General features: G+C 38.1%; 1 protein-coding gene and 1 pseudogene across 2 annotated transcripts; one reads left to right on the top strand and one right to left on the bottom strand.

Annotated features, from left to right (window-relative positions):
• Nucleotides 1–29,502: 29,502 nt before the first annotated feature.
• Nucleotides 29,503–94,326, bottom strand: CALCR (calcitonin receptor). Its single transcript, XM_081244624.1, has 12 exons — nt 94,252–94,326; nt 81,000–81,156; nt 78,301–78,411; nt 73,051–73,163; nt 67,510–67,601; nt 59,626–59,752; nt 48,191–48,344; nt 42,056–42,116; nt 41,909–41,975; nt 39,450–39,668; nt 36,983–37,024; nt 29,503–29,877 (listed from the first exon to the last, which is right to left on the bottom strand). The coding sequence occupies exons 1-12, from the start codon at nt 94,300–94,302 to the stop codon at nt 29,605–29,607; spliced, it is 1,467 nt and encodes a 488-aa protein (XP_081100750.1). The 5' UTR covers nt 94,303–94,326; the 3' UTR covers nt 29,503–29,604.
• On the top strand, nt 46,159–46,947 carry LOC308622904 (ragulator complex protein LAMTOR3-like; annotated as a pseudogene). Its single transcript has one exon. The product of its transcript is annotated as a ragulator complex protein LAMTOR3-like (transcript).
• Nucleotides 94,327–144,179: the final 49,853 nt, after the last annotated feature.

The raw sequence follows: 144,179 nt of genomic DNA, 5'->3' as shown, positions 1-144,179 counted from the left end.
CTGCATGCTCTGCTTCCTGACCAGGGGCATGGCTTGTTGGGAGGGTCTAGCTGAGAGCTGAAGAAAAGGAGAAAAGCTAAATTTCAAAAAGCATGCACTTCGCATGGACACAGGGTCTGAGGCATTCCTTGGGGAACACAGAGAACCAAGGACTTGGTGTTAACTCAGCCCAATTATTTATTGACTTAATCCAACTTTGTTGATGACCACTTTTCCAAACTTAGGGACAGTTCCATTTGCACCTCAGTCCTCTCCTGTATAAAAACGTGATGGTGAATTAAAAAAAAAAAAAAACCAAACAGCCATGTTTCTGCTTGATGGTATATTTCTTACCACAGCAAAAGTGTCTGATTGAAATGGTTATAATAGAGCAGAAAAAGCACAGAAGTTAAGGTAAGTGGACCTGTTTGAGTGTGATGTGGACGTGCTTTTGAAGTACACTCCTGGTGCTCTCTTCGGCCCACAACTTCTCTCCGGCTGTGTGTAGTAGGAGTGAGGGGAGAAAGGGAGAGCGTGTCACAGATTCTCCTCCACTGCCTATGATGCAGCCGCTTCTCCCATGCAAAGAGGAGACAGACAGCCCTCAACCGGCTCACAGGCTGCTGTTTGATGTATTCTAGCCCTGCTAAGCTGAGAGCAGACAGACAGTCCTTGTTGAGAGGAAGTTGTGGCCTGAACTCTAGGCTGAAATGGAGACCATTGGATCACTGAACTAGAGGGTTGAATAAGTTTCTCAGTTATTAGGAATTAGCACCAGAGTCCTACATTGGGAAACACATTCAGGCCACAGGTAAAAAGCAAACTGGTCATGATAAAGCTTGTGGATCATGGAGAGGCCCCACTCTACTCACACCTGTACATTTGCTAGAGGGGAGAAGTTTTTCCAAAATGAGAAGTCATAGCCTGTAAATATTAAGTGGCCAGCTGTGAACCACTGCAAAGCCAATCTGGACACATTTTAATTGGAATAAGAGCCAGAGAAGTAGCCAAATGGACATCTGCCAAAGGAATGGAAGTAGATCTTGGTAGTACTTGATTGCCCACTGGGGATAAAGGGCAGCAAATCAAGTGGCAGAAGTTAGAACCTTGTGAGAACAGAAATGGGGCTAGAAAGTATGGCAATGTAAGTTTTTTTCCCATAGATTAGCAATAACTACAGGCAGATAAATCATCCATCCTTTAAATCTTAACATTTTCTTTGGAATGATAGTGTAGTTTACCTAAACTTTTTTCCTTAGTTCTGGTGAAATAACTGAACTCGAAGTTTAATTTCTTTGTGTATATTTCTTCAGCTTCTCCATTGGCAGACCTTCAAAATAATAACCCCCCTTAGATTTAATACAAAGTTGGTTTAAACTATGATAAAATTATTTAGATATTGCTCTAGGTTCTTGTTGGAGTGTAAATGTGTGCATCTTAATAGAATGTTGGATGGAAGTAGTCTCGAGTTGTCATCCACACCCATGGCATCAATGACTAGGGATTTAACAATGCATTGTGAACTGAGTTCTTTTTTTCATCTTCAGTTATTTTGAACTTTTTCGTCTTCTCTGAGAGCAGGAAGGTGGGATTTAAGGAAAGGATATCTGAGTGCTGGGACAGGCACACATTCAGAGAAGACCATTACGAAAATTCTGAAATAAAGAGCAAGTAGAGCATAGAGCCTGTCATTCCCTTCATGACATGTTAAAGCGAGGCTAGTCCAGAAGGGATTTTTCGGTGACTGCATCAAGGCACACAACCAGTTTGGGATAAAAATTTGTTAACACTGAATCTTGAAAAATGAAGACAGATGAACTAATTTGTAATCCTCATCATTATTTTTTCCCTCTGGCTACAGGTAATGGAATGTGACTTAATTTTGCTGAGTGTGTGGAAATATTGTGTGTGGAAATGATGCTGTGGAAATATTTCTTAAAAAATATAGCATCTCCAACTGATGTCTCTAGCATGAGTGTATAATTACAAAAAGAAGATACAGTTCCAATGGCAACTGGTAATGGAATCTTAGAGTTGAGGTAATAGTTCCATTAAAAAATTGAAAGTTGGGGCTTCCCTGGTGGCGCAGTGGTTGAGAGTCCGCCTGCCGATGCAGGGGACACGGGTTCGTGCCCCGGTCCGGGAAGATCCCACATGCCGCGGAGCGGGTGGGCCTGTGAGCCATGGCTGCTGAGCCTGCGCGTTCAGAGCCTGTGCTCTGCAACGGGAAAGGCCACAGCAGTGAGAGGCCCGTGTACCACAAAAAAAGAAAAAAAAATTGAAAGTTATAAGCAATCTCTGTCATTTTATGAAAATGTGTTTTATTCTCTAATTTTTTGAGAAAGAAAAAGAAGTGTAGCCCATTACCTGTCCAAACAAAGGGAAGCAGCTGATAGATTTTTGGAAAGTGCTGATTGTACATGTGAGCAGCCCATGGTCTGCTTGCTCCTGGAGAGGAGCATTCTCAAACTTGAAATTTTCCACTGTTTGCCAGGCCCGGGAAGTGTCACCAATGGTTTAGTGAGAATGAGATTGGGTGACCTTAAGAGTGGTTTGGCTAGAAAACCTGAGGAAATACTCAGGGGTACCATCCCCGCTGACAGGGAGTAGTGTGTTTCCTGGGTACTGGAATGGCAGGGAGTGGGGTTGCTCCTTGGGATGGATGTGCACCTGCTTTCTGATGGTCTTCTAATGAGGGATTTGGGTTTTCTCTGACAGGGGAGACTTAGATGTCATCCTCTCTGGGACAGAGATGTCCTTATGTCTCTGAGGTTTGACGAATTTCCTGAGACCACAGGGACATGTTCTTTGACCTGGACTAGTTTTGATATGGGATGGCAATTAAATTACCTGTTCTCAGGCTTGAGTTTCTTGCTTTATCTCTGCATTGCACTCACATTCTCCCAGAGCCACGTTCCCCCTGCTTTGACTGCTTCTCTGAACTCTGGAGGAAGTTCTGCGCACCTGACAAGGTGAGTGAGGTCAGTGGAACACTGAGCCCAGCAAGGCAGAAATAAAGAAAATGCAGCAGCCATTCTGGATGGTGGTAAGGTTATGTCCCAAGAAGAAGGAAACACGAGTCAGAATGCTTTCTTTGCCAAATCCTAGCAGAGGTCTGCCCTCAGTCCACTGTCAAGAACAACTTCCTGTTCTCTTTTTCCAGCCTGCATGTCAGTTCTGTGGAGAAAGACTTGGCTTCCATTGATGGACTGTCAAATTTAGCTGAGTTTAGTACCTTTGCCAAAACGTTTAACCATTTCCTCTGGGCAGCTGAAATCCAAATAGAACGTACCCAGTAACCTTACTTGCTTTCATGAATTATTAAAACTGTTAAAATTTTACCTGTCAGTCTCTCCTTTGAAAGCAGTGGGAAATCTGAGGATAATTTTTTGCTGAGAAATAAGTAAGACATGATCTTAAAGGTAAAATTTTAAAGGTGATCATGTCCCACAAGCCCAAAGAGTTTCCATTGTAATTGTCCAGCTGCTGGTCGCATGCCACGTTCATGCAACAGTGATTCGTTCTTAGATCTTGCCATCAAAATGCATACAGCTCAACCCAGTAGAGCAGCTATAGCATCGATGGGAGCAAGTGGGTAATTCATCTAAACACAAAGTGCTGCAGGAGACCTGAAATGTTTCTTCAGAGATGTTTCTTCTTACATTTGCTGATTTCTTTTAATGAGTATAGAAATAGAGACTATTTGTGCTTAACTTTAAGTAAGTTTCTATTCAGATGTGGTTTCTTGTAATGTAGGAAACATTTTTATTTTTAATTTCAGAAGCATCCTGGCCTGAAATGTGACAGTAAAGAAGTCAGGGTAAGGGTTTGCACAGAAAATCTTAAGATGTTTGGTTTCAGTCGTTGCAAAGGAGAATGGTTTCCGCCTAGAGACTTAGTTTGGTGACATTAGAAAATCACAAAGATAAGAAGACTGAATTAAAGACATTTTAACTAGGCACCTCAGGAACAGTGGTCTCACACTGAAAAATGTTTTGCAAATCAAACGTTTGGTAACTTCAATTCAGATGCATTTAATGTGAACTCAAGTATGTGGTAAGTATGTGTAATCAGAAAGCGTCTACTTTCTATCCGTTTGTGGTTATATGAAGACAATTACATTAATTTCCCAGACTCACTATTTGGTAGCCTTCTAGCATGTAACCGTAAAGCACCAGTGCCCGGCACAGTTGTCCCCAAGGAGTGACCCACACCCTCTGCCGGGCGCTCTCTCATCACTGAGCCAGGTGCTTTGTCTTCTGGCCATCGGCCTGGCCTTAGGGACAGCCCCTGAGTTGGGTCGTGTCCTCATGGAGGATCCTACTGGCAGTTGTCTTCTGAAACAGCCGAACTGTCACCACCTTCAATTGCTAAAATGACAAAACCCTAAGGTACAGAACAATCCTGTGTCCCCTTCAGTCCTCACTCTACCCGGGGGCCACATTGTAGTCTGTGTGGAGTTGGTTGTCTTTTTCCTATTTTGAACTTCACTTTGCTTCTGGACCCTTTTTACTTGTGCTCTGAGTCTCACTAAGTCATTTGTGAAAACAGTCCTTTGATTTTCTGCTTGACAGTAACTTCCTCTTAGAGGCTAAAAAACTGGCTGGTACTAGACCAGAGGCCATCACATTTCCCTTTCAGTCCTCCACTGGGTTCCAGGAAATAAATCATCTCCTATAATTAGACCCCAATGTGTTGCCCCAGCAATAGTGCTTCATCCTCCACCCCCTGAAAAGACTGCATTTCCTTTAGGGCCATTCAGAACCACTGCTGATGCATAGCAAAACCCAACTCTATTGTAAAGACAGTAGTACCATGAAACTCTGCAGAATTCACACATGTAAAATTGTTTCCAGATAGACCTACAATCTTTAATATCATCCCCTTCTCTCCTCAAGCCAAACAACTCTTTCCAGTAACTTCAGAAAGTGAAGAGATATGGTAAACCTGAAGCTTCTGTGTGACAAAGAGCTCAACAGTTGTGAAATTGCTTGCAGCACATGTAGTCAACACGGGAGCTGGGAAAGTTTATTTCTACTTCATTCAGGTACTTTCTCTGATTTAAAGTGATCAAAGTCGGTGCTTTGTGTCCACCTAGAGGGGTGGGATAGGGAGGGTGAGAGGGAGACGCAAGAGGGAGGAGATATGGGGATATATGTATACATATAGCTGATTCACTTTGTTATACAGCAGAAACTAACACACCGTTGTAAAGCAATTATACTCCAGTAAAGATGTTAAATAAAGTGATAAAAGTGGAGAAAGACACTAGTACTCTTAATTCTCTATAAATTGGTCCAGATAAGTATGGGACACAGTAGACAATAAAAACCCAGTTATCCTCCTTTTATACTCCTTGGAATTTAGGAGATTTCAGAAAATAACTTCGTTCACCAGAAGTATATACCAACTAATAACAGACTCTGGGCTTGATGCAATTTCTTTTCCTTATTGATTACTGGATCTGTTAGGAAATGCTCAAAATATATTGCATTCTTACCCTTACCTAGAGGGAGAAATTATATCTGTCTGGTATCTATGACTTTAGTTACAATGTCATGTCACAACTAAAAGTTGACTATATGGACAAAAAGCTTAGTATTTTGATCATTATCTTAGAGGGATTTCCGACTGATTGAAAAGTCTTTAAGGAACTCTCTAAGGAATGTAAAATTAGAGGTCTTTTTTTAAAAAATAAATTTATTTATTTATTTTTGGCTGCATTGGGTCTTCGTTGCTGCGCGCAGCTTTCTGTAGTTGAGGCGAGTGGGGGCTACTCTTCGTTGAGGTGCGCGGGCTTCTCATTGTGGTGGTTTCTCGTTGCAGAGCTCGGGCTCTAGGCACGTGGGCTTCAGTAGTTGTGGCACGCGGGGTCAGTAGTTGTGGCTTGTGGGCTCTAGAGCACAGGCTCAGTAGTTGTGGCGCACGGGCTTAGTTGCTCCACGGCATGTGGGATCTTCCCGGACCAGGGCTCGAACCCGTGTCCCCTGCATTGGCAGGCGGATTCTTAACCACTGCACCACCAGGGAAGCTCTAGAGGTCTTTTTAAGCAACATAATTTGTCTTACTGTAGTTTCTTTGCTCTCTCCCTCTAAGATAAAAACGAGATGAAAGTGTGAGGAGTCAAAAGTCAGTGGTTTGGGGAAGGTGTGACACTTTATTTGGGGGAAATCTGTTCACTGATTAGCTGGAAACTTACCCACCTAGGAAGTGGAACCTCCTGGGGGTAAAATTCTTCTTACAGAGTATGCAGGAAATTGCAGAACTTTGGAACATTCTTACAGATGTGCAGATACAGTCACATTTATTGTCTGATCTCTTATGAACAATTTTTAGAAATACAATTGACCCTTGACATGTTAGATTTTAAAATGTGCCATTTGGATCACTCACAAGCAACCCAAAGAATCAAAAATGTGTGGTTTGCTGAGGTACAAATTTGAGTGATTTTCCAAACAAAACATTTAGTGAGAAGGGTGGCATTATTTTACATGTTTGCATATCTCTTTAGTGGCTGGCTTAATGAAGGCAACTGGATTCTTATATCTGCCTCTGCCTTCAGTCTGTTGAAATATATTGCTTTTGATTGAAGTATGTAAAGAAAATCTAGTCTCACAGATATGTACTAGAACATGGAAGAGTGTTTTAGTAACTCTTGGATAATTGTAGATTGTTTTCTTTGATTCATAACCTCTGGAAAGTTAAGTGTAATGCAATAATTGTATTTATAGTTTTTGAAGTTTCATCATTGCTAAGAAAATTCTTCATATGGTCTTAGAATTATAAAGCCAGAAAGAGCTTCATTTCAGATGTGGAAATCAAGACATAGCATGTGACAGAGATAGGATGAGAAAGTGGTATTCAGACTCCAAATTCATGATCATTAAAGCAGGCTACACCTCACCTCAGGTTTACCTGTCATTGTTTTTTGTTGAAAGATACCCTTGTTTTTCAAGAAAGTGAAAATGTTACTTGTCAATTGTAATTTTAAGAATAATAGATACAAAATTTTATTTTTACTCTCTGTTTCCCCCAGGTAGTTTCATTTTTTGAAGAAAGTGAGTAAGAGATTCGGTTGGCTATTGCAGAATGGAGCATGCAGGACCCTCCATTTCTCTAACAGATAAGAGGTGCAGTACCACCCTTTAACCCCTAGTAAGCACTCAAATATTCTCCAAGCTTAGTAAGACTTGCCATAATACCTAACAGACTGAAATTACCATCTGCAAAATGTTTTCCTGTGAGAGTGCATTATGAAGTTAAATTTATTCTGTAAAATTCTTAGTAGTCAACTAGTAACTAATGTAACTAAAGTAGAAAATTTTTGTGGAATCGAAAATTGCTTTTAGTTGTACTGTTGTTCAGGAAGAACAATTTAAGAACATCTGGATTCTGTTTTCTTAGCTCATTGTCCTAGTTTATTGTGTTGCTTTTATTCTCTTGTAGGTGGTAAAATAGTGATTCAAAGACTAAGATAAAATATAAATGTGACTCTCCTTTTTAGGTCCTTACTAGTAGAGAGGGGTATCTTTTGGAGATATTTAAAGGGCTGGATTATCAGCAATTTTGTAAATGTTTAGGATTCAGTACAACTCAAGTTGGGTTTGTCTGCTTACTTACATCTGTAATTTTTGACATTGCATCCATTTTAGGGCTAACATAATGTGTTGCTTGATTTATGAGCACTCAAAAATCCGCAAACATTATAAATGAATAAATAAGACAGAATATCAAGCGTGAAAAGTGTTTCTATTAATAAGGATAAGAATTTTGCTTTCAGCAAATGACGTATGGCATGGGTTTACTTCCCCCAGCATCTGTTCAGAAGTCTCAGAATTTGAACACTTTGTGCATTCTCTCTTTTGCTCTGTGTTCCTTTTGGGAAAATTCCTTGAACTGTGATCTAGAGAAGGTCTTCTATTCAGACTAGTACATTTCCTTCTATTTTGTTGATTTTTAAAATCTTAACTGGAAATAAGAATAGCTGCCTTCTCCTAGTCGGAATGCCTTTTGCCACCTACTAGTTGTGTGACACTGAGCAAGTTAGCTGTCTGAGCCTTACTTTTGTGATCCATAAAATGGGAATAATATCTTCCTTGATGTGGTGTTTAAGGGGATTAGAAGAAATAGTGTATGTAAAGTACTTAGCATAGTATATGACCAAAGTAAAACCTCATTTATCATTACTGAAGAAAATTTTCCAGATGAAGCCATGTTCCTCCTTCCCTCCATAAAGCATTCTGGCAGATTCCCATGGAATGCTGAATGCTCAGGGCTAGAAGCTACTCAAGGTCGAGGACCAACAGCATTGGCATCACCTGGGTGATCACCTGGTATCACCTTGGTAGAAATGCAGATTTTTAGGTCTCAACCCCAGACCTACTGAATAGGAGTCTATATTTCAGTGATCCCCAGGTGATTCATAAACACATTAAAGTTTAAGCAGCACTGTGACAAGTACACCTGCTTAACAAGTGTTTGCTCCCAAACCATTTGATACCAGTTGCTCTTGCTTTTGTAATTACATAATTTAACTAAGTATCACATAAAGCTAAATAAGAGTGTGAAAAGGGAGAGATGTTGTTTTTAAGAAAACTAAGTTAAATGCTTTAGAACAATAATAGTGAAGTAAGTGTGGGTGAGGCAACCATAAAGATTGGAAAAATGGTAAAGATGTGTAAGATTGTGAGCTCTGAGTTCTTCTCTTGCATGTTTTAGTTTCTAGATTTCACTGTAAAGAAGTTTAATACCACTTAGTCGGTGGCTGGGGCCACCCAGAAAAGAGTGTGTGCTCAGCCCAAAAGATGAGGGGGACCTGGAATTAACAGCTGCCAGCTAACTGCACATCTGGGCAGCCAGTCCTTTCTTACAGGGGAGAATCAAGGGGCACTCACAATGTCTGCCATCATCCCCATCTGTTTCTTAAAAATCTGCAAAGCTATGAATACTTGCATGGTATAAATAAATAAGCCTACGAGACCAATTTCTTATTTACTTTATTGAATGAAGACACCTACAAATGTGAAGACTTTGAACATCCCAAGTGCAAAAATTTATACACTTTAATGATGGCGTTTAGAACTTGACAAATAATCGTGCTCTATGCACACCAGTCTATAAATATAGTCAACAGTCGTCCCCAGAGCTGTGAAGTGACTCTTGACTGATTTTTAAATTATTGTGAATTTGCTAACTAATCAAAATTCTGAACACAAATTGGCTCGGTCAGGATGCATGATGCATATCTAAACCACCAAGGAAATATCCGAGCAGCTTTAGGAATTCGTCTTCCATCATCTCTAGTATGTTTTACAGACCACAAATAGCCAATGGAGAAGGTTGTTTCTCTGTAGCATCTATCACAATCTCAAGCTTTCTTACATAAAGGCAAACTGATGTGGTAAAAAAGAGTGATACTTGAAGTGAGAAGGCCTGTGTTTGAGAATGGCCTCTGTCATTCAGTTCCTGATTTAATGTCATTGGGGATTGGTGGTCACAGCGTCTACCTCACAGAAACTTGGGAGGGATTAAGGAAGTGGATTTGTTGACTCCCTACAATGAATCAGTAATGTTATTACATTTACTTATTATCTAGTTTAATTCTTGAAATGCTGTGAAGTTAGATACCTACATTTAATAGATGAGGAATATGACACAGAGTTACTAAGTGGCAGAGGTCAAATTTGAACCGAATTCTATCCAATACTAGAAGGTGTGTTCTTTTCTTTATACCAGCCTGCCTCCAAATAAGTTTGTGAAATTCATTTACATATGTTAGTTAGTATTATAAATTGAATGTCAAAATAGCACTCTTTATGTCTCAGTTTTGAGACAAGAACAATATGATAGGTGTCCAGTAACCCTACAGAATATCCTGAAGCACAAGGTTAGCTCACAGTGGAGGTCCCAAGAGATTATAAATTAGTTTTCCAACAAGATAGTTTCTATCACATACTTTGAGAGTATAAAAGAGTTGTGGTAGAGGGACCTTGGGAGAAAGGATTTATTTGGAGAGTTGTAAATATTCAAGACCCCCAGCTTCCCCCTGCCCGCCCCCACCAATGGCAGAAGGAAGATGGTTGTTTCCTCCCCATCAAAACCAAATTAGAAATGCTGAAAGGAGAACCACTCAGAGAAGAAAACTTGGTATGCTTAAAGAAGCTTAAGGAAAGAAGACTGAAGTCTGACCTTCACCAAAAAACTTGTCATTGTGTGACTGCTTGAAGCTGCCCTGCCTGATGGTGGCAAAGAGGTTTCTGTGCTTTCACTTTTAGTGGTGTGTGTTCTCCAGGAACCAATATGGACCTATATGGAAGGGAACCAGCCTGGGGTGAAGAAGTGACCCTACCAGAGGGAGTGGATGGTGGAGAATGTCCATAAGCTGAGAGAATGTCAACCAGTAAGAGAGTGAACCCTCCAAGCCTCCCTTGACCCCCTGGTCCAGTAAAGGGAACCTCCAATAGAGGGTAGGGCCTCTGAGGAATCTGCACTAGAAATAACCAGAAAACTGTAGGCCCTACACATCCAGAGGCAATAAAGACAGATCACAGATGTACCTACCATGAAAACCTCTTTTCACCAAACTCTGCCACTCTGGGCTCAGAAACATCAGTTAGTGTGATGGTGGGGGAGAGATACTGATCAACACCTCCCGTCATGCCTTTGCTGTAATCTGCTCTGCCAGATTCCAGGACCGAGGGACTGTGATTATTACACTGTCCTGAACATTTTAATTCCTTAAATGTGATTATTCTTGAGTGAAAAGGTACTTTCCTAAAGCATCATCCAGCAGTGGGGAAGAACCAGTTTACAGAATGAGTTTAAAGGAAATGATAAGAAGGAATGAAAGTGCTTGTGATTTTTCCCTACAGAGGGCAATTCATTCACCTACAGGCTTTATTATTATCTAATAATAGTGGACTATATAATATAGACCTCTATATAATAATAGTGGTCTAAATAAAAGTGGACTTGGTGCTGTTCCTCATTCATATTCAGCATGTTTGGGTGATGTAAAGGCCAGCTGATTGAGATTTCCTGGTGTGAAATTAGAGACCTGGAAAGAATGTTTATGATGACCCAGTGTCTAAGACCTAGCCCAGCGCCTGGCATCTTACAAATATCAAACATTCAATAAACATTTGTTGAATTGAATGTAGTCCAAGATCCTCGTTTTACAGATTCAGAAAGGGGTGTTCAGAGAGGTGAAGTGACAAGGTCAGATAACTAGTCAGGGACAGAACCGAGACCTTCTATCAGACAATGGTCCTCTTGTTACTTCTCCCCTCTGGGGTAAGCTGCTTCAGAAAACTCAGTTATAAGTCCAGGTAGGTAATTAGCCTCCAAAACTTGGACTTAACAAAGTTTTATTTCTTGCCTGTGCTACAGGGATGATGTGGGCTAGGTGGGCGCTGTGCTGTGGGGACACCAGGTTGTCAGAGGTTCCACCATATTAGGTTGCTGCCATCTCAACATGCAACTTCTAGAGTTGCTGCAGCAGAGGAAGAGAGCAATGGAGAAGGCACAGTGTCATTTAACTCTCTTGAACTGAAAGTGACACATGTCATTTTCCACTCTTAGGGCATTGGCCAGAATTAACACATGGTCCCACTTTCCTACAAGAGTACTGGGAAATCTTCCAATGTACCCATAACAGAGAGGAGAAATTAATATGATGACATAGTAATTGTTACCACATCCAGAAGTGGAAACTCACTTTAACTTTTGTTCTCCTATCTAAAGTTTGTTTTTCTGTCAAAACTGAGAAATGATCTCTGTCAATTGCAAGGCCACAAGGGAGAATGGTTGCTGAATAGTGAAGTCAAAATATCTCTTTAGAAGGTTTCTGTGTGCTGTTTATAAGTTCATTCCTGCTTAAGAAATTGCTGCAAAAGACACATTGCAGCCACATACTAGAGCAATCTATTAGAGCAGTCTATAGTGCTGATCTGGCAAAAGGAAGTCCTGTGGTGAGACGTTTTGTTGACAGGTGTTATATCTATTTGGAATGGAGGTTTTCCAGCCAGAAATAGGCCCAGTATTCTGATAACCAAATTGCCTCCCAGAAGGAAGAATGCATTTATTTTAACAAATAATATAGTCTCACAATGAATGGCTTCATTTCAAAGCTTTCAAAATGTGGATCTTATTTATTTTTCTAAGGAAGAAACTTTCTGTAAAACAAACTCCTACTGCTTCAGTTATAATGACTAAACACTATTGTTGTTTGAAAGTGTCATAGAGAGACATGAGACAAGAAATTAGGGGCTGAATGGAAATGTGATATGAATAAAATGGGGATGAGGATTGGTTTTTTCTCTTGCAATCTCTTTGAATCACAAACAGCTCAATATTTTTATTACCAACATCTTTTGGTGCTTATAAATATTTTTGATAAAGTGTAAAATAGAAACTTATCAATAGGAGCACCTAAATATGTAAAGCAAATATTAACACACTTCAAGGGAGAAATAGACAGCATTATAATAGTAGTGTGGGACTTTGTTACCTCACATAACTGATGGATAGACCATCCAGACAGAAAATCAATAAGGAAACATTAGACTTAAATGACAAATAGATTTAACAGGCATATACAGACCATTCCATCCAAAAGCAATAGGATACATTATTCTCAAGTGCACATGGAACATTCCCCAGGATAGATCATATGTTAGGCCACAAAACAAGTCTTAATAAATTTAAGAAGATTGAAATCATATCAAATATCTGTTCTGAACACAATGGTATGAAAATAGAAATCCATTAGAAAAAGAAAACTAGAAAATTCACAAATATATGGAGGTTAAACAATGTATTACGAACATATTACTGATCAAAGGATCAAAGAAGAAATCAAAAGAGAAATAAAAAATACTTTGAGACAAATGAAAATGGAAATACAGCATACCAAAACTTATGGGGTGCAGCAAAAGCAGTTTTAAGAGGGAATTTCATAGTGATAAATACCTGCCACAAGAAACAAAGGTCTCAAAGAGCCTAACTTTACACCTTATGGAACTAGAAAAATAAGAACAAATGAAGCCCCAAATTAATAAAAGGAAGGAAATAACAAAGATCAGAGCAGAAATAAATGTGATAGAGACTAAAAAGACAATAGAAAAGATCAGTGAAACTAGGAGCTGTTTTGAAAAGATAAAGGAAATTGACAAAACTTTTGCTAGACCCATTAAGTAAAAAAGAGAGGATTTAAACAGAATTAGAAATAAAAATGGAGTTATTACAATTGATACTACAGAAATACAGAGGATCATAAGAGACTAGTATGAACAATTATATGCCAACAAATTGGACAACCTGGGAAAAATGGATAAATTGCTAGAAACATACAACCTACCAAGACTGAATCAAGAAATAGAAAATCTGAACAGACTAATTACTAGTAAGAAGACTGAATCACTATCAAAAACCTTCAAAACAAAACAAAACAAACAAACAAAAAGGAAACAAAGTCCAGGACCAGAAGGCTTCACTGGTGAATTCTACCAAACATTTAAAGAAGAATTAATACCAATCTTTCTCAAACTCTTCCAAAAATAGAAGAGGAGGAAACACTTCCAAACTCATTTTACAAGGCCAGCATTACCCTGATACCAAAATCAGACAAGGATGCTCTAAGAAAAGAAAATTACAGACCAATATCTTTGATGAATATAGATGAAAAAATCCTCAACAAAATATTGACAAACTGAATCTAACAATACATTAAAAGGATTCTACTCCAAAGAATAGTGAAGATGTGGAAATTGATTCTATTTTTTTTTCATTCTGTAGTATCCATGTATAGTTGAAGGTTCCTGGGGAATAATTAAGTAATAATTGGGACTGTAATAATAGCTACAATAGAAAGCTTTATCACTGGGTTCCCTGTATCTATTTTGAAGAAGAAGAAATCCTTGCCCACCAGATATCTGTACTTGCATAGTTTGTTAGAGATATTTGAGTTGCATTTCTTTTTTAGAGCAAAAAGAGTTGACAAGTCAAACTCATAGAAACAGTAGAATGGTGATTGCTGGGGACTGAGGGATGAAGGAAATGGGGAGATGTTGGTCAAAGGGTACAAACTTCCACCTATAAGATGAATAAATTCTAGTGTACAGCATGGTGGCTATAGTTAACCAAGTATATTATGTACTTGAAAGTTGCTAAGAAAGTAGATCTTAAACCTTCTCACAATCGCCACCCCTTGCAAAAGGTAATTATGTGAGGCAATCAAGGTGTCAACTAATTTTATTGTGGTAATCATTTTACAATCTATATGTGTATCAAATCATCATGTTATACACCTTAAACTTACACAATGTTATATGTCAATTATATGTCAATAAACCTGGAAAAAAACTGGTGGCTTAAGAAATTTAATTGCCATTCAGTTATTCCACAAATATTTATTGAATACCTACCATACGCCAATCACTATTTCAGATCTCAGGGATATTGTAGAAAACAACCCCAGAACTCTTGTCTTCACAGTGTCTAAATTTTATTGGAAGGAGAAGAAAATAAATAACATAAATAAGATAATTACATATATATTAGAAAATAATATGGAGAAAAAAAGAAAGCAGGGAGTGGGGGAGAGAATGTTAGCATGATGGGTTATGATTTTAAATAGAGTGGTAAGGAAAGCCTCACAGAAGGTGACATTTAAACAATGTCTTAAAGTGAGAGAACAAACTTTCTGGATATCTGTGAGAACTGCATTCCAGGCAAAAAGAATAGTTAATCATAGGAACCAGAGGCGAAAGAAAGTATAAGATGTTGGAGAAACAGCAAGGAGGCTAGTGTGGCTATAGTAGTGTAAGCAATGGGGAAAGTAATAGGACATGACAGCAGAGAGATGACAGGGTGAGGGCAGATCATTTAGGGCTTTGTAGGGTATTGTAAAGACTTTGACTTTCACTGTAAGAAAGGATCAGTAGAGGTATTGAGCAGAGAATAAAAAGATCTGGCTTAAGAGTTTTTTTTTTTAATTTCAAAACATTATACCTAAAAGTATATACATTGCAATTACACAGTTCACTGAATTATCAAAAGTGCACACACCCATTTGACAACCACCTGAATAAAAGAAATAGAACATTACTTAGCATCCCAGAAGCCTATTGTGACCTTTCCTATTACTACTTCTCTCTCCACAGTAACCTGTATCTTTACTTCTGATATCATCAATTTGCCTTATTGAAATGTATGTAAATGAAATATGTGAGATTTATTTGTGGTTTTTCAAAAAAAAAAAAAGGATCCTACACCATGATCAAGCAGGATTTATTACAGGGATGCAAGGATGGTTCAACACCCACAAATCAGTGTGATTCACCACATTAGCAAAATGAAGGATAAAAGTCCCATGATCCTCTCAATAGATACAGAAAAAGCATTTGACAAACTCCAACATTCATTTATGATAAACACACTCACAAAGAAGTGGGAATGTAACTCAATGTAATATAGGTCATATATGACAAGCCCATGGCTAACATCATACTCAGTAGTGAAAAGTTGAAAGCTTTTCCTCTAAGTTCAGGAATAAGACAAGGCTGCCCACTTTTGCCACTTTTATTCAAGTATTAGAAGTCCTAGCCAGAGCAATAGACAAGAAAAAGAATTGGAAAGAAAAGAGTAAAACTGCCATTATTTGCAGATGACATGATATTATATAAAGACTCCACCAGAAACCTGTTAGAACTAATAAACAAATTCAGTAAAGTTGCAGGATGCAAAATTAATCTACAAAAATTTATTTCTATACACTAATAACAAGCTGAAACAATAAGAAAATTATTCCACTTACAATTACCTCAAAGTAAGATACCTAGGAATAAATTTACAGAAGTGAGAGACCTGTACACTGAAAATTATGACACTGGTGAAAATGCCCATGGATTGAAAGAATTAATATTGTCAAAAAATACCCTTACTACCCAAAGCAATCTACATATTCAATGCAATCACAATCAAAATTCCAATGTATTTTTTTCTCTTTAGGCCAGGATCATGCTGTTTTGACTACTGTAGCTTTGTAATATGTTTTGAAGTTAGGAACTATGAAGCCTTCAGCTTTGTTCTTTATCAAGATTGTTTTGGCTCTTTGGATTTTTACATCTATGTTCATTAGGGATATTGGCCTGTAGTTTTCTTTCTTTGTAGTCTTTTTGTCTGACTTTTGGATCATGGTAATTCTGGCCTCATGAAATGAGTTTGAGAAGTTCTGTCATCTTCAATTTTTTGGAATAATTTGAGAAGTATTGGTGTTAATTCCTTAAATGTTTGGTCTCAGTAGGTTGTGTGTTTCTAGGAATTTATCCATTCCTTCTAGATTCCCTAATTTGTTCACATTTAATTGTTCATAGTAGTCTCTTATCATCCTTTTTTATTCCTTTTTTATTTCTATAGCATTAGTTGTAATGTCTCTTCTTTCATTTCTGATTTTATTTATTTGTCTTCTTTTTTCTTAGTCTAGCTAAAATTTGTTACTTTTGTTGATCTCTTCAAAAAGCCATCTCTGAGTTTTGTTGATTTTTTTCTATTCTCTATTTCATTTGTTTCTGCTCTAATCTTTATTATTTCCCTCTTTCTGCTAACTTTGGACTTAGTTTGTTCTTCTTTTTCTAGTTCCCTGAAGTATAAAGTTAGGTTGTTGGAGATATTTTTTTATTCTTTAAAGTACGTGTATACTGCTATTAACTTCCCTCTTAGTACTGCTTTTGTTGCATCCCAATAGTTTTGGTATGTATATTTCACTCTCATTTTTCTTAAAATATTTTAAAAATTCCCTTTTGATTTATTCTTTGACCTATTGGTTATACAAGAATGTGTTGTTTCATTTCTATATGTTGATGAATTTTCCAGTTTTCCTTCTGCTGTTGATTTCTAGTTTCCTTCCATTGTGTTTGGAAAAGATAGTTGGTATTATTTCAATCTTCTAAAATTTATTAGACTTGTTTTGTGACCTAATATATGATCTATTCTGGAGAATGTTCTGTGTGTACATGAGAAGAAGGTACATTCTGTCACTGTTGGTTGGAAGGTTCTGTATGTGTCTAAGTCCATTTTGTCTATAGTGTTGTTCAAGTCCTCTGTTTCCCTTTGATCTTCTGTATGGATGTTCTATCCATTATTGAAAGTGGAGTATCAAAATAAAATAGATTAATTTTATTCCTTTGATCGGGCTAAGTTTTTCCTGTTTTTTCCTGTGCCTTGTAACTTTGTGTTGGTATCCATGCATTTGATAAAACAGCCTCCTCTCCAAGTCTTTACAAATTGGCTTTGTATAAGAAAATACCTTTACTAATCAGTGTACCCAGAGATTCTGGGGGCCTCTCAAACCTTTTCTGTTGATGTGTCTTCTCTGGATTTGTGTGCATAAATTCTCAGAGGGTTTTGTGTTTGTTTTTTCAGGCACTTGTAATCTCATATTCCCTCTGGTGTCTGTGTGCAGTACTGCAGGTTCTCTGGAACTGCTGCAAGCCTCTTGGCTTTCTTTTGTTTTTAGCAGCCCCCAGGCTTCTAGAGTATTCTGGTCCCATCAGTGTTCCCAGTGGGTGAGACAGAAACAAGTCTCTCAGGCAAGCCCCCGCCTCAAATGCTGGAACATTGAAGGTATGCTATAACTTTTTCCTTTGCCAGGAATAAGCCACTAGCAGAGAGCTGTTTAATGACTTTCCTGGGTTAATTCTGCCTTTGGTTAATTTCCAGAGTTCTAAAAAATGTTGATTTTGACAACTTTTGCCAGTGTTCTCATTGTTTTTATGGAGAAGCAGATTTTTGGAACTTCTTACTCTGCCATTCTGGATGTGTATATCCTCTATATTGCCTTTATTCTTAAAATATACTTGTAGTTAGTACATAATCTAGATTGATATTTGTATTATTTTATCTTATTGGTTCTGTCATTCTGCTGTCTTCTGGCTTCCATTATTAATGTTGAGAATCAACTGTCTAAATCACTCAAAAGTTAGTCTGTTTTTCATCACTGGTTGCTTTTTAAGAGTTCCTATTTTTGTGTGTGTGTGGGTTTAGTCTATGTGACTACGCAAATTTCTTTTTATTTACTCTTCTTGGCTTTGTTGGGCTCCTTGTGTCTGGATTGATGTGTTTCAAGTTTATGGAAAATTCTAAGCCATTATCTCTTGAGATATTACTTGCAACCCATTCTCTTTCTCCCTTTTGTTTGGTGGAGCTCTGGTTAAATATATATTAGACCGTCTCACATTGCTTAGCTTCTCTTCTACCTGTTTCTTCTATCTATGTGTGAACTCTGGATATTTTCTTCTCACTTTTCTTTCAGTCCGTGAATCCTCTATATCTATGCCTAATCTATCAAACTCATCTACTGTCTCTCAGATATTATTATCTTTTTTATTATAGAAATTATATTTGATTCTTTTTTAAGAGGTAGAGATAAAGGCTTACCTTTATTTTTCTTCCAGCTTTATTGAGATATAATTGACATACAGCACTATAATTTTAAGGAGTATGCTTTTAATAATTTTTATTCCTTGCAGATATCTTCAACCTTTTATATACATTTAAACAATGTCAGCAAAGTTGTTTTATAATCTACATAGCAAGTTCAACATCGAATGTTTTTGCAAGTCTATTTTTTTCCCAGCTTTTCATGAAGTCTAGTTCCTATGTGCCTAGTCATCTTTGACTATGTGCTGTACAGCATATTTGATTTTTTTTTGACTATTGACAAAGTTTGCACTTACACTTTTTAAAAATAGAACACTTGAGATTGCTTTTGCCAGGCACATGTGCATAAGTAAGGAGCCCAAATATTTCTGGAGAACTTAAACTAGGTTCAGGAGTTGAAATTCCCTAGTTTATCCTGAAGAATGGAATGGGATATAATTCCATAAGAGTTAGTTTAATTCACCCTCATCCTGAATCCTGATGGCGTAGCCTTTTGGGGATGCCAGATCATTGTGGGGAGGGGTTTTGTCCTATTAGTAATCTCTCTTCTTTGTATGTCAGAACTGAAGTTCACGTTGACAAATGCCCTCAGTGTGCAAGTGCCTTCTGAGAGCACTTATCTTTCTGGGTTATTATTTTCCCTTCACTTTGGATTTTGTGTTTTGTTTGTTTCTTGTTTTCACTTTTATGTGTTTTTTTTGTTTTTTGTTTTTGTTTTTTTTTGTGGTACGCGGGCCTCTCCCTGTTGTGGCCTCTCCGGTTGCGGAGCACAGGCTCCGGACGCGCAGGCTCAGCGGCCATGGCTCACGGGCCCAGCCGCTCCGTGGCACGTGGGATCTTCCCGGACCGGGGCACGAACCCATGTTCCCTGCATCGGCAGGCGGACTCTCAACCACTGCGCCACCAGGGAAGCCCCACTTTTATGTTTTTAACAGATAATTGTAATATTTTATCTGTTTTCTGAGATAGACTTAATCTGAATTATCTAATCAACTATTAACAGAAACAAGAATTCCAGCTGTGCATATTTCTTCAAAATGCAGCATCTTGCTCAGGGAGCTTCATGGATACCATGCTGATTTCTTTAGATGCTCTTTTTTCCCTTCCTCATCAGGTCCATTATTGGTTTTACAGGCAGATCAGTGATTTTTTCATACATTCTCAATATACAATTCTGGTCTTCCACTGCTTCAATAGTTGAGCTTTTTAAAAAATATATATGAGGCATCACATCTTTCTATTGCTCTGGTCTCTCCAACTTTCTGTAACATCCATGTGACAGTACTTCTCTATTTGTGTTAATATTTCGATTCACTTTGTTACTCTTACACTTCACATCCTTGTAGGATATACAAATTGTTTCTTTCTTCCCAGATAATTTCCCATGAAACATGGGACACATGTCCTCTTCTTCTCTTATGGTCTTGCTTTATCTGTCAGCCTGGGGTCCTTTGGAGAAAGTTTTGGAGCTGTATCTGGGCACTATTATCCCTCTCTTCCTCATTTTTCAGTTCAAAGATTTCTTGGTTTTGCCAGTAGGTTTTCTGCCCAATAGAATCCCCTCAGCCTTTAGGATGGGCAGGCAGGCCCTCAGTAGGGACCCAGTGTACTGATGCATTGATAATAAGATTCAGAAAACCAAATTCTATTTTTCATGGATATCCTCAGATTGAACTCTTCTCATTCTACCTTCTTTCTCTGAGAAAGCTACTACTGTCATTTGGAAGAAGAAATGAAAATCACCTGTGCTTCCATGACCCTCAGCTTCTTACCTAAAACCTTCTGACAGGGAACATTTTTTATGACATTAGTATTCATTCCCATGGGAGTATGAGTATGTCTGATGCATTTAATGAGCCTTGGCAAGTTTTTCTTCAGGGCTTAGACATATGTTCTAAGAAGCCAATTATCTTAGGGCACATTGCAATGTCAGGACAGAAATCTACTGCAACTATTTCAAGGAAAAGAGGGATTAATTGTAAGATTACAAGGCAGTATTATAGAATCCAATTGTTGGAAAAACAGCTAGGTCACTTGAAAGATAGAAAGTAACCAGGCGGCTACTTTTTCCATCTCTGTCTTGCTCTCTTTCATCATGGTCCCCTGTCTCCATTCTCTCAGTGTCTCTATTCTCCTGATTTTCTTTCTTATTTATCAGTGCATATATTGCTAAAAATGGCTGCTTAGTTTAGATGTCTGCCTGTGTTTCTTTATTTTGTAATTAAAATTTTTAATTGAAGTATAGTTGCTGTACAATATTATATAAGTTACAGGTGTACAATATAGTGATTCACAATTTTTAAAGGTTATACTCCATTTATAGTTATTATATAATATTGGCTGTATTCCTTGTGTTGTACAATATATCCTTGTAGCTTATTTTATACCTAATATTGATAGTTTGTACTTCTTAAACCCCTATAATGGCCCTCCCCTTTTCCCTCTCCCCACTGGTAACCACTAGTTTGTTCTCTATATCTGTGAGTCTGCTTCTTTTTTGTTGTATTCACTAGTTTGTTGTATTTTTTTAGATTCCACATATAAGTGATATATGACTTATATTCCACATATGTCAGACAGAAAGACTTTGTCTTACTTATTTCACTCAGCATTATGCCCTCCAAGTCTACCCATGTTGCTGCAAATGGCCAAATTTCATTCCTTTTTATGGCTGAGTAGTATTCCATTGTATACATATATACCACATCTTCTTAACCCATTCATCTGTTGGTGGACACTTAGGTTGCTTCCATATCTTGGCAATTGTAAATAGTGCTGCTATGAACATTGGGGTGCATGTATCTTTTCGTATTAGTGTTTTGGGGGGGATTTTGGATATATACCCAGGAGTGGAATTGCTGGGTCATATGGTAGTTCTATTTTTAGGTTTTTGAGAAACCTCCATACTGTTTTCCACAGTGACTGCACCAATTTACATTCCCACCAACAGTGTAGGAGGGTTCCCTTTTCTCCACATCCTTGCCAACATTTGTTATTTGTGTTCTTTTTGATGACAGCCATTCTCACAGAATGTGCTGTGGCAAAGACAGTGAGATCATCTGATCTAAACATAGAAGACAGATTCTCTTAGATGGTAGTGTAGATGGAGAGGTAGTGATTGGTTTATCAGTAGATCAACATATTCACTGTTCTGGAATGTAGAGACACTTATCCACTTTTTAAATGCATGAAGTGTCTTCCTTGATTCAATTATTTTAACACATATACTAAGGGCAGAGATAGGCAGGTTATTTCTTGTTATTAATTGACTTGTAGATTTGTGCATTTTTAGGTTGTTGTCATTGCTGATTAAACGCTTCAGTTTCACCCTCCCTGACCACATGGATATCACACAAATCAGATCAAGAGTTACCTTTTCTATGTGTGTTTTTCTAGTCACTAAGTTCTAAACTTTGTCTTTGCTTCCGTTCTGAACTTTCAGGATTATTTTCTTCTTTCTCGTCTTCCAATGAACTGGGAGAGGGTTGCCTTCTCCCAAATAGGGGTACCTGCTTGCTCCTAAAATATATATTATCAGTGAGACTTTTGAATCAGACAAACCTAACACCCACTTTTCAGTTTCCCCTCTCAAAAGATGAGGTGTGGATCCTGATGGTTCTCCCTGGAAACAGTCTTATTCCCATGTCTAATAGTGTCATTGTTCTAGTAACTACTTCTCTGCTAACTAAAGAGTTTGTGGATATCTTCATATGCTTTTTAACTTTTTGGATGACTTCTTCTATAACCTGCCTTTGCATAGCCCATGTCAATATTTTTCTTATTGATTTACTGGAGTTCTTTCTATGTTCTAGACATTAACTCACTATTAGTTTTATCTTTCACTCTAACATTTGTCTATTTAACAAGGGACACTATTCCTTATTGATCAGGTGTCTTTATTTTGATGTAAACAAATTCTTTTTTTTTTGGTCTTTTGGTTTATGTTATTTGTTTAAGAAATCTTTTCTGCCCTCAAGCTATTTGTTTGTACATTGTTTTTGTAAATGCATGTATTTATCTTTCACAATTAGCTCTTGATCTCCCTGGAATCTACCTTTTTATGTAGGATTAGTAAGAGATCCAGTTTTATTTTTCTCCATGTTGTGAGCCAGTTTTTCCAACATTGTCAAGGTAATTTCTCACACAACATTTTTCTTCGTGTGTGTGCATGTGTGTGTCTGTGTGCTTGCTTTTACTCCATTGCTCATCTTCTGTTTCTTCTAGAATAAACATATCTAAAGTTTAAGTATCCTTCAAGGAACAGCTTTAGGTATGTCCCATAAAATTAGAGATGTAATGCTTTCCTTATCTAAAGAGCATTAATAGTTAAAAACTAACATGACACTAATATAAGACAGTCAACATTCTATAATCTTTATTTATTTATTTTGGCCACACTGTATGGCTTGCGGGATCTCAGTTCCCCAACCAGGGACTGAACCCGGGCCATGAAAGTGAAAGCCCGGAATCCTAACCACTAGGCCAGCGGGGAACTCTCTATAATCTTTAATATCCTTTTGAAAGTCAAGATTGTACAGAAATATTTATAGTTTCCAACATCAGATTGTTTAACTTACAATTTTGTTATTAATTTTTAATTTTATTGCATTATGGTCAGAGATCCTCTGAGTGATGTTAATCCTTTGGAATTAATAGAGGTTTCCTTTGTAGTCTTAAATATGGCTGTTTTTGTAAGCATTCTGTGTGTACTCAAAAAAGAATGCATGTTTCCTGTTTGTTGAGCGTATAGTTTGATATCTTTAATAGTTTGAGTTTGGTGATTGTATTTTCCAGATATTTTATAACACTTCTAGTATTTTATTTGCATGCTCTATTAGATTCTGAAGCAAGGATGTTAAAATATTCAACTACAATTGGTAAGTCATCTATTTCTTCCTGAAGTTGTCTTAGTGTTGTTTCGTGTCTTTTGCAGCTGTATTTTAAGATGCATATGAGTTTATAATGGTTATAATCTTCTTGTTCAATTATCCCTTTTTCTAATATATAATTTTCTTTTGTTCTTTATGCTTTTTTGCCTTATTAAATTCTACTTCATCATATATATATATTTATCGTTTAATATTTATATTTTAGTTCCTTTCATATTAGGCTCTTTAACCTTCTGTGATTTTTTTTTTTTTTTTGAGCCGCACTGTGCAGCATGTGGTATCTTAGTTCCCCGATCAGGGATGGAACCCGTGACCCCCGCAATGGAAGTGTGCAGTCCTAACCACTGGACTGCCAGAGAATTCCATTAGTCAGATATTGAGAGAATCTCACATTTCTTTTGGTTCATGTTTCCCTAGCATAACTTGCCCATCCATGTTTAATATTTAATTTTCTTTTTGTCTTAGGTGTGTCTCTTATTGCCTGTACATTGTGGGGCTTTAGTTTTTCACTCCAATATGGGACTATCTGTTTTTAATTGGTGACCAAGGCCACTCTTTTATAATTAATCTTATATTAAGATATTTCACACATTTTATGGCCCATAGTCATGTTTACTCACCCATATTGCTTTCTTAGCTATCCAAATCTCTATTTCCTCCCCTAAAAGAGAAAGCTTTAGTCTGCTCTCTTGTCATGTTGATCTTGCCCCAATCTTGTCAATATTAATAAGATTTTAGTTTGGGGTATTTATTTGGCAATCTTTGAGTTTTTCTTATTTGAGGTCTTTTAATCTTTCTTTAATCCTGAAGGATTTAAACAGTATTTTTTCAAATATTCCCCCTCTCTATTTTCATTTTTTGGTCTCCTTTTGGGACTCCTTTTGTCCAGGTGTTGGATAGAGACACTTTCATAGCCACTTCGTAGAATTATGAGCCTACAGATTCATCTTACTGGCTTTGATTTCCCCTTTGGGCCATTCTTTTTTTTTGAGAACTACTAACTAGGTTTTACAAGTCATGCAGCAACATGTCAGGGGAAATCTTTGCCTGACTAATAGAGTAATGGTGGCTATAGCCTGTTTTGATTTACAAAAAGCTGTTGAAGATTCCAACTGAGCCTATTGGGAAAAAGAAATACTGGCTTATGTGGCTCTGGATGAAGAGAAGGAACTGACAGCTGTCTTACTCTGGGTATAGAATGTCCACCATTGGGGACAGGTCTTATTTAGCATTTTGCAGTAGAAAATTATCCCTGGTTTTCAGACTTCGTTTTTTAAAAAATGAGTCACCTCTATCCCTTTCAGTGGGACCAGCCTCCCAACCCTGCACACCCTTTCACTTGGTGCCTGAGTGAAAGCTCAGCTGCAGGGTGAAGTCTCTTATCTCTGCTCCCAGTTAGATGACCCCTATCTGGCCAGTCTCCTCAGCTCTGACTCATTTGTTTGAGCCGGAAACAGTCATCAAGAATGAACTTAACAGATTTGACTTGGGCTCTGATGCTCACTTTGACCCTCCTTATTCGCCAGCCCCTTTGGTACCAGCTTCTGTGCCTTGGAGTACTATCCTTCTGACTCTGTAGTTCACCTAGGCCTCATTGCACCTACTATGCCAGGTACAAATGCTCCTTGGGTCCCCTCTGGTGCACTGGGGCCAGGATCTAAACCAATCTGGTTAGCCCTGTTTGCATCTCCACCAGGGAAGGGGATCCTACAAAATGTGGCAACACTCTTAGTAGGAAACAAAAAGTACTGAACAAGAGCTTTTGCCAGTCCCGCAAGGTGGCAATTTAAAAAGCAGAGGCATTGGGCACTCTAGATTCAAACCCTAGCTCAGCCACTTACTAACTATGTGACCGTGGTGGGCACGTTATTCAACTTGGCTTCCACTTAGTTTTCTCCTCACTAAAATGGGGGTAAAATCAGGTTTGGCTGTTATAAAGAAGAGCTAAGCTAATGTCCATAGGTTTATATTGACTATTGTGTTTCAATGATTGGTGTTCTTTTTTTCTTCTCAGATCATCTCCATCTGAGGGATGTTCTTCATAAGTTCTCTGTAATTTAACTCCATATTAAGCCCCACAATATCCCCCTTGTGACGACAGCATACAGAAGCTATAATGCTGCATGCAGTGGAGAAGTGCTATATCCAGAGAAATGCTTGCTGCCCTGAGAATTAACCACCTATCCTGCTGGGCGAAGATTTCGAGGGCTTGCAGCTGGATGTCTGTTTCAGCCCGAGAGACCAGTGTCCTAGTTTTGATTAGCCAGTCCAGCAGGGTTGGATGGAAGCAGATGTCCTGACCTATTCTAAATGTTTTTTTTTTTCATTAGAGACATCTCCGTTGGTTTTTATTAAATATGTACTTAGCACTTCACCAGTAACACTCTGAGATTTTATTTGGAGGTGATTTCTCCAAATTAAAATGAGATATTAAGTCTCTCAGGTAAACGAGACTGCAGTGACATGCAGTGGCATTGCTGGTCAATCAGTGAAGAGTGAGACAGTTTTGAGTGTCAGTGGAAGGGTTTCTGGGTAGAATGCATTGGATGTCTGTGAATGGAAAATGGACACGGATCAGTGACCTAAGAGACTGGCTGGTCAATGCTGAAGATAATGGAAAATCTCTGAAATCTTTCAGAGGTGTTTGCTAATCCAAAAGAAGGAAGATATGATATTAGAAACTCTTCCTGACCTAAGTTAGCTTACAGTTTCAATGGCCATGTTTTCCCTCCTTCAGTGCTTATTTTTCACAGATATTAAACATGTTAATTCTATGTCCAGAAGAACAAAACCATCAGAAATACTGTTAGTTTTAAATTTTCAAATGTGGTTTCTTTCTTTGTCTTCACACGCACGTATTATCATCCTTTTTCTTTATGCTTCCAGCTAATTCCCCAACCTCCCTCCCTACCTCATACAAATTATCTATGGATTGGTTCAGTAAAATTAATTTTCCTAAGCTTAAGTTAGGAGCGAGGCACTTGTTTCCACTCTCAAAATAACAAATGACCATTTCTTTCTGAGCTTTCTAAATATGCTTTTCTGAATATGTCTTCTGATCCATCCTCTTTATGAATAACCTTATTTTAAACTCTAAGTGTTAACTCCAACCATAAGATGTTGAACTGTAACCTAGCCAATGAAAGAATTACTACTTTAGACCTTATTATCAAGAAAATGAGTCCTTGCTAAGCCTTTATGCAGAGATCTTGTTCTGAGAATACTTCTTATAACTTAGCTGTCCCACCCAGCACTAATGTGGAGAAAAGGTCACACGCAGCTACCACCTCCAACCCCATGTGTGTGTGCTTCCGCCCCAAAGATATCAGTGGTTATGGTTTAAGGGTATGGGTTCACTTGGCAGGTTTGACACAAAGCACTTTGTCATGATGACTTGTTGTATAGCCGAATGAAAGGTGTATGAAACATCTGTTGCATCAATGACAGTGAATGCAGGAATGAATGAGAAGGGTTGGGAGATCCATGATGACAGCATTTCTATCATTTCTTTTCCTACATCTTTCCCTCCTCCAGGAACCAGGATATCCACGTGTATCCAAAGGCCAGTTTTGGATCAAAGCAGGTGGGCAGCTGACCCTCTGAGTTCCAGTTACCCTGTGGAAGAATCAGATTTTATGGTATGATGGGAAATTATTTTTGTTCTTCAGTATCACGAGGGTAAGGATATTTGTTTCTCCCAGTGGAACACAAAGGGAAAAATGTAGCCCTGATGTATCCTTTCTGAAAAAGTTCCCCAGATCTCCTGAGGCCAACAATTCTGGTTGCTGTCACGTAGTATGAAGACCCTACAAATTGCTCCTGTTCCCCTGTATTAATCCATCATAGTTCTCATTTATTCCTCATTTCCAGACCTGAAAATCTTTCCAGTAGTGACCTTTATGCATTCTAATGATATTTAATTAGTTGCCTTTAATCCAGCCAAAACTATCTTAAAAATCAACGATTGTAACGATTCTAATGATCTGATGTGATGTTGAACAGTTCAAGTCTGGTCCCACAATAGTGAAAATTAAAAAAACCCAAAAAACCAAAACCCCCAAGAATGATAAAAGAATGTGATATTTTCTTGCCCTAGCTTTCTTTGCTGTGCTGCCCAAACTTATACAATATAGATTGCCAGTTGCGTGTGGTTTTGCTTTAGCAAGGGTATGAGAACTGTGCTTTGGAGGGTCTAGTCAAATTGAAGACTGAAGATGGTTCCACTGACAAAGATAATAACCCTGATGTTTCGCATATGGTTTTCTAACCTATATTTTTGGATTATCTTGCCTTCTCCTGTAATACAAGTAAGATGTGATGTCAGCATCCCACGGCTGAAATGAAACAGAATATGGAATGAGTTTAAGAGATGAGATGAATGAATGAAAAGATGAAGAATACGTTTCTTTAGAAAAATATGCACATATACAACTTTTTGCTTATCACATACTCTGTATTAATTCATACATGGATGTAGCATAAGCATTTCACATAATTTTGGCACTGTGCACATTTCTATAGTAAGCTGTTTGATCTTCTTCAGCCACTACTATATTAGCACAATAGCATCTAGAATATTTCAGCAAAATATTACCACATTTGTACTAGAGCTGCCAGAAATACTCTGTTTTCCATGTTTGTAAACAAAAATAGGAACGCTATTACATAAACACTGTGATTGGAAAAATACCCTCTTTTCAAATCCTCCCCTTACATTCAAGTAAAGGAGACTTAAGCTACTTTAGTATCCAAAATACATTTTCTGTGAAAGAATATAATTTTCTTTGGGTGCACTAAATATGCAACCAGAACAAATCAAATTTTTGTCTTTCCAAAACTATATCATTTCTGAAAGGCAGTGGCATAAGATGATGTACATGAGAGGAGATTTGGAGGGCTTCAATGTATCTCCTCATTTAGCACACAAATTAACTAACGGTAACTGATTACTCTTGCAGATTCACAAATTAATTTCAGGTGCCAGTAGTGATACTAGTTTACTCAGGGATTTTTGAAGATTTTATATTGCAGGAAGTAAAGAGAGGTATGGGAGTATAATATTGGATTTTAATGAGAAAGTCTATTTTTATTTTAAATGAGTTGGTATATAGTTAAACTTGTAGCAGTTAATTTTTTTCCCCCTCCTGTTTCACTAATAGCAGCAAACAAGAGGTCAACTACAAACTGATTTCTAATTAGTCCTACTGAATCTTCCTGGAAAAGGCTGAGATCTTGTTAAAGTTTAGAAGCTGGGTGGAAAGCAGTTAATGGACTTGTATGGAGTCTTTTAATTACCAGTCTTAAACAAATTTATCTTTTACTGCTAGATAGCACCCAAGGGCAAGAGGTAATCTGCTTTATAAACCTTGGAATGATTTGCTTTATAAATCCTGGAGTTTAGGAAAGTGGAAAACTCTCTTTAAAGAGAGTATTCTCTTCCACTAGGAATTATATTTTTGGCAGTTTTGTGAAAAATTTAGTGATGGATTCTTTGTGACCTCCCAGTTTGTTAGCAACCTGAAAGCCAATTCCTCACAGCAGTTAGGGCCTGCCCAACAGATAGGATTATCCAAAACCAAGATGAGCAGTCACTATTAGTAAACCAATTAACAAATTGACCCATCTAAGGTTTAGAGCAAACTGACTCTAAATTTCTTTTTCATTCAAAGCATTACATTTTCCTGCCAAATGCAAATCTTTTCCCCCACACACGCTTGGTCATCTCATCTCTATATCAGAAAGCCACATTGTCTTGTGGAGGTCACATTGTAATTTGTGCAGTTTACATTGTGTGGATGGTAAAACATCTGAGTAACATCAGAATTGATAGAAACTAAAAAAAAATTAAAAATCAGATCCATAGCCAAATACAGAAGTGTCCTAATTCAAAGTTTAGAGTTAAAAAGAAAAACATTGACAGTGATTTTAATTTTTCAAAGGTATAAATGGCTCAAGATTAACAAGGAGCACCCTGTATCTGAACTAGGTCAATTTAACTGTGTTTTACTCAGACACTTTGCTTGCATTACTATGACATTTGTATCTCAGTCCTGGATGAAAGATGGAATTCACAGGAGTTCACAAGTGTTGCAGAGGGAGACTCCATTCTGAGACTGTCTCCCGGTAGCAAGAGTGTCAAGTAAAACTTTCTTCAGGTTCACTATGGACAAATGCACTTAATAATTCTCACAAATGAGATGTTTGCTCCTGGGAGGATGGAAATCACTTTAAATGCATGGTCGGTCTTTCTCCCAGGAAATGAGGGCTCAGTGATCACGATGCTGTATTTGCGTCACGTTCAAGCGGATGACTCTTGCTCGATGATTTCCATGGCGATGACCTCAGCACCCTCCATAACGATGACCTCAGCCCCCTCCTCGCCTAGGTTGTTGGTGGGCTCGTTCCTTGGCTCCTGATGGCAGATGTAGACAGGCATCTGAGGAGCCTCAGCCAGGGCGGCAGCGGCAGCGGCAGTGGCAGCAGCAGCGTTGGCGGCACGGTTGGCGCGGCGGCGGCCACTCCAGCGCTGGGCTTGGTATTGGTTCCATTGACGCTTCAGAGCAGCTTGGACCTGGAAGAGAAGAGAGAACCTTGTGTTCATACAATGGTAGGAAATGATCTGAGCCAAGTTCATGAGCACAGGTCTTGGAGCTTCTCAGAGGTTAGTGGAGGTTGAATTGTAATTCTCATCTAAAGGGCCGTGTGGTAAATGCTCTGCCTGTGGAATATACCATCTTGGAAGAAGAATTTGCGAACTGGAGAACTGAGTTACTTGCCTCAACTACCACTGGCAAGGTTATTTGCTGTTTTGAGCAAAGTTTTCTTCATTAGCTCTTACAGTCAATGAATGAAAATTTGACTTGGTTTCACATTCAGTATGGTATCCACGCCATATTAGGGAGACAGAGTTTGAAACCTTTTTATCTGCTACAACCTCTGATACAGCAGAAGGTTTTATCTAAATCTATACATTATTGGTCATGAAAAAAATATATGGAAACCATTCCACAGTTCTGGATTTTATGATAATGGCCTCATACTGTTGATTTTCCTTTATCCAACGTGGCTTGAGATGGGGTGTGCCCGATAAAGCTCTGGTTAGTGGTTAACTAACCATGTCTTATTCATTCTTGTATTACCAGATGTCATGGTGTTTGGCATAGAGCAGTTATTCAACAAATGTTTGTTGAATGGTTGTCAACATCCATTCTAGAATGATTTTCTCCCTCTTTAAGCCAAGAAAATGATCATCCATGACCATATTGTAATTAGTGCGTTAGCGTCTGGTGGTATTAGGGTGGGATGCTAAAACTGGCTAGAGTGAATTTGAGGAAGAGACTTGAATTCCTCCCTGAGGTGAACTGTAAACCACTAGGTCATCTACAGTTGTGATTAGGTCTTCTCTCTCACGCCATGGTGTATGATTTGGGGAATTACTCTTGAGCTCCAATGGGTTGCTAATTTTGGAAATTATCAGAAGCAACCACTTGTAATATTGTACTAGCAACGAGCTGCGTGGGAGGGAATGGTTGTCACTGGGTAACATCACATCACCTTTCCTTTCCTTTCCTTTTCCACTGATAAGGCCATTTCACTGGGTCTCATTTGATGCCATGAAAAAGTATTGAACTTTGGGTCAAGAAACTGATTCTGCCCACATTAGCCATGAAATCTTGGGTAGGACAGTTAACCCCTCTGAGACTCCTTTCTTCAGTACAACTCTTCTACCCGACCTAGCTGTTTGAAGGATTAAATTGTTGCACTGTGAATCATAGTGGCTTCTAAGATGTAAGTACCATACAAGGAGGCTATTATTCCTATTATTATACTCTTATTATGGCAGGATGGTGGCCTCACGTCTTCAGACTAAAGGAAACTCTTACATCATATGTGTGGATATATATATATATATATATATTTGGAGGGTGGTGGTGTTAAGAAAATAAAAAAGAGCTCTTAATTACATAGTTTCTGATCTCATGTTCAGTTCTCTCTCATATATTCCAAGGTAGGTCTCCACAAAGAGTACTCTACAGCCTGGTAAAATATCTGATGCTAATACAAATGAAAGTTTTCTTCACATTGTGATTTGCACTGGCAAAAGGGTGTTGTTGGACCTTTTGGGAAAAGGAAAGAAAATACTCTTGGTGGGAAGATCACCCTAGGAATATGTTTTCAAATACAAAGGTGTTTATTAAAGGTATTAATGAATAAATAGTTCAGACTCTCCCCTTCCATCACTCACTTTGTCCTTCACTTCACTCCCCAAGAAGACAACTATGTTTCCCTATCAGTTTCTGGGCTTTTGCTTTGCAATCTGTGCAGTAGGGAGAGCTACAGAATTGAAGAGAGACTAGACTGATTATATCAGAAAGGATTGATATGAAACCACAGCTGAATATATCTGGGAAAGAGCATCCCTACTGAGTTATACTTTCAGATAAAACATGAGTAAATTTTACTTTTTGCCATGCAATGACATTTCTCTTTTAGTACCTCTTCAAGAATCTAGTAAGTATTTAAATTGCTTTCCAATTCTCTTTTGAACTTTGGATTTCTTTACAATGTATTTTCCTGTTGAGACTAACAAAGAGATAGTGATGCTTTATTTGGGTTGTACCATCTATTAAACAGGTCCTTAAATGCCAGGTTTATAATCTAGGAACGATCAAGTGCCCTGCTGAGGAATTAGGAAATATACTGGCTCAGCATAATTTTGGAGAAGCAATGTCCCCAGACAAAGGGAACTGATAGTTTCCGTGGATTCAGCATCTCTTAAATACCAACATTGTCTTTATAGCTAAAACGCAACACAGATATTTAGAGGTATCCGAGGCAGACAGTGCCCAGCAGGAAAAAAAAAAAAAAAAAAAAAAAAGGAAGTCTTTGTTTTGCCTCATCTGTCCTTTTAAAACAATCTCCACTGGAGTATCCATGCATACTACTGAAGTACCCAGCATGAGGCCAAAGGGTTTGAAGTCTTATTTCAATTTTCTAAAATTGTTACAGAAATGTTCATAGCCTCCTATAATTGTATTCCAAAATTATAACCTATCCTTTTGTGTGGAGATGGCAATCTGCTTCCATTTGTAAACCACACATAAGCCCTTAGCGGCATGTGAAAGACACTTCAATTTAATACAGTTTAATAAGGGCAATTATCTCCTACAATACCACAGGTTGAGCCTAACGCTGCTTTGATCACAAGAATGTGGGCATTGAATCTGAAAAATACAGGGGAGACTCTGGTTGCTCCTGAAAAACATCAGAAATGTAAGGAGTTGACCACGGGGTAAGTATAATATACAAAGTTTTGAATTACATAAATTCATTGCTCGTTATAAAAGCAATTAACACAGATCACTTCACATTTCCTCGATTATGTCAGTTTATTTATTGCCAACTTTAAAAAATAGAGCCCTGGTCTGATGGCTTGAAGACATAATTATTACACCTGGCTCTATTACTGACTAACTGTATAAGCTTGGTAACATTTGGGGCCTCCATTTCTATATTTGTAAAAAAGAAACTCAGGTTGGAATGTTTGTGGTTGAATTTGGCTGTTTGTGTCTTTGGCCTTTGTTTTCCCGTTAACTTCATTATAAGCACTTGCAGTTATGTGCTGCTGAATGGAAAGTGGGATTTATCCCAGGAGTTCAGATTTTTTTTTTCTTTGTTTAGGACAAAGAAATCCTTGTTTAGCTTTGAGTCCCAAAGCTTTCTTGAGTCTCTAGAAAGACAATATTTTTGAAAACCAAGTTTTATTGAGAGAAAGAATTTCTAAATAGAAAAACTTATTTTTGCATATGAAGTGGTCTGAAAATAGAACTTTACTAAAAGCAATAGTATACAGCCACTATGGAGAACAGTATGGAGGTTCCTTAAAAAACTAAAAATAGAACTACCATACGAACCAGCAATCCCGCTACTGGGCATTTACCCAGAGAAAACCATAATTCAAAAAGAGTCATGTACCACAATATTCATTGCAGCTCTATTTACAATAGCCAGGACATGGAAGCAACCTAAGTGTCCATCAACAGATGAATGGGTTAAGAAGATGTGGCACATACATACAATGGAATATTACTCAGCCATAAAAAGAAACGAAATTGAGTTATCTGTAGTGATGTGGATGGACCTAGAGTCTGTTGTACAGAGTGAAGTAAGTCAGAAAGAGAAAAACAAATACCGTATGCTAACACATATATATGGAATCTAGAAAAAAAAAAAAGTTCTGAAGAACCTAGGGGCAGGACAGGAATAAAGACACAGACGTAGAGAATGGACTTGAGGACATGGGGAGGGGAAAGGGTAAGCTGGGACGAAGTGAGAGAGTGGCATGGACTTATATATACTACAAAATGTAAAAAAGATAGCTAGTGGGAAGCAGCCGCATAGCACAGGGAGATCAGCTCGGTGCTTTGTGACCACCTAGAGGGATGGGATAGGGAGGGTGGGAGGGAGACGCAAGAGGGAGGAGATATAGGGATATATGTATATGTGTAGCTGATTCACTTTGTTATAAAGCAGAAAATAACACACCATTGTAAAGCAATTATACTCCAATAAAGATGTTAAAAAAATAAAAGCAATAGTATAGCGAACATGCAGGATATGACATAGGGAGAGTCCCTTATAGACAGGAAGGGGAAGTGGTGAGTACAGAGCCCTTCCAGTACCTACCCCCCCAGAGGAAGAGGAGAGAGAGATATAAAGAGACACAAATGACTTTGCATTTCCACTTCATGGAGGGAATACTTGAAAAAATGGAGAGAAGAAAGCAAGGAATAACAGAAACATTCCTGTATAGCAGGTCTTTCTCTTTGCTTCTGAGAGCACAGTCCTGAAAAGTGATAGCCTTGTAAAGAAGTCCCACTCTTGGCCTGGTACCAGGTCCAACATGGTGCCTGAGCAGTGGAGTGGCAGTGACTATGGCACGTACTAAAGACAGATTCACAGGCCCTTCACAAAGGTGAAGAAAGGGGCCTGAGTTTCCAGGCTCCTCCGGTAGCCTGGAAGGGAGGACTGGTGTCTCAGGATAGGGCTGGGGCCTGCAGAGTGAAAGGATCTCTAGGGTCCTCAGAAGTGAGGGGAGCCACCATGAACTTCAACAGGGGGTACCAGCATAATACTTGGAAACCAGCTGCCCATTTGTTCAAAGGCTTTTGAACTAAATATTTCCTAGAAAGAGACTGTTGTAAACTATTAGAGGCTGGTGGAATGAGCTCTTCAAAGCAAGCTAAGTTACAGCAAATAAACAAAATTTTAGTTTTCACACATTTCAATTTGTGACTATTAAATTGAGATCCTTCTAGACCTTGCTGCTTTGATCCACAAACTACTTTATCCACAGTACATGGGCAATAGCAAGAAAAATGAAAAAGGGAAAACCTGCACTGTGTTGTTAGTACTCTCAATTTTTAAGCTACTGCTTAGAAAAATTGGGCCTCTCCATAGGTGTAATCATCTTTTTGTGGTCTCTTAGATACTTAACAATTTACTGAAATGATTGGGTGGTCAATGTCCACACTCTTGGAAAAGCTGTGGGAAATGTCTGTTGCACAAGCGTGCTCTCATGGTCATCTCCTGATTCCTTGTACTGTAATCCTCAAAATTCCTTTCCTGCTTTTAACCTACCCATTGACTATCTGATCCATTTCCATAGTAGGAGTCACTGATAACATATGGATAATAAACAAAAATTAAAACCTTTATCTTCATTGTAGAACTGACATATTAGCTCCCTAGATCTCTGCTAAAATGTAACAGTCAGCCAGGCAAGGCCTGATCACAACCACGTGGCTGGAAATCACTTTCCACGTGTGTAAGTGCCCTGCCCATGTTCAGTGTTGTAAGACAGTAAGCTCACAGAAGGCCCAGATGCCTGCAATCCATGGGGCTGAGCTGATACTACATTTGGCACAGTACACAGTTTCTGTGTTATTAGAAATGTCACACTGGTACGTTTCCCCCAGTAACATGATATTAACTAAAACGGGGATGGTTTCTTTACTTCCAAAAGCAGAGATAACATACTTGAATTAGAGACTTTAAATTGTTAGGAGCACCTCTGGGCTTGCTTTCTATGCCTGCCACTTCAAAGACGGCATCATGGATAAGACACAATCAGTATTGAGGTATTTTTACAAATGCATGCAAGCCTTTCATGTTTTCAAGGTATGCCCTTCCTGAACCTGATTTTTATATTAGCCCTATATCGATATTATTTTAGATGAAAACATTTATTTTGTATGCCACCTGAGCCAACTCAAAAGGCAGGGATATTAATTCACAGAAATTGATATAAAGATGGGGTGACCTAAGCCCTATTTATTTATTAGTTTTTACTGTTCTTAAAAGACACTTTAACAGCTGGTAACAGAAGGATGTCTTTTCATTTCTATCCCAGACTTTCAGTATAGTCCCTAGCAATAGTGAATGCACAGTATATTTTTGTTCGATTAAGGAAAGAGTTGATGGATGGATGAATGAATGAAGGAATAAAATGTATCAATTAAAAGGGAGAGCAGGGGCAACCATCTTGCAGTTTTGGGGTTGGAGAGGAGCAAGAGGTTTTAGAGCTGCACAGTATTACAGGTGCTCACTGAATATTATTTAACTGAAAAAATAAAGACTGGAAAATCCATTAAATATCAATTAATAATGGTTAGAAAATCATTCTTATTACTAACTAGAAAATAATACATTGATCTTTTAACAAAATGTGATTTGCCTTGGTATAAAATTATTAATAGGAATTAATTTAAAATTATCACAAATACTTTTATATTAAAAGTTATGAGGTGTATAAGTCAAGAAAGTGTACTAACGAAACTTCAGGAAGGAGTCATAGACATAATGCCGTGCAGTGGAAGATTTAGTCCATTTAATTGGAAATCAGGAATTCTGGGTTCTAGTCCTGGTTATAAACTATGATTGTGACATTGGGCAAGTCACGTGATCTTTCCGGAGTTTAGATTTCTCACCTGAAAAATGAGGGAGCTTTCAAATCATGTTCTTTAAAGCCCTGGAAGTGCTTAGGTACAAATTTAAGCAGCTGCACTTTAGTTTTACAAATTGGGCTCCCAGGCAAGATATCATTGGAAGAAAGGGAACTCTGGCTAAAAAAACCCTTAAAACACTGGCCATGTGGATCTCTAGATTTTACTGATCTAAATATGCAGATAAAAAATTACTTATTCCCTTTTGAGTCTTAACTCCAGGGTGATTTTCAAAATGTTGAATAAGTGGTATGACACTGGCATCAAGCAACTGGAAAAGAAGTCAGTGAACCAGGACAAACTGGCTGGATATTGGTTCTGCCCTAGTGAGGAGTTGGGTCTTCCAAAGGGGATGGGGATGTGACTTAGATTCTATGGGAATCCAAAATAGCTTTCACTGTTGCTGCTCAGGGTGCTGACCAGCTTAAGGTATAATCCAAGGAAATGAGAATTTAGCTACCTGTCTGGATAATATCTTCAGTTGTACCACACAAAAACACAGGTAAGATTCAACTTGCAGTAGTGGAAAAAAATATGATCCAGCTAGTCATGAAACCCTGTAAGGTCAACTGTAGAAGTGAGAGCAAATGAAAAGTGCACAGAGGCCCTTTGGAGACTGTAAAGTGCTGGCTTTATATAAACGAGTGACGGTATTACATGTAACACACTTACCTCGTGGTTGCAGAAGCAGTAAATGACGGCAACAAAGAATCCCTAAAAAGAGGAGGAAAAATAGAGTTGAAATTATTTTTGTGTGCATTGTGTTGTTTAGTAATCAATATAAACAGACAACCTGGAGAGGAACATTTCACTACGGCAATAGCAAGTCAAGGCTCGATGAAAGTTACTACCACTCATGTTCAGTGCTTCACTACAAGAATATTCTATTAGAAATGCCTTTTTCTCGTTAGGATTCTATTTGGCTAAAAAGACTACTCTCGTCAATCTGGTTAATATATTACGGCCTTTAACATGGAGATTTATAGCAGAATATGCTGGTTACAGGGGATTTGAAAAGAATCTTTGTACCTAAAAAACTTAAAAACTGAGATCTTGTAGCATTTAGTAGAGAAAACTTTTGCAAGCACAAGTGTCACAGTCAGTGCATGGCTGTGGGCCTGACTGTGCCCTGTGTCCTCATGGTGAACTAGTGCAGTACTCTTCCCACAGCCAAGTCCATCTCTCCAATAAGGACGTGGACTAAGTAACTTCTGAGGTTCCGGTCACTACTCAGAAGATTCCTTGTGTCCAAGCTTTAACTGCCTATAGAAATGGCGAAAATAATAGATCAGATTATTAAAATAATTCCTAAACTTAATTTTAAGCCCTATTAATCTTGACCTCTTTCTTCACATTAAGCCTCAGCAGTAGAAAATAAAACTACTTGGACATGAATAATTGAGACAGCAAAACTCTGGCCTAAGAGCCTGTAGCAGACTCACTTCTGCCTTAGGACACACCATGTCCCACCCCTTGCTTTCAAAGTACCTCACACTGTGCCTTCAACGAGGCTTTGGATCTGAAGCAAAGTGAACGGAAACAAAGCAGCCACTCTCCACCCCTGTGTGGCAGACATGGGACCACCTGGGACGACCCCCAAGAGGCTGCTCCATTCTCTCCCACATGAGAAGAGACCTGGATACATTTCCCTATGTAGTCACTGAACTGTCAAAGATGGATTCCTGACATCCCTCTGACAGATGGAGGGGGACAGAGCAGGAGGCGTGGATGCTCTGTGCAAATTCATTACAGCTCCTGGAAAAACAATTCAATGCGTGTGTATGAAAGGAGGGTCTGAAAATTACTGTATGGGAGACAGAGTATATGCGTGGGTGGGGCCAGCTGAAGGTCCTGGGAGTAATGGGAAAGCAGAAGCTACAAAGTGCTCACAAAACCTGGTTTCCTTCACAGTTTTGGCTGTTAGCTTGGAGGCTGTAAGTTATGAGATTTTAGGTCAGCTTTAGAGTTATATCTCCTGACTTTGCCACTAACCAGAAAAGTCCATTTCCTTATCTGTAATAGGCATGAGAATACTTACCTCACACATGAAGTGCTACAGTACATATTAGTGAATGGTAGCTATAATTATGATGATTTCTGATGGACAACGTGACAGTGTCAGCCATACCCATTCTCTGTGGTCTTCCTGACATTGTAGGGATGGCTAAAATATAGGTATTCTAAGTTTCTGACCTCTCTAATCAGAGCCAAGGCAATGAAGTGAAGTGACTGGAAACTGGCTTCCAGTTTAAGAGGGATATAGATTCCAGCTCGGGGTCCAGTGTTGGCATTTCACACTGATAGAAACATCTGCTTCTCTGCCCTGTGTTTTCATGGCATTAGCGACTATACTGATAATAATCCAGGTTGGAAAGCCAAGTGGCATTGGTTACATTGGTCTTCAACAGTCCCCTCAGAAAAGCAAAACCAAATGTGGCCCTCAGATGCTGGGGAGGGGAAGGAAAGGTCAAAAGCACTGTGGGAGGGACTTCCCTGGTGGTGCAGTGGTTAAGAATCCGCCTGCCAATGCAGGGGGACACGGGTTCAAGCCCTGGTCCTGGAAGATCCCACATGCCTCAGAGCAACTGAGCCCTTGTGCCACAACTGCTGAGCCTGCGCTCTAGAGCCCATGAGTCACAACTACTGAGCCTGAGTGCCACAACTACTGAATCCCGTGTGCCTAGAGCCCGTGCTCTGCAACAAGAGAAGCCACCGCAATGAGAAGCCTGCACATCTCAATGAAGAGTAGCCTCTGCTCACCGCAAGTAGAGAAAGCCTGCCCACAGCAATGAAGACCCAACGCAGCCATAAATAAATAAATGAATGAATAAGTGAATGAATGAATGAATAAAAAAAGCACTGTGGGAGTAGCTCTGCAGTGGGTCAGTCTCTGGACAAATATATTTGTTTTCTAAAGATGTATTCTCAAAGCTCATACCTCCTATATCCTGTCTCCTTGCCCAATTTTAAGATTCAAAACATGGGAAAGCAGGAATTGAGAGAGACAGAGAAGGTAACAAATGTTGCCTTCCGGGTAACACGTGTTCTAAAGGGTCATCCTCATCTCAGAGGAGCCCCAGAAAACTGTGGGCCCTGCACCAACTAGCTGAGTGAGTGGTTGAAAAAGTGCTTTCCCTACCTGGAAGTGAATCAGAGAGTGCATCACGTAGTCGTAGATCCTTCCAAGCACTGGGTGGGAAGGTCTCCAGGGAAGGACGACGAACTGGACCCCCAGCAGGGGCACCAGGATCAGAGTGGCCCTCACCGCCTTCAGGTACATGTGCGATTCCTCCTCCTGGGATTCCTTCATTTTCTTCACAAGCACCCGGACGATGTTGAGCAAAAAGAAGAAGTTGATCTGCAAAGATATGATCGTTCTGAGCAAATTCTCCAGGTCAGCACCCCTGAAGGACACCACTTCCCTCAGTTCTTGTTTATCCAGTGTGGGGAGCAGATAGCACCTACACGGGACACAAGTGACTGCCTGAGAGGTAATATAATCGGCTCCGTGTTACGAGAACACGGAGCATCAGTAGAGCCAAATACTCTTTTCAGACGTGAATTAACATTTCCCCCCCTTTTCCCTATATGAGAAAATAATCTCCTGTATATGTAAGTATATTAGGTTCAACTCTAAGGAAGGTATTTTATTCTTTATTTAGGTTTTTATAATTTTTACAAAGGAAGTCATAAATGACACTTTTAGATTTCTCTTATCTTTTCATTATGAAGATTTTTCCCTTAGGCAGGACTACTTAAAGTAAAATGAGGGCTGAAAAATTTATCTGTAAAGCTTATGCAGTGGAGAAAGCTAACCCAGACTTCTTTTTTTCTAATAACACTTTTCAAAAGAAATCACTTCATTGAGGTATAATGTACGTTCAATAAAATGGAGATTTTAAGTTTACATTTGGGAAGTTTAGACAAATGTATGTACCTGTGTAACAACCACTCCAAACAAGAGAAGAGCATTTCCATCACCCCAGAAAGTCCCCTCTTGCCCCTTTGCAGTCAACAACTCCCAGACCCCACCTCCAGCAACTGCTGATTCCTATCATCACAGAAATGGAATAATACATGGTGTGTATTCTTTTGTGTCTGGTTTCTTTGGTTTAACATACTATCTGTGGGATTCATTTGTATTGTGTGTATTAGCATTTCATTGATTTTTACTGCTGAGTAGTACTGCATTATATAAATAATACATATACATAATTTGTTTATTCATTCTCCTGTTTATGGAAATTGGAATGGTTTCCAAAATTTGACTATTATGAATAAGCATGCTGTGAATACTTGTATACAAGTCTTTGTGTGGGCATGTTTTCATTTCACTTGAATAAGTGTCTAGGAGTGGAATGGCCTGTTCATATGGTAAGTGTATGTTTAACTTTGAGAAACTGCCAAACTGTTTTCCAAAGAGGTGGCTTCATGTTACATTCCCTCCAGCATTATATGAGAATTCCAGTTGCTCTTTACCCTTGCCAACACTTGGTACAGTCACTTTTTAATATCAGCCATTCTAGTGGATCACAAATTACTTTTGGCTGTAAAGATTAGTTTTAAAACCAAGGTTGTTTTTAAAATTTAATTGATCATTTATTTAAAAATAATTAGAATAATTCTTCTACCTGGAATAGAAATAAATGTTATTACCCCAAAAATTCAAGAAAGGAAAGAGACCTTTAATAAACATTGAATTCTTATGGGGTGTTGTGTAAATATTCAAGACCCATGTTATTAGGTCCTTGTGAGCGCAGTTGAACTAGTAAGCACACCACTACTCTGAAAAATGGCAAAAGAAATTGAATTTGCATTGGAAAGGCCAGGAAAGTTAGGAAACAGCCCGGGTGATAACCCAATTTGATCAGTTACTAATGGATGCTTCTTCAATGCAGGAGCAGAATATGGTCTATGACTCCGACTGTTTTTATTTTTCTTACTCTTACCTGAAGAAAACACTATCTTTGAGGTTAATGGGGAAAATAATATCTAAATTTTAAATTTGATGGTTCTGATGATGGCCAACATACAGTAAACCATGGGTGGAAATAAAGAGCTTGCATATAGATTCGGACAGTCATATTTTCTCCTGGCCCAACTTCTTACTAGTCATGTGATCTTAAGTGAGTTTACTTGAGTCTTTGGGTCTAGTTTTCCTAATGAGTAAAATGTCTCAATGTATCCACTTGGAAGGTCTGCTGTTAGTAACAGCATGGCAAGGTATGTGAAGTGCCTGAAATGCTTTAAGTGCATGTTCAGTAGTAGTTATGATGATGGCTCATGGACCAAAGGTGAAATGGAAGATGGTTTCGTTTGGCAAAGCCCAGGGAAAAATGCTGCAGGGGGACTTTGTGGTCTTTCGCTTTCTTATCAGCAACATCTTTACCTTTGGTCTTTAACTAGGAGAATTTATAAGTTGTTGGGAAAAAAAAAACATCTATATTGTTGCTATGGCTTGTATAGAAATGAGCTTATGCCCCTCTACCCAATTATAGTAAGTAAAAATCATTTTTAAAAAGACTCAAATCAAATTGTTCTTATTATAGATTATCACTAAATTAACTGTTAATAATGGATTTAAAAAGCATTTCTCACCACTAATGCCCCCATGACAGGACCATGGATGATGTAAAGCAGGTTGGTGTCCACACTCAGCCAGCAACTAAAAGAAAAGAGGAGGGAATACATCAATACAATTGCATTTTATTTACAAATACGTTAACTAAGAACCACAATACTTACTTGTCATTGAATAGCAGTGCCCTTGCGATAGCATGGGCAGTGGTTGGCACCAGCGGGAGCCCTAAAATGTGAAAAAGTACAAAAGCTATAACTACAGTTTTATAAAAATTGTAGTTTACTTTCAAGAATAGTGGCAAATTTAATGTCTTGTCAACATATTGCCCTGATGTTTTTGTGCAGATTATCTTTGGTCAAACCAGGTAAAAATGCTCTTAGAACATCATGGGCTGTCAGAGAGTTTGGTTAACAGCATCCAAATAATTAAAAGCCTTTCACAAATTATCCAGTGTGGTAGGTACATTATTACTCTCACTATGACCATAATACCATTGTTATGCCTATGTTGATGATGATGACTATTAATTGAGACCAGAAAGCTTTTCATTGTGTGTGAACTGGGCTCTCTTACCCAGGGGAGGTGGGTTGTCCTGAAGGGAAGGGACCTGAGATGGCATATGAAAGCCATAGTCCGATTGCTCCAAAGACTTCTTGGTGCTCTCAGTATTTCTTCCAGGCTTTTTGTTTTTCTGTTTATATCATGTGCATTGATCCTATTTTCTTTCAACAAGAACACTTGAGAGTAGCTAGTACATACCCTACCCTCTGTAAGTTCTGGCTCCAGGACCTTTTTTTAAAGCAGCTCAGAATCTACTTCCCTGAGTAAACCTGAAGTACTAGTCAAAAACAACTTTGAGTTTATAAATGGAACGATGGAGATAGCTGCTGGCGATGCGTCCTGTCAGTCTGAGTCTTTTAAAAATCAACCTTTATTCTATAAAAGTAATCTAGAGTAAAGCTGTAACTTTTGTAAAAAAAAAAAAAAAAAAAAAAACTTCCTCAGATACACCCGTGCACAATAGAAAATTGATTTGGTTGACACATTTGTAGACAGTTTTTAAAACTATTATCAATTAAGAAATGTGTCTCAGAAGTGAATCAGACATCCACACTTCTATTTTCTGTGAATTATATGCAAAAAGAGTTTTCACCAAAGAACCATCTCAGCTTCTTAACCCATGAAGCATATAATTCAAAATAGGACCATCAAATGTTTGACTTCGAAGAATTTTGAGTCTATTTAACACAAAACCTGATTGTGTTTTATTCACAGCAGTTCTAACACCCACTCAGGTTTAGAATCAGAAATTCACTCTCTGACTTTACTTTGAAATACAAATTTTAGAATTAGACAGCAAGAGAGGCAATATGGAGACTTCACTCCCACCTTGTCATTTTGTAGAAAGGAAAATGTGATTCTTACTTAATACAGAGAAGAGTATAGACCCGTATCTGTTAATTTCTAGGGCTCTTCACCTGCCTGTAGCCATGATGTCACTTCTTACAGTTTATTTTTTCTTTCCTTTTCCTCTTCTTCCAGGCTTCAAGCGTTATAACAACCTTTTCCGCCCACTAAAGATGGTCAGAGTAAGAATAATCCTCTCTCCCCAGTATTCTTCTTCAGGAGTGCTGGATAAATTCTACTTGTTCATTATAAAAGTCCATGGGTGGGGGAGTTCCTTCTTTGATTTATAACAATGGGAGAAACAGCAAGGTGAAGAATCAATCTGAAGAGGATTGTAAAATGATTTTTCTGAGAACTAAACTTCAGTGTTTGAAGTTGCTTCGATTTGAGAGAAATTGACCAGTAAGCTGTCCAGTGCAGACTTTTAAGGAAGTAACTACTAAAAGAAGCCTTTTTTCATTTTCTGTTGGGGGGAAGTTCACCACCAGATACTTTTCACCCAGAGGGTGATGTTCATACTGTCTCTTATAATTCTTTGAGATGGACTGGGTAATATTACAGCTGAAATGAATGGATGAGATGTACATCACCTGCAAACAAAGCTAGGTCTCAGGACGTAGCTTTCTTGGGTCAAATTTTCTGCTGTCCCACTTTCAAAGTCTTTTCAAAACATAGGTTACACCTTATTTCATGGCATTGGACCTAAATTTTAGGACCCATTGTACTGTTTTGGTGTGAAAAAAATTTCAAAAGGACAATAAAAATATCCACTAGAAATTTCTTCTTCTCTGCTCTATTAAATTCTTTAAAGTTTCTGTGAAACTATTTTCGTTGAGAATTTATTTTGGTTGTAATTTTACTTGTTTTCCTCCCATCCAAAGATAATGCTTGCCTGAAGCTGTAAGAGAAGGCTATTGCTTTAAAAGAAGTCATCACAGCTGTCTTACAATTTTGTTCTCAGAATTGAGATTTGGTACTGTGATTTTTGAATGGTAAAGAGTTTGGTGGAATTTTAGTGTGTGCAGGAGTGGAGAAAGATAGATTTAGCCCAAGCATGTTAAAAAAATACATTTTAGAACTATACTTGTTGACTATCTTTCTAAACATCTATGGAAATTTAAATCCTTCTCATTCTTTTAAATGGACGATTCTGTGCTTACCTTACTGAATGTGATGTTCCTTAGGATTCTGCTTGAATCATTCTGATAAAGTTTTAAGTATTCTCTGATTAAGATATCCCATAAATATTTTACTTATTTTCATTACCTTCTTTTTGATACAACAGCTTGTTCTTTTTTCCTTTGAATTGTAACACACATGTACATGTGTGTTAAGCAGATGTCTTCAAAGAGCTGACTACGATGATGCTGAAAGTTTTATAACGAATTCACAATGCATCAGTATGGAAAAAGCAGTATAAATTGCTCCTTCCAGGGTGCTCTCATCTCTGCTGAATGTCACAAGCAAGAATAAATTTGCAGCCTTTTCCTTCCATGAGAAATTTTCTGAGTGTGGCAGACACATGTTTTTAAATAGTCAAAATTGGTACAAGAAGTATGCCATACATTTTACTTCAAAGGAAATAAGTAAACTAGATCAGACAGAAATGGTGTCTGTGGCGGGGGGCCAGGGGGAGATGTTATTTTCAGGTTTTCAGTTTGAAGGCATCTGACCAGTAGCAATCATTATTATTGTGATAATCAGAATTGCTATTGGGGGGAATTAAATTGTAGCTAGTTGATTCCTGGCATGACCAGTTTCAGAAGACTAGAGATCACTGGGGGGTATGTATGAAGCTGAGAAGGGCAGGGAAAGGAAAGAGGGGCTTCTTGTGGAAGGCAGGGACTAAGAGAAAAAACAACAAAAAACAAGTTTGATTGTATGCTGGCCTCTTTTGAGGACAGGGAAAAACAGGAGGACCTAGCACCTGATGTGGGATGGGCAGGATAGTCACAAGCTTGATTTCTAACCTTCCTGGATGGTTAAAAAAATCCAGGATGCTGGGCTGTTGCCAAGGTACAGCCCTCTTAGTAGCCCCACTGCATTTTGGCTCTTGACTTCCATGAGATACTCTAGAGTGTGAGAATTTCTCTTTCTGATTAAATTAGAATATCTTATTATCTGTTACTTACAACCAAAGAGCTGTAGCATCATCCGTTCAACTTTGAGGCAACCCAAATATCTGCCCTATTGACCCACCATTAAAGGATTATCCCATTGGGTTTGGGTAATATATTGATACTTGGTTAAACTCCATGTGTTCCTATGAGGGAGGGTTGACAAGTAAATGAATATTGCGTAGGGCCATCCCTGGCATAAATCGTGGAGAAGACTTTGGGCTGCTTACATGACTTCCCTGAGGCATTTCTATACAGTTGGTAACAATATCTGTTGGGCAGGGGTTTAACTACAGAGCGTGATGTTTTCAGAAAGCCCTCGGATTATCCTCCCTCCTCATGAAATCTTGCCTCTTATGGATATTTTAGGGGCTCCCCCAAATGCTGCATTAAAAGTCAGGCTTAGCTGAAGGCATTCCACAGCTTGTGCTCCAAGAGTCATAGTCACCCTGTCAGTGGAGAGTAAGGGCAGCCCTTGGCTCTATAGACAGTGTGGAATGGCCCTTGGGATCCTCCTCCACTATGGAAGTTTCACTGAATGTGTTTTTGTCCCAGAGCTTTTTCCCTCTCACTGCCTTACTATCTGTCTGCTTCCCTTCCAGCAGTGGAGCTGTTCTTTTAGCAGCCCTCGGGGAAAGGGAACAATTCTAGAGAGTCCCCAAGGACCTCAGCACCCTACCTTAGTCAGTTTGTACAGAAGTAGCCACACCTCACAAATCATGTGACAGTGGCTTTTAGAGGAAGCTGTCTCAGAAGCTGTCCTCTTAAGTGACAGCTCAGAGGAGCAGGCAGCCCAGAAACCCAGGCGTGGAGGTTGATCCTGCCAGAGAAAGGGGTTCATGATGGCGGATGACCTACAACGATTCCTGTATAAAAAATTACCACATGTTGAGGGGCTCCATGCTATTGTTGTATCAGATAGAGGTGGAGTGCCTTTCATTAAAGTGGCCAATGATAATGCTCCAGAGCATGCTTTGAGACCTGGTTTCTTGTCTACTTTTGCCCTTGCAACAGACCAAGGGAGCAAACTTGGATTTTCAAAAAATAAAAGTATTACCTGTTACTATAACACCTGCCAGGTTGGTTCAATGCAATCGTTTACCTTTGGTGGTGAGTTTCATAGCCAGCAGCAATGCTAGTATAGGACTAATCGTCAGCCTAGAAAAGGAACTTGCTCCATTATTTGAAGAATTGAGACAAGTTGTGGAAGTTTCTTAATCTGGCAGTGGTTTCTATGTATACCTTATTTTCATTATATCAGACAGTGTCAATCCAGCAATCTTTAAACTACAGCAACACTTTTATCCGTGTACTCAAGAAAGGGCCCCTTTTTCCACCTTACACTAGAGAAAGAGCCTATAGATAGAATTTATGGACAGATTGATTGTTATTTTTTCTTGTGTAGGGCCTTTTCTTATTTGAGAGATCTGGGGATTCCACAGAAATGGTTCAGTCTATCACAGCTCCTATGGAGTTAATCCAGTCACCAAATATGCATGAGATTCTATTCGGTGGCTCAGAATCAAAATGATACTTTGATCCACTTCAGCCATGAAGTGCTCTCTATTGTACAATATGCCAGGCCTGCAGAATGAAGCAGACTCTTTTTATTGTGAATGGTGAGAACATATTTTTCTTCATATTATTTTCTTTGCATTGAGTGTGAGGAAGATAAAATGGCTTAGTAAAAGTAATAAAATCAGTACAATCACTAACTTTCCTTTGTATATATTATTTTGCAGTATAGGTGAGTATTACTAACTGATTTGATTCTTCTCAGAGGGTGCTGCTCTTTAATGGAAATGAAAATGATAGCTAATCGTTTTTTCTTCTATTCTGCTTTCTATAACCAGTGTTTTTTAATGTTTGTGTATTCTTTATAAAATTTAGATGTGATTCATTATTGAATTGTTTCCAATATTGGTATGTATGTAAACATGGTAGTATAGCCCTTTTTTTCATACTTGAGTATAAATAAAATAGTATTTTTAAAAGTACAGTTTGAGCACTACATAGCATTTTTTCCCCCAGACTGTTTTTAAATGTTTAAAGGCTACAATTAACTTAATTCACTCTTTCAACCACATGAATAAGTGACTGTTTCTCGTCTGGTTTGGAGACTGTTTCACCTAACATAAACTATCAATTGGAAAATAAACCTCATCCATGAGCCTTAAAAAAAAAAAAAAGAAGAAGTAGCCACACTTCAAACAGTCCCACCATAAGCTTTTCAAAGCCATTGCCATGCACTGTGAGGTCAGGTAGGTTCTACTTGGAGGCCCATGTGGTTATGTCTATTGCTTAGCTGGACTCCACTTCCTGAACCTTCACTAGAGGAGTCCTGCTGATGGATTGACAGGAAGGAACACTCTTGAGGAAGGGAAGTGGGTCCAGGGTAGGGGAGTACAGAATTCAAAATGTGAAATTCTCCTTTGCTCTACAAACAGGTGATAAATAAAACTGAAGGGGGTCTAATCAGATCTCTCAATCAGCGCATGTTTTCAGTCCATCTGTTAGCTGGGTTTGTTTCCTGAGGACATTCTCATAGTCATACCTCTCCTTCACTGCACTCACCCTCCCGCTATCACAGTCCATGTGAACTTGTTAAAAAGCTTCTACCAAGTTCTCCTGGAGACTGAACTCCTGCCAGCACCTGTGTCCCGTCTCTCCTCAAAGGACCTCAGCCCCTGCCTGCTCTCTGACCAAGACTAGAAGACTGTGAATATACAGACAGAGGTAAAGGTGGCTCAAAACTCAGCTGCAGAAAATACATACCCCAGCCCAGGACATAATACCACCACATGCGTTGTCCCTCAGCAAACACAGACACCACGATGAGTGTGTGAAGATAGACCCCTTCGCAGAGCATCCAGAAATAGTTGCAGGACATCATGTACTGGTGAAAAAAGTGCAAAATCTTGCAGATCGGCTGTTGGAAAGAAATGGAGATACTCAGTGGAAGACACCTGTAACAATTTGGCCGAGAACAGAGGGTGAACGTGAGAATGAGCCAAAGTATCTGCATTCAGCCTGAAAGGCAGTTTCCCCAAATGTCTATCAATGTGTCACCCTCTAGATTCGGAAATCAGAGTAATAGTTCATAGGTTATTAGTATTACATGTAAACAAACAGCCAACAAGGGCAATGGAAGCCTAGTCTCCCAAATGTTCTTTTCTCATTACATCCTGGTTACTTATATAGTCTAGACAGGTTTATTTTTCCTGTAGTGTGTCTGAGACCCATAATTTTTGATAGCATCCAAGGATTTGTCCCACAACTTTTAGGGCCCCTTTTCTATGGCCAGTGAGGAGAATAACACAGAAATTGTTAATGCTCTCCTGAAGTTCACTGATCTACTAGTGATGTTTACTTAGCAGTAAAAGAGGAGAGAACCAGGTGGTTCATTTCTCATATATGAGCCAGGAGCTATGCTGAGCCCAACTGATGTGATTTTACTTTCATAAGGGAGCCTTAGTTTCTATATGGGGGTCCATGTGTTTGGGACACAGAAGGATGGAAACCTCGCTTGGTACTCGGTACTGATGTGGGATCCACATTTCTGGAGCAATCAAGATTAACTACATATTGTCTGTACAGAAATAATTATTGCTTAAACTACATAACAGAACACCCTAAATAGTTTCCTTGTCACCTCTAGAGTAGGGCTTGTCATCTTGGCACTATCGATGTTTTGGACTGGATACTTTTTGTCGTGGGGCTGTCCTGTGTGTTGATGGGTGTTTAGCAATATTCCTGACCTCTATCCCCTAGACGCCAGTAGCATCCTCTACCCAGTCATAACAATCAAAAATATTTCCAGACGTTACCAGATGTCCCCTGGAGAGGAAAATGTCCCTGGTTGAGGAACACTACCCTAAGGTATTTAGCTGTGCTTGACTCCCTCTAACAACAACAAAAATAAGAACAATTTAGCATGCAAGACTTTACATATTAGGGATGATTATTTGCATTATTATTTTATCAAATGCTCTGCTTTACATTTTGAATCTGACTGGATTTCAGGCCTTCTTTTTTACAAAGCAAATTAGCCAGAAAGTGACTTTCAGTATTGCAGTAACCTTTTCAGGACCACTTATTTCTATTCAATGCATAGCAATAGTAATTCATTTACTGGGAATCTGATGCACTGAGTCCTTTCAGAACTCATTGAACGTAAGAAGCAGCCAGCTGGGTCCATGAGAAGGCAGATAGTATATTTTCAGAGATAGAATCAACCTCTGATTCTGACCAAAGTGGAACAGTAGTGCAGATAATTCAAAACATCAGGTAATCTAAAAGTAATTTATATTGGCTTACAAAGGCACTGACTTTATCTGATTACCTTCCTAATTGGCATTATTTAATATTATTATTAGTTAGCTAAGCAAATACTTGCTATGTGCACATGACAAACAAGTAAAATAAGAAATTCAGTTGATACTCTGGATTCATTTTAAAGACTACTCTTACTTGAAAACCCTATTCCTTCTGGATCAAGAGGTCCAGAGCAGAAGCTTTGGTGGCTGCCATTTGTAGAGGAAGGGATAAGAAGGGGGCAAAGATGATGGCCCAGGGAAAAGCTGGGGCTCTGTGTCATCCAAAGCAGCTTTGACTTCACATTTTATATGCAGCCAATCCTCATTATTCACTGTAGTTATGTTCTATATGGCTAGATACAGTAGCATAATAAGGAAAAAATTGTGAGATGTTTTGCTTTTGTTGGGCTTTAAAAAATTTGGCAAGGGAGAATTCAAAATAACAACCAACTATTTCTTTTTTTTTTTTGCATTACGTGGGCTTCTCACTGCTGTGGCCTCTCCCGTTGCGGAGCACAGGCCGTGGACGCGCAGGCCCAGCAGCCATGGCTCACAGGCCTGGCCGCCCTGCGGCATGTGGGATCTTCCCAGACCGGGGCACGAACCCGTGTCCCCTGCATCGGCAGGCGGACTCTCAACCACTGCGCCACCAGGGAAGCCCACAACCAACTATTTCTTAAAGGACATTCTGCTAGAGTTTGGTTAAACACATGTTATTATTTAAGATCCTTTGATTTTTCAAAATGGTGGCTAAATTTCATGAAGAAACTATGCTTATTTTTTTGTGTGTTCAATCCTGGACTAGGCCCTAGAATTGCGAAGACAAAGTTCAGTGCTTGCAATTGAGAAAGTCATCTTCTGGAGGGGAGATGAATACAGAAATACATAAATGCAGCCATGCACAATGACTTCTGAAACAGGTGATTTCTGTAATCAACATTAATACCATTAAAAATTCTTTTTTCAGGTACATAGCAAAGCCTGGCACCTAGATCATAGCAAATAAATGAATCAAACTAATGGGGTTTGTGTTATTAACATTAAATAATCCATTCAATTTGTGAGAAAATTAACAAGGAATGAACTAGTAGATTCTGCCAAAGTTGAACGAATTATTAAGCGTTGTCAAGCATTCTGCTCTTCCTCCAATTTTTGCATTATTTGGGGGCTGCTATACAGACTAATTTATAGCAAAAGAGGTGGCTAACTATAAATTTACTTCTCGAATTTGCATGAACAATATTGTAGCAAAATGAAGAGTATGCTAGGAGGGTCTCTCTTTGTTTACTGGGGGCTATCAGAAGCATGTTTGAAAACTTATGGCAAACAGTTAAAACCACATCCTCCACTATACAAATATATTAATAAATAACTAAAAATATTGAAAAATTAGTTTGAAATGGCCTAAAGCGTACTAACTCCATAATACTTTGTACCGAATCAAAGCTGCCAAGTTTATTTCTGCTAAATCTTGTTTTAAAGCAGAAATAAACTTTGGTGTAGGTTCTGGTGATCTCCAGCACTGTGTCTATAGGTTGTTCTGCCTCTGTTTCAGTGGTGTATATTATCATTCCACCTCATGTGGGCATACACTTTTGGGGAATGGAGGTTGCAACTCCATTATCTTCCCTGAACTGCTTAGAACTGGAGTGGGAAATACTGTGGAGAGAAACTACTATTGTTTGTCTATAAAAGTGAATGGATCCAATGAGACTGATATTTGATTAGGTCAGTAATTTTCCCAGCTCTCTTTTGAAGTGTGAGAGTGATTTTGATACACAGAGAACTAGAAAGGACACATGGCTTACCTTTTTCCTCTCCATTCCTTCATACATCTTACAAGCTTGAAATGCCCTTTCATCTACCACTTGAAATTAAACTCTAAAGGGTGTGGACATGGGCTATTGAAAGGAGTTCTTGAAAGCAGTGATGTAATAATGAAGCTCTCCAAAAATATCCAGTTCAAATATAAATAATGAGAAAGTTTATAGTAGTGCTTTTTCAAATTTTAGCATGCATCAGAATCACTGGGAGAGCTTGTTAAAACACAGACTGTGGGTCCCATTAGCAGAGATTCTGATTCAGAAGATCTAGCATGGGGTGGTAGATTCTGCATTTCTAAGTTAAGTACCGAGTGATGCTGATGCTATTGGACAATGGGGCACACTTTGAATAGGTTTAGGGTACAGAGGGAGTTTACTCAGTACCTGACTCCCGTTTTGGTTACTTGCTGGCCTTCCAGGACCTATAACTCTAACCATCAAAGAGCACAAGCCTCTTGTTCCAGTAGACTCACAATGCAATGAGAAATGTCCTGAATTTGATTCACATGTATACTAAAACTTCATGAGGAGGAATTACAGAAATGTTTGTCAAGATGCCAGTGCAGTTGATAAACCAAAGGGCAAAAGGCTTTCATTTCAACTTGAAAACTGTCAACTTGTACAGTCTTTAAAGCTAGTTGAATGAAGGAGAAAAATCCCCCAGTCAGAAAGTCAGCATTAACTTTGTAGGAAACTACTGCAGTCCTTCTCTAGAGAAATTTAAAGATATAACGTTTTCAATTAAATGTGAGTCTGTCATGCAATCCTGGGCTGATTTCTGATAAAGCCTCAGAGAAAATAATTTTGAATCTGTGCAACTGTAGTCACGATTGGGTGTGTTTAGAAAAAAAAAAAAAAAAAACACTGGAGAAAAAAGTCCCATTTGAGATAAATACACTAGAAAATGATCCAGAAATTGGCAAAGGAAATACTCCGGAAGTGTTCAGGAAACAAAGCCAGAGAAAACAGAAAACATGATGGGGGGGGGGGGGAAGCCTGTTAGAAATGTGGCAGGGGAATAAAAATTAACAGCTTGCCATACTCACGGGTCTTTGCCTACATGCTGTATTGAGGATATTATCACTCTTCACTGGGGATTTTCAAGCCATGACTGAATGAGTTTTACATGCTCAGGCTTAGGCCACAGCCCTTTTTGGTTATTTGTGATCTAAAACCTCTGAGTATGTGCATTCTGCTTTCACACTTAGTCCTTTTAGATTTAAGCAGTATTTTACACATGCTCTGAGTTTCCACACCTCCCATGGTGTGTTAACACAGAAATGGAACTGAGTACCACAGTTAGAAAATGATGAGTGCTTAAGTCCATGACAATGGTAACAACTCTAGTATAAATAATAATAGCTAGGGGCTTCCCTGGTGGCACAGTGGTTGAAAGTCCGCCTGCCGATGCAGGAGACGCAGGTTCGTGCCCCAGTCCGGGAAGATCCCACATGCCGTGGAGTGGCTGGGCCCGTGAGCCATGGCTGCTGAGCCTGCACGTCCGGAGCCTGTGCTCCGCAACGGGAGAGGCCACAACAGTGAGAGGCCCGCGTACCGCAAAAAAAAAAAAAAAAAAAAAATCCATGCTGTGGGTGGATTTATAAATAATAATAGCTAACATTTGAGAGTTCTGACTCTTAAATGGATTTATGGATCTTAAGTATATTGGTTCATTTAATCCTCACAAGCAACTCTTTGAGAAAGGTACTATTATTATTGATATCTCTATCAAGAAAGTGAAGCACAGTGAGGTTAAGTAACTTGCTCAAGATTAATCTGTAAGTAGAAGAGCTGGGATCTGAGATCCTGCAGTTCAGCGAGAACAATCCTGTAGTATTTGGAGCAATCTGCCTGAACACAGCTAATATCAAATTGATTATTGCTCCAAAACTTTCTAATAATTAACCAACATACCCAAGGGAGTGTACAAAACTTCTAGTAACTCAACTGAAAGTTTTTTGAGAATGAAAACAAATCTATAAGAAGTGCTGCATGACATTCATAACAGCTTTCTCAAAGCAAGGGAAACAAGCTGCAAATGTTGAGATGAAGACGCACTACATAAACCATACCACAAGATACCATTTGTAGGTGACTAATTTCTCGTGCAGAGGTATCACCCAGACTGGTCAGGTGAGAGAAACTGGAGATTGGGTTGATGTTTATAGCCATTTTAGGAATACTTCTTCAAATCCATATGGAAACGTGGGTGATCATAAATAATAAATTTTAAAAGGAATAAAGAAATCCTCTACACTTTTCTGTACCATATGATCTTGGTTAAAAGACCATTTATTGGCTTTGAAATGTAAGTAAAGTGAAATAGCATAAACGACCAGGGTAAGATACCTCAATTCATTACCGTGTCTTGGCATTATTCTCTCTGCACTGTCCCTCAAATCCATCATACTTTTCATTCTCAATCTAATGTCTTTCATAGGCTACCAAAATGGATAATTCCAATACCGTTTTATCTGCCATTTGATCTCTCATCTCAAAAACTCTGCTATCGCTGTCACCTCCCTCACATTTACATGCTCTCCCTCCCACCAGCCTCCTCTGGGCTAGGTGGGAGGAGTCAAGTTTCCACCCGTGGTTTCATCAGTTTCTAGTGCCTCACTTCTGAGCATCCATTCCAAGCTGATCTTCCTGTGACTAAGATGACGTTCTGACATAGCCTATTGGCTCAACTGTCCTGAACAAGTGAGACTTAGAAGAAATTCACTTTGGTTTTCAGAACTTGGGACTCATTTGACTTTACTTATATAAGAGGCTATAGAAAATGTGACCCAATTGTTTTGGCTTTTGAGGTAAATGCTCAGGTTCCCAGTAAAAACTAATCTCACTGTGTTGTCCCTTTCAGACTCAGATAAAAAGTTCAGAGAGACATTTCTTTCTAGAAAATGACTAGTATGCTGCCAGCTTCCTTTAGATGCAGCAAGAACAATGCTTTTAATTCTACCTCCTAACTCTCTACATGAAGATCATCAAATAAGCAGACAGAACAAGAAAATGAAATTTTAGATATTATAGAAATGAAATGTTCAAATGACACAAATGACAATGGGCAATTTTCACATCACTCAATAAACTGAGGATTTATTCAGCCCTTATTTATTCGATGAGTTATTTTGAGTTTAACTTAAAAAAAAAAAGTTGTGTGAAGGAATAAGATTCTCACCCTTGGTTTTACAGGAGAGAATCTGCCCAACCAAAAAACTTTCAAGGGAAGAGACTGACTACTTTGATGGGAAAGGGACCATAAACCCACTGGGATTCCTGCTGAGGAGTGAGAACACTGTTTTCTTTTGCCCCCAACAAAATAAACCCTTACAGAAGTAGTGTGAAAGCACTGGGATAATGCAGCCTCCTTTTACAAGAAATAACTTTCTTTTTAATATATCCCCTTGGGCACTGGGAAGGAAAATATTTTTACCTCTTAACTACTGATTCAGTGACCTGAGAATTGGGTCAAAATGGAAAAAAAACAACCCACAATTCTGTCTTTAGTTTGCTTAAGAAAGAAAGTCTTTTAAAATTATATATTCTTTTTTATATAGAAAATTATGTATTCTTTTTTATAGAAAAGAGACATATGCTTGAATCACAGATAGATGGAGTGCTGATGGATGTGCTTTAGTTTATGACTTTGGTTATGTTTTTCATGTTAATTGCAATTTCAATAAATATTTATAGACTGAAAATGTCTAATATCTTCCCTTTTTCAAAAATTTCTTCTGCTAATTTTTTTTGTCTGTCTCTTCTTTCTTGGGTTTTTCTTTATTATCTCCACTTTTCTTGGCTAGGGAGGACCTTAATCTAGTGTTTTCTGGAATGTCAGTTTTTCAAGAAAAATGCAGCATTTCATATAATTTATTTAGAGTAATTGATTTTAGAGTATCTGATTTTGCACATGACTTAGTAATACGTTGATGACATGACTCTCAATATTTGGATGTTATTTTCTCTGTCTTTTTAAAGGTGGGGAATTTTATTGCTGGGAAAGATGGGGTTTTTCTAGTTAAACCTGGTTAAACCTTTCCTAGTTCTTGTTTATCCCCTGGGTATTCAAATATATTACAACAGTTCTTTTATTCTTAATGCCTGCATTTGTAGTTCCAACTGCAATTTACTTTAATAGTCATTTGGATAGGAAAAGATCCTCAAGAAATTAGACTTCTATGATAGCATTTATGACAGAATATGCATTTTCAAGATAAGGTACAATACAAAGTTTAAGACCTATGTCTCTCTTGGAAATAGTAAATAAGCAGTTTCAATGATGAATAACATACAAGATATATCTACCTGAGAGTTCTTTCCTACTTTCTTTTTTTTTTTTTTTTTGCGGTACACGGGCCTCTCACTGCTGTGGCCTCTCCCATTGCGGAGCACAGGCTCCGGACACGCAGGCTCAGCGGCCATGGCTCACGGGCCCAGCCGCTCCGTGGCATGTGGGGTCTTCCCGGACCAGGGCACGAACCCGTGTCCCCTGCATTGGCAGGCGGACTCTCAACCACTGCGCCACCAGGAAAGACCCCTACCCTTTCTTGAACTAATTTTGCCTGCCTAGAGAGAGCAGTCCTGTGTTGTATGTGGAGGATTAGATAAGAGATGTACCAAAATCTCACTGGAAAACAAAGACTGTTCAAACAGAGAAAGTACTAACAACAAATGTCCTAGTTTTTTTCCTATGGGCCAGTTGTATGCTTCACAATTTACAAACGTCAATTAATTTTTGTCGTTGTGGTCTTTGGTTTTTAGCCTATGCTATTTATATGTATTTGGTGAAAGGCACATGTTTCCAAATTCTGTCCTATGGAAGAAAACAGACATTTGGAAATGTGGAAGAGGGCGAAGTGTGCTCACACACGCCCCGTTTTCCACTGTAAGTGGGCTGTGATTGGTGGCTTATTCTCATTTGAATCTCAGAGGAAAGGAGACTTCTCATTCAGGCACACAGAGCAAAACCAGACTTTTTTCTCCTTTGTTTTCCACTAAAAAAGAGACATACACACACTTTGAAATAGGTAGATAAATGACTGAGTCTCACATATATAGTTGCAAGACGTAGGCAGCTGTTTCTATGTGAGGCTGGGCATATTCCTAGGGATTGTGAAGAGAATGTCATAAATAGATATTTCCCCCAAATGATATGAATTTAGTTCAGCCTGAAGACTAAAATTTGAGTTTGGGGTGCTCAATAAACACTTGATTGACTGGATGAAGTTCTACCTTTCAAGAGTTTTATAGTTTTTTCCTAGGAAGTTTGCTCTTGCATAGCTAAAAAAAAAAAAAAAAAAAAAAAAACCTAAGTCTGTTAGGTTAAAAATATATTGATTAGGAGAACCCGGTGTTAGTCATGCCATAAAGATAAACTTCTTTTCAGTTTTTCAAACTTATGTCACCTTGAGAATGCCTAATGTGAGAGAGCCACCCTCCCATCTCCATATCCAGAAGAAAGCTTCCTATTAATTTCTCTGACTCCCCTCTGCTCACATTCTCCCAGGGAATCAGCTGCTTTGTGGCTAAGCCAGGTCCCTAGATACCTGCTTACAGGCTTTATTAAAGGTTTCGAGGCAATAGGGGAGCTGGAAGGCAGAGCTGAGCTGGCTGCTTGGTGGCTAGGAGGCAGCCTGTGTGCTGTGACTGCCAGAGTACCTAGGAATGTCTGTCCCTAAAGTACCTATGAAAGTGAAAACATCTGTCAATGATAACTTACCTGTCTAAGAAAACGAATAGAGTAACAGATTGGTTGGGAAAGTCATGTGCAGGGACCTAGGGAGCTAGCCACAGGGCAAGGGTTAGCAGTTACCTTGTGAGCAATCGTTTGCAATATCACGCTCTTGGGAATTTTTAAAAGCTTTATGCTTCTTTGGGACTCTGGGACAACCCCTTGGAAGTAAGGGCAGTTTTTATTACTCTCATTTGATGGATAAGGTTAAATGGCTTCTACAATTTAATAGTGAACTCAGAAAAAGTCCTGAATGTATACTATATTTCAGGAGGATAACAGGTTTAGTATGATCTCATAATGGATGAAAAGCCCCCATTACCCTACATCCAGAGGGTGGGCTGGAGGCATGACATGTGGGTGTGAGACCCCGCACAAGAGAGATGGGAGAGAGTCTATTCAAGAATGACAAGACCTCTGCTCCCAGGTTGGTGGGCTGATTGTTCAATAACTAAAGTGCCATTTCCTGGCCTACTTTGTACAGATAGTAATTTTCTCAGGGTTTTCATATTTAATGGGAAATGGGATGCCCCAAATTTGAGTTTTCTTTGCTGAGATATTCTTGGTTAATGGCTTCTACACCTGTTTTAATCTTAGTGGGAGTCAGCTTCTCTAATGAAATGGAGTGTGCTTGTCTAATTATGGAGAACCATTACTTTGAAATGGCTGAGCCAATATCTTTAAGAACAATCTTCCTAAGGAAAGAAATCAAGATAATCAAGAGCACCATGTGGTACAGAGGAGAGAGGATGGGCTTCTGCGTGGGACAGGTCTGGGTTTGAATCTATCTATCTAACTATCCACGGTGGGTAGGACAACTATCTACGTCTAACTATCCACGGTGTGTAGGACACGTGCCTCCACTGAGCCTCCATTTACTCAGTTAATAATGAGGAGATGGCAGGACAGGAATAAAGATGCAGATGCAGAGAATGGACTTGGGACATGGGGAGGGGGAAGGGTAAGCTGGGACGAAGTGAGAGAGTGGCATGGACATATGTACACTACCAAATGTAAAACAGATAGCTAGTGGGAAGCAGCTGCATAGCACAGGGAGATCAGCTCGGTGCTTTGTGACCACCTAGAGGGGTGGGATAGGGAGGGTGGGAGGGAGACGCAAGAGGGAGGAGATATGGGGATATATGTATATGTATAGCTGATTCACTTTGTTATAAAGCAGAAACTAACACACCATTGTAAAGCAATTATACGCCAATAAAGATGTAAAAAAAATAATGGGGAGAATATCCACCCTTCGCTGGGGTCTTGTGAGGATTAAGTGAAATGAGATTACTTTTCTTAAAATCGGTTGACATGAAAGACGAAAACTCATCAAGGTAAACCCATTCTGCACCTAAGACACGACTCTCTCAATAACAGATGCCATGGTTTTAAAAGATGGATCACAATGCCTTTCTGGATGTATTCACACTGCAAAAATTATTAGCACTGTGGATCCATTAGAAGCCAAATTAAGCTGCTTTCCCATGCCATGCCACTGTCATGCAGGATGCACGCTCTGGGCAGATTTCACGCATTTTTGTCATTGGGTTGGCAGAGCTGTCAAATGCCAGTTTTGAAAGATGAGGCTATCTACAGATGCTTGCATAACACAGTTAAGCAGAGAAACAAAAATGAAAATATCCCTTGGCCATTCACTGTGTGCTGGATAACTTCTGTTTGTGCTTTCAAATGCACTCTCTACCCAGCTCCTGGGCCTGGAGAAGTTGCTCTGCACATCTCCTTCAGGGCTTCCTCGCCCTCTGGTTTCTGGTTGAGCTCAGTTAATGGGGGCCATTAACAGAGATTGGGAGATGACAGTGCCTGAACTAGGGACATTTAAATCTTTTTTCTAAGTCATGCAAACATAGAACACGATAAAATTTATATGAATCACTCGAGTAAATGCATAGCTACTTGCAGCTGAAGTGACTGGCCCAAGACCAGCTTGGCACCAGAATGTGTTACACCTGTAACCCATTAGTGACACACTGGGGCCACTGCAAAGCACTGCTTTAGTACACCTAGTATATGTGCTCAGTGAACTTCCCATAGATGTTAATAAATTATTGATTAGTCATGAAAATTCATTATTTACGGTATGATTCTTATTGGGCTATAACTTTATTATTCCCAGCCCTTTACTATAGTATATAACCATTACTTCCAATAATTACACAGAAATGATGTGCCTTGTTAAATGCAAAACTCAACTGTAAAAGTAAATATTATTATATATGTAAACAGCTGCTTAAGTAAGACAATGACACCATGTTCACTATTTATACTTACTATATCCTTAAAAATAAAATGAAAAACAAATCATGTAGTTCTTACCGGATCCCTTTTCACGAGCTCTCCATTGGGCACAACTTCAACCAGGTGGATGATGATAATGATAGAATTCAGAATGTAAGTCAGAAACATGTTCTTGTGCAGAGTCACCCTTTGGCACTTAAGGCTCCTGGATGGAAAAAGTAACAGAAAGCATTAACCAGTGCCAAAATGTCAACGTACCTGGAAAAAAAAAAACCCACTTTGTAAATATTTTTAATATTTTCTTTAGCAACAGAGGAAAGAACATATAGAAATAAATGAAGCTGTTTTCATCTTTAAGACTCATTACTACCTTTCTGCCTGATTTTTACAGACAGTTTTCCGGTAGCTCATAGTTTTCAGTCCTCAGGGTGACTTCCTACAATAACTAAGAGTGAGTGATAAAAATCACTTTCAATTATAACAAATGTCATAAAATTAATTAAGAGAAGGACTTTTACAAGAGAAACTATTAGGGTTTGGAGTTGTGCTTCAGATGAAACATCGACTCTCCACTGATGTAACCCAGCAGAAATTGAGTGGCAAATGGGATAACAGAGTCTGAAGTCAGAAACAAGGCTGCCTGACAGCCTGATTGAATCCATGTCCTTGGCCCATCACATACACAGATTTTATTAAGTCTCCTGTCATCCTTTTCTTTCATCATTTCTTTCAATACCTTCTAATTTCTTGTATTCCACCTGGAAAGCAACCCTATGGCTCCTTCTTTCCATGTCCTCCTGATGGTGGAGCTCAGACACAGGCAGAGAATTCTAACTAGTCTCAATCTGATCTCGTGCTGAGGCTCAGTGTGGTTTGGACCTGGGACCTATCCAAGTGCACTGCTTGTTGGAACAGCCATGTCTCACCTCTGGCATACTAAACGGTTTGCTGCATTTTTCATTCCTCTCTCCTCCACTTCATAAATTTGAACTTGTGTACTTGTGTGAATGTTCAACTAAATAAACATTAGTTTGAATATCCTATTTCACTTTTTTTTTTTTTTTGCAGTACGCGGGCTTCTCACTGCTGTGGCCTCTCCCGTTGCAGAGCACAGGCTCTGGACACTCAGGCTCAGCGGCCATGGCTCACGGGCCCAGCCGCTTCGCGGCATGTGGGATCTTCCCGGACCAGGGCACAAACCTGTGTCCCCTGCATCGGCAGGCAGACTCTCAACCACTAGCGCCACCAGGGAAGCCCCTCCTATTTCACTTTTTGATGCAAATGTAGACAGCCTGCAGGACGGCTATAACAAAATTGGAGTGATTATCCTAGATGAATTAAGATCTTGTGTTTACCATATTTGATCCAGTCAAAAAATGTTTAGCATAATGTGAGAAATTTAACGTTAACATTCAGTTAATGATGCCAATGAGTGATCATAGTAACTACTCCTTAAAAATCTTCATGGAATAAACCTAGAATCCCAGGCATTTTGACAAGAAAATTCTGGGGAAAAATGAATCATGAAAATGCTTTCCTATATTTTCAAATCAAAGGAAAAATGAGTTGTCAATTATCTGTAGTAAAAAGTAACTTTAAGCAATAAGGGCAACTGTTAGAGTATATTTTGATTATTGTAGCCCTTTTTCAACTCTTCAGGAAGCACAAGTATTAGTAAATAGTTAATACAGAATATTTTAAAATCCTCCACTTGTTGAGCAGGGGTAGAATGCAGGAGGCAGCCAATGGTAAAGATGGGGTTTAGAGGAGAACTTACTCTCTTTCCCTCTCTCTCTCTTTTTCTCACACACACTACCATGTGCTACTTTAAGTAGCAGCAGAAAATTTTGTTAAATAAACTGAACCTAGTTGGTTTTTTAACAGTACTATAAAAAGTAGGATGCAAATTTAAGGCTTTAAAAAGAAAAAAATATTTATGTAAAACATCATGCCCATTTATACTGCATAAACTCTTCCCATAAAGTAACTGTTAAACCTCTGACCTGCCATTTTTCATACAGTCGTAATAGCATTTTATAATTCTTCTCACTGGGAGGCAAATATCTGTGTTCTCATTATTGGATTCAGCCTGGCTTAAACCAACGACAGTTGACATTATGCATAACTAAGGAGTATGGATGAATGCATCATTCAGCACTGTTATTCTCATGCCTGATTTTCTTTGGATTGGGTAGAGTTCAATAATCTGTCAATGGACATTAGCTTACAGAACTGGTTAATGTTCAGTCTCCTATGTAAACCAGAACTGCCCTAAATAAAATATACTCCCTCCACCTCCAGCTTACTCTTGGGTCCTTGTATCCCTGTTTTATTTTTCTTCTTAACACTTACTGCCTCCTGACATATCGTATATCTGTTTACTGCCTGTTATTTTCTCTTACTAGAATGGAAATGCTAAAGGAATTTGTTTTGGGTACCTAGGACAGCTTCTGACACACAGTAGGGCTTAATACTCTTTTTTGCATTAAAAATCTTTATATAATAGCAATTTTCTTTGAGCCATGACCACTAAACAGTTTTTCCAGTACAGAGAATTACATTAAATGCCAGATGATCTCATATTTCATACTTTGTATCATACTGAACATTTGCCAGATTCTTAACTAATATTGGACATTATCCTATTGTTCAACATTAGGTAAAACCTATATACAGTACTGTGTTATGTACACAATGAGAAAGTGATGGTTTAAAGCTGGATAAACTGTTAGGTTCCAAAGGAAGAATATGACTAATATATGAGTCTCTGTTTCTTGAAGATTTCAATTTCTCCTTATTGAGTTTTAAAAATTTTACTACACTTACTTGATGACATTTACACTCAGCTTTTTGAAGCAAGTTAAAGGTACTTTAAATTTATTAAAATTCTTTCAATAATCCAACACATATTACCGTGTATCCATTCTGATTTAAACCTTCTTGTAGATGCTAGGGATATATGGGTGAACAAAACAGACAGCTTCTGCCTTCAGGGACCTTATATATTACATAATTATTTACTATTATAATAAATGTTCTGAAAGAGGTATAGGATGCTGAAGAGGATTAGCTGAACTTAAGAAATTATGTGTTTAATTGTTCTCAATACAAATATCCTGTTGCCTGAATGAACATGAGAGAAGCGGACATTTTCCTGTCAGACTTGAAATGTCTTTAGTAGAAATGGCATGAACCAGATGTTAGCTCTACTTTATTTCTCTTGATAAAAAAAAAAGAAACACAGGTATTTAGATGGACAGGATGTTGCTTACTCTGAGTGACAGGGAACTATAAGCACTATAGATTCTCCAAGAGTGGGAGGATAAGACAATATAATCTACTCCTGTCTTGGCCCAATCAAGGTGTCATTCACATGTGAGGATGAGATAACGATTTACTTTCATATGAATCTCAAGATGTCACACTTTAAAGTTAAAGCTAAATGTCATATTTATGATTTTAATTTACCTGGTGTAAATCTTTCACAATGAAAACTTTGTTTCAAGTTATTGGTATCCTATGCATGTATATGTGTGCTTGCAGGATCTTGAAGCTGTATGAGAAGGTGCTTAATATTTGCCTTGAGTCTTGCAGATTGTATAGATCAGTTTGATATCACAGGACAAGGCACAACTTTAAGTTTTCCTTTACTTAGGTATCATACCTTGTTCATGATGGACAAGAGGAGTGAGGGAAGGAGGGAATGTGAAATGGATTGCATTAAAACTCCTAGAAAAATTCAGAACAGTATGTTATACATCTTTCCTATCTGACAAGGACTTTATATCTTTGGATTTAGCACAAAATCTTTATCCTTAAGGAACTCCCTTTCAATCATAACTCTTGCTTCTTTTCCTATTACTATTGTTCTATGAGTGAACATGTGCCAAGAGATGACCAACAGTTATCTTTGGTGTCCTGCCATGTCAAGGGTGGGTTGGGAGAAAGGAGGCTGTTTTTGCTGCCATTGATTTAATGGTTTCTCTGGAGGAACAGGAAGGCAGCCAGAGATGTATAATAGGATACTATATAAGATAGTTATCTATCCATCCTCTATAAAGATATGAAATAGAATAATAGGGAATACTGAGTAAAAGATGAATGAATATTCCTTTTAGAGGTCCCAGTGGAAAACTTTTTTTTTTTGGCCAACGTGGTCAATGTAATGTAATGTAGAAAATGTAATGCAACGAACACACTTCTCTTTCAGCATATATCTCTGTTAACTTTCAGGCAAGAGTAATTGATATTCACAATATTTAATCAGCAAGTAGTACTTTGGTACCAAGGAGTCAAAATGAATGTTCTATTATTGGACCTTCCTTAAGAAAAAACAGTGAGATATTTTAGTATTTAGAATTAATATGCAGAAATGTAAATTGATAAATTGTACATGGAACTGATAAGTGAATTTATTGCAAACTTGCTTAAAATGGCAGGAAACAAACACAAATGTCCACTTATGTGACTTTCTCAAGCCAGTCTTCTCTAAAGGCATTTTTATTTTAACCCTCTTATTGACATTTACTCTTGGCACCTAGTCGTGAGGAGTCTTAAGTAATTTGATGGTTCTATTTAATTCCTTTCCATGGTATTACTCCTAACTATTTTTCCCAGTATAGGTCCTAAACCAAATATCCTAAAAAGGCTGTTTTCAACCTTTAACTGGTGGATCAGAAGTAACCTGTATATCATCTTGAATATTATTTTAACTCTGCCACTTTGTACAGTTAAGATCTTCAGTATTGCCTTTTCTATGATTTAAAAAAATTTTCCTTTATCTTGAAGAGGGCCTAGAAGTTCAATTTTATTCTTTTAAAATAATGAAGACTTTATATACATTTCTACAGTCATTTTCCAGTAGCACAGGGAGAATGACTCTTATTTGTTTCAGGTTACACAGTCCTGCCTTTTATCTTCTCCTGAATGCTCAGAGTAAAATCACATTAAGATTAGCGGCATGCCTTAATGATCTCATTCTGAGAAATACCCCAGGATTTTTAGCAAAGTATTGGCAGTTCTACAGCCTCCCATATATTCAGTAACTCCTCTGCAGGCCTTCCTGGCCTGCTGGTTTGAGAAGGACACCTGCAGGGTTATTCCTTTTTATAGACCCTAGAAGGCACATGTTAGGATTTTAGAGTGAGATTTCAATGGGATGATTATGAATGAGGCATTAGGTCTCAGAAGGAGAGCTGAGTGTAACTTCTCATTTTGGTTTCATGAACGTTTTATGAAATTGATTATTTGGATTTTGCAAAATAACTCAACCCTGGGCATGCAGAATTAAGCAAGGGAGTGATGATTGCTTGCTCAGGTTTCACACAGATGATGCCATTTAAGTACATAAATTGTAAAACCTCCCCTTGTAATGTGCAGTAAATATCACAAGGGTGATGTTGAGTGTTTGAAAAACACCTGGGAAAATATTTCTAATTAAAAGATAAAATGCAGTCATAGATCAGTTATTTTATTTTTATTTTCACAGCCACTTTGAATATTTCTGAAATCCAAATGTAGGAAAAAATGTGATGAATTAGAAACATACTTTAAGAAAAACAGATGGCATTGATAGTTTTAGTTTGGGCAGATTTAAGGTAAGATTAAGAACAGGTATAAAAATCAGACATGACTGCTTCTGGATTTGAATATTTAGCATATTAGCAAAATATTTAGCAAATAAAAATATTTAGCAAAAAACACATATGTGTGTTTTTTGTATCCTAGTCACCTTTTACTGTGTGCACCCCTAGAGAACCAATTGTTTCAGTTTGTGTCTTCCCATTGTTATATTCAGATTCTACCTATAAGACATGTTTTTCCTCCCAAGACTTAAGTTACTGTTTGGAAGGTTCTTGAAACAGAGAGACAGTAAGGGCAAAATCTGTGCTTCCTAGATAGTATGCCCCCACTCCCAAGGATTTTACCAGATTTTGTTTGGGGACTAACTGGAATTGAGAAATATTTCATTTTGCCTATGTGCTACACTTTTAAACACCCATCTTTAGTGGCTTAATAGAGAAATTATTGAAAGAACATTCTTACTTTCTTTGCTGATTTGGCTCTCATACCTCATCACTTATTTAAGTGACTGGAGAAGAACTAAGAAATCTCCCTTGACATTTTTTTATCTTTAAAGTCCTGTGTACATTTATTAGTTGCAGAGTTACAAATTTGGGGCTTTTTATTTCAATTTTCTTATGGTTATATTTAAAAAATTTAAAGAACAGACTTTTAGTGACAGACTTTTTAATCAAAGTTATATGAGAGCCATGATGATGTATTTTTGCTCTGTGGTCAAGTGTAGTTGAAAAATGAATAGACATTCAAAGATTAATCATGCTATGTGTTTACTCTGCTGTATTCTGATCATCATAATTGAAAAAATTATTCTAATAATTAATTCTTCATGTCTTGTTGCTTTATCAGTCTTTCTCTTGTTAAACCAAATATGGAAGAAGCTCACTCTCTGCTTATTTGTTATTATTTGCTACTCAGTTAAAAAATTGCTATTCAGTTATATTGCTTAATCAACATAAATTGATGATGTTGACATAATACAATATGTAATTATGATGTAAGTTATAGACAAAGATTAAAAATGGGGTCAAGGAGGGCTTCCCTGGTGGTGCAGTGGTTGAGAGTCCACCTGCCGATGCAGGGGACACGAGTTCGTGCCCCAGTCTGGGAAGATCCCACATGCCGTGGAGTGGCTGGGCCCGTGAGCCATGGCCGCTGAGCCTGTGTTTCCAGAGCCTGTGCTCCGCAACTGGAGAGGCCACAACACTGAGAGGCCCGCGTACCGCAAAAAAAAAAAAAAAAAAAAAAAAAATTGGGTCAAGGAAAAAAGTAATTGTAGTTGTATTAAGGGTGTGGTAAGTGTGATTCCCCCCTTGGTTTAATTTTTTTTAGTATTATCATGGCAATATTTTAACAAAAGTCAAATTAAGATTGTTCTTTTATATATGAATCACTATATATTTAATTACATATCACATCTTTTAAGTGTGGAGAATTATTTGTAGTCTGTGCCTATGAACTTTTCTTAATCATTTGTATAATATCACTAAAAAAAGTATCAGTGGAAGGAAATAGCACTGTAGCATGCCTCCTGCCTTTGATTTTTAAAAATGACACTAAATTTAGGACATGTTTTTAGGATCAAATTTCACATATGTTACTCTCTCACATACATTATGGTCATTCCTAAAACTATAGAATATTTTAAATTCTCCATTATTGTAAAATCAGTATCTATATCAACTTAATCATTTTGCAATAGGTAATGCAATCATTTGTATGGACACAGCCTCAGAATAGAAACCCTCATTGGAATTTTGTTTCTTACAGTTCTTAGAAGACACTTTCAGTTAACAATGGTAGGTGTGCAAGGGCAAAAAACTGACACTTGACAACAGGCCATCTTCTTCTAGAGGTTCTCCTTGACTCTGGCTGAGTTAGTCAAGGCCAAAAGAAACTTCCTTTTCTGGCTGAACATGATCATGGCCTTACCAGCCCCACTTCTCTTCTGGCCCAATCCACTTACAGTACAGCTCATAATTAAGCAGGGTGTGCTTGAACTTGCGGCCATGGCCTCCATATTTTAGAGTGAGGGTAAAAGAAGGAGGAGGATTATTTCCTCAATACTTCATGGAAGCTTAGCCATGGTAAGTGGAAATTTACCATGTTAATGCAGTGTATTTACGGGCTCACAGTATTATTTCATTTTGGGAAGGAGGCATATCGCCTTTGAAAATTATATGTATCCATCCTATTTTCCTCAAAGATAGGGTTAAAAAGCATATTTTAATTAATTTCATTTTTCTTGCTACTTCATGACTCCCAGTGTTACATGTCTTGTAATCAGCAGACTTCCCCCTGCCCAACACTCTTGCAGAGTATACCATTTATTTTAGTACCTAAGAGAAGAAAATAAAAGGCAGATGCTATAGCTGTACTTACCTAACAAGCATGAAAATCGCCAGGGAAATCACCAGGGTGAACATCGACATAGAATGACCCACAATAGCCAAGTAGTATAGAATGTATGCATTCTGCAACAACAACAAAACCAGTTACAAAAGCAGATGGGTGAATAAATTATTATAGAAGAGGGAAAACAGTTTATTTTTATTATTATTTTTTTCATCAGTGTATACATGTCAATCCCAATCGCCCAATTCATCACACCACCACCACCGCCCGCCGCTTTCCCCCCTTGGGGTCCATACGTTTGTTCTCTACATCTGTGTCTCAATTTCTGCCCAAAAACATTTATTTTTAAATAGTGTAAATCAACAAATGTTTTTCTCCTTTAAAAAAATTACTACAATGATAAATATTTCAGAGAATTAAATTATATTGAATTATAAATTGGATTAATAGATTAACTTTCTTAAGAATATCAGTTTTACTGGAATATGCACGACATGGTGGGAAGAACAGAAGATGGGATTCATCAGAGCGTTCTTTACTCAGAGTATTATCATTAAGTGTTTGTGTGACACTTATAGGTCCAGTCACTTCAATTTTCCAGACTGCAGTAGTCCTCATCTGTAAAATCATGTGGTTGGAATAGATGATTTTTAAAGCAATTATATGTTGTAAGGAACATCATTTAATACAGGGATACAGAAATATTGGATGTGAAAGGACGAGAAAAGATGACCCAGGTAAACACTAACCATAAGAAAACTGGTGTAATATCATACAAGTCCAGATGTTAAGTCAGGATGATACAGCAATGCTAAATGTCTATGCACCTAATAATATAAACTCAAACCACACAGAGCATAAAGCAAAAACTGACAGCTTCTAGTAATCAATAGAATGAACACAGGGAGGAAAAATCTAGCTATAGAAGATTTGAACAACATGCTCAACAAACTTTACTAATTCACATATAATAAGCATTGCACACAACATCTTCAGAATATCCATTCTTTTCAAATGCACAAAGAATATCCAAATTGACATACACTAGTCAGTAAAGCAAATGAATATATTTCAAATAATTAAAATCTTAAATAGCATCTTCACTGACCATAATACTCTAGAAATCATTAATAAAAAGATAACTTAAAAAACACCTTCATATTGTTGAAAAGCAAGCAATATATTTCTAAATAAATACTGGATCAAAGAAGAACTCACAATGACATACCAAAACTTTTTGGATGTAGATGAAGCTGTGCATAGAGGGAAGTTTAAAGACTAAAATGCATATATGAGAAAAGAAGATTGAAAATCAATTACCTAAATTTCCATCTAAAGAAAATTAAACTTAAAGAATGTAAAAGAAAGGAAATAGAAATGATAAAGAGAACTTGAATATATATTGAGTGGATCAAAGACAAAACCTAGTTCTTAAAAAAAAAAATAATTTCAATACCCCTTAACAAGACTGATCAAGAAAAGGAAGACCCAAGATAAATGAAAATATATGTGCACACAAAAACTTGTACACAAAATGTTTATAGCACCATTCATAATAGTCAATAAGTGGAAATAACATAAATGTCCATCAACTGGTGTATGTGGTTTGTCCACAGAATGGAATACTATTCAGCCATAGAAAGGAATGAAGTACTTACACATACTATAACATGGACGAACCGGAAAACATCAAGCTAAGTGAAAGAAGCCAGTCACAAAAAACTACATATTATATAATCCTATTAATATGAAATGTCCAGAAAAGGCAAATGTCTTAGAGACAGAAAGTAGATTAATTTAATGGCTACCTAGAAATCCATCGGTTATTATTTGCAGCTGATATAATACTATACATATAAAATATAAAATTTATAAATTACTAACATTAATAAGTGAGTTTTATAAAAATTGTTGGATATAAAAATGAGAACAGTTTTAATACATAAACAACAAATAATAAAATTTCAAATGTGGCATTTACAATTGCATTAAAAAAATCAAATGCTTGAGAATAAATCGGCAGAAGGGGGACTTCCCTGGTGGTGCAGTGGTTAAGAATCCACCTGCCAATGCAGGGGACACGGGTTCGAGCCCTGGTCCGGGAAGATCCCACATGCCGCGGAGCAACTAAGCCCATGCACTACAACTACTGAGCCTGCAAGCCACAACTACTGAAGCCCGCGTGCCTAGAACCGATGCTCCGTAACAAGAGAAGCCACCACAATGAGAAGCCCGCGCACCACAAGAAGAGTAGCCCCCGCTCGCCGCAACTACAGAAAGCCCGCACGCACCAACGAAGCCAAAAATAAATAAATAACTTTAAAAAAATCTGCAGAAGGATGCGTGTGACCTCTACACAGAAATCTATAAAACATTATTGAGCGATATTAAAGACAGAGATGAATAGAGGGATATATTCTATTCAATGTTTGGAAGATAAAGATCTCAAAATTTTCAAACTGATCACAAGGTTTCTTTGCATGTAAAATTTGACAGACTGCTTCTAAAATTTGCACTGAAAATACTAAGAAAAAATATAGCCAAGACAATCTTGAAGAAGAACACAGTGGTAAGACCTACTCTATGGAACATCATGATTTGTTATAAAGCCATTGGAATCCAGCAGTGTGATACTGGTGCAAGGAGAGACAAACAGACCTGTGCAACGCAGTCCAGAAGAATGTAGTGACATGTATGGCCACTTGATATATGATAATGGTGATGCCACAGGGCAGTAGGGAAAGGATGGTCTTTTCAATAAATGTTGCTGGGTCAGCTGAATAGCCATATGGAAAAAAAAAGTACAATGAATCCCTAACTCTAATTTTCAACAAACTAAAATGTGTGTTCCAAATTGAAAAGAAATAGCACCTCTTAGGTATAATCTTTGACCAGCAGTAGACATAGCTCAGCATTTAAATCTAAGTTCTTTACTTATGTTACTCCACATTGTTATATTTTCCAATGTTGCCTTTTATGTTTATGACGCCAATGGGAGAGACACTTAGGGGCAGGTGGACCTATGACACTCCTCTGACAATAGTGGATCGTTTCCTTCTCTATTTACTGATAGGTAGAACTCTCTAAGTACCTAACGTGTTTTCAGAGCTGGGCACCCTGTATTCTATTTTGTCTGGGAGAAAAAGAGACTGTAATATCCATTTGGCGGGTGAAAAAAAACCAGAGACTCAGAGAGGGCAATGGCTTGAAAGGAGGACAACATAATCTCTGGGCTTCTGGTGTTAAGTTCCCTCCCACAACAGGTTATTGGGTTGTGGGAGGAACTTAAGGTATTTTCAATAACTTATTGGGTCCTGGTATGAATGTGAATGCAGTGTAGATAAGCTGGAAAATTTCTATGGAGATCTTTGAATTCCTGGGAGAAACGCACCATTTATGTACAAATCATTACCCTTGAACATTTTGATTCTTATCAATTTCCCTGTGAAGGGTCTGAGATTGAAGCGCTAATTCTGCTTAAAAGGCTCACAAAACAGAGCCCTTTGCTTGGTTATGTGTATTGCTAGACAGAAACAGATATTGCCTTGTAGGCCTTAGAGTTTCAAAATGAACGTGTCAACTTATCCTGAATTGTGGTTGCATCATTTCACTAAGCCTTTACATATTGTTCGCCAGTTTCATTGTTGATACTGCTCTGCTAACAGTGCTTTTTTATCCTTGCAGGTAATGATAGTAAATCTGGAATAGTTGGTTTATACCTAGAACTGATAAAAACTTCAGTATAGCTTGTAGGTCCCTTCTTAGGAGGTATTTAGGAATCTTTGCAAGAAAACACTCAGCTCCTGTCTTTTTTCCCCAAGAATTCATTTTCTGGCTCTTTTTCTAACTTTACCACTAGACAAAAACAGGTGTAGCATTTTCTAACAGTTTTCCCTTTTAAATAGTTTACCATATTGAGTCCCCTTGCCATTTAAAGTACTGTTTTTAATTTGGATATATAGGCATGCCAGTATTTTATTTTTATCTCTGCATATTTTATTTGTAAGGATATTTTATATTATATAATTTAATTCATTTTCTTTCAGTTGCCTCCAGAATACTTTAAAAAATGTTTATGCTTCTGAAATAGAATTGTCTAAATGTGTAAGGTTAAATCAACAGCTCACAACTTATTTGCCATTTTTGTATCATTTGTAAGACTGAGAAGTGTTTGTTTTTTTAATAAATTCTAGGTTCATTTCTTTCTTTTTATTTTGCCTGTATATAGATGGAAGATTTGTGCATAGAATTTCAATCATTATGTTAGGTGCCTAGAGGGGAGTATTTATTCTTAAAATACTTTATTTCCTTCTCAGATGTGGCCAGAGTGTGTGAAGATGGCAAATGTGGCAGCACTGAGAATTGTTTATTTGGATGTGCACTCTTTCCAACAATTCAGTTAAAAGAGTTAAATTTTTTTTCTGTAAAATAATCAGCATTCATTCAGGAAATTCCTTACTCATTGACATGTCATTTCAATCAGACCTTATTAGATAAATAGCTCTAGGATGTAGGCATGTGTCTGACTCTCAGGGGTGACTTAGCAATTTGTGGAAGCGGTAACTGGCTTTGGTGCCCTCAGCCTGTGCCTGTGACGAGATGTCCCTCTAGTCAACTGGTCTCTAAGCTATCTATTCATCTTCTTTGTTTTTAATTGTTGTTTATTTTGTTTTTAATGGAAGGAAAAATTCCTATACTCGTAAAGCTTCTTTATAGGAAACAAAAGCACTGATGTGCGTGTAGCTTCCAACTTCGCAATAACAGAGCATACAGGCCTATCTTTGAAGGAAACAATAGGTTTCTCTTGCAGCCACGAGGGCTGCGCAGAGATGCCCTGTGTGCTAAACGCTGACCAACGGTTTCTCCCAGCTCTGTGGGGAGAGGAGGCTGGTGGTAGACTTAATGATCTTTTCAGATTTCTTTAGCATCTGAAGAAGGCAGTAGCTATCTGCCCCCCACTCCCCCACCCCGCCCCACTGGCTTAAATGTTTCTAAGCAAAGATAGTAAAAATATTTAACAGCCAGTAAGACACAAGAAGTAGCAAGTTAGAATGGACTTCCACTGAAAATAATCTAAACAGCCACACTCTTATCAGTGGGCTGATGAGAAGCCCCATTCTTAGAGTTCCTTCAAGGCTTGATAGTAGAACTGTCATAGACATCTCAGGACAGGGATGGGGACAACCGTTAGCTGGTGACTTGTGGAGAAATCTGTAGTTTTGGAACTCTTCCAGGAGAAGAGATGTTAAGGCAGTTCCTGGAAATGCTGCCTAATGTCTGGCGCTGCAGGGAATCCCATCATTTGCTCCATGGACACGTTCCCCTTGCCACAAATGGCCTGATTCCACACGCTCACAGAACTCTCACTGACTGAATGCCAACCAAGAAGTAAAACATCATTTTCTCTAGTGCCACTTCATAGAGTCCCTAGAATTGACAGGTCATTATCTGATTTCCTTCTACAAAATAGTTGGCGTCTTGGTAGCAGGGGTTTTACAATTAGGCATAAATTTCCATGCATAGATGATGGCATTCTCACCCAATACTGAAATTTGAAATAGAACCTACCTGCATTTTCTCAGGAGTGAAAGCATTACACATAGTATAGTTGGACCAGGATATGTTGCTGTCAGGGTGCGTGTACCAAAGCCCGTCTTCCTCACAGTACTTTGTAACTTTTTCTGTTAATGAAACAAAACGTACTATCTCAAAATAGCAAGAAGGAAAAACAATAAATTAAAGCTTAAAAGCCATTCCAAAGTGTTAATCACTTTATAGAACTCGAACGTGAATACAAGTCAATAGAGACTACCTCAAATCCTGCATTATACAGGATGCTTTAATATGCATTGCTTCAATTTAGCTTCAGCAAAGTCATGTGAAGCACTGTTATCTCCATTTTGCTTTGCCAAACTTATTCTGAGTTATTCAGACTTTTTCTAGTTCTCCAAAGTACCTCTCCAATGCATTTATTGCTTAGAGATCATATAACAATCCTGAACTGGTAAAATATAAAAAGAGATTTTACCAGTGTGTTTGCAATCCTCACAGTTTTGATTTTTGATAATTTCATAGGGATATTTTTGAAGCATTGTTCTTCATTGGCAAAGGCAAAGAGCTATCATACCTATGGAAAACCCTTTTATATATGGTTTTTCTTTTAGCACAAGGATATGGAAATCAGAATCATATACTAATATTTGTCATTGTTTTAAAGGCTAAGAAACAATTAATGTTAAAAATTTATTTTGCTGAAATATTACTTAGATCTGATAACATTTAAAATAATTCTCTATCAGAAGTTGCGGTTAGTCAAATCAACATGCTAAGAGCTAGTAGGAAAATTATTTTAACTTTGGCAGTTTTTAGGGTGAAATTCATAATTTTTCATTGTATGAATGAAACAGATACTACCAAACTCAGCACAAGATTTAAACTGAAAATTGTAGACTTGTTTGTAATATGTCTACTCCAACAATGATTTAAAATGGATGAAAAAACACATTTTTCAAAGAAAAGGTGTTTTAAAACGCCTATTAGAATCATCATTGCTTAATGTAAATCTGTTTCAATGTTAAGTAGAAAAATTTTAAATTGCGAATTTACTATGACTGCCATTGGACAAAAACTATTTAAAGAATCACCACTGGACACCAACAATGCTTCCAAAAGGGTTAGCACTGATCAGCAGGGGAAAATTGATGTTGAAAACTGGTCAATGATTTAGTTAATGCTTTGTCAACGACCATTCTAAGCTTACTTGCGATTTAAAAAAAGTGGTTTGTAATGCAGCATTTTATCTTTAACGTATTGTTAGAAAATAGTTTTGTTTTATTGAAATGAATATAATTTGGTTTGTACAGAGTTATGCAGCTATATAGGGTAACGTGTTCTACGGAAGAGGGTGTTCCTCCTGAGGAAGTCCTTTCCAATCACAGACGGCACTGTAGGAAATACTGTTTTGTTTGGATTTAACTCGGGTCTGGATCTAGGCATTTCCTGGTTCTAACTGTTGCCGCTATCAAGAATCTGTCATCCTCCACCTGGCAAATCTTTCAGTATTTGACGGAAGGCTACGTCTACTCTGACTTCCCTTCCTAAACCAAACACCCCTATTCACTCTCACCACACGTGCTGTCCCCTCACAGCCTGAAGCCTCTCTGCACGTGCTCTGAGATTGGCACTTCCCTCTAAAGTAGTCTACGTTTGAAGTGCCCCGTGAAGAGGCAGCATGCTTCCTTCCATCTAGATTCACATCGAGGAGCTTTTACCAGATGCTCAAAACCCAGTCCCCAGAGATTTGTGTTCCATTAATCTGAAGAGGTGCCAGACACCAGCATTTTTAAGAAGCTCACTGATTCCAAAGGGTATCAGGGTTGAGAATCATTGTCCTCAACCATATGTTGGCCACCTTAGCTCTGTCCCATTACTGCTGATTGAGTGTTTGACTCCTGCCCTTAAATCCCTTCTAATAAGGATTTGCTTTTTATACTCTAGCATATTCCTTCAGACTCTCGGCCTCTTTGGAATTTCAATACTGTTATTCACTCTTTCATTACCTACCTGTCTTTTACCAAGCACTTTGTATAAAATGAAATCTCTGTCATTTCATTAAACTGTTGTATGTATCATCAAGATACAGCTTGGGTCAATGGTAAAATACTAAAGAATTTAAATTTGTTGAATATAGGTATTTTTAAAGGTTTGCCTCTCTTTTAAAGTGGATTTGTCCCCCAGCTGAGAGGAATCTAAAAATCAGGCTGAAAAGATGAATCTATGCCTGGAAACCCCTGTTTTGTGACCCCAAACTTGCCTTTTAGTTAATAATTACAGCCACTCTGGCAAGAGCCCATTGCTGCTTTGGAACTGGCCTTGCAGCCTTGATTGCAGGACAGCTCTTTGTGCCACTCATGTTACCTCTAATGTGGCTGTCAGATCAAGATTAATGAAGCATCATTTATTGGGAACAGTCAATAAAGACCTGGGGGACTACTATCAAACAGCATTTAGTTAGAGTTTACAGGAAGGTAGTGCTGAGCAGGGCATAGCACTAAGCCCTTTCTCTCTTCACATCCCAACTCTTCCAACAAAATGAGAATTCCTGGAAGTGGCTGGCCTGAGCTGGTTTTAAAAGTGCCCCACTGTTATCCCATTTCCATTATCACTTCTCACTGGGGTCGCACTTTGTATCTCATTCTTGAAGGAAGCACAAAAAGCATCTCCCAAACATCGTCTCAGGGATAGACTAATTGCTCTAATCTGGATTCCAGAAACGTTCTTGCATAAATTTTATTGTAGGACTGCTGTTTTCCATCTTAACTGATGTCCTCACTTTCAGTCTGCAGGAAATAACCTCTCGTCATTCACAGACAATAAGTGTGGGTAACCAGATGGGCTGGTTAACCCTGAAATGTGGTAGAAAGTCTGACCCAACAAGTCTTGGAAAAATCTGAAAGAGAAGGTTGAGTTTTCCATAACCTCTTAAGCAAAAAACAAACATTGAGTCTTCTCTTTAAAATGCTACCTCTAGGGCTTCCCTGGTGGCGCAGTGGTTGAGAGTCCGCCTGCCGATGCAGGGGACGCGGGTTCGTGCCCCGGTCTGGGAGGATCCCACGTGCCGTGGAGCGGCTGGGCCCGTGAGCCATGGCTGCTGAGCCTGCGCGTCCGGAGCCTGTGCTCCGCAGCGGGAGGGGCCACAACAGTGAGAGGCCCACATACCACACACACACACACACAAAAAAAATGCTACCTCTAGTCCAGACCAGATAATTCAAAGAAGATCCTCTCTTGTCAGGACCCTGGCGTCCCCTTCCTCTAATTGGGTGTTCTAACTCTCTTCCCTGGCCCCATTCCCTAGAGGTCACTGAAGGAAGGAGGAAGATGAGCACCGTGAGGTGCAGCGGGGTTACTGTGCTGTTATTCCACATCTTATTAGAAGAGATACGGAGCTTGAGGTGGAATGACCTGTGTTCTGGGAGCTCAGTCCCCACACCAGTCAACTAGTGGCTCTGGTTTCAACATCTAGATCCACCTGAACGCCTCCTGCAGGCTCAGGCTCGCTGTACTCTCAGGAACAAATCTCACCCCTTAACAGGGACTTACGCAATGTGTCTGTAGCTGGACCCACTTAGTTTCAGCATCAGGATCTCCTTTGTAATGAAGATTATACTCCTTTATAAGTATCTTAATCCCAGGTTTATTTCAATGGGACAGATCTTCTATCCAGTCTCCTAGAACGGAACTTTTCTGGCCCTGATACCTACAGTTCCTGGAGCTGGGCAGCTACTACCTTTTATTCCTCGGGGACCCTCTTTCCTCTATGGCCTGTATCAGTCTCATCGGATATCGTGCTCTGCCTCTTACTGGAAGAGCTACTGAGTGCACTGGCTGGGCTTTGTACCAGCCACTTTCTTATCTGGACTTTATTGTTTAACACAGTTTCATCTTGGCTGCACAATTTAGTCACAAGCAGAACATTTAAACATCTTGATGTCCAGGTTGCACTCCAAACTAATTAAATCAGAATATCTGGGGTGGTACCAGGGATCAGGATTATTTTTTAAAGCTCCCCAGCTTCTCAGCCAAGTTGAGAATCACTTACTACTAGCAGCTATCCAATCCCATTTCCCAGCCCCAAGTGTCTAATCTCTGGATTGAGGCTGTTGTACAACCTCATACCTACTTTTCATACATCCCTTTGCCTTGGCTCCTGACCACTCACCACTGAGCATCTTGGATTCCAGACCTCCATTCTATTCGGATAGATGACAATACTAAGATGCATAACTTCAGCCCCTAGCTTCTCACTTCACTTGGCAGCTGGTACTCCTGCCTATTCATCCCCGCCCAACTTCTAACCACACCAGTGAGGCTAGACTGTGGCCTGAAGGAAAACGATGTTCTCCCTTGAAAGTTCTGAAAGTACTTCAACCTGCATAAGTTTGTACAGTGATTTAGAAATATTATTTCTCAAATGCTTTTCCAAGACTGTTGCCCTTACTTAGAAAGAAAGGGATAGGTGAGAGCTGAGGAGACTTGGGTTCACTTGTGGTTTTATGTCAAATATTATGTGAGTATAAAATGAGATACTATATATGAAAATGTTTTGGAAAGTTAAAAAATGATATTCAATGAAAATATTCCCATGTTACTAATTAACTTTAGTTATAAAAGTAACACCAAATTCACTTAACACACATCCGTTGGCTGTTCATGTTGGGCTGGGCACACAGCTGGGTTAGTACAATCCATTTTAATAGTACCAGTCTTATTTACTGCACATATTTTAGTAATCTACTATTGGAGCAGAAATCTGGTAAATGTCTAGAGTTACCACCTTCTGATTTATCTTCCCTACACATGACAGTTTTATATAATTTTCAAGGTTACGTCAAATTTCCATTATGCTTGTTCTACCAGCCCAGTACGCACAAACTCTACATCAAGCATTTGCATAAGTCATCAAATGTGAGACAACTGAAAAATTTTAAAAACTACACATTTAAATAAAACTGTTCAGTTTTAGAAATATTAATTTTTTATTAAAATTTATATTTAAAATATATAAAATTTTCATTTTTATCTAACATTTAATAAAATTTATGACTAAGGGGCATAACCGATCAGCAATGTGACTTAAAAAATAAGGGCAGCTTGCGATTTTATACAACTGGGTAATATTTCATTTATGGAAATTCTTCAGAATGTGCTAAACTGCATAGAATATGACTTGGTAGTATATTTTGTATCTGATTTTCTTTTCAGAACTAGAAAAACACTAAAAGATTCATAGCAAAATATAAAATAAAAATACTCTACCTGCTACGTCAAAGTCCGGAAAATAATCTGGGCAGTGCTGTTGGGCAAGCACTCCAGCCGGTGTGTCATCCCAGCAGGACCATCCATCCCAGGTACGGTTGCAATACAGACCTGGCCATTTAGAAAGAAATTATATTACAGTTGTCAAAAACTGTAGAATCCTCAGCAGGATTTAACAGTGCATAGACAGTTATTCTGGGACTCTCCACTTGGACATGGAAATATTAAAACAACAGTAGCAGCAGCAGCAACAAAATAAAGGTATTAACTTTTCCAAGTACTAAGGAATTTCCTTTTTTTTTTTTTTTTTTTGTAGGACATTCTCCATTTGTTCCTCAAAAGGTATCTGTATGGAATCTTTCCTCCAAAATCTTTCCTTTAAAATATCTCCAGAAATACTACGAAAAAACTCTTGGAAAGTAATGCAATATTACCCCTGGATAAAAGGCTTTGGAACATTTGTAGCCTACTAACCATTAACCTTCAAAGGGGTTGCCTTAGGTAGTTCTATTGTTAATCCAAGGGTGATGCACTTGTTCAGGAGATGCATTTGCAGCCAGTTAATGGGCTACATATAAAAACAGTCTTATTAGTTTAGAATCACACCATCACTGACTAAAATAATGCTTAGTTTGATCACTTTATGTATTCTTCAACATTGGCTCCAAGTGGTTTCTCAGCGCTTTCAAAAATTAAATCTACTCTTGAAGGGGGAAACTTTTAGTGCAATTGTAAAAGTATCTATTTTTTCATACACCTTCTTATTGATACTAGTGTGAGGCTGGGGTCAGATTATGAGGTGTCTTAAATGCCATCCTAAGGAGTTTGGGGTTTTTTTTTTTTCCTGTAGGCAAGGTGGAACCATTGGGAATGACACGAACAAATCTAGATTTTAGTGAGAATAAGAGGGCTTTTAAGGATAAGATTAACAAAGAGGATAAGGGCTTTTAAGGATAAGATTTTTAAGGATAAGATTAACAAACTAGGTGACTATTATAACAGTCCAGGTAAGAGATATTAAATGTCTAAAATAAAGCACTATTAGTGTATTTAGGAATATTAATGAAATGTAATTAACGGGGTGTGGATGTAAAACAGGAAAACACAAGGATGACTCATAAATATTAATCCTGAGTAAATGGCTCAGTGGTGGTGTCACATACAGAAGTGAGAATCCAGGAGGGATGAGTTTATGAGTAAGGTAATGGTGAGATTTGAAAATACTGTACTTGTGAAATGGCCAAGTGGAAATGTGTAGTAAATGTATGGGAGATGGACGGAGAGGATTAGGTGAAAGAATAACTGCATTTAAGGTGTTTCATTGCATAGAAGCCTGGTGTAAATTCTCAATTTCAAATAAAGGAATATTTTTTGTTTGAAAAAAATTAAATCTACCCCAAAATGGAAAGCTATTCAAAAGAATGAGCTTCAGGCTTTGAAGGCAGTTTTCCAAAAAAAAAAAAAAAAAAAAAAGTTTTAAATAATGATCGTAGCACAAAATTTCATCCTCCCAAGATGACTAAGACCAAAGCGAAGGAGACTGCACTCACTCAGTTTCTGAAAATATCAATTTTGTGTTTCTATTGTTTCACTTAGCTTCAGAGAAAGGGTTTCTTCTTTGGGCAGAGTTACATATAATGCCTTTTCAGGTTCTTAAACACTGAAACCACTGCACACAGAAGAATGACACGTGTCTTTCAATTGACTCTGATTTTTGTTTGAAGGAAAATGCTAAAAATAGGAACTATAAATTAAAACCTTAACTGTTTGATGGCAAACCATGTGTAGTAAATAGAGTATATTCAACTAATTTTCCCCCTAGGAAGCAGTGTATTGTCTTAGAATACAGGAGGGTGTAAAAGATCTTGTTGGGTCTTTTCAAGTGCTTTAGGGGTCAGGGGAGAGAATTTAAATGAATGTAGCAATGCTTGATCATCACATCCTCTCTTTTGTTTTCCCCTGGACCCTCTGTAGCTAATAGAATATGCTTGGCGCTAAGAATATCTGGGCAGTCACACAGAGCATTCTAGAGAAGGTGATAGATAAACAATGTCTGCCCAGGAGATATCTTTTTCTAATTCCTCTGGGAACTGGGGGTAGAAAAGGAGAAGGATTAGCGTGAGTTGCCACCCCATTGACAGGTAAGGGAAGATACTAGATACTACCTAATTAACCCAAGCAAGACAGAGCTTTGATAGGCTCTGCCTCAGGCTAATTCTCTGCGCACTATTTTCCAACTCTCCTCCTGTCATTCTCTACTTCCTTCCCTCACATAGTCCTATATTGTTCCTGCTTGCCATGGGTGAATACTGGGCTATTGTAGTAATTTTGTCGTCAATGCAGATATTCGCCCAAAAGCAGTCAGGTGAACTTGAGCAAAGAAACTAGGCATGTCTGCTGTATGAAATACACAAACATACCACGGTATAAAAACCACTGTTAAAACTACTGGCATATTAAATTAAAATTAGTCAATACATATTTACCCACAGAAGAAAATAAGCCTTTCCTAATGTTTGAAACACATTCACATACATCCTTCTTTTTACCTTCTCCTTGGTATGGGGGTAACTTTTGCATTCTTGATGTTTGAAACACACACTCACATACATCTTTCTTTTTACCTTCTCCTTGGTATGAGGGTAACTTTTACATTCTGGATGTTTGAAACACACACTCACATACGTCCTTCTTTTTACCTTCTCCTTGGTATGGGGGTAACCTTTGCATCCGGTCATAGCATCTATGCTGTGCCTCCAACAGTCTCTGCTTTCCTAAAAGGTAGAGAAATGGCTCCGGCTCTATTGTTGGAGGGTGGGTGATCTCTGAAGTGGCAGGAAGAACTGGAATTGGTCGCTGTATTAGAAAGGAAACTGAGTTACTTATAGGGAGTAGAGATGGGTGAATACATAATGAAACAATCAAAAAGTATGAAAACGTTTATTTTTCCTTCTGTAAGCAATAATTATGCATGGTCTCCATGTGGAATATTTTTGCTTTATAATTAAAAAGTGTATTTACATTTCATCTATAAATTCTAGAAAAAAACCCTAAAATTTTCCTATTTGCCTTCATTCTATTCATTCTTGAAAATGTATAGCACCCACACAAACTCATGCACCTCTTTACAAGATTGTTTTAATTTTATCAGTGTAAAGTTTAGAAGTAAACAAAGCAAATAACCTGATTTCCAAAATATATTAAATCAACTTTGCTTTGTTTGGAACTCCTAAGAATCACGAATCATGTTATTTAAAGTAGCTATATTAGTGCAATAAATATGTTTTAATTGGATTTTTTCAGCTGATTTGTTTGTACTTAGATTGCACACACTGCCAAAAATTTACCCCATTTATTCCATAGAACAAATAAAATCTGTTCTTCTGAAATAGTCTGCTTTGGGTAATTGGCCTTAATCTCTTTAAATTGGTTTCATCAGCAGATGACCTATACAATGTATCATTTTCACTGCTGAAAATCAATGTAAATCTTAAATATTTCTCTTAGAGCTTTTGAATTTTCAGTACAGACTGACATTAGGTTTATCAGTCTGTTAGTTTTCACTACCATCATAGGTCCCATTAATCTAAGTTGTGTGTGTGTATGTATCTGAAAAGATGAATGTCTGACAAATTATCCTAAGTTGTGTTTAGATAGATTTCAATTTCTTTTGTGGCTCTGATGTTTTTAGTAGTGCTTGAATCTGATTTTTTTATATCCATGTTCTGTATAGAGTTTTTTGAAGAAGACTTGCAAGCTTCAGCCTGCATTGACTTTTTCTGAAGTTAGAAATTCTCCTTGCTTTCTATTACACCTGTTGAAACACTTTTTTTTTTTTTTTTTTTTTTTTTTGCTGTAGGCGGGCCTCTCACTGTTGTGGCCTCTCCCCTTGCAGAGCACAGGCTCCGGATGCGCAGGCTCAGCAGCCATGGCTCACGGGCCTAGCCGCTCTGCGGCATGTGGGATCTTCCCAGACCGGGGCACGAACCCGTGTCCCCTGCATCGGCAGGCAGACTCTCAACCACTGCGCCACCAGGGAAGCCCTGAAACACTTTTAATTGGCCTTATTCTGTTTAAATTATTCTAAGACTGAAGTTTCCCCAATGTACTGATAGCAGAAATAGTGTTATGTACCTTTCTCTATTCTCCAGTCTCTAAAATAAACATCTTTATTAAGTTGACCTGTATACACCAGGATATTCATGGTAGAGCCTCACTGTTTCCCAGTGTATCTCACTGTGTAGACAGAGCATCCTGTCCTATGAGACAGCCTATCACTAAAGGCTAAACTGTACAGAGCACTAGACAATAAAAATTCAGAGTAGAGAGAGATCATGGGGCAAGAATAGTTGGGAATGACTACAGATACACGGTAGAATTTGAATTGGATCTTGAGTATATGTACCATCGCATAGGCAGAGAGGAGAGGGAAGGCTTTGTGGATGGTAGGAAAGGTATGCAGGTAAGTCCAGAGGAAGGAAATGGTATGTGTGAAACACTGTACTGAAACCATACTGCCTGGAGGGGAGCATATTTGAGGGTAAGATATGAAATCAAGGAAAATCAGATAATACAGGGCCCTGTGAGAATGAATACAAAACGTCTGGGACATGAAAGGCTCAATATATTTTAGCAAATATTTTAAAAACATGATGAAATAAAGCTGTCTTGCAGTTTTTTGATCAGTGAAGGTTGCGAAAGCAGAATGTTAATAAAATTCATGTGGTAGGCATCAGATGTCCACAGATTAGTGCTGGGGAGGCCAGCCAGGCAGCTGAAGGCATGGACTAGATCACCTTAAGATGGAACAAGAGCGAGCAACTCAGCACTTTCTCAAGTAATAAAAGCACCAAGGTATATTTGAATATAAGGAATGGAGAACAGTAAGAGTCAAATAGCCCAGATATTTTAGCCTATACGACTAGAAAAAAAAAAATGGTAGCCTCCTGAGAAAGAGAAGACATTAAGAAAGGAAAACTTTACTCGGAGAAGGTAAGTTCTCTTTTGGACTAGATTTGGAGGTGCCAGCAAGTCATCTGAGTAGAAATCACTTGCAAACAGAAGAGGGTGAATACTTATTGTTATAACATTACTGTTATAACTGTAGATGAATACTTACTGTGAATATATTTGACACTAAGTGTTAAGATTATTTCTAATTTTAATGCCTCTAGAATTTGTGACAAGAAATTAATGAACTGACAATTATTAAAGGTGTACAAATCCTTTACCAATGTAGCTGAACAACATTATGTTGTAATATGACCCCTTTCCCACTGGTTTTAAGATCAGTCAGTCGGCAAATAGTCATTGAACTTGATGAGCCAAGTATTGAGCTAGAGGCTGAGGATACGGTGCTGAGTAAAACAAGCACAGATCCTGCCCTTGTGGAACTTACAGTCCAGCAAGAAAGACCAACACTATAAATATTTCCAGACACCAGAAACTGTGAAAGGTAAAGAATTATTAATCATTAAATGCTCAGATATTCCATTAGGAATTGAGAGATGGTTTGGGAGTAAGAAAAGTATTTTGAAGAGATTTCATGTAACATGCCTTCTTTTTGGATTAGCCTACATTTGTATGAATGTGTGTTTTAATAATTTGACTAAAGATCATGTAACCATGATCTTTAATTGATTACAGTGTCCTCACAATAAGATACAAATGATTGGTTCAGCTTATGCATCTATTTGATTCTTTGTGGCTCTATTCTTAGAACCTTGAGTTGATATGAAAATCATCATTTGATATTATTATTTCTGGGTCATTTTCCCACCATGTTCAAATCAACTTAGAAGATATATTATGATGTTATATATAAATCTTTTCTGTCACTTATTAGATATTTTAGACATTAGGAACTACTTTGCTTAAGTTTGACATTCTTTCCAGAAGTAACATTCTGAATTCTACTTTTAAACGGACTAAGCAACCAATTAAATGTTCCTGTGTTAGTTGGAAATTCATGGAGGCCATGGGGAGGCAGTATGTGCAAGAATAGCCAAGTGGAAACCCTATACCTGTATTTTCAATGACAACATTATTTGGTTTAATGCAGTTTTAACACCAGTAATAGCAGAGATATGACCATCTCAAAAAGTAGGTGTAGTTCACGTAGACGACAGCAGCATCGATCTTCTCATTCCTCCAATGTTGAAACAAAACTCCAGTGAACTTCCTGTAACCTGGTCCAACAGAGATTGTTTCAACACTGACGGAATGAGGAATCAGAACTTCTGCCCTTAGAAGAACCATAATAATCTGAGGCCGCTCCTGGTCTGGTTCATGTTTGAGCATTGACGGTGCAATTTTTCCAGTGGTAGCCGAATGTTTCAGTGATTTTCTTCGGAAAATAACATATACATTGAGGCATTCTGTTATGTATATAACATACAGATATATGTAGATATAAATATATAGCCATTACATCTATATAATTCTGATCATAGAATTACTACTGCTTAAAATAACATGTAAGTTTCATAAAGTTCATTGATCATTAACTTTATGCTAATTATTTCATACAGTTAAAAATAGTGAGGTGGTATAATTTTCAGCAGTAAAGAGGTAAAACAGAAGCAGTAGTGATTAAATCATCAAGCAATGTGAAAAACAATATTCCACTTATCATAAGTGTTATGTTTATTCTATGTATTTGTGGAATGTAAATATATAATTTTATGCTCACATGAAGATAGAAATGAGACATTAAGGGCATGTTGCTTTTCTGAATAAACACTGAAATTCAAAGTTTTGCATTCAAGCCATCTTGCATGATTCTTCCAAAATCAAACAAAAACCACCTCTTAATTGTTGTCCTATGTAGCAGTTTAGCCGCCGTATATGTGATGTCACTCCTAAAGGCTCCAGTAGATGGCGCCACACATACGACCACCAAGCTGCCACTGACAGCTGTAGTCCGCAGCCGAAACATCACTGTTCTTTCAGTTAATACTTTGAGTGCCTCCCACATGCCAGGCACTGTTCTAGGTTCTGAAGATTCAGCAGTGAACAAAACTGGCAAGGTTCCTGCCCTCATGGAGCTTACATTCTAGAAAGTTTCATCCACACTAATCATGGGGTCCAGAGGTAAAGCAATCTATTTGAATGGCCGTGTGTTTATGCAATTCCTACATTTATGTAAGACAATCAGCCTCCTTGTGTGTTACAGGTGGTTTCTAGAAGTACAGAGACAGAACAAGTAGAGAGGTGTTCTGTGTAGAACTTTGAGGAGTGGTCCAAACCTACTGAATGTGGGGATCCATGCTAGTGGGTTGAAGGGAGACATTCCTATTGATTCCCACAGACAGAACTGCTCTAACAGGACTATGAATCCAGAATCCACAAGCTGATGTAAACAACTTTCCATGTCACCATTCTTAATAATGATAATGTCTATGTTCAGATTATTTGTAGCTTTCAGTTACTCATACCTTTCCAAATAACAAAGGATAAAATAGAGCTTTGTAAAGTGTTAGCCCTGCTTCTTCTGGGTAGGATCAGATGCCTGGTTGGTGTCCTATGTACTTTCTACCTGAGCATTATATAAACAAAACTGCCGTATATTATCATAAACTCAACACAAATAGGAGAATACAGCTAAGTGAGCAACAACAACATAAAGTAGAAGCATTATGTCTTCATCATTGTTGTCATTGTCATCACTACCATCTTTTCAGCACTCACTAAGTGCCAAGCACTGTTCTAAGCCTATTGTATTACTGCAGGTAAGAAGAGAAAGTGAGTGGGTAGTTTTGGTAAAAGTAGATGAGGCTAATGGAATGAGGCGACACAAACTGATAGTTTTTAAAGGCCATTTGGAAATCAGGTCGATAGAATTCAATAAATATATTAGTAGTGGTTAGTAATGTACCTAAGAAGTGACATTTTAGACCTTCCTCCCCACAGAAATACATCTACACGTGGAACAACTCCTACATAACACCTACTGAACGCTGACAGAAGACCTCAGACCTCCCAAAAGGCAAGAAACTCCCCATGTACCTGGTAGGGCAAAAGAAAAAACAGAGACAAAAGAATAGGGACGGGACCTGCACCAGTGGGAGGGAGCCATGAAGGAGGAAAGGTTTCCACACACTAGGAAACCCCTTCATGGGCTGAGACTGCAGGTGGCAGAGGGGGAAAGCTTCGGAGCCGTGGAGGAGAGCGCAGCAACAGGGGTGCGGAGGGCAAAGCGGAGAGATTCCCGCACAGAGGATCGGTGCCGACCGGCACTCACCAGGCCAAGAGGTTTGTCTGCTCACCCGCTGGGGCGGGCGCGGCTGGGAGCTGAGGCTCGGAGCACAGGGAGAGGACTGGGGTTGGCGGCGTGAACACAGTCTGAAGGGGCTAATGCGCCACAACTAGCCGGGAGGGAGTCCGGGAAAAAGTCTGGACCTGCTGAAGAGGCAAGAGACTTTTTCTTCCCTCTTTGTTTCCTGGTGCGTGAGGAGAGGGGATTAAGAGCGCTGCTTAAGGGAGCTCCAGAGACGGGCGCGAGCTGCGGCTGAAAGCGCGGACCCCAGAGACGGGCGTGGGACGCTGGGGCTGCTGTTGCCGCCACCAAGAGGCCTGTGTGCGAGCGCAGGTAACTGTCCACGCCCCCTTTCTGGGGAGCCTGTGCAGCCCGCCACTGCCGGGGTCCCAGGATCCAGGGACAGCTTCCCCAGGAGAGCGCACAGCGCGCCTTGGACTGGTGCAACATCACGCCGGCCTCTGCTGCAGCAGGCTCGCCCCGCACTCCATGCCCCTCCTTTCCCCCCGGCCTGAGTGAGCCAGAGTCCCCGAAGCAGCTGCTCCTTTAACCCTGTCCTGTCTGAGCGAAGAACAGACAACCTCCTGCGACCTACACGCTGAGGCGGGGCCAAATCCAAAGCTGAGACCCGGGAGCTGTGAGAACAAAGAAGAGAAAGGGAAATCGCTCCCAGCAGCCTCAGAAGCAGCGGATTAAAGCTCCACAATCAACTTGATGTACCCTGCATCTGTGGAATACATGAACAGACAACAAATCATCCCAAATTGAGGAGCCGTGTGCATGAAAGTTTCTTGGCTGCAGGCAGGAGTCAGTGCTGTGCCTCTGAGGTGGGAGAGCCAACTTCAGGACACTGGTCCACAAGAGACCCCCCAGCTCCACATAATATCAAATGGCGAAAATCTCCCAGAGATCTCCATCTCAACACCAACACCCAGCTTCACTCAATGACCAGCAAGCTACAGTGCTGGACACCCTATGACAAACAACTAGCAAGACAGGAACACAACCCCACCCATTAGCAGAGAGGCTGCCTAAAATCATAAAAAGTCCACACACCCCAAAACACACCACCAGACGTGGACCTGCCCACCAGAAAGACAAGATCCAGCCTCATCCACCAGAACACAGGCACTAGTCCCCTCCACCAGGAAGCCTACACAACCCACTGAACCAACCTTAGCCACTGGGGACAGACACCAAAAACAACGGGAACTATGAACCTGCAGCCTGCAAAAAGGAGACCCCAAACACAGTAAGATAAGCAAAATGAGAAGACAGAAAAACACACAGCAGGGGAAGGAGCAAGATAAAAACCCACCAGACCTAACAAATGAAGAGGAAATAGGCAGTCTTGGAATTTTGGATTCCAAGATCCAAAATCTTGGAAATAGAATAGACAAAATGCAAGAAACAGTTAACAAGGACCTTAGAAGAACTAAAGATGAATCAAGCAATGATTAGAAACACAATAAATGAAATGAAAAATACTCTAGATGGGATCAATAGCAGAAGAACGGATAAGTGAGGTGGAAGATAAAATAGTGGAAATAACTGCTGCAGAGCAGAAAAAAGAATGAAAAGAATTGAGGAGAGTCCCAGAGACCTCTGGGATAACAATAAATGCACCAACATTCGAATTATAGGGGTTCCAGAAGAAGAAGAGAAAAAGAAAGGGACTGAGAAGATACTTGAAGAGATTATAGTTGAAAACTTCCCTAATATGGGAAAGGAAATAGTTAATCAAGTCCAGGAAGCACAGAGAGTCCCAAACAGAATAAATCCAAGGAGAAATATGCCAAGACACATATTAATCAAACAGTCAGAAATTAAATACAAAGAAAATATATTAACAGCAGCAAGGTAAAAACAACAAATAACACACAAGGGAATCCCCATAAGGTTAACAGCTGATCTTTCAGCAGAAACTCTGCAAGCCAGAAGGGACTGGCAGGACATATTTAAAGTGATGAAGGAGAAAAACCTGCAACCAAGATTACTCTACCCAGCAAGGATCTCATTCAGATTTGATGGAGAAATTAAAATCTTTACAGACGAGCAAAAGCTGAGAGAGTTCAGCACCACCAAACCAGCTTTACAACAAATGCTAAAGGAACTTCTCTAGGCAAGAAACACAACAGAAGGAAAAGATCTACAATAAGGAACCCAAAACAATTAAGAAAATGGGAATAGGAACATACATACTGATAATTACCTTAAATATAAATGGACTAAATGCTCCCACCAAAAGACACAGATTGGTTGAATGGATACAAAAACAAGACCCATATATATGCTGTCTACAAGAGACCCACTTCAGACCTAGAGACACATACAGACTGAAAGTAAGGGGATGGAAAAAGATATTCCATGCAAATGGAAACCAAAGGAAAGCTGGAGTAGCAATTCTCGTATCAGACAAAATAGACTTTAAAATAAAGACTATTAGAAGAGACAAAGAAGGACACTACATAATGATCAAGGGATCGATCCAAGAAGATATAACAATTGTAAATATTTATGCACCCAACATAGGAGCACCTCAATACATAAGGCAAATACTAACAGCCATAAAAGGGAAAATCGACAGTAACACATTCATAGTAGGGGACTTCAACACTCCACTTTCACCAATAGATAGATCATCCAAAATGAAACTAAATAAGGAAACACAAGCTTTAAATGATACATTAAATAAGATGGACTTAATTGATATTTATAGGACATTCCATCCAAAAAGAACAGAATACACATTTTTCTCAAGTGCTCATGGAACATTCTCCAGGATAGATCATATCTTGGGTCACAAATCAAGCCTTGGTAAATTTAAGAAAATTGAAATTGTATCAAGTATCTTTTCTGACCACAACACTATGAGACTAGATATCAATTACAGGAAAAGATCTGTAAAAAAATACAAACACATGGAGGCTAAACAATACACTACTTAATAACGAAGTGATCACTGAAGAAATCAAAGAGGAAATCAAAAGATACCTAGAAACAAATGACAATGGAGACATGATGACCCAAAACCTATGGGATGCAGCAAAAGCAGTTCTAAGAGGGAAGTTTATAGCAATACAATCCCACCTTAAGAAACAGGAAACATCTCGAATAAACAACCTAACCTTGCACCTAAAGCAATTAGAGAAAGAAGAACAAACACACCCCAAAGTTAGCAGAAGGAAAGAAATCATAAAAATCAGATCAGAAATAAATGAAAAAGAAATGAAGGAAACGATAGCAAAGATCAATAAAACTAAAAGCTGGTTCTTTGAGAAGATAAACAAAATTGATAAACCATTACCCAGACTCATCAAGAAAAAAAGGGAGAAGACTCAAATCAATAGAATTAGAACTGAAAAGGGAGAAGTAACAACTGACACTGCAGAAATACAAAAGATCATGAGAGATTACTACAAGCAACTCTATGCCGATAAAATGGACAACCTGGAAGAAATGGACAAATTCTTAGAAATGCACAACCTGCCAACACTGAATCAGGAAGAAATAGAAAATATGAACAGACCAATCACAAGCACTGAAATTGAAACTGTGATTAAAAATCTTCCAACAGGGCTTCCCTGGTGGCGCAGTGGTTGAGAGTCCACCTGCCGATACAGGGGACACGGGTTCGTGCCCTGGCCCAGGAGGATCCCACATGCTGAGGAGCGGCCGGGCCATGAGCCATGGCCACTGAACCTGCGTGTCCAGAGCCTGTGCTCTGCAATGGGAGAGGCCACAACAGTGAGAGGCCTGCGTACTGCAAAAAAAAAAAAAAAAAAAAAAATTTCCAACAAACAAAAGCCCAGAACCAGATGGCTTCACAGGGGAATTCTATCAAACATTTAGAGAAGAGCTAACACCTATCCTTCTCAAACTCTTCCAAAATATAGCAGAGGGGGGAACACTCCCAAACTCATTCTACGAGGCCACCATCACCTTGATACCAAAACCAGACAAGGATGTCACAAAGAAAGAAAACTACAGGCCAATATCACTGATGAACATAGATAGAAAAATCCTCAACAAAATACTAGCAAACAGAATCCAACAGCACATTAAAAGGATCATACGCCATGGTCAAGTGGGGTTTATCCCAGGAATGCAAGGATTCTTCAATATACACAAAATCAACGTGATACACCATATTAACAAATTGAAGAAGAAAAACCATATGATCATCTCAGTAGACGCAGAGAAAGCTTTCGACAAAATTCAATGCCCATTTATGATAAAAACCCTGCAGAAAGTAGGCATAGAGGGAACTTTCCTCAACATAATAAAGGCCATATATGACAAACCCACAGCCAACATCGTCCGCAATGGTGAAAAACGGAAACCATTTCCACTGAGATCAGGAACAAGACAAGGCTGCCCACTCTCACCACTCTTATTCAACATAGTTTTGGAAGTTTTAGCCACAGCAACCAGAGAAGAAAAGGAAATAAAGGGAATCCAAATTGGAAAAGAAGAAGTAAAGCTGTCACTGTTTGCAGATGACATGATACTATACATAGAGAATCCTAAAGATGCTACCAGAAAACTACTAGAGCTAATCAATGAATCTGGTAAAGTAGCAGGATACAAAATTAATGCACAGAAATCTCTGGCATTCCTGTACGCTAATGATGAAAAATCTGAAAGTGAAATCAAGAAAACACTCCCATTTACCATTGCAACAAAAAGCATAAAATATCTAGGAATAAACCTACCTAAGGAGACAAAAGACCTGTATGCAGAAAATTACAAGACACTGATGAAAGAAATTAAAGATGATACAAATAGATGGAGAGATATACCATGTTCCTGGACTGGAAGAATCAATATTGTCAAAATGACTCTACTACCCAAAGCAATCTACAGATTCAATGCAATCCCTATCAAACTACCACTGGCATTTTTCACAGAACTGGAACAAAAAAATTTCAAAATTTGTTTGGAAAAACAAAAGACCCCGAATAGCCAAAGCAATCTTGAGAACGAAAAATGGAGCTGGAGGAATCAGGCTCCCTGACTTCAGACTGTACTACAAAGCTACAGTAATCAAGACAGTACGGTACTGGCACAAAAACAGAAAGATAGATCAATGGAACAGGACAGAAAGCCCAGAGATAAACCCATGGACATATGGTCACCTTATCTTTGATAAAGGAGGCAGGAATGTACAGTGGAGAAAGGACAGCCTCTTCAATAAGTGGTGCTGGGAAAACTGGACAGGGACATGTAAAAGTATGAGATTCGATCACTCCCTAACACCATACACAAAAATAAGCTCAAAATGGATTAAAGACCTAAATGTAAGGCCAGAAACTATCAAACTCTTACAGGAAAACATAGGCAGAACACTCTATGACATAAATCACAGCAAGATCCTTTTGGACCCACCTCCTAGAGAAATGGAAATAAAAACAAAAATAAACAAATGGGACCTAATGAAACTTCAAAGATTTTGCACAGCAAAGGAAACCATAAACAAGACCAAAAGACAACCCTCAGAATGGGAGAAAATATTTGCAAATGAAGCAACTGACAAAGGATTAATCTCTAAAAGTTATAAGCAGCTCAATAGCAAAAATACAAACAACCCAATACAAAAATGGGCAGAAGACCTAAATAGACATTTCTCCAAAGAAGATATACAGACTGCCAACAAACACATGAAAGAATGCTCAACATCATTAATCAGTAGAGAAATGCAAATCAAAACTACAATGAGATATCATCTCACACCAGTCAGAATGGCCATCATCAAGAAATCTAGAAACAATAAATGCTGGAGAGGGTGTGGAGAAAAGGGAACACTCTTGCACTGCTGGTGGGAAGGTGAATTGGTACAGCCACTATGGAGAACAGTATGGAGGTTCCTTAAAAAACTAAAAGTAGAACTACCATATGACCCAGCAATCCCACTACTGGGCATGTACCCTGAGAAAACCATAATTCAAAAAGAGTCATGTACCAAAATGTTCATTGCAGCCCTATTTACAATAGCCCAGAGATGGAAACAACCTAAGTGTCCATCAATGGATGAATGGATAAAGAAGGTGTGGCACATATATACAATGGAATATTACTCAGCCAGAAAAAGAAATGAAATTGAGCTATTTGTAATGAGGTGGATAGACCTAGAGTCTGTCATACAGAGTGAAGTAAGTCAGAAAGAGAAAGACAAATACCGTATGCTAACACATACATGTGGAATTTAAGAAGAAAAAAATGTCATGAAGAACCTAGGGGTAAGACAGGAATAAAGACACAGACCTACTTGAGAATGGACTTGAGGATGTGGGGAGGGGGAAGGGTAAGCTGTGACAAAGCGAAAGAGAGGCGTGGACATATATACACTACCAAACGTAAGGTAGATAGCTAGTGGGAAGCAGCCACATAGCACAGGGAGATCAGCTCGGTGCTTTGTGACCACCTAGAGGGGTGGGATAGGGAGGGTGGGAGGGAAACAAAAGAGGGAGGGAGGGGATATGGGAACATATGTATATGTATAAGTGATTCACTTTGTTATAAAGCAGAAACTAACACACCATTGTTAAGCAATTATACTCCAATAAAGATGTAGAAAAAAAATTACGATGTAACTTTGAATAAATTAAGATCATAAAAAAAGTGACATTTTAGAATAATTAAAGTCAACGTCATTTAAAAATTTCCTTTTCTCTAGAGAGCATCAATGTGGAACATAATGAATGTTTTAGAAGGAAACTGATGTATCAAATTTTTTATGGACAAACCCTCCAAATCCAATAGGTAATCCAAACACACAGAAGCAAAATTTATGTTACAGTGAAGAGAGCACAAAGCCATTTAAGTACCCTCTGCAATCATGTTTGCTAATAAAAAAAAAAAATGCCCACAAACCATAAGACACCTGTTGTGCTCATGCAAATATATGAAATTCCTTCAGTCTTTGAATTTTAAAATGTATTAGGTAAGAGTTTTGAAAAAGTGACTTTTTTTTTAAACATACCAAAAGTTATATACTTTTTGTAAAAAAAACAAAAACCAAAAAACGGTGACTGGATAATACTCAAACTTTCTTATTATCTAGTAGTTACTTTATCATTTCTTCTATGTCTAGCTATATGCTTTATGAAATAAAATCTTAAAATATTTACATATATTTGATCACATAGGATTTCATTTGAGATGAATAACAATATCAGTATGAATAGAATATACCAATATTTCTGCATCTATAGAATATGACATAAGGTTTAGACATTTACAGATGAAAAAATATTCCAGTAGTTTCTACAATATTCTTGTTTAAAATTTATTTTGAACAGCATGAAGTTACCTACATTTCCAAGTACTGGATTACTTTTAGCAAATTATACTGTACTTTATCTGAAGATGAAAATAACATGACAGTCTTATATAATAAAATAAACTATCCTCATTCAAACAGGTATAGAAGGGCTACATTAGCAATCATTCCCATAAACTTTGATGTATAACATTACAAAATGTAAATTCCCTTAAAATTAAGTTAACATGTATGAAATGTTAGTAATAGTTTTCCTTGAATAATATTAAGAGGAGATTTGTTAACAAAACATTAAAGAAAATTATAGTTTGGTTTTTGGAGAACAATGTCTACCCTTGCAAATGCCCAATCATAATCATACTACTTCAGCATTCTTGATTAACATAGCTTAAAATAACTTTGTTTCACTTACATTCAGAAAGAAGAAGAGGGTCAAGCACCAGCGTGTAAGTGTGAACTTCATTCTGGGTTTTTGCAGACGGTCTTCTAAGACCTAGAAAAATATAAAAGTAACAAAGACATTTAAATTAATACAGCTCTAATATTGACTGTGGCCTTTTTTTCTTGTCTATTTGACTTGAAGAAGATCAATGTCCAAAGACACCCTCAATACAATCCATGTAAGTACAGTAAGCTTGTGAGGCAAATGCAGCAGCATGTTCCATTGCCCTTCCCCTCAGCCAGGAAGGCTTGTCTGGTTGTTGTCTAAAGTTCTCCCATTAAGAAATTCTGGAGTCCCCTTTACATATCAGGACATAAATAAAAGATTCCGAGAAATCAAGAGCAATCAATGTGGACTTCAATTAACACAGGGCATCAAAAGAACTGCTGAAAAATTTCAATGGAACTATCCTCAAAAAGTCACCTCAGTGGACATGAACAAATAAAATCTGTGCTTTGTAAAGGATTAATAGCTATGCCTTCGAGGTAATCAAAAGCCAACTTTTATTTAAGTAGTCTTATTTGCAGCCTTGAGTATTTTTCTTTCCTACAAATTCTTCAAGCGTCAAGTTACTATTAAAAATAAGTTTATTCCACAGTAAGTCTTATTTGTTCCCTAAGAGGTCACCAGTCCTACTCAAGAGCGCAACAGTCAGAAACAGGCTGCTTTGTCACAAACAAGAGTTTTTTGTTACTCTGCAGGTAATTTTACACAAGGAAAAATAAAAGAGTGAAAAAAAATTTAAATATATACATTTCGTCAGTGGGATTTGTGTGAAAACTATTTCAACTAGAGGTGAGTGGTTATCATTGCGTCTGACACTCTACTCATTGTGCCACTTTTAGGTTTTACATATTCTGCTAGGCTTGAGTTAGTATCTACACTGTATGCCTGTTGGGCTGCACCTTGCAGGCCTGTGAGCCTTGAGACCAAAGAAATGGCCTGGAGACAGCAGTGGAAACACCCATGGTTTACTGGAGAGGGTTTTTTTTTTTTTTTTTCGGTACGTGGGCCTCTCACTGCTGTGGCCTCTCCCGCTGTGGAGCACAGCCTCCGGACACGCAGGCCCAGCGGCCATGGCTCACGGGCCCAGCCGCTCCGCAGCATGTGGGATCTTCCCGGACCGGGGCACGAACCCATGTCCCCTGCATCGGCAGGTGGACTCTCAACCACTGCGCCACCAGGGAAGCCCTGGAGAGGGTATCTTAAGCAAAAGGTCCTGGAGCAATATCCCACGTTTTACAGCTGATAGCAGGCAGGACATGACAGCAAGCTTTGCAACTTGGGGGAGAAGGAGGTTACCATTTATAAGGGGAATTGACATCAGGTTGGCTCAGTTACCAGGGGAACCAGCAGCTGGGGTAGGGAGCAAACACATAGGCAGGTAGTTTAAGCTCTATAATTAAGAGGATTGGAGAGTCACCTGAGAGAAGCAGAGCCTGGTCGTGCAGGGGATGTACAGAGAGCAAGGGAGCAGCCATCTTGAATGACCTGACGATACACTCCCCTCCTACACACCCTGCAGGACCCTTACAATCTTGATCCGCCCCTTTTCCGTGATATCCCTGGGGTCAGGTATACAGAGGAACACGCCAACCAAATACCACACATGCAATACAGACACCAGCGGCTAAAGAGTATCACGAGTCCAAGAGGTGGGCAAACTTTGGAGCCAGGCACTTATCAGGTCAATTTTTCATGGAAGTCCAGATGAGGATGACAATGTCCTCTCGTGACAGGGACCCAATCAAACTCCTTTCACAGTGAGGCCACCACTGTCACTCAGTCCACAGATTCCCTCCACTTAGACTAAGGAGGGAAGGCAAGATGTTTCACAGGTACAATACAGGGGAGATCATGACTATTAAGCAAAATACAAGCAGTAAGAGCACGCTGATATCACAGGGCCCCTGCGTGTGGTTTCTGTCCTGGCCGCAGGGCCACACCACCTCTCCATCCTCAGTCCACACAGCCAGGGCCGAATACCGGAGAGGCCTGTAGCAACGGACCACAGAGTTAATATGATGGTGCCTTTCTCCAGTAGGGGGCCTGTATTGATTACCTTAGTAGTTTTAGGTGGGGCTGGGTAGAAGACAGGTGAGATCTGTAAATCCCTTTTTTTTTTTAAACATCTTTATTGGAGTATAATTGTTTTACAATGGTGTATTAGTTTCTGCTTTATAACAAAGTGAATCAGCTATACATATACATATGTTCCCATATCTCTTCCCTCTTGTGTCTCCCTCCCTCTCACCCTCCCTATCCCACTCCTCTAGGTGGTCACAAAGCTGTGACAAAGCGAGAGAGACACATGGACATATATACACTACCAAACGTAAAATAGATAGCTAGTGGGAAGCACCTGCATAGCACAGGGAGATCAGCTCGGTGCAAATCCCTTTCTAATCCTCTTCCCCACACGGCAGCAAACCCAAACCACTGGGGACTTACCTGCCAGTCCTAGGGTCATTTATGATGTGTTTCCCTGGGGGTAGATCCTGTGTCAAGGGCAAAAGCAAGTTATTGGCCTGACCGACCGATTAGCAGCAGTCGTTAGGTGGTGGACAGTTGAGCTTGGATTGTGTTGACTAGTTGCTTCCGGGTTAACAGGGCGTCAGCACTGGGACCATTGCTCCTGGGACATATCCTCATGTTGGAAGAGAGAGTTTTCTGTGTCAGTTGCTGAGTAGTCCCTTCATCCTTTCAATTAGCCCGGCAGCACAGGGGCTGTAGGGCAGGGGGAAATGTCAGTGTACGGCATTTGTATTGGCCCATTCCTGAACTTCATGTACCAGTAAAGTAGGGTTTTTGGGTTTTTTTGGCCGCGTTGGTTCTTCATTGCTGCGCGCAGGCTTTTCTCTGGTTGCGGCGAGCGGGGGCGACTCTTCATTGCGGTGCACGGGCTTCTCATCACGGTGGCTTCTTTTGTTGTGGAGCATGGGCTCTAGGTGTGCAGGCTTCAGTAGTTGTGGCTCACGGGCTTAGTTGCTCCGTGGCATGTGGGATCTTCCCAGACCAGGGCTCGAACCCGTGTCCCCTGCATTGGCAGGTGGATTCTTAACCACTGTGCCACTAGGGAAGCCCCTAATGTGGGGTTTTTTTGCATTACTCTCTGACTCCGTAGACCTCGAGTAATGGCTTCCACCTGTTGTCACGCACTGTAGGCTGCACACACCTGTTGTTCCACGAAACAATGCTGTTGCTCTGCCCCCTTCCACAGCTAGACCAGAAGCCAAGGACATTCTGCCGTTGCCACAGGCCCCAGCCAAACCCTCTGGTGAACTGGCCACCTCCAACTGACAAGCCGGTCCCAAGGTAACACCCCTAAAGCCTGTGTCTGTAGTTGTTTAGGGGTGGTGGGTCGGGGGTATGCTCGTCTTACCCGACCAGCTAACATCCAAGTATTTGATAGATAATCCAAGTTCTTACGCTTTGTATTCACCAGCCATCCCCACGCAGTCAGATGAGCCACGAGCACGGGGCTGCTACTTTCACACCAGAAGAAGGCTCTAAGGTTAACAGGATGTCATCAGTATGACGGAAGAGAAAAACATCTCCCATGGTAGTCAGCTGCCACAGAGCCCCACACGCTAGTGGACGGCCTCCTCAGGATCACCTCTGCAACTTTCCATACCCCAGCCTTACTTTCCGACATCTCGGCGCTCATGGGAGTTTTTTCAGCCTCCTGGTTGGCTCACCAGTGGTTGGGCTGCACTTTGCAGGCCTGCAAGCCTTATAGTTGCCCAGCCTTGGGACCAAAGAGCCTGGAGACAGCAACAGAGACTCAGTGGTTTATTGGACAGGGACTCTTAAGCAAAAGGTCCTGGAGCAACGCCCCACTGTTTGCAGCAGAGAGCAGGCAGGCCGTGGTAGCGTCCTTCACCACCGGATGGGGTGGGGCAGAGAAAGAGGCTACCATTTATAGGGGAACTGACGTCATGTTGGCTCAGTTACCAGGGAAATCAGCAGCTGGGGCAGGGGGTGAGCACGTAGGCAGTTACTAATTAGGCCCTATAATTAAGGGGATTGGATATTCATGTGAGAGAAGCAGGACTGGTGGATCGGGAGATGTACAGAGAGCAAGAAAACAACCATCTTGAGTGGCCTGACCATACAGTGCCTAATATACTTGTCCCCAAGAGTAAATTGTATTCAATTTACATATTAGCATGCCAGGAAATTGAGAAAGTATAATTTTCAAGTGTCATCTTATATGCTGATCATTACCCCTTGTTTCTGACATTTCAAGCCCACTAGTAAGTTGAAAACACATTCATGTATTGACAGCTGAGGCATTACAAGGGATGCAAATACGGGTGAGACGGATGAGATGTGGTTTCAGTACAAGAAACTGAGCATGGGGGGGGATGGGGGCAGGGAGCAATATGAATGATGTAAGACATGTGCTAAAATAACTATAATACAGCCTGGGTAAAAAGTTCAATAAAATGGCACAAATACAGCGCTTCATAAAGGATCATTTCTGATTGGGGGAACGAGAGAAGGATTTGTATTTTGACCTAAAATTTGAGAACTGAATAGGGTTTTAAAAAACAAAGACCTAAATAGGCAGAGAAAGCAGATTAAAAACAAGATGTGGAGATAGAAAAATTTAGGGGTAGCTAAAGGATAAGAAATACAAAACTTTAATTTAGCTGGAGCTTAGAGCTTCTCAGGAAGTGAAAATAAGGGTAGTAAAGTAGGTTTTGAGTGCCTAGAAAATTTATTACCCAAACTACCTTTTGGCACTTTGTGTGCCTGCCACACATTTTCATCTATGTATGTACACAACTTAACAACCTAGCCAGATGCAAAACCTCTTTCAGAAAAGGATTATGTTTTAGCTATCTATGTATCTCTGGCACTTCACACAATCACTCACACGTGATTATTATTTTTGATAATAATGGTGGTTTGTGGTCTGATGAATTCTAGGAAGCACAGAACCCTCTTGAATGTATTGTTTTTCCTTTTGATTCCTTGTACCCCCATGTCAGTGACTTCCACAATTATCCATGAACTGTCCAAATAGGAAACCAGGGATGGTCCTTGATTCCACCCACTTCCTTATACCTGACATCTAGTCTCCATGATTCCCATTCTATCAGCCTTTGGTATCTTGTTAAAGTGTTCACCCTTCTCCACCACTTTAGTTCAGAGCTCCATCTTTCTCATCAGGACCCTAGCAACAGCCTCATGACCAGTTTCCCTACTTCAAGTCGCCATCCCTCCAACCCATTTCCTATACCAAAATGAGTGTAATTATATCTTCCTTCAGTGATTGCCTCCAAACTTTTAAGGAAATGCATAAAACCCTTGGCTAGGAATGTAGTAATACAGGGCCCCCTTTAGCAACAAGCACCAATATGATCATGGAGGGAAATAAAAAGGGATAAATTAAAGTCTCCTAGATTGCTAGCTTCGGTACAAGGACAGATAATGAAGGAATTCAGCAAGGGGAAGTAGGGAAGAGGAGGAGCTCTTCTCCCTTAACTGGGAATATTATTACCTGCGTACTGGATGAGACTGATTTCCTGATGTGAAAGGTAGGACTTTTGAAGTGTTCACATACCTGTGAAATTGATACAGCTTTCCTTAGTTAGATCCTACTTTTTTTTTTTTTTTGCGGTACGCGGGCCTCTCACTGTTGTGGCCTCTCCCGTTGCAGAGCACAGGCTCCGGACATACAGGCTCAGCAGCCATGGCTCACGGGCCCAGCCGCTCTGTGGCATGTGGGATCCTCCCGGACTGGGGCACGAACCCGTGTCCCCTGCATCGGCAGGCGGACTGTCAACCACTGCGCCCCCTACTTTTTAAGAAGGAAATCATAGACGTACAATGAGTTTCTAAGGGTCTGTTGAGTATGATAGTCCTAGGATTTCGTCCCTGAGAGAAGCAGGATGTATGGAACATTACAGGTGTTAAGAATTAAAAACCAGATCTGCTCTTCCCATGAAAGTCCTGCTCATTAATTCCAAATGTGAGAGCTAAGCACAGTGAGAAGCCAGCTTCTCTATGAAGGTGAATATGGGGTGATTAGGCAGTTAATTGGCTTATTCTATCTATGTGACATATGTGATGTCACTTGATATTTTATAAAGTATCAGTTGCTTGGTTTTGACTAAACGGTATCATTACAATGCGGAGCAATAGAAGCAGTGGGAGACTTGTCACCCTTAAGGTGAGTGGAGCTGCGTAGTCATCTTGGCCTAGGAAAGGGGAGGTCCAGGCTTTCAAAGCCCCACATACCGCGTTTACATTTGTACCATGAACAACTAAGGTGAATGAAAATAGATCTGAGTCTGAACACTTGGAAATGACAGAGAGGTTTAGCCAAGAAACAAAGTCCTTTCTTTTTTCCTATTAATTGAAGAGGTCTGTAATTTTAAATGGTCTTGCATTATTTTGAACTCTTAACAAATTCTTCATGTGTAACTTTATAGTATATCTGGGATGTACTGCACCTGCCTCTAGTCAGAAAATTTCAACTGTAATTGTCCAAGTTTAAATAGTACCTTGTAGATATGCCTCTCTTTGAGAAAAGTGGGTTTTTAAAAATATTTATTTATTTATTTATTATTTATTTATTTATTTTGGCTGTGCTGGGTCTTAGCTGCAGCACACGGGATTTTTGTTGCGGTGTTTCATGGTGATTTGTGAAGATAGGAGAAAGAACGCATAGGTAGAGTTGTGAAGAAAGACAGGGCTTTAAGAATTTAAGGGAGATAAGGCAAAAAAGAGTAGAACCAGAATGAGGAGTGAAGTAATTCACCTTCTTAGGATTCTTCAAAGAAAGAGAAAAAAGAGTGAAGAAAGTTAATAAGAGTAACAGCTGTGGAAAACCCAAAATGAATGAACAGAGCCCTAATATTAGCTGAACAGATGATTAAAGGATAGGTAGATTGCAGGGTGGAACCTAGAGAAAGACTAATGTGGAATTTTTGACAGGCAGGAATTTTCTAATTCAGTTTTTTAGAAGTTAGAAATTTTCTAACTTTCTAAGCTTAGAAAGTTGAACCTGGACCCAGGTAGAAAAGGACAAAATCAGGCAAACAGCAGCTAATGGAGATAAACATGCAACTTAGAAACTTTCAAATTGTAATGGGAACAGGTGAGACCGAGAACTTGTGATCAGACAGTCATATGGTACACCTGGAAGATGACTCCAAGAAAACCAGAACAGAGCTTAACTTTGACATCAGATTATTTACTTGCTTCTTGATGTTTCTCCTATTCTCTACAACAAGGACATTGTTTAGTCTTGTAACCCTAGAACCTAGAAAAGAGTCTGGAACATAGTAAATGGTCAGTAAGTATTGGTTGCTTTGTTTAAGGGATGAATTCGGGTCAGAATTTGGTAAGGCAGGGAGGATTATTCTTTACCCAAAGAGCCCTAATTATGGAGCCAAGAGATTCTTATTTTGGCTTCTGCTTTTATTATTTCTTTAGTTTTGGGCAAAAAGCTTCACTTCTATGCCAGTTTCAAACCGATTCCGTATCCATATCCTCCTTGAATAGGAGAAGAATACACTTCCATATGTAAAGCAAATTGACCCCCCTGGATCTGTCTCAGTAGTTTAGCTACTTAGGGCAGTGGTTTCCAAAATGTCTTTTAACCACTTTTTTTTTTTTTAAACAAAAGCTTTTGTGGAAGCCCACATATAAGCCAGATGGACGTGGAATCTAAACACCTGACTGGGGAGTCTGGTTTAGAATATAGAAATTAGGTAACCTTGGACAGTGTGGTTCAGTCACTGAGTGGGACAACAGAACATGCATTGCTCTGAGTCCACAAATGAGCACCCATTACTCATCTCATCTCTAGAAAATTGTATTCCTGTGTTGCAGGGGTGTGCTGGTTAGTGGAAACCACTCCTCCAGTGAATAAATAGCATCTAACTCACTAATACAATGATGGTGATTAAATAGACTACTCTTCATTTAAAGAGAACAGATTTCCTTGGAAAGTAAAGTTACACTATTTTTATTTTGGGGGAAGAATATGAAATGTCAGTGTCTGAAAATAATGTGTCTATGCTCATAGATCAGCATTTCCAAAAGTGTACTCCATAGAATAGTGGGAATCCCATGAGAAGCAGCATAAAATAAAGTTTCCATGGCCAAAGAAGTTTAGGAAACTAAGCATTTTCTATATTCCTCTTAGAGATGTACCAGAGACATTAGCACTTTAAAGTATCTAATTTTCCTGTACCAAAAACACTAGTTTGACTTTAACTCTTCATTCTCCAAACCTGTTTGACCCTGAAAAACATTTTTAATAATAACAATTATTGATCCATGTACAGAATATACTTTGGAAAATGCTCCTTTGGTTCAATGGCAATTTCTAACACACCACAGTCAATTTAGCCTGTAAGCCATGAGAAAGAGCTGCCCTTTTACTTAAAATTTTCTTTTTTTCTTCTCCATGGAGCAAAAGTGGAATTTCTGGGCTTCCCGGGTGGCGCAGTGGTTGAGAGTCCGCCTACCGATGCAGGGGACACGGGTTCGTGCCCCAGTCCGGGAGGATCCCACATGCCGCAGAGTGGCTGGGCCCGTGAGCCATGGCCGCTGCGCCTGCGTGTCCGGAGCCTGTGCTCCGCAGCGGGAGAGGCCGCAACAGTGAGAGGCCCGCGTACCGCAAAAAAAAAAAAAAAAAGACATCTCAGAGGCGATTGCTCCTTTGGGACATTATTTGTCAAGAACCTCTTCTTTACTTCTCTGGCTATGAGGAGTAGGATGGAGGGGTACGGGCAAAGCGTAGAAAAGAGGAGGAAGGCATTGCTTATCTAAAAACAGCTGTGGCATTCTGTCCCCCAAGGCCTAGAGCCTGTTTCAGATTTGAAATTTGGCATTTCTTTTGAAGACAACTCAATTTAATATGGTCCTGTAGATACAATCCAAGTGAGTAGGTAAGTGAATTTTGTGGAACCCTGGAACCACAGGGTATGATGGTTTGCTGCCTTACCAGTGCCTTCTGTTTGGACAACTCCTTGATTATATAACCTACTAGAAAATCATTCTCCACTAGTACAGGAACTGATTTGCCAAGGCATAATGTGATCATAACCCCAATTTATGTGGCTACATTAAGCAAAACAGAGTGCCTTCCTGCTGCTCATCATGAGTTTAAAATCCCATCTAAACCCAGGCTCCTAGTCTAGCTGGTAAAAACTGGCACCCTCTGAATAGGGAAGCTTTTTTTTTTGGTAAATAGGTTGGCACACAATGTAAAAGGAAGAATCTAGATGAGAAGTGAAGCAGAATAAAAATGATGCCATATTGAAAAAAATTAAGACTTTTTCTTTCACTCACATCAATGACCTGACATAGTAAGTGCTCAACAAACATTTATTGACTGAAACAGAGAGATCGTCTCTAAGCAGTCAGGTAGGCAACGTTAATAAATAGAGAGATCTTGGAGAAATGGTTCAGAATCTTGTGCAGTTCAGAAGGGTGTCACTACTCAAATGGATATTATTAATGGATAATTAGATAAAATTTGGTCAATTAAAATTAATTTAAGGGAAGGGCACCGGAATCTCGTGGATACTTTCTAGTACTGGATCTCCAGTAGCAGCCGTGAGAGGGAAAGGGGAGATAGAAACTGTTTGATTTAATTAAATTTAATTAAAAATACATCATGAACTTATTACATGTGCTTTAATGCCATCTCAAGATATTTAATTTCAATATGTGAGAGGTTGGGAGAAAAACAATTCAGTCTAAAGGGTCAGTATGAACAAAGACGAGGATGCGGGAATCACTGAATATATTGAAGAAGCTCTAAGTGGGTTGTTTCCAAACTCCACATTCTTATTCCTTACATATACACTGCCGTATAACAAGAAAGAAGGAAACTCAGTTTTGGACAAGGAATTTGAATTGTCAGCAGGGTCTTCTATTTGGAGACCCTAAAATGCACCTGATTGTTATTAGCATCTTCATATGTTCTTTATAAGCACTTCTGTTGAGATCAGCGATGACAGATATGGGAAGAGGAGTCAGTGAAGTGTAATGGAAAAAAAATACTGGGCTAAGGAATAAGGGCTCTATACTCCAATCCTAGACCCACCTCAAACTCACTACATGACACTTAAGCACATTACTGCACCTTTCTGGACATCAATATAAAATTAGACAATTGGATCATAATTAAGAGTTTTTCTTACTCCAATACTGGCTCTGAGTTGCAATAAAATAAAAAACGTTTTTTGCCGACAGAGATAGCATAACAATTAGATAAATATTGGGTCTATTTGACCCTTCAATAGAAAATTAATATAAACAGCATTTTCCACATTGTGTTCTCTAAAATATGATCCCTGTGACCACTTATTTAATAACTCATAAATAAAAGGAAGGAATAGTTCACTGGGAAAAGGTTTGAGAAATATGAAATACCATGTGCTCTTTTCTGGAAAAGTTTTATGTTTATGTTAGGATATTAAAGGTTCTGAGAAGTCCTGCAACAATGGATCCTTTAAATTCATTTAAATTAGCTGTTGTTACTAATTATATCTACCAATAATAATGTGCAAAAAATACTCAAGGAATGAACAGGCAAGCTTGGCTAATAGTTGGCTTTTGATTTCAGTGAATGAAAGGTGTGTTGCTTTCTCTTTATTTGCAGAAAAGACTGTAGTTATAGGCAAATGTTGCAGACTTATTAGCATTTCTTTGTTATATTGGAATAGAAATTGCAGGACTTTGCCATAACTTGTCTGGATTACTGAAAATCTGATGATTAGATGACTGAGTTGGTGCTTTGTTTTGAAAGTCCACTTTCACAAATAACTCTTTAAGTCAAACTTTAAAATATTTAGGTAGAATTCAATGTCATACACATATCAAACCATTCTCCAAATACCAACAAGAGTTTAAAATGGTAGGTTTATGATTTTAGTCCTTATATACATATTATGGTGTCCTTATACACACTATTGAGAAAATCCTCTTTTAGAAAAAGATATGCCTGATTTGATTAGATGATGGAACTGGAAGGGATTCTAAAGTCCAAATTTTCCAAACTTTTCACTGAAAACACACTGAAATGACTTCCCTTAAATTGGTTAGAAAGTTAGTGAAAGAGCTCTGGTTAAACTTAAACCATAGATTCCCAAACTAGCGTACACTCTAACTTACTACCCTGCCCCCTATCAAAGGTTTTCCCTAGCTGGATTCAACCTTCTGCCAGTGAAGCCTCTGAGGCTTGGTCTAGTTGGGATAGAAGTAACCCATGACCACAGTTCATTTTCTTGTCCAGTTCAATTTCTCTTAATTACCTTCAGGAATTCTGTTTGGTTCTGATCTCAAGGATATCTTAGGGTAGAAGGTGCTTAGCCTGGGACAAAATGGGTTAAATAAAGAAATAACCTGTGCTGTTATTCAACATATTTAACAACTGTTGCTACTTAAACATCCATCAGTCAGAACAATTGCTGGCTGTTAACCACAGGCACTGTTATACCGATGCTCACCAGCTGTAAACCAGCCATGGCGTTCTCCACTTCCCTCCTCTCTTCCATAACCTTGCTATTCATTGTGCATGTATCTCTACATTTGTGTTTGCAAAAATGGAGGTGGGGTGGAATAAGGCAGAGAGCACTATTTTTTTAATTAAAATTTTTTTTAAATTTCTGATTCTAGTGATTAAGAATATTTTTCTTTTAGTTATTTATTTTTAATTAAAAATTTTAATACAATTTTAAAGGTTACTTTCCATTTATAGTTATTACAAAATATTGCCTATATTCCTCATGTTGTAAAGAGAGCACTTTTTGTATTTATAAATTCACTCATATATTACTGAATCAGATGCATTTCTTGCTCTTATGACTACAGAGAATGCCTGAGTGGGAGCTACCCTTATGCACCCACATTCCTGAGATTCCATACAAAGATATTTCACCTACCACCTTACAAGGGACAAGCTTGCCCCTGTATTTTCAATTCCAGTAGCATATATTTACTAATAGAGAAAAGTACCATCAAAGGTAATTTAATCATTACAAAGCTTTCCTTTTCTTATTAAATTATTTAAGGATCCATTTCCCTGAAATTTGAGCACCTTGGAAATTATCCTTTTTGCATGACTGTGTAAGCAGTTCAAAAGGTTCTGTAAAATTAGCTGGATTCCCTTGAAAAAGCAGGGAGATTAAGCAGGATTAATGACATCAGGGATGGTCAGCCAAACTGGATCCCTAACTGTCAGCCATGATGATATAGTTTCCATCATAGCAGTTGTTTCCCACCATGACCCCAAGAGCTAATGTTCAAGGTTCTGATCCAAAGGACACTTATCTAAATAGATGGTGTCCAAGTCAATTTCAAAGTGGTGATCTAATATTTCAGGTGAAGAGAACATTTTGCAACCTGCTTTATTAAAGAAAGTTTGGTCTTTGTGACGAACTTGTTTATGACTTGCTTTGCCAGTTCACTTTTAAAAAATTAAGTATATAAAGAAGTTATGGTACATAAAACAAGACTTATCCAATCATAAATTTAATTAGGAACACCAAAGAAGTAAACTTAACGAATGTGATTTGGTTTAGGAATGTAGGTTCGGGGTTTTATTTAGTCTTGCTAATAGGAACGTTCCCTGTGGTGTAGCTTGGAGCACAGAATAAGAAAGCTGTAGAGAGGAGGGAAAGTTATGCTCATCACACCTTAATTGTTTGGCCCTGCTTTCAATCTGTCTTCCAGTAACTGGAAGTATAATTTAAAAATGTTTGACAATAATCCCCCAAAAGGAATACTCCATAAATTAAAATAAGGCACTTAAATCAATGGGAGTGCCATTTCAGCGAGGACCATTCTCTATAATTAAAGCTCCATTCATGATACCAATAGCAAGTTGCAATAAAAAAAATGAGTTAGTACTAAATTAGCGATACATTTAAGACAGAATGTCTGATGGTCTTTCTAATTACATCTCTTAAGAGTGCCCTGATGGTGATAAGGTGTTAAAAATATATTTCACAAATGTAATTACTAAACTATAAAGGGAAATGAATCACAATGACTAGGAAAAAAATAGTCATAATACATCGATAAAAACAACTCCTAACAAAACACAAACAAAGGCAGACAGTTTCAGTGATATTATAGAATATGGCCCAAGTTTTCCATTTTACTTCTTATGACCGTTTTGCTTTTTGGAAATTCCCACCAGCAGGAGAGAGAACAACAAATTCTTACATTCACATTTGCCTTTACTAATATACACTATCATTGTAACATTATTTAAATGTAGCTGAGTAGTTAAAATTTGCAACATCTGTGTTTGAAATAAAGGCAACCCCTGACTGCAAAATAACAGACTATAAGGTAGTTAAAATATTTAACCTCAGCAACATCTGGTACGCAAAGAATGCCAGAAAGAATTCTTTAACCACATATTATTTCCTCTGTTCAGTAATTTTTTTTTCTTTCTCTCACTGTACGTGAAATCTGTGATCTGCCATCTTGAGCAGACACTCAAATAGTACTTGTAAACAATTAGGCCTCTATGTCTACCATAATCCTTACATTTTAAGACGTAAGAAAGATAAATGCTTAAACTGTTCAGTGACTAGGCTTGTGATCTATCTTTGATAAAAAATGCCAGATTGGCAACTCTATGTAAATTACACCCGTTATATTTTGAAATGATATCTTTTTTTTAGCATGACATTTCTCAGGAAGAGACAAGTGTTATATAAGTTATCCAAAAATAAATAAATAAATAAAAACCAAAACCCTCAACAAGAAAAAACTCCATTAAAATTTGGGCAAAGAACTTGAATAGAATGTCTCCAAAGAAGATACACAAATGGCCAATAAGCACTTGAAAAGATGCTCGACATCACTAATCATAAGGGAAACATAAATAAAAACCACAATGAGATACCACCACAGTGGGAAGGTGTGGGGCAGGGGGTGGTAACAGTTTAATGGGTATGATTTTCAGTTTTGCAGGATGAAAAATGTTCCAGAGATAGATGCTGGTGCAACAATGTGAAGGTACTTAAGGCCACTGAATTATATACTTAAAAATGGTTAAGATGGACAATTTTATGTTCCGTGTATCTTACCACAATTAAAAATAGAAATAAAAAATGATAAAGAGAAAGACACCAGAAAAAAAGCTCTAAATGACTGGCATCATTCAGAGCTCATCACTGACACAGAGGGAAAGGATAAAGTACCTGACTGGGGTGGGGCTGAGGGGGAATAACTTGAATGGGAGTCTGGAGATACGGATTCAAGTCCCAGCCCTGCTATTAGCTACTTGTGGGAAATTTAGCGAGATGTGGAAAATGAGAGACTACTATAAGCTCCCTAACTTTCAGTAACTCTACAATTCTATAAAGATGGAGGATGGTGACAACAGAATGGAGTATTAGGCTCTGCAACACTCAGTATTCAGGGATGAAAGGAGGAGGAAACTGAAGGGGCTTTTCTGTGGGAGAAAACTGCTGACAGACCATTCCTGTGTTCTAACCTGCAGTCAGGATCTTGGGACCCAGAGGACACATTTTGTACTCTTCTGTCTCCCACTGGAGCAAGATCACGGCTCTCCTCTGAATGGCAGTGTGCCAAACAACAAAAGCTCCATTTAATAATACTGCTTAGAGAGACGAAGACACCTTATTTCTTTGGAGAATTTTCTTGGAAAGAAGTCATTAAGGACATCCATTCCTGGATAGCTCCAGAATGTGGCCAAGAAATAGAAGACATTGCATCAGGGCTATCAGCTATTTAATAGCTCTTCTCTTTTCCTTGGGACATCGCACAATTCCTTGTGAAAGAGCACTAAGACCAAGCTGCCTTGCGCTACCATCAAAAACAGAGTGCTGTCATTAAAATGCTTCACTACAGTGATTTTGCCCTGGTAGTAAGCACATGTGTGGTGAGTATTGAAATCATCATAGAAAGGCAAAAAGAAAAAGCATAAGACAAAATTGAATCATAAACGAAGACAAAGAAACACATAATAAGATTTCAATGGAAATAAGTTAAACAGCCAGAGGTCATGAATGAACTACTAACAATTATTACAGATGTACTGCCTGTGTGGGAACCAAATAATGGTGAAATGTATACCATTATGGGACAGGTATTAGATTTTGGTCACAACTAAAGATTTCTGTATGAAGTCTTTGTTTGATCTCTTACTCAGGGTTGTATGCGAGCTGGAGGGTCTCGGCTTTCTAGCTTACTTTCCTAAGCAAGAACTTCTCTTCCAGAAAGTGGTTAATATCAGAAAAGAATAAAGTCCCAAAGAGCCAAATTAGGGTTAGTTTAGTGAAAATGAAGAGTAAGCAGTGTAATTAGAAGGCAGCCGAACACTCCCTCGTTGAGCACACACACAGTTAACATACAATAGGGTGAGGAAGTGGTAAAAAGTGGATGCGTGAAGCTGTCATGTCAGTTAACACCTGACGGAGAAAGCATTAGTGTAACAGCAGCCTTTCAGAAGGGCCACCAGCTGGCGGAGCAATGAAAAGCAGGAAGGGTAGTGAGCTAGGATTGAAAGGGGCAGAGTGAATGGTCAGGTAAGGCAGGCCTATCCACGCTCTTAATGTTGGGGTTCTTGAGACAGACTGGAAGTTGAATCAGGTCCCAAGGAAAGAAAGAATTACCGAGAAAGCAAGCACAAGAAACCACCCCTACATCATTGTTTGTGCAGGACTGGAATCAGGATGATGACGTTTGCATTCCCGCGTACAACTGTTTGCATGGACAAGATGAAGACAACTACCTCTTCTCCAGTTTTATCTATAAGAATCAGTGCTCCAAATTTCACAAAACCTCGAATCTCTGAATAGCTTAAGAGTTCCAGGATTAAAGCTACAATATGTCATTGGAGACCCTCAAAGAATCTTATGGAAGCATAGATGCTAAGTACAATGAAAACTTCTATTGCCATTTGGAATATACCCAAAGACATTTTTTTCAGTCAGCAGAAGGGGAGGGGATGAGTTAAAGCAAAATGTAATATATTTTCCAGTTGGATATACTACAATCTCAGAAGTGTGACTGTCAGAAGGCATGTGGACTCACAAAGGAGGGTGGGCTTTTCAACACACTCTAATTACAGCATAAATGCAATTGTTTTTAATACCATTTAGTTGGATTTAAACCTAAATTCTGCTTCTGTTGACACTGTATTCTAACGTGATGGTTAGAAAGTCAAACAAAACGAAAGTCATGACTGTAAATAGTAGTTGAGTGGTCTATTGAGTTGGGTCATTGAAATATTTTGACTTAACCCTGTTTAAAATGAAAGTCCAGGTCTTAGGGCATCACAGGTAGAGTACTACTTTTGTGAAGACCTATTTGTATGATAATAGTTGTGTGCCTAGAATGGTGGGTGCTTGAGGCCTTATTCTCATCACGTAAATTAATTCTCTCAAAACAATCCTAAGAGAGAAGGTTTGCAGGTGAGAACGTGGCAGAGCAGGGATTCAATATCAGATCTCGAAGGTCTTGTAGTCCATGTACTTAATGACTATGCAGTCATGTCTTCCTGATTTTAACTTCTATAGAGCTGGCTTAAAAATTGGGGATTTGAGTTCCTCTTTCCTACTCCCTTGTTCAAAACTAAATAAACTAGGTACTCAGTACAGAAAAAACTAAGACTTTCCTACTTCTCACGACTCACAAAATGACTAACATACCTATGCACTCAGCAATCATGAATATTTTGGGAAATAATTTCAAAGAGACTGCACTTATATTATACCAAAACAGGTGCCAGAGAGAGTGAATCAATTAATGAAGTGAAAATTTCAGGCAAAAAGGAATTAGATATTGTGTAGATATATGGTTCTCACACTTTCAGTTTATGGGTAACTTGAGTGGCAAAGGAATTCAAGAATCACTTGTCCCATACATTTATGCCTTCTACTGCATGTATGTGTACACAAATGTATACTCAAAAAATACATATTCTGTTGTGGACTCGACAGAAAAAAATGTTATTAGTTCATGCTAAGAATAAAATTGTGGACAGTGATTATAGACAAACAGATCATAAACACTGATGCTACAAGAAAAATTTTCATAAACCATCTATAAAAGCCTTGTGACCTTCATTTGTAGGTTAACAATACTAGATATTTTTCCAAACAGGTCTTTCAGTTTTAGATACACCATAATTATGGAGTACAGCACTCTGAAAAATTGGTAAGACACATATAACATGATCCAAGATTTTCATTTTTATAGGATATAATATATAATTGTCATGATTGGGAAATGTATAAATCTTTCAACATTGCCTTCGTAGCGTTATAACATCAAGGAAAATTTTATACATGTATTCCTTTAGGAATGTATTTTAGAATTCAAGTTAGTTTTAAAGGACTCTTCAGTTGGGGTTTGACTTAAGCATTGTTCAATTAATGATACTTGAATCAAGGACTCTGTTCCAGCTACATTTTTAATTCAAGGACTATGTTTAAAATTCTAAAAATATTTAGAAAATAATTCCCAAGTAAATTGATAGAGTTTTGAAAATTAGAAGAACAAGGACTTAGACCATCTACATGTTCAGTGGTTAGAAAGCATGTATTAATAAGGTTGTCCTTCCTTTGGGACCTATACAACAAATTAACTTTGACATTAAATTGAAAGGCTTAGAGAGATTTTTTCATCTTACCTTTTAATGCTATCTTTATGCATTCACTTAAGTTATTACATGCAATATGATAGATGGTCCCTAAATAAGATAATAACAGTGGCTCCCTGAACTAGTAATTGCAAGCTGAAGCAGTTTAAATCTACTACATTATGTTGATATTTGCTCAACTGACAAAAACAAAATATTTTCCAAAACAAGGTGTCAATGTAGTAAGTTTTAAAAATAAAAAGTAAAACTAAGATTTTCTGTCATGAAATCAAATTAGTTAAATGATTTAAAATGTTTTAACCACTCTGGTTATTTTGTGTTAATCACAACAGAAAATAATTCCTATTAGGTTTAAAGTTTGTCAATGATTACTGTCTCTTAACATTCAGATATATATTCTAAAATAATGGGAGATTTTCTAATATGACTTTATATAATAAATCTCCAGATATAATTTTTTTCTGATTTCTTGAGGGTCCATATGATGGGACTAAAGTTCCTTCCACTTTCCAAACACTGTGGAAAATAATAAAGAGTTCTTGTTCATTTTTTCAAGGATCTTACTACTAACATTCATGTAGCATTAATAAGCATGAAGATGTAGTATAAACTCAGACTATTAAATGTGGAGGGGATATATGTATATAGTGTATGTGTGTCTGTGTGTGTGTGTATGTTTGAGATATATTGTTAAAGCATGATTGGCTTTCAGCTTTTCAGGGATGTATTCTTGATGGAGTTGTGTTGTCTTGCCCTTTTACAGAAAAAAGTGATGGACATGGTTTTCAAATTGTACCAGGCTCCCATAAATAAGCTCTGACTTGTGAAAGATTGTATTCTCCCAAATGGCAGCTCCAATATAAATCTCATCCCACATCATTTTATGATGTGATGTGGACACTCCTCCTTCAAGAGGTTGTGTCTATATTCACTCCTTTCAATTTGGGGATACCTTAGTAATTGACTTGACCTTCAGAGTATGGCAGAAATGGTTCTTCATGACTTCATAGGCTCAGCTATAAAAGGCTATTGGTTTCTCCTTGGCTCTCTCTTTTTCTTGAGACACTTGCCCTTGGAACCCAGGCACCATGTTGTAAGGAAGCTCAGCTTATAACACATAGAAGGGCCAAGTATGGGTGTTCTGATTGACAGTCCAAGCATCAACTGCCATGCATGTGATGAAAGAGGCTTGACATGATTGTAGTCCCCTACCTATAACTCTTCAGGCTGAAGCCCCAGACATCAAGGAACAAGTCAAATTGTTTCCCCTGTGCTCTGTCTAAATTCCTGACTCAGAAACAGCCAGAGATAATAAATGATGATTATTGTTTTAAGCTACTAAATGTTGGGGTAATATTTTATGCAACAACAGGTAACTGTAATAAAATATGCCTTAAGGGCTCAGGAAAAAGATTGAGGAAGAGTATTTGGGTCTAGTTCCAGCTCTGCCACTAAGCAGGTGTGTTAGTCTAATGTAACTAGTCATGAATAAGATACAATACTCTCCAGATCTCAGTTTTTCCATCTTCTAATTGGGAAAAATTGGACTAGGTCCTTTTCGGCCCTAGGATCCATGATTCTGTGATGGGCCATTCTACATAAGGGTATATCATGAGGTATACCCAATAGATATTTGTTGAATGAATGAATGAAAAATTTAAAAATAAAGTAATATAATAGCCATTAACTAAATACTCTGGGAGCTTTAGTTCTAAACAGAGTGAATGGGATGGAAATGATGTACTGATTATCCTAATCACATTGCTGCATTTTACAATATCCTCAAACAGAATGAACTGCTATATGGAAGATAAATGTTTTTGCTTGTGGTTTTCATGATGAAGAAATATAGATCAGCCATCACCACTCACCACATCCACTTTACAGATATGAAAACAGGATAGATAGTATTAAAAGTCACATAGGTAATACGTAGTAGCAAGTGCAAGCTGGGGACAGGAGAGGTATTCAATATTGCTTCAGGATTGGAAACACTAGGTCTTCTCAAGTTTGGATGCATATTAGAATCACCTAGGGAGCTATAAAAACACACTGGTTTCCTGGCCTCTCATTCAAGATTCTGATTCACTGGGTGTGGCCCAGGTGTGGGTAAGGAAACATCCCTTTAAGTTCCTAAGGAGAAGTATGGCTAGAAATTAACTTTAGCTCTTCATTTTACACTTGCCTTTCATTTTCCCTGAGATCTCTACCTGAAGAGAAACAGAGAAGAGAGGAAAGAGGGACATCTCTGAGGAGGCATTTGGTATGCTTTTAATTTTAATATCTAAAAACAAAATGATCCTTAACTGAATAAGGGAAATAGTTATTTTAAGGGAAGAAAATTACATGAATGTTTCTTTCCTATATGATTCTTCTTTCTGGATCATAGAAAATCCAACTTCTATGTTAAAAATCCTGTGTGGCAGAAATAAACTATGACATAAGGAAAACACTACACTGTGAAGCTCTAACTCAACTGAACCTGAATGATGATCCACTCCAGGTAAGTTGGCATCAATCGGTCAATCTCAGAAACACCAGCCCATATGCCCAGGAAATATTAAGATGACCTTCAGCAACTTAGATTGAATGTTTTCACTTGTTTTCACATAAATGATTACTATTTCTTTTTTTTGTTTTTTTTTTGTTGTTGTTTTGTTTTTGCGGTACGCGGGCCTCTCACTGTTGTGGCCTCTCCCGTTGCGGAGCACAGGCTCCGGACGCGCAGGCTCAGCGGCCATGGCTCACGGACCTAGCCACTCCGCGGCATGTGGGATCTTCCCGGACCGGGGCATGAACCCGTGTCCCCTGCATCGGCAGGCGGACTCTCAACCACTGTGCCACCAGGGAGGCCCTACTATTTCTATTTTTGAAAAAGGCCTTTTAAATATAACGTTATAATAATTGATAACAATATTAAACATAGACACACACACTGGACTTCTTTGTGTCTATGAAGGCAGCCTGACTCATTGACTCCTTAGGACTGTTTTCTATCTCATAGCTTTAATGAGGATATATTTTCTATCCAAGATAAGGAGACCTTGTTGAGCACAATATTGACCCAAGGAGAAATTTAAAAGGGATTAGTTTTATATAATTATATAGAAAATCTAGAAATAAGTCTAATTCCCATGGGAACTTATTGTAGGGTAAATGTAGCATCTTATATTGGTAGGGAAAAGATGGATTACTTAATAAGTGATGCTGAAACAACTGTAAAGCCATTTGGGAAAAATTTTGGTTTCTTCTTCATTCCCAATATGTAAATAAGTCAGATGGATTATTAATGTTAATATTTTAAATTAGCATTACTAAAAATGTTGCTTCATAACACTGATCTCCTTGAAATGTAATAGAATATAGTCATTTAAAAGTTATTTGTTAAAATGAATGTGTGAGAACACTTCATCCATGAGTGTGTCCCTGGCTTAATCAGGTTCTAATATATTTCTCTTCTTATTACTTAAAACCTAGAAGAATTGAGAATTGATTTAAGTTTTCTCTCCAATAGTTCCAAACGAAAACAGTTGCCTACTGCATTCTACATAGTAAATTTCTCTCCATCAGGACTTCAAATAGACTGAGAACTCTTTGAGGACGGGACATATTCTATCGATCTTGGTAAGCCACAATCAGTGCTTAGCACAGTACCTTGAAAAAAGCTGCACTTTAAAAGTACTAGTGGGGGGCTTCCTTGGTGGTGCAGTGGTTGACAGGGAACACGGGTTCGTGCCCCGGTCCGGGAAGATCCCACATGCTGCAGAGCGGCTGGGCCTGTGAGACATGGCTGCTGAGCCCGCGCGTCCGGAGCCTGTGCTCCGCAACGGGAGAGGCCACAACAGTGAGAGGCCCGCATACCACAAAAAAAGAAAAAAAAAGTACTAGTGGGACTTCCCTGGTGGCACAGTGGTTAAGAATCCACCTGCCAATGCAGGGGACATGGGTTTGAGCCCTGGTCTGGGAAGATCCCACATGCCACAGAGCAACTAAGCCTGTGCGCCACAACTACTGAGCCTGCACTCTAGAGCTCGCAAGCCACAACTACTGAGCCCGTATGCCACAACTACTGAAGCCCATGCGCCTAGAGCCTGTGCTCCACAACTAGAGAAGCTGCTGCAATGAGAAGCCCGCACATCGCAACGAAGAGTAGCCCCCGCTCACCACAGCTAGAGAAAAGCCCACACACAGAAACGAAGACCCAACGCAGACAAAAATAAATAAGTAAAATTGAAAAAAAAAGAGGAAAAAAAAGTACTAGTAAAGCAGCAAAACATTCCTTTTGATTGCTTTTTTAAACCTAGGGATTGTTTCTATATTTTTAAGTCTAAACCACAATAGTGAAATAAAATTTAGGTCAGTATAAAGAAGTTTCCAATAAGTAGATATTAAAAATCTAATATGTAGTTACAATATCTAATATTTTGATAATGAGATAGGTTTCCTTTTGAAGTAGTGAGTTTCTAAGATCCCAAATCTATCAAATGTGTTTATTACTGCCTAGAAATTTCTATAATGGATGCCCATATTTTATAGAAATTTATTTTAATAATATATTTGTAACTCTAGGACTCTCATTATAGCCTTAGGTATTTACATTTCCTATTTCCATACTTAAATATTTTTCATCATAGGGGTAACAATCACTCATTAAATAAAATGGAAAATATGTGTAGAATAAAGAAGAAAATTGGCTAGAGTCCTACCACCCCAAGACAATCACCTCCAATATTTTGGTCTATTTTTTTCCCAAATTTTTGGTACATATATTTATAATTTTCTCTTCCAAGTTATAGTCAAATTATAACCTTATATCTCATATATCTTATTTATTAATTTTATTTCTGTTTGAGGAGAAAAATGCTTTCTAATACTAAGTAAGCAAACAATTCCAATTTGTTCCATAAACGTACTGATTATGTTCTCCTCTTAAAAGGAGCTCACATATGCAACTGATCTCACAGAATTATCAAAATATTAGGCTTGGGAACAAAATAAATAAAGATGAAAATGATGTATGTGTGTATGTCTGAATGTGTATAATTTTTATAAATATCTGTACTTTAGCCCTTTGTCCCTAAGTAGACAATGAGACTCTACCGTCTTTTTCAGAAAATTCATTCCAAAGACACTCATGATAATATAAGCTTTAAAGTCAATTTTGTGTCCCTATTGGTTTACACTATAAAACTGAAAATTTTAGGGCAAGTCAAATCACTTCTGCAAGCATCAGTCTCTTCATCTTTAAAAATAAAAGGCTAATATAAATATTTGCCTTACAGGGTTGTTTGTAGAATTAAAGCAATTAATGCATGCATACTTAGAGAGTGCCTTAGCACATAGAAATTGCTTCATAAATGTCATTTATGATTATCACCCTTGGGAAAGTCTTATAGTCAAACCTCAAAGTAATCTCAAAATTTTGAGGCTGAAAATTTTTTTCTTTTCCACGCTTCGGTTAAATAGAAAATGAGAATCAATTTTTTGGAAATAATAATCTTTTAGAAATCACTTAAACATATCTATTGTGCCCCTGTTCTACACATTCCTATTTTCTCATTTGACCAATTCAAAAAATACTGAAAAATATGACCTTTTAACACTGACTCTCTGCTGTACTTTTCTCCAATTCTTTGACTGTCTTATAGAACCTGGATTTAGTATAACAGAAGTTGTAGGCCTACTAGGGACTTGCAGGCTACCTTAGAAGCTGGTAAGATGTCTTAGAACTATGTTCAGACTAATAACATAAAATAACTAGCCCATCACAGGCAGAGAGCCTTTCAAGTTGAGGTTGAGAGCAGAAGATGACGTAGAGCAGGTCGTAGTGTATATATTAAACACAAAGCGAAAGGAGCCAGGATCTAGGAACTTAATTTGCTTTGCCAGACAGCAATCTAGCCCTTCTGGATATCAGTACCACAGTTTACTCATTGAGATCAAGGCTGGGGTTTTATTCTAGGGATTTACATCTTGAATTTATCAATTTGAAAGTTTAACAGCCAGTTAGGAATTAGACTGACAATGTGTTTATTTATTTCTTCCTTCTTCCTTTCTTTCCTTCCTTCCTCCCTTTCTTTCTTGCTTTCTAAGTAATATCCTTATTACAAGTGTTCTTAAGCATTACATGCATTGTAGAATGTGTACAACTTCCATTCAGTGATTATTTCTTTGACTATAGAATTTTTTTTTTGTAATGTCTTTATGTGCTTTAGAGACTTTTTCATGTTAAGTTAATTTAAAAGCGACCACGTGCTCTTGGGAAAAGAATTATTGTGTGTGGGGAAAAAATGAGTGCTTAATCCTAGGAGAGATTATGAGATTTAAGGAGAGAGAGTCTGTGTTTGACAGTTTAAGATTATGAACAAGTATAAGGTGGCAAAATTCTAGTTTGGATCACTCCATTCCAGAATACATGGCATTAGGTTAGCTATCTTTTGATACAAGGTTAATGAAATTGTTCCAAAGAGCATAAAGTATGGGTCAGAATAAAATAGTTTTTAGAAAAATCTATTTTTTCTTCAAAATTGCTTTTTTTCTCCAAATTTGGATTTGTATTATGAAATGCATTTTTCTTTATAAGGAGTGATTGTATACAAACGTAGCTCTAAAGCTTTTAACAGAACTTCAAATTCGCTTGATAGCATATCTTCTTCCTTCTCTGTCAAATAGGTGGCTTGGCAAATGAATGAATTTCAGAGGAGATATATATATATATATATATATATATATGTATGTATGTATATGATAATATTGATGTCATATTTTTACATATATTTATATATACTAAAATAAACATAAGTACATATTTATACAACTTTATATGTATGATATATGTTTTATAAGTTAATATGTATTCATTAAAAGGTATACACTTATATTTAAATTTTATATTTAAATATTACCCATTTCTCCATTTACAGGGTATCCTAAGGATCTTCATATAATTTTAAACTTTAATGATTTCCAAACTATAAATGCTATGAACTTATAAAAACGTCATTTGAAATTTTAATTACTTACATTTATTTTATACTTATTTAGTTTTGTGATTTTTGAGTAATAAATTTTTTATTTAAAAAATTTTCAAAAAATTGTCATCTGATTAAACATGACAAGCAACTGAAGTAGGTAGACATCTTCAGAAAATGACTGAATGGTTCTCGAAGGAGAGTATCCAAAACAATCTTTGCCCACTTCAAAATACTGTCTAGGGATAGCTCTATATATAAGCTTCTGGGACAAAACAGTGGCCCACAGCTATTATAAAAGATAAGCATGAACAACAGAAGCACTTCACTAAATAAAAGCCCATTACATGAGGGCAGAATTCTGTGCTACTTCATGTGGGTTTGCCCTAGTGGGAAAGGAAATGCTATCTTCAGGGTTAAAATGATTAAAGCTGAGGCATCTTTGGAGAAAATAGACCTGCTCAGTTTTAATTACAGAGATGAAGTTTTTGTTATTCATTGCCTCAAAGTGTGAACAATTAAAATTCAATTTAGTAAGCTTATTAAAGAAGCATAGTAATCTAACCTCTTATTTTAGGTTCCAGAGTATAAGATACCATTGTCTACTGCTCTGCAATATTAGGTTTTTTTTCTCAAAGAGTCTAAAACTGATCAGTAAATGCTCTGATACCTCTGATTAGTCCAAAAGTTAAGTCTATGTTTATATAAATTCTGTACACTACCAACAAAGGTTAACACTAGCCTGATCACTTTCAGGTCCCCTCCAGACACTACTCATTTTTGTATAACCAGCGCCTTGCACAGTGTTTGGTCCAAAGTACACCTTTAATAATGTTTGGGAAATTGCTGTGAAATTTTAAATTTTATGATATAATATAAAAATAAGCTCTAAAACATTATTCTCCATTTAAATATATCAAAATTGATTATTTTATTTGAAAATGTAATATAATCTTAAAAGACTTTACTGAGGGCTTCCCTGGTGGCGCAGTGGTTGGGAGTCCGCCTGCCGATGCAGGGGACACGGGTTCGTGCCCCGATCCAGGAGGATCCCACGTGCCGTGGAGCGTGCTGGGCCTGCACGTCCGGAGCCTGTGCTCCGCGGCGGGAGGGGCCACAGCAGCGAGAGGCCCGCGTACCGCAAAAAAAAAACAAATGACTTTACTGAGAAAAGAATTAGAAGTACATCTTACTCAAATTTAGCCTTTAAGGAACAAATTAAACACAAAGAAAAGTTGCTCTGAAATTTCCTAAAGTCACAGTTCATTAACACTAATATCCTATTTTACCCCAGAATACTTGGCCTCATGAATGAGGCTTCTGATTTACCCTCACTCAAGTTGCTAACTTAGGCTGAAACTGATATATAGTATTTATCCAACTTTATTGGAGATTTTGTGAAAGAGGAATGTTTGGCTTTATTTCTACAGGAAACCTTAGTCTCCAATTTCTCTTGGAGGAATGTTGCATTTTACAGCTGTAGGAACTGGCCTGTAATATGACTGTGGGAAGATTAGTTTATTTTAATGCCTGTTGCATACATGGATAAATAGATTAATGAATGAAATCTGACAAATGGACATACAGTAAAGATGTAAGTATGTATTTAGTTTCAAAATAAAGCAACAATTTGAAGAGCCACAAAGCTGCATATTTAATACGATTTTTCATTTATTTTTAAATCACCCCATAAATGCTGGGTATCTTTTCATGTGTCTTTTAAATTTCTTTTAATTTCATGTTTAAACATCTTGTATCTTGGACTTACATAACTTTGACAGAATGTAGGGTCAAGGCACAGTTCCAACCACAGTTCAAACAGAACACTAGGTATTAGTGTTTGTTCAATGAGTGAATGAATCAATGAATGGAAGGATGACTAAGGTTTGGGTAAAGTCAGTGCTACCAGTCTAAAACATTTACAGTAGTCATTGGAAAGATAGTACAATAAAATTAATGTTAATATATGTGAAGGTAAAATTTTCCTTGGTGTTTAGATGAACCATTCAATTTACACTCCCTTTATAATAGCGAAGTCTCACAAACATCACTATTTCTACATTTCTACATGGAAAACAGGGTTCTTTTTTTTTTCACTGCTCTGTATCAGTGCTCATCTTTTACAGCATAAACTCTCAGGTAAACTGGGTAACCAAACTGAGCAAAGATATACTAATAAGTATTTTGACCATTATTATATTCTAGAAAGTTAAGTTTGAAAAGAGCTCTTTTCCATTAATGGGGTTCTCATGTTATTATGTGGCAGGTCAATATAACTGTCCCTTATTATGGAACTGAGAAAATACAGTGTCTGAGAGGTTAAGTGGTCCTCATAGGAATTCAGTGGCAGACAGAGATTGTAAATCTATAAATCAAAATATTCAGATTTTTGCTTAGTGAAAGCTATGGCCAATTCTGCTAATTTTATATAGGAACATTAGATATATGCTGTCCTGACAGTGAAGAATACTCCTTAGTCCCTTCCTGACTGCTAGAACTATTTGGGGACTCAGCAGGTGGACCAGTTTTTACATTCTAGAAACTATATAGATTATGTAACTATAGACTTTATTCTCACCTTTTAATTTAACTTTAATGTCACATTACACAAAAGGGTTGGCTCAATTTCAGTTATTTGGATCAATGTAATATATTAGACTGGAGGTCCATAATTTCCTTTATATAAAAAGTGCATAAGATTATCCATAAGTGGTGCATTTTAAAATTCATTAAAGATCCTGACATGTTCTATTAGCAAGTTTCCAGGGAGCACAGATGGCAATTAATCACACAGGTGTTGGTGATTGAGGAGAGCAGGAACATCTATGAAAAGAACTTCTGAATCTCCAGAAACAAATAGTAATATTATTAAAGGCATCTCCTATCAATACTCCAACTTTCTTAGATCTTTATATAAATTCTTTGGCTATTAAGCAACACATTGTACACCTTAAACTTACAAATGTTATATGTCAATTATATCTCAATAAAGCTGGGAAAAAATAAAAATTTTTGCTCATTTTAGAGTTTTCCAAATGGCTGAGTGATGGAAAATCCATCCTAGCAGAATAGATGGTCCTTTAAGCCAGTGGCCCTCCAAGTGTAGTCCCTGGACCAGCAGAATCCACATTGCTTGGGAGCTTGTTAGAGATGCAAATTCTTTGGCTCCACCCCAGACCTACTGAGCCAAAAACTGGTGGTGAGGCCAAGCAATCAGTGTTTTTACAAAACCCTCCAGATGATTCCCATGCAAGCTAAATTTTGAGAACATTTACTGTAAGCTACGTGGAGGTGCCTGGAAAAAAAGGCTCCCCAGAGAGAACACAGTGGAATGTAACAATTAAAGTATTATAACTTATATTATATTTAAATTATAAAACATCATTTGGGGCTTCCCTGGTGGCGCAGTGGTTGAGAGTCCGCCTGCCAATGCAGGGGACACGGGTTCGTGCCCGGGTCCAGGAAGATCCCACCTGCCACGGAGCGGCTGGGCCCGTGAGCCATGGCCGCTGAGCCTGCGCGTCCAGAGCCTGTGCTCCGCAATGGGAGAGGCCACAACAATGAGAGGCCCGCATACCACACACAAAAAAACAAAAAACAACAACAACAACAACAACAAAAAACATCATTTGGTCATGGACAGAGTGTTTCTTCATTTTGAGCTCATTAGAATGTATTTAAATTAATAATTCATCAACAGAGAACTATATGGATGCTAAATGCAATTTCATTATGTGAAGAAGAATTTGCTTTAGGCAATGGTGGAATGGAAGTTATTCAATGTGGTAACCTAGGCTGAGTTACTGTGAAAGTCTTTGCAGGCTGGCAGGGACCTGAGATGCTAAATTATAGCTGTTGGTGTTCCATATGTCCATCTTGCATGCTCTATGACTTCAGGAATATTTCCCTGAATCAGACATTTCCTTTACATATCAAAAAAACAGGGCTGAAAATTATAAACCATCTTGGAAGATGAAGAAATGAGCAAATTGCCAATCTAGGGAGCCAATATGAAAAATAGTTCTTTAACTTGAATTTATTTTATTTTTATATATTCTTCACAGCAATTCCAGAATTTCATGGAGATATAAATATATGTGGTCATACAATTATATTTGCATTCTTTTAATCCTACTTCTTTTATTCTGTTCATTCTTCATACTGGTTTCCATGTCAACAGTGCCAATTGTAAAAGCCACTGCTAATGGAAGCTTAAAAGCAAACCAACAAAAAGAACTCTGAAGCTTTAGGTTAATTGAAACAACCCAAAGATTTGGTGGCCAAAGTCTTAATCAAAATTCCTTCCCCAGTGGGGAGGGGGGAGGGGCAATATAGAGGTAGGGTATTAAGAGGTACAAACTATTATGTATAAAATAAGCTACAAGGATATACTGTGCAACACAGGGAATATAGCCAACATTTTAAAACAACTATAAACAGAGTATAACCTTTAAAAAGTGTGAATCACTATATTGTACAACTGTAACTTACATAGTATTGTACATCAACTATACTTCAATAAGAATTCAATTGTAGCTAAATTTTTTATATGATGAAATCATCATCAATCAATCATCACAAAAGTTGATTTTAAATTATAGCTGAAGAATATTTAGTATACTGAATAAATAAATCAGCAAAGCTAATAATATGGTTAACATTCACACTTTATTAAAAATATCATTCTTTCTGAGGTTTTAGAAAAACAACTTATACAAACTGTAGAAGGAATATGAGTTTTGTTAGTATGACCGCTGTTGAATACTCTCAAATACTATCTATAGGTAGCCATGCAGAAATAATTCCCATAACTGTGTGATATGAATAAAATACAGTAGTGGTAAACTAATCAAAGTTCTCATTATTTCAATATTTTCCTCCTTGTCAGTTTTGGGAAGGATACTGCATGAGTAAGTCTCTCTAAAGGCAAGTGCAGGCTCTATAACAAATAGCTATACACACAAGCCCCAAAGAGATTATATCCAGTGTTGGAAGGGTTTAGCTCCAAGAGTGGGACAGTGATGAAGACAGAAAGGGACCACTTTTCAGTCTTTCACAGTCTCCTTCACTATGCACTAGTCATTCATGTATCTGTATAAGTGCTTCTGTTGTATGGGCCAACGTTTGCTGCATCTCCTTTTACCTTAGGCAGATATTCAGGAGGTTAGGTTAAAAAAGATCTCAAGCAGCAGAGAATGTAGTTTATTGACAGGATACTTTACAGATAGATAATGATAGTAATGAGAAAGCTGCATAATTGCTCTTCGTGGTGGGCCAAAACCTCAGTCAATGGCTGATACATATGGAACAAAATTATTAAGGCACTTTGTTTCAGAACTGGAATGGTTCCCAAATTAGAACAGATCCACTAACAGTCCATCTGGCTAGGTTTTGGAATGGTGGACAGATTGTGGCCTATGGAAGCAATTCTTTAGAATAAAAATGGCAGGGGTGTTCCTTTGCCAATAAACCCAGAGGACTTTGTAGGAATTCAATACATATCTATATCAGAGAGGCTTGATTGCTCACATCCAAAGTAGAAAAATCTCAAAAAAAGACGTGAGTATTCAATGTCATTGGTGTGAAAGAAAATTTCCCACTTCCTGGTCAATGCAGACATGCTTGTCAAACTACATGTAGGATCAACTCATTTAGCTGATATGCTTTATAAAAGATCAATGTACTGCCAGACTACTGGGGAAAACAGTGCTCTGGCTTCCCTTCATATGACTGGTATACACAGGAGCCACAGAGAACCAAGGCTTCTTTGAATCATGGTTAAAATTAGGGCTGGACTTAAAATTTAGGAAGAAAGTGATCATATGTTCATAAAGGACTAGCAACTCCTTTAGTTAGTTTAGCCAGTTTCAAATACTACCTTTCTGCTTAAAGAACCAACATGGAATAAAAGCCTCCAAAGGATTTATAGTTCTAGGATCAAAGAGAAGAGCTTTGATTTTTTTTTTTTTCTCTTAGGCACACGCAATCTAACCCAGGGAACACAGCCAGGGAGATCACCCAGCATGGACCGGGGCTCCTGGGCTTTGTGGTGTAACGTAAATTGGAGGAGCGAAAATCCTCTTTCTCCTTGTCAACTCACAGCGTTAGTGTAATGAAAGGTTGCACTCTGCCAAACCAAGGACAAGCAGACAGGAAATCCTGCAGTAATAGAGGAAAGCCCAGCAGCGTTGGGTGGTAGGGGACCTGGGTCATAATAGTCACTCAGTAAATAGTCTACTGAATAGAATAAATTAATTCTAAACTCAGCTCTGCTGATAACTACCTATTCAACCTTAACTATTTTTCTTTCCTGAACTTTCACAAAACAAGTGTGATAATGGTGCTTACTTCCCAGGACTCTGACATTCTAGAGGGACAATACCTAGAAACACGTCTTGTGAAGGGTGAGGGATTAAAGATGGTATTTCTCTAAAAGTCACCTGGGGACTAACATTTTAGGGGATAAAATTGGTGCCAATTTTTTCATTTTTATTCTTGTTTTATTTAACAAAATTTAGGTAATCTAAATCGAAGAATACTCCCTTTTCCAAGGGACTGTTACATGATTTTCATTTGAACAAGCCAAAAGTGTGTCTGATGGACACTCATTTTTATTATATTAAGTAAAATGCCCAAGAGATGACTCAGCACTAATTATCCAATATGACTTTATTTTTGCAGGAAGTTCTAATCACCTTCCTAATCTGGCACTCTTTCCTCCAGAAGCCTGACACGTTTTACAAATTATGCTTCATATTTTCAACTGAAATACTGGCCTTTGACCACTGTTGAAATGCCAAGACCAATGGGAGGGATAAAGCGCTAAGGTGCTATTGGTTTTTATGTTTTTGTGTTAATGAAACGTCAAAGCTGAGGTTTCAGTGGGGGATGGTATTGAAGGAAAGATCAAAAAGACTTGGCATTGCTGATGCTTAGACACAAACTGGGAAGTTAGGGTGAGGAAATACACTGATATAAAAGGGTGTTCATTTCATCAGTTTACTGTGGGTTCACTCTGAATGAAGAAGAGTAGGAAGACAGGGGCCTTTGCTCATGAGGTTTAAGTAGATCTAAAATTTACAGAGATAAGCCACCAATATTTTAGTCTTTTTCCCCCTTGTCCAGTAAATTTTGAAAGTACTCAACTTTTTTTTCTGCCACAAATGTTATTTCTTTGGGAAATAAATCTGGGGGTCATTGTTCACAAATTTGGTGGCAGTCTGCTTTTACCTTCCTGATGTCTATTTAGCAGTTGGTATAGATACTCTTATTACCCTAGAGACTAGCTCTCTGTCCCACATTTCTAAGTGGAAAAGATGCCACTTTAAATAGAATGTTCTAAAGAAGAAAGCTGACTATGGACATTTTCTCAATGTCATAAAATTCTGTATCAAAATAGCTAAATACAAAACAAAGAAACACAATTTACTACACACCCATCAAATGTTTGGCAAGTATTTCACATTATCTCTAATATTTACAACAGCCCCAACAAGTAGGTATTAGTAGTTCCTGTTGAGTAAAGCACAGGAGTAAATAAATGAGCCAGGATTTGTAAACTAGGAGAAGCCCATTCACTTCCCTCTGTACCATCATGCCTCTTAAGATGGGGTCTCCTCAGTCACAAGTGCTCAGAGATTGCAAACCTGACTCATTCAAAAATAATTGTCATTCTTTTGGATAAAGATGTAAATGCAGTTAGACGTTATTTGCTTCTATCCATGTTAGTACCTCTCCCCCCGAAATTCCTAGGTTTAACTAATTATGGTATCAAGATAAACCATTCTTTTGAAGAGTCTGCATTTCTGATGATGATAATGAGGGATTAGTAAACACCTATAGAACAGTGGTTGCAGAACTGAGTACAATATGGAGGTCAAACAAGTTTTATTACATTTTCTCTTCCTCCCTCATTCTTCAGTAAAATTATTGTATTCACAAGGCTTTACTGAAGAGAGACACAGATGCTACAAAAAATATTTACCCTTACACAAGTCCAGAGAGCCTACTGGGTGTTTAGAGTGTTTAGAAATAGATAAATAATCCCATACAAAACCATTCAAATACACAAAAGAGAGAACACTTCCTGAGTTATACTAGGTATTTTATGTACACTGTCTCAATCTATATAAAAACCAAGAGAGAGAGACTGATTACTTCATCTTATACAGGAGAAAAATGAGATTCAGGGAATCTTACTAATATCATTAAATTAGTCAGTGATAGAGCTGTGATGCTAATCTTCCTAACAGTAACCTATGTTGCCTCTCAACATTATTTACAGATTATTTTATGGCTATTCATACTAATTTGCCCATAATTCCTCATGTGAATACACAGAAAAATAAGCGTTAAGTTTCACTGTCATTGAATCTTCCTGACCTGTGATTTTTAATTCTATGCTTATGCTCTATTTCTCCACGTACAATCAGCATTTCTTCTAATTATAAGACATAGCTTATATGAAATCCTGGTAATTGCATAACTGAAATCTATTGGATAATTTATACCAAACAAGCTGAAATGCAAATTTTATTCTTCATATTAAAAAAAATTCCACCTGGCTGGGTACTTCAACATGGAAGCTTAAACTTCTTAAGTGCATAGGCCTGTCTTGTTTAACATACACTCAAGTTTGCGGTTTTTGAATGAGTGAATGAATGAACTAATGTCCTCACTGAAACCAAAAGGTACCTCTCCTTGGCTTAGTAGTTGTCACTTGAGGTATATAGGAAATTGCCAAAGAATTTCAAAATTGAAAGAATTTCATATTGAAAACCAGAAGTAAATAAACTTGGTTTACCTACTCAGGGCTGGATATGCTCTTTAAGCAGTTGCCCTTGGCCTAAGAGGCAGCTTGATTATTTCTCTGATCTAATTATGAAGTTAGGTATAAACTGAGCCAGTGTGGGACTTTTGAACTACTAAACCATACTGAGCTCTGTCTGCTAATGCCATGATATTAAAAGTTCTCTGGTTAGAAACAGAATTTTCTATTTTTTTTTAACTTTGGAATAGTTATTTGCATCCTCTCAAATCTTTCAAGGTACCTTATTAACCCTTGCTGTATTAAATAATTTTACCTATTTATTTAATATCATATGTGTTTATATGCATTTACCAAAACAGAAAATGCATCCAGGGTAGTATTTTGCTATTCTGAGGAGAAGGAATAAGTTAGTTGGTAAAGCTGTCCAGAAGTTCTTTCTCGTTTGTAGTCATTGATTTTAAGCTTTGAGTGTGTGGAGGAAGTATAAGAGCATTTTAAACGTGCAAAATAAATCTAGAGCTGTTTTCTATGCTAAAGGCTTTTTGCCCTCAGACAGTCACATGCTATTTCATGGAAGTGAGTGGCACACTTTGCCACTAGTCCTGGGCATTAATTTTTTTCCTGCTCTACTGATCAGCTTAAAGAGATCATTCTTTCTTTAATTTTAATTTTATTTTATTTTTAACATCTTTATTGGAGTATAATTGCTTTTCAGTGGTGTGTTAGTTTCTGCTTTACTTTTTTATAAAGAGATCATTCTTACTGTGCCATGCACCTCTATTTAAGAAATGTTTCCTGTTAACTGATTTTGGAAGGAAAACCTGGAGACTTCGAGAAAACTCTGAGCTCTTCTCACAGTATGGAAAAAAAGCAATCTCTAAAAATTATAGAGAATAGTAGAGAGCATCATCTTTTATTTTTTTCCCCATGAGGAAAGCTTTTTGTTTCTCTTATATATGCTGAGTGATTTCTTAACTCTCTTGTATTTTTTCATGAAGTTTCTTTTGAGCTATTCTTGATATAAAATATTAGTGATGTGATATAAATATGGACTGTGGATTAAATAATAGTTTGTATCATTATTAAATGTACTGATTTTGAGACCTCAGCTGCAGTTATGTAAGAGGATATCCTTATTCTTAGAAAATATACACTGAAGTATTTCAGAGTGACGAGGCATAAATGTTTCTAACTTACTCTTAAATGGTCCAAAAAATAATCATAAAATAATGATAAAGCAAATGGATTGGTAAATCTGGGTAAAGGATATATAGGAATTCCTTGTGCTATTCTTGCCACTTTTTTATATGTTTGAAAGTCTACAAAAATAAGTTTAAAATTAATTAATATTAAAAAAAAGTTGTGAAACAATTTTCATCATTTTAAACGAGCAACCATTTATTAAACTGTGACGTAATTAAAAGATTTTTTTCTCTTAAGTTCTGTTCCAGGTTTCAGGTTAAAATGAAATGCCCTCATTGACACCATTTTCTAATATGTTTAGTGCTTTAGAGGAGAAGAATATAATTTAGCACTTTGAGTGAGAAAGTGCTCATTTGTTAGGTTATCCATAGAACCACAGCGTATAGGAATGGATTAAGACAAAAGCTGGTGGTGCAAGGGGGCACAGAGCCCATGTTTCCAAACAGGCTTTTGTCTCTTTATGATGCTGCATTGGACAATGTCCTGCAGGTTTGTGGATATCAACTTTGTATAGCGTTTTATTAGTCTAGTCTTACATTATACTTTTTCAACTTTTCAACTTTTCTTTTTGGTAGTAATACAATTGAATGTTTTTCATATCTAAAACATAAATGAGTACTTACAGGTATAACTATATGTCTCATCCCTTTTTCATTTTGTAGAACCCCATGCTTTCCAACTTAAATATTTTCTCTGGTTTTTCCTATTATTATTACTTTTAGCTTAGTCTATGTAACTAGCTTCTTATTTGATCATTTTAAAATAATTTTGTTTTTAAAATTAACAAATATAATTCTCCTATCAATCATGTAACCAGCTTGTTACAATTCTTTCCATGAATCACTTTCTACAAACCTCTTGTCCTTGTTTATAATCCTATGCTATGCTTTAAACCATTTTTTACTATATATATGTACATATGTATAATATTCAAATATATATAAAATTTACAATATATGAATTCAAACCATCTGGATGACAAGTCAACATTTTTATTCTCTTCCATAAGGTCAAATAACATGTTTGATAGTTTTTTTTCCCCCTTACCAAATTAATGAAGTTGACTAGTTGTTATGGGACTCTTTTAGGCAGGGCCTAAGACAATTCATATTACTCCATTCATAAATGTAAACTTACTTTATTTAGAATGGGTACTATTAAATATAAAGCTTTTCAATCTTTGTCTAGTAGAATATTAGCCAGGTAGTATGTGCTTAACATGCACCTTAAAAAAAAAAAAAAAACTAACTGATTTACTAAATTGTAGCACTGATCACTTTGCTATGATGATGGATAATTAATGAAGGACATGGAAAACATAATAGGGTACTAACTTACAATTTAATTTTTAATAAACCTAAACATTCAAAATACGTAAATGTCACAAAGTCTCTTCCTTCATTGGGACAATTGTGGTTACTGTACTAACAAAAACAATCAAGAATGTACAATTATATGTTCTGATGAAAAAGCAGACAGACCTGGATAAACTTTTAGTGTGTTTGATTTTCTGGATAGGTGATTAACTGGTTTATTCTTGCCCTCTGGGATATTCCTAGCATTTTTAGTGCAAAGAAGTGTTTATCTCCTGTCTCAATTCCTTCTGCTACAGTTTTATGACAGTTATTCTTCTTGCACCTTCAATAGAGGTGGTGAACATTTGGTCAGCATTATCAATCCATTTAACAGCACTGTGTGCTCAGATCCACCCTCAGGTTAGTGTTTCTCTCCTGGACTAGACAGTTCTGATCCGCTTAATGTTCTGTTTCTCTATTTTTAAAATATGTTAGTCTTCTCTCCTGTACTCTAATGGTTCTTAACCTTTTCTTGGTTTGAAGACCCTTTTGAGAACCTGATGGAAGCCATGGAGTCTCTCTCCAGGCAGATAGGCAAACATTCAAGAGTCTGTGCACATTTCAGGATATAGTGCACATTTCAGATAATGGCTATTGAAATAAGAATCTCCTCAGGTGGTTGTGTAAATAGTAGATTCCTGAGGCTAACTCCCTGAGTACTAATTGGTGACAACTGAATAAGCACCTAGAATCTGCATTTTAATAAACTCTAGGTGACAATGGTGTTTGAAGATTGTGCCATACTCTGAGATATATGAAGACTGCACCATACTCCTCTGGAGTCTAGGAGCCTCAGATGAAGAATTTCCACTCTATGTTCTCTCCAGGTTTTATGTTTCTTAGCTCCTAGAAGAATCTAAACTTAGAGACCTTACATACTTTATTTAGTATATAACATGTTAATCCATATCTCCAGGGTAAGGATTTATGAAATCCCAATCACATATCAAAGTCCCATTTCCTCTCTGAAGTTTTCTGTGAATGTTTAAGCTCCTAATGGTTTACATTTATTGACTGTATCACTTGTTTGGCAAAGCTATTATGTTTATGTATTTAAGATCTTGGTTGCTATTTAGAGGAGGCATATGATTATCTTATTTCTCCCATTTTGATCTCAAGCTTTTGAGGACAAGGATCTAGTACAGATCCGTATAACCACTGATTGCTCAGCCCAGTGTCCCAGGAAAAGTAAAAAACTTAATAAATATTTGCTGGTTGATAAATGCATGATTAAAGGAAAAAATGTTCTTCTGAAATCAATAATTCTCCTTAAGAGTCTATGACAATGTACTCTTTGGCCAATGACATCCAAGGAGTCATTTCCACATGGCACAGGTCTCTGGAATCAGATATATGTGACCTAGGATAACATTCCAGATCTGATATTTGTTTGTTGTGGGTTCTTGGGCAAGCTATTGAATGCCTCTAAAAGGCTCAGTTTTCCCATATGTAAAACAAGGATAATGAGAACATTTCCATCACAGGATTGTTGTGAGTATCAAAATGAATTAATAGAGGCAAAATGCCCAGCACAGTGCTGGCATATGGCAAGTACTCAGTAAGAGTTAGTTGTTTTTTGATTTCTTGGTGATGCTGGCCTTTTATATCATGTGGTAAACAAAATTCTAAGATGACCCCCCAAATTTCTGCCCCCAAGTGTACTGTCCTGGTATAATCCATTGTCATTGAGTTGGGGCAGGACTGTGAACAAATTCTAATTCACTCCCATGATTAGGCTATGTTATATGACAAGAGCAAAGGGTTTTTACAAATATAACTAAGGTCTCAAATCTATTGACTTTAGTTAATCAAATGGGAGATTTCCTGGGTGGGCTTGAGTTAATCAGGTGAGTCTTTAAAGGAATTGCACCCTTCCAGAAATTGAAAATTTAAAGAATAAAAGGACTTATGGCCATGGCTACATGACAAGAAACTATAGGTAGCCTCTAGGAGCTAAGAGCAGTCCCTGCCAATAGTTAGCAAGAAAATAGGGACATCAGTCCTACAACCAACAAGGAAACAGGACCCTCTATCCTACAACTACAAGAAATTAAATTCTGCCAACAACCTTGAAACATCCTTGGAAGAGAACTCCAACTCTGATGAGATCAGAGCAGGACTGATACCACAATTTCAACCTTGGGAGACCCCACCCAAGCAGAGTACCCACAGCAGCAATAGAAAACTAATACATTGCATTAAAAAGCTTGTGAGTGCTGACTGAAGTTGAATAAAGCACGAATTACACCTTAAGTTTTCAAATCTGAAAAAAAGTTACTTGCAAATAAGAGAAAGGAATAGGTAAATGAACCACTTTCTGTTTCTGTATATGCTTCCTTTAAAATTCCTATTGTGATTTGGCATTCCAAGCTGGTTTTCCTAACACCAGAACCAAATATATGTTAATTATTCATTGTATACAACATCACAGTGTTTCATTAAGAAATAGTTTATGGCCCTCTTTTTCCGTGACACACAATCAATACATTTTGAAGCATTTTTGTATGTTTAATACGTTTTCACAATGGAACATAATTCTGAATGCGCTTCTATAATGGAATCATGACATGTCTTAGTTGTGTGTACAAACACAGTCTCTACTTAAAGACATTCTTTTCAACATAACACAGCTAATAAAATTTCTAAATATGATCATTTTATATTATTAACCAAAAAAACCAAACCCAGAGTTAAATTCTTGCTTTGCCATCTCAGTGATTTACACATATAAATTAAAAAGGGAAAATAATCAGTCAAACAGAGACAGCTAGAGTTTGTCTTCCATATTAAACTGAAATAGATTGAAGTTGGGAAGTGTTGATTAAGCTTGTACCAGCCCTTGTGAAGCTCTCTGAGAAGACACCATCTTTTAGAAGAGGGATAGGAAGCAAGGGAATGTTAAGAGTTTATAGCAGAATGCCAGATATTTAGTAGAATTTCTCCAGGTCCTTTGTCTATGTTAATAAAGATATGCATCACCCCAAAAGTAGAATAGCTGCAAGCTGCAAGCCTTTTGAAAAGATAGAGTATATAGGTGTAATTTAGAGCTGTGAATGTATAATTTGGCCACTACTAACTTAAACATTTTCAATTCAGCAACTTAATAAAGAAAAGCATTTACAGTGTTTCACTTTACTAAATAAAGTACATGAGTCCACTGAGAAGTACCTCCCCAGGGAACCTAATGTATATTTAGGCTATAAAGTAGGTGTAAAGTTGGATCATTATTTTATTTTCTCCTGCCTTGTCAGATATTGAACATATACCAAAACAAATGAGAATGCAAAAAAATAGCATTAAAGGAAAACCATGGAAGATCTAGTGAATTTCATTATATTCTTTAGTCCTAATTGCTGAAGAAAAAAATCCAAAAACAGGATATTTATGTCCTTTATGTAGAACATTAAGCTAGAACTGGTTTTGCACAACTCCATTTGAGCTTTCAATTTAGCTCAGCTTTGATTTTGACAGTTTTAAGTGTCTGAGTGGGTGTCTTTTTTTCTTAATGTTTTCCCTTTGTAATTGACAATTATCACTTCAAGGTATTTTTCAAATAATTTTTTCTAGGATTTAATTATTAGATATATCAAAATAATGTGGGATTTTTTTTAATCATCAAGCATTTACAAAAATGTGACTGATAATTGATAGAAAATGGTCATAAACAATCCCAGGTATCACTAATCTCATAGAGGAACAATTAAGGGGGAATATGATGGGAATTCCTTTGATAAAGGAAAATACTACACAGCATACACACATGAGCTATGAATAATATATTTTAAAAGAAAAAAACACAATTAGCTATAACCCTGAAAGCAATATTATTATTTTTATTTAAGTATTTTATAGGAAGATCATCACTTAGCTGAGATGTGTTAGACTTAGGTTTAAAAATTTGAGGGACATTGGTCCAGGTAGTTTTTTTTTTTTTTTGCGGTACGCGGGCCTCCCACTGCTGTGGCCTCTCCCGTTGCGGAGCACAGGCTCCGGACGTGCAGGCTCAGCGGCCATGGCTCAAGGGCCCAGCCGCTCCGCGGCATGTGGGATCCTCCCGGACTGGGGCACGAACCCATGTCCCCTGCATCAGCAGGCGGACCCTCAACCACTGCGCCACCAGGGAAGCCCGGTCCAGGTAGTTTTAAAAATATATTATTTGTCTAGATCAGATGCAGGGGCTACATACTGAGTTAGAATTTTACTGAAAGCAGTGAAGGTATGGATGCGGCAAATTATACTGATATGGAAAACTTGTATAAAAAGGGAAAAATTAACAATCAATTCTGAGAATATATGTATGAGATTGAAAGATGTAAAACTTTTAAGAGCATTTATTTTAAGTTATCTCCTTATATAAATAATTTGGGAGCATTTACTATCCAGAGAAATGAAATGGCCAGCCTACAATAAGGCCGAGCAATTGATTTCAGTTCTCATGACTATCTTGAGCTGGATTCTACTGTGGCTCCAGGATTTCACTCAACTCTTTCCACTATATTAGCAACCTCAATGACTTTAAATATTGCGTTAGGTGTTTTCACAGATCCACAGAAACAGAATGCACAAAAGCCAGTCCAATTTTTTTCTAGTGCCTTCCAAATGGAATTCTGGGGACTGGCAAGAAGTATAAGTTTCTGAATCTGACCTAAGTGTGGAGTTTGGAGTACTGCCCTGCCTAATGTATTAAAATTTTTAAAAAGATAATTAAAATATTCTACCAGTCAAACAAAATGTACCTGTAGCCAAATCTTGTGTGCGGGTCACTAACGGTTCACTTCTACTCCACCACCTTTTTTGGGAGTGATCTCATTTTCTGTCATGGCCACTCTCTAGTTCATGTTCTCAGTGTCTTGTGGGACACTGGCCTCCCTTCAATTATTCAAATGCACCATAGAGCTGGTGCATGTTCTGATTCCTTTCTTTGGATCAGAACCCTGATTTGTCCTTCAGAGGGTTCAGCTGAAGTATCACCTCTTCAGGTAGGCCTTCTCTGACCACCCTATTATTCTTTATCCTATTGCTTTCCTCTATTGCATTTATTATCATGTATATTTAAATATTCTTCCCAGACAGACCAGTGTTCATCCAGTCGCAGTACTACGTGTGGCCTATAGCAGGTGCTCAGTAAGTTTTTGTTGAGTGAATGAATGAATGGATGAATGGATGCTCTAAGAGTTAAGGGGAGGTCTCCTGGAGGAAATGATTTTTAAGTTGAAAGCCCAAGAGATCTAAGAGTTAGTTAGGCAAAGGCCTGCTGGGTGGGGAACATTCCATGGCAAAGGCTGTGATGGGGAGAGAGCATGGTGTGCTCTGGGAACTGCAAGAAGGTTTCCTGTGACAAGATTCTAGAGAGTAAGAAGAAAGAGGCAGTCCATGTGTTTGTATGGCCTGAACTGGAGGACCCATGTCAAAGAAGGGCAGTTGTTCTGTGCCATGGACATCACAGGTCTGCTGGGGAAGAAAGCAGACAAGCAGAGAGCTGCAGAGATGAGAGCTAGAAAGTACTGCCAGGCTTCTTGTAGATTTTCAATGTCTAGTTCCATTCCCTAGAGGGCAGGGTGGGAACAGGGAGAGGGTAGCTGCTTTCAGTTTCTGTAAGCTGCCCTAGGAGGCTTCCAACAAAATACTAGCTGCTAAAGAGACTGCAAATTAGTTTCTGTTGTGTGCAATCAAAAATATTGATTAATTCAGCAGTATTTGAGGGGCTGATAGTTCAGTTTTGGACTTGGTGAGTTTTTGCTAGCTGTGAAACAGTCCCATGAGTAAGTAAGTAAGAAGACAAGAGTCAACAGTTAGGATACGGTTCTCTTGCGTGGAGGGCAGGTAAATACACTGTCCACTTAAATATAGTCACTCTATCTTTGGTAAAACTGTAGTTGAAAGTATTTTGTACTGAAGCTCAACATTTTTCAGAAGTGGAACCATGAGATAAAATTTTGTTTGAAGTGAGATCCGGTAAAAAGTTTATCTTTGCTGATACACTTTTTTTTTTTCTTTTTTCCGGTACGCGGGCCTCTCACTGTTGTGGCTTCTCCCGTTGCGGAGAACAGGCTCCGGACGCGCAGGCTCAGCGGCCATGGCTCACGGGCCCAGCCGCTCCGCGGCACGTGGGATCTTCCCAGACCGGGGCACGAACCCGTGTCCCCTGCATTGGCAGGCGGACTGTCAACCACTGCGCCACCAGGGAAGCCCTGATACACTTTTTAACTTTTTTTGATCTTTATGTAACCCAATGTGTTTCTTTATTTCATTTATTTACAGGAAAATTGGAGGCAAATTTAGTGTCCAATGATAATTTATTTTAAATGCCTAGTAAAGTCTACTTTTTCTTGTTCCTTTAAAACAATTTGTATTCTGCTTTATCCCCACTCGTCCACTTTAAAAAAAAAAAAAAAAAGCTCAAACTTGAAGACAACTCTAAAGAAAAGATATACATCTTCTTTATATTTAAGTGGTATAACAGAGAATGGGAATATATAAACACCAGCATTCCTCTGTAAATCAACTTAATTCAACCTCTCTCTTCCCCATTCATCATCAATCAGGAAGGATTTAATAGAAAACAGTTCAATATCAGTAGCAAAAAATTCAATTTCACTAAGAAAAATAACAAGTGATTTGGCATTAAAACTCACTGTAGCCTTGTAAAGGCTGCAAAACTTCAGATGTGTGTTGAGTTTATAATTTGTAACCTGTGATTGCCATGCAAATTCACTCCACTGGGCTGAACAATAGATACAGATTGGATTATAAACTCCAAATTAGCAAAATCAAATTACTGCTTGTAAATGAAACAGGAAACTGAGCACTGAATTCTTTTTAAGATAAAAGAGCAACAGAATTTAAGTTAACTTATAGAAACTGGGGGAAGATACATTCATTGCTGCATTTGCATTAAATATTAACTTCAGAACAATATATCAAATATTTTTATAATTAAAAAATGAGCTGCTGGAGTGTTTTGTTTTATGTTCTCTTGGTATTTGTCAGACAATCTATGGGCTAGAGGGTATCTCAAGGTTGTGACTTGTAGGCTAACAGACAAAAACAGTTTGGCAAAGTGCAAGTCAAGTTCTATTCCATCCATTCGTCTATCTACAAATATGAAGTTTACTGTGTGGCTGGAAGTAGCCACTCCTCTGAAAGGGCTTGGCCTGTCCCATCCACTATAAACGGGATCTCTGGAATTCTAAACAATCCCCATAGTCTGCTACAAGGCATTAGAAGGGTTTCTTTTTTCTTTAATTTTATTTTTTTTCATCTTTTCTTTTTTTTTAATTGGAGTATAGTTGCTTTACAATATTGTGTTAGTTTATACTGTACAGCAAAGTGAATCAGCTATATGTATACATATATCCCCTCTTTTTTTGGATTTCCTTCTCATTTAGGTTACCACAGAGCACTGAGTAGAGTTCCCTGTGCTATACAGTAGGTTCTCATTAGTTATCTATTTTATACATAGTATCAATAGTGTAAATATGTCAATCCCAATCTCCCAATTCATCCCACCCCTGCAAGAGTTTCTAATGTTTGTGCTTTCTGAGAAGCTCATTGATAAGCATTATGTTAAATTTTACTTTAGTGGTTATTTTTGGATTATAAAAACAGTATGAACTCTTTACATAAAATTTGGAAAATTAAAAAATGTACAATAGAGAAAAAGTCACCCATACTGATAAATAACCATTGTTGACATTTTGATATATTTACTTCTCAGTCTTTTTTCTATGAATACAAATACATATGTATATGTACATACATATATATGTATATACACACACACGCACATTTGTGGTCATACTATACTAGTTTTTTTGTCAAGTTTTTATTATAATGTGAGATTTTTTTCCATGCCAATTTTTTAAAATAAAAAATTACTAACAACAAATACTCTGTCAAACCTGCTATATTTAATATTTTTATTATTGGTTACTTGCATTTCTTTCTGTTAATGGTCTCTTCATAATTATTAAAATTTGTAATTAGGGTATATTTATATGTGATAATAACTGCTATAGGGCTTCCACCTTTTAAATTTCAATGGAACTAAAAGTAAACAAAACACAGTCTGAATAACAAACAAAAAGGAATGGCAGAATAAAGGGAAACTGGAAAATTTACAGTATTAAGACCAATCATGCCAATTATGACAACAAACATAGTTGGGATATATTTTCCCATTAAAAACAATAACTTTGGGCTTCCCTGGTGGCACAGTGGTTGAGAGTCCGTCTGCCGATGCAGGGGACACAGGTTCGTGCCCCGGACCGGGAAGATGCCACATGCCGCGGAGCGGCTGGGCCCGTGAGCCATGGCTGCTGAGCCTGCGCGTCCGGAGCCTGTGCTCCGCAACGGGAGAGGCCACAACAGTGAGAGGCCCGCGTACCACACAAAAATCCCCCAAAAACAATAACTTTTACTTTGGTTAAAAAATTCCAACTGTCCCTGCTTACACTGATAAGAAACCAAACACAATGATGAGGAAATGTAAAAATAAAATGGATAAATAGGGGCTTCCCTGGTGGTGCAGTGGTTGAGAATCCGCCTGCCAATGCAGGGGACACAAGCTCAGTCCCTGGTCCGGGAAGATCCCACATGCTGCAGATCAACTAAGCCTGTGCACCATAACTACTGAGGCTGCACTCTAGAGCCTGCGAGCCACAACTACTGAGCCCGCGTGTTGCAACTACTGAAGCCTGAGCACCTAGAGCCCGTGGTCCACAACTAGAGAAGCATCCACAATGAGAAGCCCGCGCACCGCAACGAAGGGTAGCCCCCACTTGCCTCAACTAGAGAAAGCCCGTGCTCAGCAATGAAGACCCAACACAGCCAAAAATAAATAAATAAAATACATAAATTTGTTAAAAAAATAAATATGGATAAATAAAATTGATCTGATAGTAAAATAAAATGGAAGAAGCATTGAAAATTGAAATCAGATAGTATATTCTCCCCTTTTTACATCTTAAATGAGGCTGGATATTATAATTTTAAAAAAAGTCTTCCAGTTTTATAGGCAAGCATGGTATATTTATGACATTAATTTACATATTATTAGTGAATTTGAACATTTGCATATATTTTGTTTAGACTCCCCTCCCCCCTTGATGATTCACTTTCCATTTTCTTTGCATATTTTCACGTAAGTTTAATTCATTTTTTGAAAGAATTTTACACCACTTCCTATAGTTGTATTGTTAATAATTTCCCTGTCATATAGATGACAATTTTGCCTTTATTTGTCTTTGTAAATCTTGTTTCTGGTGATTTTTTTTTTAACACATAGGAGATTTAAGTGTTTGTGGTCAAACACACCAGTTTTGTACTTTATGATTTTTTTCTTCTGCTTTTTTCTTTAGAATGGTCTGAGATAAGTATTCAGCTACATCTTTGTCTAATTCTTTCTGAGTCTTTTAGCTGGAAGTTGGGATGAGACTCATCATCTCTTTATAAAGGCAGACTTGGCCAGGAGGAGCTTGTGGCAAATCTTCCCACAGCCTTCCTCCAACTGCTAAACAGCAAGGATATTTATGTCACTGTGAATCTCTACACCTGTGCTCAGTGATTTCATGCTGCTCATGGCTCATTTCATGCCGAGCAGCAGGAAAGGCTGCTGTACAGCTTTCCCAGGCTGAACATGAACTCATCTTTTTGCGTGTTGTAAGCTGTCCCACACTTTCCCTGGACTGCCAGAGAAGGGCCGAAAACACATTGCCTGGTACTACTGCCTGGGCTTTCTCTTTAGGCTGCTTCATGTAAGAGGTTGGACTTGCTGCATGTTAATTTGGTGGAAATGAAAGAATAAAATACCCATGAGGTAATGTATCTTGGCTTACTCTGTCAACTGGGAGGTCCTATTCAAATGCTATTCCTGCTGATATTATTACCAGGAAAAAAGGAACCTATTAGACTTCAATAAAATATGACTTTCTTGTATGCTGTTTTTCATGTCATAGAGATGAAAAATCCTGAACTCTTGCTAAGTGTAGAGTGCTGGTTTTGTTACATTTAACTTAGAAAGGCAAGAGGATTTTGACGGTAAATATTAAAAGAATTTGAACTATGCAATGAAAATTCTGCTTCTAGGTGCACAGGCTCAAAGGAAGCAAATTTTGGTTAAGAAGTTGCATTTAACAGAAATGTGGTATCTCCTAGTACTGGAATTATATTAAACCGAGAAATCCAGGTCAGAAGACCTTGCTTCCTGGACTTCAATGATGTTTTGCCAAAAAAATGATGGAAGCCCCATCTTTGGGGCAGCTGATGTTAGGCTGGCCAGGACCCTGAGAACATGTTTTATAAAGACCCTATGCTGGCAAGAGGTATAGAGATGACTTCATGGGACTTCTGAGTCTGGAATGTCTTTGCTTCTATTACCAATTATTTTTGCTGGATTTTTGACACAGTGTTTTAATTTTTAAAAATCTAAACAAAAATAACTATAGACTTCCTGAAGTTAAACTTTAGTCCTGCTGCTACTCTGAGACCGACCTCATATCACCCCTCTTTCCTCATCAGACAAGGGTGGGAATTGGAAGGAACACAGGGAGCCTCCTTGCTACTCTCCAGGCTTGCGTCCTCTTGCACAAAGTGTGGGTAGGGACTAAATAAGTGAAATAATGGTAAGGGACCCTCTTAAACATATACATTTTAGTATACTTTCCTTTATTTAAAAAAACACTGCTACGAATTAACAAACTGAAAATACTAATATGGAATACCATATTCTCAGAAATTTTTTCACCATAATTCCCCAGGCAATATAATTGGATATTAACAGCTCATTCTAACAAGGTCCCAGGCATCATGCTAGGTGTTTTAAGATAAGGCAACCCCATAATCCTGGATTTTCCAGGAAAGTCCTGGCTTATTCCTGCTGTTCTGATGTAATTATTAGTAAGATCTCTGTTCACTTGCAAAAGTGTATCAGTTTGAATAAGTCATATGGTCATATTATTTATGAGAACAAATACCTTTTCTCTTAATAAAAACTATGAGAAAGATATTATTATTATGATCCCCATTTTGCAGATGAGTTACTGATTTATAGAAAGGTTAAGTAATTTATCTGAAACCACACAGTTTGCAAATGGCAGAGGCTGGAAGTCAAACCCAGGCAGTGTGGCTTCAGAGCTTGCCATGGCGGGTCCCCAAGAGCTAAGTGACTTCTAATTTACAGTATATTCTTAGAGTAGAGCAGAATCTACATTCAGGTTTAAGTTCTCTTCATTGGGATAAGCTGGTTTGTGTGCCTTCATTCTCATCTCTCTTCTCTCACAGAGTGGTAAAGAATGTACAAAAGGACATACTCGCAGAAAGAGCAGGTCTACTAGCCTGGAGAAGAAAGTACAGAACTGGGATGGAAATTCTCCCATTGACCCTAGCAACCTCCAGGAAGCAAGGAAAAAGCCCCTTGATCTCATGGTATAGACCTCTCAGGAATGGTCATGTGGCTTGTGGGAACTCTACTCTTGAAGTATTAGCAGGCAGACTTGGATTAAAAACTAGAGTTCTAATATTCTAGCCGGTAGCTAGGACGCCCAGTTAGTGTGACATGAGGACATTACATGTTAATTTACAGAACACACTTTCCTTTGAACTGTATGTTATACATAGTGTAATAGACAGCACTGCTTTTTGTTGATCTCTAACTCCTAATGTAGACATTTTGGGTGTAAAAAGAAATAAATGGAGAGTACTAAGTGAATTGTATTTTTTAAATGCCAGTTATTATGTTAACTGGCTTACATTTTCGATCCTTAAAACTTCCAGTGCCTTAAAAACGAGGAGCATAATATTTTATTTGAGTAATTTTTATTTTGTGCAGTTTTGCCCATGACAACCACATTTGTACTATTCCTCATTCAACAAAGAATTTGAAGCAGGCCACAGTTAATTAACTCCTCTGTTTTATGGACAGGAAAATGGATAAGTTTAGGATCTGCTAGAAGTCATATATGTCAGGCATGCGGAGTTTGAATGAGAATGCGGATGCTCTTCTCCCAATCACAGCACTAGCTAATCCCATGCAATTATGTTCCGTCATATTGGGAAAGTCACGCCTGAGTACGTATTCAATGCGAGTCCCAGCAACTCAATGTAATGGAATCAGCTATTTCTGGATCCATTTGATTTCTGTATGTATCATGGGTTCTCAGATGTGCCTTCTCATCAAGGTCTTACAGTACTGTGGGGGAGAGTTTGTGGAATCACCCTGGTTGCTAAGAATGAGAATAAATGACTGTTTCAAGGCCACACTCCTCTGACTCTAGAACGTTGCTCACCCTGAGATTTCCCCAAGCCAGTGGCCTTCAGATAGGTATACATGTAATCCTGGCTATGCAAACACTTTCAAGGTAGAGGGCATATGAATAATTTGGGGTTTAAACTTCTAGATTCTCAATCTCTCTACATATACTCTTTCTTAAGACTGATCTGCCTTAGAATTTGTCTGAGGTATGCCAAGTTCTTTTTTCTCTAACCCCTGTTCACAAACAACCTTCTTCTACTTTACAAAAGAACAAACAAACAAAACACAAAAGTCTACCTTTCATCATTAGTGCATCTTTTGGGGTGTAAAGAACCTTGCTGGCTCCAAATATTAGTGTTGGATTGGTAAAGTGAATGACTGTAATGATTGACTAACAAATATTTTTGCAAGTCTTTTCTTTCCATAAAACTGTAGGAGGATCTAAATAAGTTGTTAAGCTTAAAAAGGATTAGACATAGTTCTTAATTTAATGGTCAATCACCATGCGATTTTGACCTACAACTAAGGAGGAGTTCAAAGAACTGAGGGACAGAACTATAATAAAACTGCTTCTATTTCATCTGCTTTTTAATGTTAATAAATTCAGCACCTAGGTCAGAATGACCAAAAATATGAATAGAATTGGTTACTGAACTCTGTATACTCCTATCAATATATAATCTTTACCAGTGGATATTATGAACTAATGAGGACAAGGAAAACAGAAAAATAAAACCCCACAAACAAAACATTTCATCTGTCTCATTAAGAGAAGCATTTGCAATAAAGCTTTACTTTAGACATTTAGTAATTTTTAAAATTCATGATATGTTGTATTGTGAAGTTGTTAACTGATAATAATTGTAATGATAATTTAATCTAGAAGAAATTCTTTTTGTGTGTATTTAAATTACTATTCCCTGGGATTCTTATTTAGATTTACATTTGTACAGTTTTTTTTTTCTCCTTCAGAGAATTGTAATGGCACGATTACAAACATTTTCAAGTAAAAATTATTTTTACTTGAATTATTATTTCAAGTAAATTATTTTGTCAAGTAAAAAGGGTGTTACCTTGAGTATAAATTACTTTCTTATTTTCAGGAAGTTAATGGAAATATGAGTTAAAAGCATATGACAAAAATAAATGAGGTAGAATTTCCAGTTGTTAAATTTCTACTGATCATTCAAGGAAGGATGTCTGGCTGGCCATTTAGCCGTTTTGTGCCTTTGTTTTATCATGTTTACAATGAAGGAGTTAGATGAAATCCATTTATTATTTTAGCTGCTGAACTCTCTATTCAGAGCAATCTTAGGTGGGGAATAGAAAGCTTGAGTTGCTCTGGTGGAACTTCACTGTGGCCATGGCCGGGTCCTCTCCTTCATTGCCATGGCAACCTTGGAAGAACAGCAGGAAGAATTCATATGGAAAACGACTCGCCTTGGAGGCCCAGGGGTTTAACAAGACCCTTTCTGACTCAAAAATTGTAACTGAAAAGAAAAAAATATATCTAGCCTCCAACCTCATGTGGTGGTGTAACCTTAATTCAGAGCTTGTTCATGTACTAATTTATAGTGTGATCAGCTCTTTTGCTTGATATGTAAGAACAAGAAGTAGTAGCTTTAGTAGACTCTGGGGTAGGATGTTTGTTTTAGGTAACAGCAGATGTTCTAAATGTTGACCACTTCGGAGTTTTCTACTTATGTCCAGGGAACAGAGGGCTTGCTTCTGG

This window comes from Mesoplodon bidens (genome assembly GCF_964165515.1).
Source record: "Mesoplodon bidens genome assembly, chromosome: 9".
NCBI lineage: Eukaryota > Metazoa > Chordata > Mammalia > Artiodactyla > Ziphiidae > Mesoplodon > Mesoplodon bidens.
This window is presented reverse-complemented; position numbering and strand designations above follow the sequence as displayed.

What these genes read in the sequence shown, in the direction of transcription:
- CALCR (XM_081244624.1), bottom strand. Translation starts at nt 94,302, where the DNA reads ATGAAGTTCACACTTACACGCTGGTGCTTGACCCTCTTCTTCTTTCTG. An exon ending in CCCTCTTCTTCTTTCTGAAT is followed by an intron (nt 81,157 to 94,251) that starts GTAAGTGAAACA and finishes TTTCTAATACAG; the next exon opens with CGACCAATTCCAGTTCTTCC. An exon ending in TCCGGACTTTGACGTAGCAG is followed by an intron (nt 73,164 to 78,300) that starts GTAGAGTATTTT and finishes TTTCATTAACAG; the next exon opens with AAAAAGTTACAAAGTACTGT.